General features: G+C 39.9%; 1 protein-coding gene across 1 annotated transcript; it reads left to right on the top strand.

The window, feature by feature from the left end:
• Window positions 1-20,889: 20,889 nt before the first annotated feature.
• LOC149144252 (aminopeptidase M1-A-like) lies at window positions 20,890-81,596 on the top strand. The gene is made up of 4 exons (XM_089452092.1): window positions 20,890-21,108; window positions 80,800-81,088; window positions 81,200-81,301; window positions 81,400-81,596. Exons 1-3 carry the CDS (start codon window positions 20,890-20,892, stop codon window positions 81,298-81,300), a joined length of 609 nt encoding a protein of 202 aa, XP_089308218.1. The 3' UTR covers window position 81,301; window positions 81,400-81,596.
• The last annotated feature ends 53,897 nt before the right edge of the window (window positions 81,597-135,493 follow it).

Raw genomic sequence — 135,493 nt, 5'->3', positions numbered from 1 at the left:
AAGCAAAGGCTTCAGTGGTAGCACAGGGACTAGCAGCCGTCAAAACTCGAAAGACAGATGCATCATACTAAACAATTGGTTCAGTATTTTGGATGATTTTCTGTGGCAGTTGTTAGAGTTGCAGCAACAATAGTCAAAAGAGAGTTGCCATGCAGATGCAGTGTTGGTAGCAGTTCAATAGAGCCAGCAGTAGCACAAATGTAAAAACCATAATTGCGTAGTAGTTGCTGGGCAGCGAGGCCAGGCATCAACAACGCAGCTGGAGATGGTGCAAAGATAGAGTGATGCTTCACTGTGTTGCAGCACTAGAGTACATTCCTCGCTAAGAGGAAGTGTTGATTTCTGTAGCATCGGATGTGCTCTAGACTCGAGATTTTGCAGAGAGGCTAAGACACATGCATTCTCCAAGACGCAGAAATCCTTTGGGAAAATTCCACCCAGAGATTGTTTAATTAAATAATTAACTTTTTTAAATGGTTCCCTAAGTCTAACTTAGAAAATCTAGTTAATTAAAGGTATTAATTAAATCTGGTGCAAATCTTCTAGAAGAAGACAATGATCAACTCCCAATTAATCTTAGTCGTTGATTATGTTTAATCTTGGTTGTTGGTTCTCCAACAAGAGATTACAAGAAGTTCGATGGGCACTTGGAGAATAGACTTGTGCAATTTGATTTTGCTGGGAAGTCAATTTCTAGAGTATCAGTTGTGAGTTGCTAGAGCTGATTCAGTAAAATCGAAGCAGTGTGAGAGGGGCAGGGATAGTAGGCGGAGGAGATTTTCCAGTTCCATGGAGTGCAAGGTAGAGAAAGTAGAGAGAGGTCCAGAGAGGCAGCGCAATGCTTCAGAGGGAGTCTAAAATTCTGTTGATGAGCAATCGAGATCTAGTGCCAGAAGTCGGGGTGTGAGACTGGAGGGCCAGAGGGTTGAGTTTCCAGCTAGCAGAAGATCAGAGAAGGAGGTGACGATGTGCCTAGAGGCTGTGAAGCAGATCTGTGTAGGGTGACACAGAGGCTGCACAAAGGCAGCATGGGGCTAGCCATCTAGAGCCTGGATCAGATTCGAATCGCTAGTGACAGTGCGAGATTTTTCTCACTACCTATTTGCCAGTTTATTCTTTGTATTGGACAGCCAGTTTGGGAATCCAATGGTTTGTACTCAGACTGCTACTGCATAATAGTAAAACCCTTAGTTGTTGCACTAGTTTTCCCACATTAGGTTTTTCCATGGACATTCATCCAAAAACAACAGTGTAATTGTGTGTGTTTATTTCTCTCTAGTGCAATATTTAGTTTCTGCAATATTTTATTTTTTGTAGGCTGCAGTGTATGTATTTAGATATTTGTCGTATAAAATTGCAAGTAATTTGTTCAAAGTAATCTAAGAAATAGGAGAAATATCATCAGTTTGTTGTAGTAAGAATCAGGTCACCAATTTGTCACAGTATAATCATGTAAGGATTTTGTTCTGTGATTGAATTTTCATTCATAATTGTGAGGACACTTAAAATTTGTATTTTGAGCATTTATTCGTTACAATTTTAATAGTCAAACCCTGCCTCAGCGGGACTCCCAAGATATTCTAAAATCATCCTATCCTTCCAATCTCTTCTGCTCTCATCCTATACGCCCTCTACTGGAATATGCTATGGCATCAGCGACACTGATCTAACCATTCATAAACTTCAAGGGTGACATCGTCAACTATGTCGACCTGATTACCTAGTAGGCATCCAATAGTCATTATCACACGTCTAGGAGAGAATGATTTACACAATCCTCCCATGACTCTAGGTTTGGAGGATAGCGATGGGTAATGACTCTACCCTTCTAGTGGGACCAGGATCAACACCCTATCATGGAATCTCATTGAGTCTCGATTGTTCTTGGAGCTTTTGTCATCACGTGGTCATTTTGGTAATAGTGTTATCTGCAATATAAACACTTGTCCACACATTATAACATATGCATCAATGTATTAAAAACTTATTGTATTGTAATAGTAGTTCCTTGCATTTCTATCCTGTTACCATTTATGAGATTGATCTTTAAATTTATATAACATATTTGGCTATGTTTTGACAATATATCAACAAGGTATCTTTCGTATTAAGTGGTCAAGTGTTGTCAAGCAAGAATTGTGAAAATTTGAAATCCCTGAATCCTACAGCAACAATTGATTACCTTTCTTCTATTTGTTAAATGAATTGAACAATTATTTACTGCATCCTACGGTAAATATCGAAACTAATACATTGCAACCTTCACAAATACAATACTGTGGAAGAAAAATAATGTTGTAAGAATAGATGCACATGCACACACATACACAATTATTTTTGGAGCAATGTCCCCAGAAAAACCCAACTTGGGAAAATTGGTGCAACAACTGAGGGTTCTATTATTATGTAGTGGTAAATCTGAGTACAAAACTATGGATGCTCAAATCTAGCAATCCATGTTGAGAAATGACTGACAAAAAGTCTAGTGAGAAAAATCTCACTCCCATTGGCGATCCGACATTGATCTTGGCTCAAGATGAGTTGCTCTCTGCTGCCTCTGCGCAGTCCCTACGTCACCCTACGCAGTGCTACGTCCCACAACTCGGACCAACATCTCTCTCGCTAACTGATCGACTGCTATCTAGAAGATAGATTCTCCTGGCCTCTGGGCTCCCACTCCGGTCTTATGGCACTTAATCACTTCTTCTCCTCAAAAAAATATGGATTCCCCTCTAAAGCATTGCGCTGCCTTTCTGCTTTGTGTTGCCTCTGTGTGGCACTAACTGCCTCTCTTCTATGCATTCACTGGACTAGAAAATCTCCCTCCGGCCTTATTATCCCTGCCCCTCTCTCACTGCTTCGATCTCACTCAATCACCTCCGGCAACTGAATGCTGCTACTCTGGAGATTGATTTCCCAGCAAAATCAAATTTCTGTTATCTTCTCCAACTCCATCGAATTTCTTCTTATAATCTTTCGTTGAGATATCAACTGCGAAGATTAAAACATAATCGATGGCTAAGATTAACTAGAACTCGATCCACGTCTTCTTCTAGAAGATTCTCACCATGACTTAATTAATACCCTTTAATTAATCACTTTTCTTAAGTTTAGATTTAGGAACCATTAAAAAAAGATTAATTATTTTAATTAAGTCATCTCTAGGTGGAATTTCCAGAAACGATTTCTGGGTTTTGGAGAATACATGTATTCTAGCCTCTTCACCAACTTTTGTGGCTAGAACACATATAATGCTACAAAAACTAACGCTCCCTCTTAACGAGGAATGTGTTCTAGCGCTGCAACCTATTGAAGCAACACCCTCTCTGTGCACCACCTCCTCTCACGTTGTTGATGTCTGGCTGTTGCTGCCCACCAACTACTGCGCAACTCTGATATGAATTGCATCTGTGTTGCTATTGACCCTGCTGTATTGCTGCCAACTATTGCATCTGCACTGCAACTCCCTCTCATCTGCTGTTGTTGCAACTGCAACAGCAACATTTGCTGCTGAGAAATATCCAACACACTAAACCAACTGTGGTCAGCGTGATGCATCTGTCACCTGAGTCCTGACTACTGCTAGACTCTGCATTGTCATTGAAACCTCTGCACTGCTGTTGACTCTGCTCTGTGCCAACTGCACCGCTGCCAACTCTGTACTGCGCTGCCCAGTATCTGGCTGCTACTAACCATTGCTTCTTTCGCTTTGGCTTCTGACTGCACCATCTGCCATTGATCCATCCTGCTACTACATGCTATGGGCTCCTGTAGCAAGGTATTGACTCATGAGGTGGACCTCCTCAAGAATCCTTCCCATCTTGTAGCTCTCTGGGGCTACAAAACCAAATCACCCCACCTCACTCCTGGAGGTATATTGGTGATCATGGAAAACTCTTCCTCCAATATGGGGGACAGCCTGTCGATCTTTGCAAATGTAGCCTATTGATCCTGCTTCTCCTCCTTGTCCTTCTTTCTGAGAGGAAATTGAGTGTTGTAGTGGCCAAGCTCACCACATTTGAAGCATTTCACCTTGGAAATGTCTTTCTTTCAGGAGAGCGAAATTTCAAGAGAGTGAAATTTCAGGAGGCCGAAATTTCAGGAGACCGAATTTCTGGACAGCTTGACCAAGCGTTGACCAGCATGTGTTGACCTCCTTTGTCTGCGTTTTTGTGAGGGCTATCTCTATTTAGGCAGGCCACATTTCTAGGCACAAAAATTGAGGCTAAATGTTGATTGTTGACCAACGTTGACTTTTCTAATTAGGGATCTTTTACTACTGTTATAAATTATCAGATTTGTAAATTGTACTATCTTTCTCTGCTGAACTATTGAAGACTATAAGAAGAATTGATCAGGGTTTCCCCACATTGGGGTTTGTCCCTGGCTGGTGCCACATCTTGTGTCCTCTTGTCTTGGCTTGTCTTCTACTATTTATGTTTATGTTCTATCTGCATTTTACTATCATGTTGATGTGATTGCTAATCTGAATATTGATATTGGACTAATAAAGAAATTGAAGTAAAATTGCTTGTAAAATTGCATAGCAAGAACATAACATTGTTGCCTAAAATTAACATGGTATCAGAGGTGAGGTGAAGACAGAGCCCAAGCAAGAGTGAAAGAGAGATCACCAAAGACAGTTGGAAAAGGACAAAAGGTTCAATGGGCTCCTCATCCTACTTCTCGGCTGAAGACAAGCTCCATTCTAAATCTGACTATCATGGATGGAAGATGTCTCTTGATTTGACCTTGGAAGAAAAAGAAGTGGACTATGTGCAAGGTAAAATCCCTAAACCTCCTTCGAATGCACCGTCTGTTGTGAAGACCAAGTACAATAGGGTTGAAGTCAAAGCAAAGAAGATTATCAGGATTCCATTGACAAGCATCTAGTGGCCTACATCTCCGAATTGAAGACTTCCAAGCAGATCTACGACAGGTTGGTTGGCATGTTCAAGGTGAGTAATGTTAATCAAATTCTATTTCTCAAGAATAATTTGAAGGATATTAAGAAGGGCAAGGACGAGGATATTCAATCCTATTTCTTGAGGATTACTAAGATAAAAAATGATCTACTCTCGATTGGAGAAGTCATTCCTGATAGGGAACTTATTCTCACCATCCTTGGAGGACTCCCACCTAAGTGGTATGTATTTAGAACCACCGCCCTCAACAATGATCGAATTCTAGGGTTTGAAGAATTGATGTCGAGATGCATTCAAGAAGAAGCAAGAATGGCGAAGCAAGAAATGCCTTCTAATAGAAGCAACCCCACTTCATTCTTCGCTCATGCCAAAAGGAGAAATAATGCAGGGTCTAAAGGTCATTTCCATGGAAGGCTTGGATCTAAGGGAGGAAGGAAGGCCAGGTGCTTTGTTTGCAATAAGTTTGGCCACTATGCAAGGGAGTGTCCAAATAGAAGGGACACATCGCATGATGATGATCACAATCATTCCAGGGGCAACTTCATCAACAACGATCAAAGGAATGACAGGTCCAATAACAAAGGAAAAAGGAATGTGGGACATCAAGGAAATGGTCGACTCTCCAAGAAATCAAGGAACTCCAGGTATGAAGAATCGAATGTTGTTAACAATAAGCAAAAAGAGTACTATCTTATATCCGCCCTCTCCACTGCCTCTCCTTCGGACACTTTGGGAAATTGGCTGATTGGTAGTGGTGCCTTAAGGCACTTCACCGGATACAAGGAAGCCCTCTCTAATTTGATAGAAAAGGAGACAAACTTGGAGATCATCCTTGGAGACGATGCCACCTATCCTGTGATGGGAGTAGGGAATGTTACCCTTCAATTGAATCAAGGTAACATTATTCATTTGCAAGAAGTACTATATGTACCCTATCTCAAGAAGAACTTGCTGTCCATCTCGGCAATGGAAGACAAAGGATTCAAGGTGGGTTTCATCGATGGAAAGGTACGTGTTTGGAAAAGAAATTTTAAAGATGCTTTTACTCTCGGGTTAAGGGTTGACACTTTGTATCAAGTTTGGAGGAAGTCCATTGGGACCCATGTCTTGCAACACATCTCTACAATCTGAACTATGCCACCGGAGGTTTGCCCATCTTCATTATAAGGCCTTACCCGATGTGAGATGGATGGTGACAGGTATGCCCAAGTTCAAAGTAGAGCATGAAGGCGTATGCTCAGGATGTGCCGAAGGAAAACTTACAAGGGTACCATTCCCCTCAAGTAATAACAAGACCACAGATATATTGCATTTGATCCACTCCGACATATTTGGTATGATGCCCGTAAACTCTTTGGGAGGATACTCATATTATGTCACTTTTACTGATGATTATTCTCACAAGACCTGGATCTATTTCTTGAAGAAGAAGGACGAAGAGTTCACCTAGTTCTGACACTTCAAAGCCTTGATCGAAAACCAATCCAAGAAGAAAATCAAGATATTGAGGACTGATAATAGGACCGAGTACGAATCCAAAGAATTCCAAGATTATTGTAGAGAAGTTGGCATTAAGAGGGAGACTACAACGCCATACACTCCTGAGCAAAATGGTATGGCTGAAAGGAAGAATCACTCTATCGTAGAAGCAGTTCGTGCCATGCTTCATGATCAAGGCCTTCCGAATTTTCTCGGGACTGGAGCCGCAAATATCACCGTGTATGTTCAAAATCGATGTCCTCATCAAGCATTGGACTCCAAGACTCTTGAAGAAATGTTCACTGGTAAGAAACTTGATGTCTCTCATTTTAGAATTTTTGGAAGTCCCGTATATTTTCATATGCCGAAAGAGAAAATAAGCAAATTGGGTGCATCTAAGAAGAAATGAATCTTTGTGGGCTATATTGAAAATTCCGAGGGATATAGAATTTATGTGGTTGGTCAAAAGGAAGTTGAGATAAGTCATGATGTCACCTTCGACGAAGATATGGCCCTCGGGAAGATGAACAACCTTCCTATCCTAAGGAAGGACAAAGAACTTGACACCAGAAATCAAGATGCAAAAGAAGACTAAACAATGTCTGATGTTGATAAACCTATGGATCCTATTGATCCTCCTCCTCATGAGCCCTCCTCCTCCAAAAGGAGACCCTCATTGCTTAGGGAGACTCTCAAAGATGCCGAGAGACACACTGCACCAAGGGGGACTTTCCATGAAAGCAAGAAGTCGAACAAGTATCAAGGATATTTGACCATCATGAGCAATATCATTCAAAATGAGCCTTCATCATTCGAAGAAGTCGTGAAGCAGCAAGTATGGAAGGATTCTATGAATGAAGAGTACAAGTCAATTATGAAGAATGATGTTTGGGATGTGGTCCCTAGATCCCAGGACAAAACGGTTGTCACTTCCAAGTGGCTCTTCAAAATCAATCATGGTATTGATGGTAGTGCATAAAAGTTCAAGGCTCGCTTTATTACTCGAGGCTTCTCTCAAAAGAAAGGTGTAGATTACGATTTTACGATGAGATATTTGCACCTGTTGCCCGATACACCACCATCCGCTCGATCATAGCCCTTTGTGCCTCGCAAGGATGGAACCTACATTAGATGGATGTCAAGACCACCTTCTTACATGGTTCAATCAAAGAGGAAGTCTATGTGGAACAACTCGAGGGGTTTGAGGTTCATGATCGAGAATCTCATGTATGCAGGTTGAAAAAAGCTCTCTATGAATTGAAGCAAGCACCCCGAGCTTGGTATGAGAGGATCGAGAGCTATCTGATGAAGCTGGTATTCACTAGAAGTGAAGTTGATCCGAACCTTTACTTTAAGGTTGAAAATGATAAACCTCTCATTCTGGTACTTTATTTGGACGACCTCTTTCTGACAGGTGCAAACCCTCTCATCCACAAATGTAAGAGGGATTTGGCTTCTGAATTTGAGATGAAGGACCTAGGACCGATGCACTGCTTCTTAGGGTTGGAGATTTGGCAAAATCCAGGTGAAGTTTTCCTCTCTCAAGGAAAATATGTTGTGAAGATATTGAAAAGATTTGGGATGGTGGACTGCAAGCATGTGACTACTCCGATGGAACTTAACTTTAAGAAGTTATGTGGTAGTGCTGTTGGAACTGAATTGGGAAATGCTTCTGAGTATCATCAACTCATAGGAGCATTGATGTTCTTGGTGAACTCTCATTCGAACATATGTTTTGCAATTAACACACTGACCCAATATATGGTTGAGCCTCATCATATAAATTGGATTGGTGCTAAGAATCTTCTGAGGTATCTTCGGGGCATAATCACTCATGGACTGAAATACACTGTAGGAGATATGAGGCTGCATGGTTATTCTGATGTTGATTGGGTTGGCAGTGTGGTGGATCGCAAGAGCACTTCTAGATGTTATTTTTCTTTGGGTTCTGTTTCGATATCCTGGATGATCAGGAAGAAGAAATCGATTGCCTTAAGCACCACCGAGGCCGAATACATAGCTACTAGTATGGCCTCCTGTGGAGTTGTCTGGTTGAGGAAGCTCTTCAGTGAGTTGTTTGGACATGTGCTGGATACCACCATGATCCTATGCGACAACCAAAGTGGGATCCAATTATCAGAGAAACCTTGTATTTCATGATCGCTCCAAGCATATATATATTAGGTACCACCCTATCTAGGATATGGTACAACGAGGAGCACAAAGGCTCCATCACATTGGGACTGATGAGCAGGTCGCCAATATTCTAACAAAGCCCCTGGGGAAGGTCAAGTTCTTGGCCTTCCGAGAATGATTTGGAGTTGTTGAGAGACCCTCTTATGAGGGTCTTGTATGAGATGGACATTGAGATTTGGGAGCTCCAAGGGGCTTGGGGTGCTACTTGGAGCAATAAGAAAGCATAGGGTGAGTGGTTCAGCCTTCCCCTAGTGGTTTGCTATGTACAGGGTGAGTGGTTCAGCCTTCCCCTAGTGGTTTGCTATGTACAAGGTGAGTGGTTCAGCCTTCCCCTAGTGGTTTGCTATGTATAGGGTGAGTGGTTCAGCCTTCCCCTGCGATAGCCCTTGGTGACATGTAGGCAAGATGAGTGGTTCATCCTTCTCCTGCTGAGACATCCTACCCATGTAGTCTAGGACTCATTGGAAGTACCTCTCATCTGGCCAATGAGTAGGGAAATGAGGATAGGTACCATAGTAATACCGATGGATGCATAGTGTATTACCGTACTCCCTATGCTAGGATGACCGATATTGATCTCGGATCAATTGGAACTGACTTCGGGTCAGTAAGAGTGGTACAAGGCACTCTCTTTTGATTCGAACTGACTTCGGGTCAGCAAGAGTGGTATGGCACACTCTCCTTTGATTGGGACTAACTTCGGGTTAGTAGAGAATGGTATGATACATTCTCGATCACTTCTTCTTCATAGTTCAACAGAGCAGAGTGGTGCATTGATGGCAGAGATAGTACAGATGACAGATGGATTAGCAGATGGAGTTCTCCCTAGTTGAGAGGGAGTGTTAAAATTAGCAACTAGGGCCAAACTCCACATGGGTAATCTTATTTATGACCACTGATATTTTTCTTGGATTCCTCTCTCCAAGAGGTGTAGGATTGATCTAAAGATCATCTTATTCTCACATGTACAAATGAAGTTATGAATTATTTTGCTTATGGTCAAATTTTCAAGATCGGCCAGCAAACTTATGTAGCCTCAGAAGCCCAACAATCACGTCTATTCATCCTCAACGTTGCATATAAATAGAAGGTGAATTAGCCTCATTTGGACACACTCATCTTCACACTTCTCTCTCTCTCCTCATTGATTGGGTACGGATTTTAGGGCCTCCCTCTCTCCACATGTCCGAAATTTCAAGAGAGTGAAATTTCAAGAGACCGAAAGTTCAGGAGGCTGAAATAGGAGGCCGAAATTTCAAGAGACCGAATTTCTGGGCAGTTTGACCAAGTAGCATCGGATGTGCTCTAGCCACGAAATTTGGTGGAGAGGTTGAGGCACATGAGATCTCGAATACCCAGAAAGGGTTTGGGCAGATTCTAAACAGTTAAAGAGATATTAAAATAATTAATATTTTTAATGGAGTCCCTAAGTCTAAACTTAGGGAAAATAAAATATTAATAGGAATTAATATGAAACTGTGTTAGAATGGTCCAAAAGACATGGATCAAGCTAGATCTAATCATAGCTGTTGACTAGGGACTTAATCTCAGCCATTGATATGTCAACAGGAAAAGTATAAGAGGAGGCTTGAGGGTCACTTGGAAAATACACCAGAGTGATTAGTCATTCTATTCTCTAGAGCGAGGTTTGCTAAGAGAGATAGAATTAGTGATTGGGAGATGCAACTGAGGGGCATTTGAGTACAGAGAGACAAAGAAGCAGAGATAGTGTCAGGTGAGCAGCGCAATAGCCAGGGAGAGTGATGCAGAGCTAGTCAGGGCTCACGCAGGGCCACGCAGAGGCAACCAAGAGCTGTGCAGAGCCTCAGAGAGGCTAGCGTTGCTGACGCAGAGGAACAACAGGCTGACGTAGAGCCTCCTAAGGCTGACGCAGACCCATCCGGGGTGATGCAGGGCCAAAACTGGGCAGAGAGGGGTTGACGCAAGGCCTCCTAAGGCTAACGCAGACCCATCCGGGGTGATGCAGGGCTAGCACTGGGCAGAGAGGGGCTGACGCAGTCCAGAGAGAGGCCGACGTTGGTGTTTTTGGGGAGATTTGTGCTGAGTAGTTGCCGGAAGTTTTATTCGGAGTTTCAGCCAGGAGATTTGTCAGAAACTGAGAGGTATTACTGCCAAGGAAATTCTCTATTGGGTAGGCCAGTTTCAACACACAAATTGTACTCTGATATTGCTTGATAAGAAAACCCTCAGATAGCTGCACCAGTTTTCCTACATTTGATTTTTCCAGGGACATTAGTCCAAAAATAATGGTGTCATATTGTGTGATTGTTTCTGTTTCCTTTAGTTGCTGATCTGTAATATGTTGAGCATGCACTAGTGTTTATTTTCAGTATTTACATTGTAAATAACTTGTTAAGTAAAACAACAAGTAGGTAGGAATAAATCAGATAAAGTGCATGGAAAGTTTCTAACTAAGTAAACTTAGAAACTTCAACATGGTATCAGAGCGTGACTGCAGATCACAGGAGGACTAAGGACATCAGCTGAGCGCAACGATAGCAGGAGAAAACAGTTGTCCCGAGGTGACAAAAGTTGTTTCTAGCAGAGTAGTAACAAGGGAAGGGTGACAATGCCTGCATCATCAAAGGTGAGTCGGGAAGAGGCAGTGCAGAGGCTAAGGAAGGCAAAGGGAGCCTCACTCAGAGCCACACAGTAGCTGGAAGGGCTGACGCAGTTGGCTAAGGAGGCCAAGTTGCTGGTGCCAGGATTGCACAGAGCCTGGGAGCTCTCACCTTTAGGTTGCTGGGTTTTAGAAGGCTATGGGAATATTGCAGAGTGGAGCTGGTGAGGTATTGTAGTCAGAACAATACCTGACAGGGCAAGGCCAAGAGGAGTCGCTACTAAGGGTTTCTAGTCGAGGAACCCGGATTAGTGGTGCAGTTGCACAAGACGATCAGAGTAAGGGGCATCTCAACAATGGCAAAAGGATTTCCAGGAGGGAAATCAGGACCCAGAGGGAGTCTAGAAGAGGACTTCCAGACGGGAAGTAGAGACTCAGAGGAGTCGAACAAAGAACTTCTAGGAAGGAAGTAGAGGAGCATCATGGCACCACACGGAGTAAGAGACTAGGATAGAATGGACGGAGTGCCGAACTTCGCAGTCTGGAAGGCCTAAATCTTTTCTGTACTTCACAAAAATCGTGTCAAGAACTTTGCCTTGAAGGTAATAGCTATCCCAGTCGACCCCAATGATAACGACAAGTACGAGGAGGCAATGGCGAGGGCCAAGAGCATCATCCTTGACGGGGTCAAGGATCATGTAGTACCACACATAGCCGAGAAGGAAATGACATTTGAGATGTGGGAGGCTCTCAAGAAATTGTACCAACATACTTATGTGCAGAGAAGAATGCTACTTGAGAATCAGTTGAGGTCGTATCAGATGAAGAAGGGAGAACCGATTGACACCTTCCTCGGAGGACTGAATGAGATCCAAGATCAGTTGACTGCTATAGAAGCGACACCAGATCAGGAGTTGATGGTGAGGACAACCCTGAATGTTGTCTCAGAAAACTGGGAGGTCTTTTTCCAGAGTATACTAGGCAGAGGAACTCTCCCACCTTGGGACGCGATGTGGGCAGCTCTTCACCAAGAAGAGATTAGATGACAGTTGAAGACGGGTAGCAGCAGCAAGGGGATCAAAGTCAAGCAGGAGGAGGAAGATGTTTCCCTAGCATCTGAGGGAAAGCAGGAAAAGCAGAAGAAGAAAAATCTCTCCAAGATCAAGTGCTTCCACTGTGGGGAGCTAGGTCATTATGCAACCCTGTGTCCAAGGAAGAAGAGTAAGGGAGAGTCTTCTGAGACTAAGGTAGCGCCAGCACAGGCAGAGAAGGAAGTTTTGACAGATGATGACTATGCCATGAGTGCACACACACCACTTGAGCGGAAGTAGGGAGACATCGAGCTGTAGTCAAGCGATGACGGGCAGGATCCTAGAGGTACCTAGCCTCTTGGATTAGACCTTGCTACAGGAGCCTCGAAGAGGAGTAGCAGGACTGGCTGAGTCGGGTAGAGATGGATGCGGATGGAGCAGCAGAGAGCGCTACAATACAGGAGTCCCGAGACAACGCGAGGCTAGCACGCTACAACAATGCGAGAGGCACGGGAGTGTTGCACCAGTGCAGGATGGCATAGAGAGGTGTGCAACGGTGTGAGATGCAGGGAGTTGTTGCAGCAACGCAGAGGTCAGAGAGGGAGCACTTATCAGTGACAAAGGGAGCTTCAACATCATGAGAGTCTCTAGCCCAACAAAGAGGTCAGAGTTGGGAGATCAGTTACTTACTTCTCAGTAACTGAGTTGCAGTGCAGCAGTGGGCAACATGATGCAACATGTTGAGAGGAGGTGCAGTGCAGATGCAGTGCTGGGAGAAAGGACCAGCAGCAGCACAGATGCAAAGGGAGGTGTCATACAGCTGCAGCAGTGGCAGTGGCAGAACCATGGGCAACAGTATAAGATACAGCAGTGCAAACGATGGTGGGCAGCAGGCCTAGCATCAGCACAGGGACCGATGCCAGATGATCAGGGTGATAATCAGTAAGGAGCATTGTTAGAGCACAGTCCTTGCTAAGAGGTGGTGTTGATTTGGGGTAGCATCGGATGTGCTCTAGCCACGAAAGTTGGTGGAGAGGTTGGGGCACATGATATCTCCAATACCCAGAAAGGGTTTGGGCAGATTCTAAACAGTTCAGGAGATATTAAAATAATTAATATTTTTAATGGAGTCCCTAAGTCTAAACTTAGGGAAAATAAAATATTAATGGGAATTAATATGAAACTGTGTTAAAATGGTCCAAAAGATATGGATCATGTTAGATCTAATCTTAGCCGTTGATTAGGGACTTAATCTCAGTCATTGATATGTCAACAGGAAAAGTATAAGAGAAGGCTTGAGGGTCACTTGGAGAATACACCAGAGTGATCAGTCATTCTATTCTCTGGAGCAGTGTTTGCTAAGAGAGATAGAATTAGTGATCGAGAGATGCAGCTGAGAGGCATTTGAGTACAGAGAGACAGAGAGGGAGAGATAGTGCTGGGAGAGCAATGCAGTATCTAGGGAGAGTGATGCAGAGCCAGCCAGGGCTCACACAGGGCCACGTAGAGGCAGCTAGGCGCTGCGCAGAGCCTCAGAGAGGCCAGCATTACTGACGCAGAGGGCCAGAGGGTTGACACATGGCCTCCTAAGGCTAACGCAGACCCATCCAGGGTGATGCAGGGCCAACACTGGGCAGAGAGGGGTTGACGCCGTCCAGAGAGAGGCTGATGCTGGGGTTTCTAGGGTATATTTGTGTTGGGTAGCTGTCGGAAGGTTTATCAGGGGTTTCAGCCAGGAGATTTGTCAGAAACTGAGAGGTATTATTGCCAAGGAAATTCTCTAGTAGGTAGGCCAGTTTCGGCACCCAGATTGTACTCTAATGTTGCTTAATAAGAAAACTCTCAGATAGCTGCACCGATTTTCCCACATTGGATTTTTCCGGGGACATTAGTCCAAAAATAATGGTGTTATATGGTGTGATTGTTTCCATTTCCTTTAGTTGTTGATCTGTAATATGTTGAGCATGCACTAGTGTTTATTTTCAGTATTTACATTGTAAATAACTTGTTAAGTAAAATAACAAGTAGGTAGGAATAAATCAGATAAAGTGCATGGAGGGTTTCTAACTAAGTAAACTTAGAAACTTCAACATTTGATCAAGCATTGACCATCATGTGTTGAACTCCTTTGATTGCGTTTTCGTGAGGGCTATCTCTGTTTGGGTAGGCTGCATTTCTGGGCACAAAAATCGAGGCTAAACATTGATTGTTGACCATCGTTGACTTTTCTAGTTAGGGCTCTTTTACTGTTGTTACGAATTATTAGAATTGTAATTTGTACTATCTCTCTGCTAAACCATTGAAGACTATAAGAAGAATTGATCAAGGGCTTCCCCACATTGGGGTTTGTCCCTGACTGATGTCACATCTTGTTGTCCTCTTGTCTTGGCTTGTCTTCTGCTGTTTATGTCTATGTTCTACCTGCATTTTACTATCATGTTGATGTGATCGTTAATCTGAATATTAATATTGGGCTAATAAAGAAATTGAAGTAAAATTGCTCTAAAGCATAGAAGATACCATTGTTGCCTAAAATTAACAATATGGTTAGTTGACAAGTTTAATCCTTTGACTTTATTGAAAGTTTCTAGTTTGTACAAATGTTTATGTCTTATGTTCTTTTAATTTTATTTATCATATTTCCTTAAATTCCCTTATATTGTAATTAATACAAACTTACAAAGTATATAATTTCATTCTTATATTTAAAAATTAACAATAATTAATATAATATAATGCTAAAGTTCTTATTTGGTTAATATAATTCATAATATTATAGTTACTTTCTATTTTTTATAACACTTTGTATTTACTTTTATTCTGGATAATATGTTAATGGTGGTTTTCATAGTAAGTAACCCATCTTAATATATACATTATATCCTATCGAGTTTGGTATTTACTCAGTGTCTCAGTAATTCATTTATTGGACTTTTCATAATTAGTTAACACATATACTAGTGCAGTGCATATGATGCATGCATATGTAGCTATCATATGCATGCCTCATATGCATGCTAATATTCACATTCTATTTGTAATTGTAGGTGGGTCATTACATCTGCCAACTTGCACTGAAAAATTGAATTGCCCAGCAATTTGCACTGCTTGGCTTAGGCTCTGCGCAACCCCTAGAAATTCGCTACTCCCTCTGAACAACGAATTTCTTCCTCCACTTCTAAGTTTCCCCGTCTGATCAAAATTGCTCTGATACCATGTGAAAATTTCTCTACTGAAATCCTGTTGCAACAAATGGAATTATTTCTTCTAATTGTAAATTAATTTATCAGTTTATTGTTACGACAACAACGAAAAAATCACACTGCAATCTTCACAAAAATACCATGGAAAATAAAAGCATTGGAAACTAAGAAACAACTGGCACTCACACAATAAATTTGACACAATGATTTTTCGACAAATGTCCCAGGAAAAACCCAACTTGGGAAAATCGGTGCAATAACTGAGGGGTTTTATTACTAAGCAACAATGAGAAATTTTGAGTACAATAAATATCACCAAATTGGTTAACATGTATACTAGTGCAGTGCATGCGATGCATGCATATGTAGCTATCATATGCATGCCTCGTATGCATGCTAATATTCACATTCTATTTGTAATTGTAGGTGGGACATTACATTTGCCAACTTGCACTAAAAAATTGAATTGCCCAGCAATTGCACTGTCTGACTTAGGCTCTGCACAACCCCTAGAAATTCATCCTGCTACTCCTCTGAACAACGAATTTTTTCCTCCGATTCTGAGCTTCCCCATCTGATCAAAATCACTCTGATACCATGTGAAAATATCTCTACTGAAATCCTGTTGCAACAACTAGAATTATTTCTTCTAATTGTAAATTAATTTATCAGTTTATTGTTACGGCAACAATGAAAAAATCACACTGCAATCTTCACAAAAATACCATGGAAAATAAAAGTATTGGAAACTAAGAAAATACTAGCACTCGCACAATAAATTTGACACAATGATTTTTGGACAAATGCCCCAGAAAAACCCAACTTGGGAAAACCGGTGCAATAACTGAGGGGTTTTATTACTAAGCAACAGTGAGAAATTTTGAGTACAATAAATATCACCAAACTGGTGAAACTATCCAAGAGAAATACTGACAAAAATTTTCTGAGGGATTCTGGCTCTTGATTGCCTCTAAAAAGCTAGTCGTCCAACAAACTTTGCCTAGGCCCTACGTCACCCTAGCGCAGTCCCTCAAACACTTTGCCTGAATCAGCTGCCAATCGAGTCGTCTTGCCTACTGCTCACTAAGAAAATGCTTCTTCAGCCCTCTCGAAAATCTTCCTAAACTCTAGAATTGAAAATGTCTTCCACTTCAGCTGGATTGAATTGCTATTCTGAAGCAACTACGCAGTCCCTGCACTGCTTCCTGGAGAAAAGCTCGGCCTCCTCTTTCTAACTCTTTGAAACTGAAAATCTTCCTCTAGACTCACTGTCTTTGCCACTCTCTGTCTCTGCTTCCCTTCTCTGGTTCGAACTCTTCTGGAAAACTGTTGCTACTCTCCAGAAAAATCAAATCGCCTAAGGAAATCAGTGTCAAGTGTGTGTTCTCCATCTACCTTTCAACCTCTTCTTTTAATGTCTAGTTGGGACCCCAACGACCAAGATTACATCTTAATCAATGGCTAAGATCATTTTTTGATTGATCCATGTGAGTTTCTAGATGATTCACACCTTTCTTAATTAATATTGATTAATTAAACAAATTTCCTAAGTTTAGACTTAGGAAATATTAAAAAATAGGCTAATAATGTAATTAAGACACTTCTAGGTGAAATTTCCAGAAATGATTTCTGGGTTATGGAGAACTCCTATGTTTTAGGCTCTCCACAAAGTTTCGAAACTAGAACACCTCCAATGCTACAAAAACTAACATTCGGAGAGAGTGCAATTTCCCTCAGAGAATTTTTGCCAGTGTTTCTCTTGGATAGATTCACCAGTTTGGCGATATTTATTGTACTGAGAATTTCCCACTACTACTTAATAATTAAAACCCTCAGCTGTTGCACCTGTTTTCCCAAGTTGGGTTTTTCCGGGGACTTTTGCCCAAAAATAATTGTCATAATTTTGTATGTGTGTGCCAGTGTTTTCTCAAATTCTAATTTAACTTCTGCAATATTTTTATTTGTGAAGATTGCAGTGTGATTAATTCGATGTTGCCGTAGCAATAAACTGCTTAATTAATTTATCAGTTAGAATAATTAATTCCAGTTGCTGCAATAGAAATTTCAGTATTGAAATTTTCACATGGACAAGCCTACTAAGGAAGCCACATGATTTAGTATAAATGAGACTCATGTGTGAGACATAAATCACATCCAAAAGTGCGTTCAATTTTTGTATAATACTTCTTAGGCAACCACAGCTTGGAGAAGCAGGAGGACGAGTTGTTTGGGATTGGTTTTTGGTTAATTTGTCTCCACAGGTCTGGGCTAGGAGCAGGCAGCTGGCTGCAGGCATAAGGGCAGGTTGGTTGATGTTTTTGGCATTGTTTTTCGGTGAGGAACTCTCCAACAGCAGGCTGCATCCCTTGAAGTGAACCTACAGGTGGGCCATAGGCTTATTTTTCTTGAAACAGAAGGGCCGAGAGGCTGTTTTGAGGTACAGAACAGGCTGCAGGCCTATTTTTCCTTGCTTAGGTAGGCGGATGGCTTGCTGGAGGGCCAATTACTAGCCTAGGTTGGCAGCAAAGAGGCGCAGAGATGATTGGAGGGAATCCACAGTGATTGAGAAGGTCTGGAAGTGAAGAAGAGGGGTTGTAGCAGCTTGTTAATAAGCAGAGGAAGACATTAGCCCTTAAGGACTTGTATGTGTTTTGAAGTATTTGTGTAGAGTTGATTTCTAGTTGGATGGTGGTCCTTGTCTGGACAGTTGTATTGGACACCTCGTGGTCTAGTGGAGGGCAGCATGAGAGGGTCCAAGTTTGGAGCCCTAAGTGCAGTGTCCTAAGAAGGACTTTAGGCCTGCTAGGAGAGGCAAAGTTGGAGCAGCCAAAAGACAACCCGGAGGATTGTAGAGACTTGCTTCAAGCCCTATGTGCACCATCTTGATAGACTAAGGTGGTTGCTAGAGTGGCGGAATATGATCTCAAGGGTCTGATTAGCCAAGAGCAGTTTAAGTAGCCCAAGACTTGTTGTGGAGAAGGACATCCATAGCAGAAGAGGGGCAGTCCTCCATGCCCTAAGTTCATTGTTGGAGAAGTAACATTTGACAGTGATAGTGGGAATCCCTCCAACCCTAGTTAACTGTTCTATGTTTTTTATTAAATAAATTAGATCTTGAGTTTACTCAATAAAATAAATAAAAAAATTCTGAGCATGCATCAATCACACAGATTGCTGGAAAATACAAGAGAGGCATAAAAAATAATTTCTCACATAGATAATTACTCCTTCAAATCAATTTGTCCATCTATCAAAAAAACTTACAAGGAAACCTCCGCTTGCTGCCCAAAAAATGCACGAATACCAAAAAATGCTCTAACTGAGCTTTGACAGCCTGCTGTAAAACCCAGAAATGGCAAAAAACTGCTGTATCACCTGCAGGACAGCTTGTATGGTTTGTCTGAACGACTGTATGGAACTGTATGGACCACTGTCTCATATTATGTGTTGCCCGAGAATGTCTTTTCCTTGACTGCCTGCTCTTTCTCTCTCTCACTCTCTCTCTCAACTGCTCAAGTGTGTGTGATAGCCTCTACCTTGCCTTATCTTTATAATTTATGGCTTTCCATAAAGAATATTGCTAAGGCTAGGGAGTGGGGGTATTTGGTAATGTAGGAAGGGTAATCCTTAACAAAATGTATGGAAGGAGGATATGAAATGAGATGGAAATGGAAATGGGATAAAGACAAGATAGAAAAATTCAATTGGGGCTTTGAACTGACAATTTTCACGTATGGTAATAGGAGGATATGAAATGAGATGGAAATGGAAATGGGATAAAGACAAGATAGAAAAATTCAATTGGGGCTTTGAACTGACAATTTTCACGTATGGTAATAGGAGGATATGAAATGATATGGAAATGGAAATGGGATAAAGACAAGATAGAAAAATTCAATTGGGGCTTTGAACTGACAATTTTCACGCAAGGAGTGCCCGAACAGTACACTCTAATGCTGACTGCTCTACACCCTGTGGGTCCATCATCAACATTGTTGAGGTGAATGCTACCATCCTTTTTGGCCAGCTTGCCGAGTGATATGAAAAAAGGTGCAATGTTGTCAAGATCATTTTCTGCTCACGTGCCTGGAAGTTGCCAGTTGTGTCATTTAGAATTAGGTGCCACTTTCGGGGATGAATCATTACCACATGGTAATGATTGTCCTCCATCAAAGTGGAGAAGAAAAAGAGGAGAAAGAGTAGTGGTCGTACCCAAAAATAAAATGAAAGTCATTTCATGACCACACTCTTCATGCTGCAGCAATCCAAATAGCTTATCTGCAGCCTAATAAAATGTGGTGAAAAGTTTTGTCAGAGATAGGGAAAACACCAAGTAGAGGGTTGATTAACTTGCAAATTAGGTATATGGTTTACCACCTGTCCTAAAGAACAAGTTGGAGAAAAAAAATTAAGAAGTTTAAAAAGAAAAGTTGATGCATTGTTATAGTTACAATGGTTGGTCGCATCAATTAAGTTCACTTTCTGATAGTAGACTCAAGGAAAAGATACAGGACAAAATTTTATATGTCCAATAAAGCATGAAAATGCATCCATCAAAAAGCAAGACTACCTACCGTAATGAAACATTGACCCTGTCTCCATTAGTTAGAGTAATAGAGTAAATATATCACTACTTGGTAGTTTATCATTATGTGATAGTTGGTTCTTGAGAATAGGAATAGTGTAACAAATGAAATTAACATTAGTGGAAAATACATTTAATTCATCTTTACAGTGAAAGATGAAGCACCATCAATAGTGAGGAGCCAAGGCATGTAAGCTTTCAAATATTCCAATTGTATCGAGTTGAAAAAACCTGAAATTTACGTTGATTTTCATTTGTTATGCAAAGGCATTTTAATTTCTATTCACGTCTAAAACATCCATGTATTGTTTTTATATTGTTGTCTCTACCGCATCTGTGTTTTTCGATAGTTCTTTTATTATGAAGATGAAATTGACACATACACATATATAAAACCAGCATAGATCCATTTTAACTCCAGATCTATCATGGGCCGAGAGAGGTCAAATCGCTCGAGGTATAATCCTTTCCTTAAATTCTACATTTTAAAAATGATTTGCACCTCAAATGATTTGATCCCTCATGATGCATGATAGATCCAGAGATAAGATATATTTCCATGTGATAGTTGGCTCTTGAGAAAAGAAATTACTTGTAACAAATGCAATCAACATTGGTGGAAAATAAATTTAATTCAGCTGTACAATGATAGACCAAGCACCATCAATATTAAAGAGCCAATGCATGCATGCATTCAATTATACCAGTTAATATGGAATTGAAAAGAATCTAAATTTATGCAGTTTTCCATTCGTTATGCAAAGATGTTTTAATTTCTATTCGCATGTCTAAAACACCCTTGCATGTTCTTATAGTGCTGTCTCTACTGCATCTGTTTTTTTCCCTAGTTCTTTTATTATGATAGTCTCTGTTACAGTTTAGTTCAAGTATGCCTTCTGAAACTAATAGTTTGCTCCCTCTTCAGAAAGGTCTCAATGCTTACGTGAAGAGATATGCTTGGAAAAATGCGAGGACTGAAGATTTATGGGCTGTCCTTTCAGAAGTGTCAGGAGAGTCTGTAAATGAGCTAATGGACTCCTGGACAAAGCAAAAGGGATATCCAGTGGTTTTTGCTAAGCTCAAGGGGGAGAAATTGGAGTTAGGCCAGGTTGGTTTTATTGAGTTTTAGTGTTTTGAAGTTTTTTGGTCATTATCTTCGTATCAAATACATATGCCTTTTGGTTTGTTTGCGGGGTCTTATCATTTTCCAAATGCCATCTGAACAAAGTGACATTAGTAAAACTTTTACACTAGAATGAGGACATAGAGGGAAGGAAAGGTAGGATATTTTTAAATCAGAAGTATCTTAACCTTTATCAGGGGTATTATGCTCATAAATAGATCATGAGCCATATTAGGGTAAAAACTACTTCATGATAAATTGTCTAGGATTCTTATATGACATTATCAGGAATGATATATGCTAGGATGAAAGGAGTTTCTGTTCTTATAATATACTTGTCTTTGTCAAATGGTCCAAAATTATCTGGTGGATAAATCAGGAAGATATATATAATATCACCTTTCCTGCTTGGATGCAAAGCTAAATGGAGAATTAGGACAATTGTAAATCTTTCTAGCAAGTAAAGGAAAAAGGTATTGTGTTACGGTTTGCTGTTTTCTGTTACAATATAATATATGGTCTGACATTTTATCACTATGTTACTCATATAGTGGCTTTTGATAAGAATTCATTATCTTGATAGATAAAATTTGCACCAAGAGGTGATTTGTAATCTCCATTAAGACTGGGATCCTTCATATATTTACCCATGTTCTGAACGAGATGATAAGTTGGATTGGTACCTGGGTTTAAAGGCCTGAAAGCTCCTCAAATTCCATTTTTAGTTTCTCACGAAGATTTTTAACACAGGCTATTCGATACTCTACGCATTCAAGGGCTTTCTTCTAGAAAATCTACCTTTTTGTACTTGCATATTAATTTTTAGAAATTTTTAGTTATATGGAGGAACTGAGGAACGAACTTAACAGAACAATGGGTAAAAATAAAAATAAAATAAGATAATGAAGTGTTGTTGATGTTCGCCATATATCTTTTTTAGTAAAATATGATAATGCTGGTTGTTGCTAACAAGCGGCAGAAAGAAAAAATAAATAATGACATAACATAAGTAAAGACTGTAAATGAGTTTGAAGCTGAAGAAAGGCTGAAAATAGAAGGCCACTGCTAAGATATTGAGAAGGAGGCATTGTGCACAGATAGAAGTAATAAAAGATTAACATATCAAAATAAATATGACCAGAACTCCAGATTTATTTTGTAAAGGATTTATAGCTTGAACCTATGGGAATGTATTCTAGCTCTTGCTTCCTCATTTTGTCTCTTCATCTTCTCACTTGAATTCGTGGACATACAATATTTACCAACTGTTCTGAGTAAAATAGATAAATATGTGACCTTTTAGGGTTTTGATACTAAAAGGTCAAACAATAGTAATTGGGCTCTGCATCCCGTCCTAAACTGTTCTTAAAGATCCAAAAAATATGCAGTTTATGAGTCCTAAAACATACATCTTATGACTCCCATTCATATAAACATCATTTAATAAAAGCAATATTTTTTTATAGTAAGCTATTAATAATGCCCCATAAAATCAAAATAAGGATAACCCACATTTGGAAATATATGTTGAAATAAAGTGTTGCCAATAACATTTTCCCATAATGAGATCTAATAAATTGATGTTAAGTACTATATAAATATGTAAAAGACAAACCATCGGTTTATCCAAAATCCAGGCAATCGTGAATATACATATGAATTAATCAACTGTCCAAAAATAGAACATTGTCCATCTAAGTAGCACCAACCAAGGCACATAGCATATCAAATCAATTACGTAACTGGGGAGAAGCTGGAAGGTGGGGGGTCTCTATGAAAAGATGGCGGGTGAAGGGTCACGTCAAGATGCATATCATCAAATGAAATTTCAATTCTTGTGCCACTGCCTGGTAAGGTGTATCAAAGAAAAGGCAGGGGTGAGAATAATCAGAATTATCACCAAGGCCTTTATAGGAGAAGCCATGGGAGTATTGGTAGTGACAAAAGTTGAAGGTTTTACAACAAGCTCCTTGAGGTTTTACATACAATATTTACCAACTATTCTATGTGAAATAGATAAATAGGTATATGTGACCTTTTAGGGCTTAACAATAGAAGAGCAAACAATAGTAATTACCGAAAGTTCGCGACTTAGGATAAACTAAAATGAGAGAGAGAAAGAGGGCCAGCACCTGATGAAATAGCTTAAGCACCTAGCGCAAATGTCCGTGAACCCCTTGACCAAACTATTCTTCTTAAAGATCCCAAAATATGCACCTTATGTTGAACTTTTAACGCCAGCTCTGATTTAATTTCCTCACAATTATTTTATACCTAGAAAATTATTTATGCTCAAATTGAAATCTGAAACTGTGAAAACAAATACATTGGTGTTCTCAACTTTCCAAAATAAAATATGCTGCAGAAAATTAAATAGAAAATCACCACAAGACAGCAAAAATGTTTGCCCAATAAATCTCCCTTCACTTTATATTAAAATATGGAAAGTCTAGGGCCTAGACCCACAGAGAAATTACATTGAAAATGCAGCAATGGAATTTGTAGCAATTTGGCCACCCTCAGAAATTCGACTTGCACAGTTTTAGCACCCCTGTAGCAACTCAGCCTGCCTGCTGGAACTCGGCCTCAGCTGTTATGGCCTCCTCCACGCGGCACACTCACAGCCTGCTTGAACTTGGCCTCTCTCAGCTGTTACAACCTTCTCCTCAACGCAGGATACACTTGGACTACACACAGATCACTTGTTCTCCTCAACGCAGCATACACTTGGCCTGCCCACAGATCACTTGTCAGCCCTCTCAGCCTGCCTGCAGATCACTCTCATCCCTCTCAGTCTGTCTCGATTTGCCTGCTAGAACTTGGTTTGCCAATCCATGCTCAGTTGAATCCTGTAGCTGCACCCTTCTCCTCTTTCTCCTCAGTCACTCAAGCCTCCAGCCTTCACTCATGAGAAAATCTGTTAATATTCGAAAAAAGTGTCTTCATCCTCTCCCTTCTGTTCTCTTTATAATTTCATTTGACCCAAATCCTTAATCCCAAAGTGATAGAGGGCTAGGATTAAATATTAACCCAGTTAGATCAACATTAATTAGTGAAATTAATTAATGTGATTTTCCTAAGTAAAACTTAGGGAATAAATCATAATACTTGCTCCTCTCGAACAAGCACCTAAAGAAGACTCTCTCTTGCATGCTAAACACGTAGCCTATGCAGAAGACCTTCTGATGCTACAACATCAACACTCCCTCCTAGCAAGGAATGGATTCTCCACCACCCCCAGTTTGTCTCTATAGAATACAAACTTTCCTTTCGCCAAGGCCTTGGTGAGAATTATATTGATATGTACTGCACCATCACAATAGTGAACACCCCTTTGGACCTTGTCTCTAATGAAGTAATACCTGATCTTTGTGTTTGGACCTATCATGAAACACTAGATTCGAAAGTTTAATGCATCTCTGATTATCATAGTGAATCATGGTGGGCCCCATCTAAAGGCCAAATAAACCTATGAGAATTTTGCGAAGCCATATAGACTCACAACTCTTCAAAATTGCAGTCATGTACTCGGCTTTTGCTGAACTGAGTGCCATTGAACTCTACTTTCTACCATGTCGTGTCCCCAATTTTATTCTTCTTCATGGTGCACCGAGGGTGGATTTCCAGGGCATGAGATGCCCAGGTCAGTCCGGTTTATGTCATCAAGCGTTCCGATGGAGTTTTGAAGAGCTTTTATGGGATTTGATGGCATTCGCTTGGCATATTCCATCATCCACACAACTTGCCTTTCGTTGTGTCGCATTCCGACAACTTTTTGAAATCAACATTATTATTGGGCATAACTAAATTAATTATGCTCGAGGTGGCATTCCGAGGAGATTAATTGATGGAACACATTAGTGTAATAGCTCGTTGAAACCGGAACGAGAAGATCTACAAGATGGGATGGTTAGATATGAGTTTCAGTGACCTGACGAGACATGGTGGGCAATTTACCCTTTTCCCGCATTAAAAGAATATTTTAATTGAAATAAAAGAGGGAAAAGTGCTCCATGATTAAAATAATAATAAAATATAAGGTTCTAAAGGATTCCATCAAATCTATAAAAGAGGAGGAGGAGACGATTGGAGTACATCTTGGTTTTGATATTGTTTCTTGTATATGAGGTTGAGAACATGGTTCTCTACTCCATTGGTAGCCCCAATGTTGAAAAATGTGCAACAAGAAATGCTAAATTTAGAAAGTGCTAAAAATAGCATGTCTAAAAATAGCAGTTTGGCCAATGAGCATTTTGGCCACTTTGGGTGAGAGGTAAAACTGCTAAAAATAGAAACTTCTAAAAATAGCATTTCTGGGTTCCTTCCTATTGTTAGCAGTCCCTGGTCTAACTATAAGAAGTAAAATTCGAATTTGGTCCTACCAGTGGCTTGAATATTAATTAATTAATTCTCCATGAGTTAATTAGTTATGGAAAAGCAAACTGAAGTCTTTGTGAAAACATGCAATTATTTCTCCACTAATTGGGGAATGTGTCCTTGATTTGCTCCATTGATTGAGGAATTTGTCAGGCCAGGCAGTAACTCTCCAAGGGCAGAAAAACTGATTGGTGTGTTTATTCCATAGGTATGTTATTGTTTTATACATTAGGAGTGATTGTTCAGTTCATCTTCCGATGACTGTTCACATTCCTGATTTATTTATTTTACAAATTCCCCAATCATGAAGATTAGGTGTCAACATTCCCCCCCTTAATCTGAAGGGATGTTGGTGAGTCCAAGCATCATTCTGAATCGTTCAAGCTTTTCCTTTCCAAGTGCTTTGGTGAAGATGTCTACAATTTCCTCATTTGTGGAACAATGACGAAGATGGATTGTTTTGGCCTCAACATGATGTCGAATCAGATGATATTTAGTATTGATATGCTTTGTTCGATCATGGAACTTTGGATTCTTGGCCAACTTTATTGCAGAGGTGTTATCAATCATGAGTGGAGTTGATTGTACTTGTTTTACCTGCAAATCTTCAAGAATTTTCCTGAGCCACACAATTTCTTTCGTTGCTTCAGCTGATGCCACGTATTCTGCTTCAGTTGTGGAATCTGCTGGAACTGATTGTTTGCGTGATCTCCAGGAGACAGCTCCTGATCCAAGACTCATAGCATATCCTGAAGTAGATACCCCAGTTTCTTTGTCTCCATCGAAGTCTGAATCAGAGTATCCAATCAAGCTGAAGTCGTCCACCTGTGTATACTTGATTCCAAGGTCTTGAGTTCCCTTCAAGTACCTTAGAACTCTTTTTGCAGCAGACCAATGTCCCTCACAAGGCTTTTGCATGAACCTGGAGAGGATTCCAACAGTAAATGAAATGTCTGGTCTGGTAGTAGTGAGGTAGATGAGACTTCCTACAAGCTGTCTATACTTTGTTGCATCCTCAAATTCCTTTCCTTCAATAGATGTGAGCTTTAAGTTTTGTTCCATTGGAGTAGAAAGAGGATTGCACTCTGTCATGCCAAATCTGTTTAACAAATCTCCAATGTATTTCTTTTGAGAAAGAAATATGGATTTTGGATGTTGGGTTACTTCAATGCCAAGATAGTAATGAACATAGCCCAAATCAGTCATTTCAAAACTTTTCCCTAATTCCTTCTTTATGGATGCAATGTAGCTTTCATTGTTCCCTGTCATTAAAAGATCATCTACATATACCACAAGATACACAACTATTTTGCCAACTTTCTTGACAAATAAAGTTGCATCATCAAGATCAAAATGATTGAAGTTGAGTTTCAAAAGATGCTCAGTTAGTTTTTCATACCAGGCTCGCGGTGCTTGTTTGAGGCCATACAAGGACTTCACAAGTTTGCATACTTTATGTTCATGTCCTTTCACAGCAAATCCTTCAGGTTGGGACATAAAAACATTCTCTTTTAGATCTCCATTCAAGAATGCAGTTTTTACATCCATTTGATGGACTTTCCAACCGTTCTGAGCAGCTAGTGCAAAGAGTGTCCGGATGGTGGCCCATTTTGTTGTGGGGGCAAAAGTTTCCTCATAATCGACCCCTTCCTTCTGTGCAAAGCCTTTTGCCACAAGCCTAACTTTGTGCTTGTCAAGTGAGCCATCAGCTTTGTATTTGTTCTTGTAGACCCACTTGCAGCCAATTGGTTTGGTTCCAAATGGAGGATCAACCAGCTTCCAAGTGCCATTCTTTATGAGGGCATCATACTCCTTTTTCATCGCTTCTTTCCATTCATCATGAGAAGTAGCTTCTTTGAAAGAAGTTGGTTTAAAATCTGTAGACAAGTTCAATTCACAATCATAAGTAACATCCATATCAACAGGTGAATTAGAGTCATCTACATCACCTCCATTTTGTCGGTTTGAATTTTTGGTTCCTGTTTTTCCAATTTCATCAGGATGAACACTTTCAAGTGTCTTTGTCAGCCACTTTGGGGGACCTTTCTGAGATGGTCCAGACTGCTCTGTTGATTGAGTTGGGACTGAATCAAGATTGAGTCTCCCAATTCTATCAATTACATCACTTAAAGCATCATCCGTTGTTGGAGTTTCATGCAGGGGAGATTGTTCTTCAGAAGAAGATTCCACATGTTGATCTAGTATAGGAATCCCCCCTTCAAGATGTGGAATCTGATTATCAAATTCTTGAAATGATTTCGTTTTTGCGAATCTATCCAAGCGATCAAGTTGCCGCTCAACAACATTTTCAGATTTGGATGATTCAAGAAAAATGACATCTCTAGATACAACAAACTTTTTATTTACTTCATCATAGAGGCGGTATGCTTTAGAGGTGTTTGAATACCCCAGGAAGATACACTTATGACTTCTAGCACCAAGTTTGTTTCTATGTACCTTTGGTATCAAAGCATAACAGGTGGAACCAAAGATCCTGAGATGTTTTACCGAAGGAACATGTCCATACCACAATTCATAAGGAGTCTTGTTTCTTATAGCATTAGATGGACATCTATTCTTTATATATGCAGCACATAGAACAGCATCAACCCAAAACATTATCTTTACATTTTTGAAGAAAAGCATGGATCGTACCATATTCAAAATTGTTCTATTCATTCTTTCTGCTACACCATTCTGTTGGGGATTATAAGGTACAGTTGTTTGATGTTTGATCCCATGTTGGCGAAGATAGTTTTCAAATTCATTTGATGTATATTCTTTTCCATTATCAGTGCGAATAGACCCAATATGAGATTGTGCATCATTTTCAATCCATTTATGAAAATTCTTGAATGTTTGAAAAGCATCAGATTTGTTCTTCAATAAATAAACCCAACACATTCTCGTGTAATCATCAATAAATGTCATGATATATTTATTTCCATTTGCAGAAGGAACAGGCATTGGACCACATAAATCTGAATGAATGAGTTCAAGCTTCCTATGTGCTCTTGAATGTGAATCATGAAAAGACTGTTTACTATGCTTTCCTAGAATGCAAGCATCACATTGCTTATGTTTCCTAGGAATTGTAGGCAAACCAGCAACACCATTTTTCTTCAATAAGTGGAGACTGTCATAGTTTAAATGTCCAAATCTAGCATGCCATAATAAACTTGATGGAAGTGTACCTTCTTCATGATGAGAAATATATGAGAAATGTTGTGCATGAGCAGAGGTTCCTTGCAGTTTGAGAAGTCTTTCTTCTTCTATTCCCCTCATGACAAGTGAGTGGTCAGATGCTTTTCTTACCTCAAGCTTGCCATCAAATATATGAATGGAGTGACCTTGCTGGCGGATGTGGACCAAGGACAGCAAGTTTCTCTTGAGCTGTGGGAGATATAGAACATGATCCAGAAGAAAGTCTGGAAGACCAGGCAGTTTAAGCCTGATTGTGCCAAGCCCCGATGGCTTGATTTTTGACTGATCTGCAAAGTATACTGCTCCATCAACATTGTCAGTGAAATCTTCAAAAAAATCTTTCCTATGAGTCATATGACAGGTTGCTCCTGAATCAAGCAACCAATCATTTTTCGAAGAAGCAAGTGAAGCATTAAACAAATCTTCATTTACTCCAATGTTACATAGTGCCTCAATATAGTGAGCGGATTCAGGTGCTTTACCTTTGTCTGTATCATCAGTTTTACCTTTCTGCTGGTTTCTTTTCTGCTCAATTTTGTCCCATGGTAGCTTGCATGTAGAAGCATCATGTGATCCATTTCGTTTGCAGCGAATGCAATGCAGATCTGCTTTTTCTCCTTGAGAATGTCTGCCCCCCCTGCCTCTGAAGTATCTTCCTCTTCCTCTTCGTCCACCTCTTCCTCTTGTAGAATCTTGAGCAGGATGCTTTTCTTTATGAGCAAGGCAAACAGTCTCTTCAGAAGATTCAGGGACTGTCTTCTTTCCAAAGGCTCTCTCTTTCAGCAAACTTTTTCACAAGAGAGTCAAAGGTTATATCTTTAAGATTTCCATTTGCTTGTAAAGACTCAAGATAATTGGAGTAAGTAGGATAGAGTGCCTTGAGAAAAGCAATAAGAGGGATATCCAGCTCAACCTTAGTGGATTTGATATCATGCATTATGGATTTTACTTCAAATGCAAGAGCAAGAGGATCATTATTTTTCAGTTCAAGAGTGAAGAGTTTAATCATGAGCTGAACAACTTCAAGTGCAGAATGTGAGTCATAGAGTTCTTTGAGCTTTTGTAAAGCTTCAAAGGCAGTTGAATATGATGAAATATGGCGACTTACTTCTTCATTTACAGATGTTGCGATTAATGCATATGCTTTGCTGTTCTTGTTATCCCAAATGACGAGCTCTTTGTCTGATGTAGGCTGTACTGGGTCATTGTCTCCTTCTCCGACACACACTCCCTTCCACAACTCATTGAAGATGAGGGTGTGTTTTATCATCTGGGACCATTCAGGATAGTTCTCCTTGCCAGTGAGAACTATTCCTACCATAGAGATGATTGAATGCATTCTGTAAAAAATACTTCTGCTGAAAAAAAAATTCCTTACGTTACAGCCTTATGCACTATATTTTCTTCAAATCCCTCTAATGTTTGATAGAAGCATCAGCATTTCATTGTACATATCACTTCAATATATCACTTTAATGCCTTTTTTTACCATTCAAATGATAAAAAAACTGTGCAATACTACTATGTTTTGAATGATATATAAAACGCGCAATACCACAAATGCTTTGATATATAAACCACTTTGAAAACAGCGCAATACTTTGAATGATATATAAACGCTTTGAATGATATAAACTGCGCAATACCATGAATTCAACAAACGTTTTGAATGATATACACTGCGTAATACCATGAATTCAACAAACGTTTTGAATGATATACACTGCGTAATACTTTGACTCAACTGCTCAACACTATACCAAAACCGCCATCATAAATATACACTGGAATTAAAATCACGCTCTTGTCATTTATCGGCATTCTCAAGCTTAAGGGACACATTATACCTCCTCGTAGAAGACAAATGTGAAGCCTTTTCATGCGGAGTCTCTGCCTTGTCGAGGGCTAAAGTCTGCTTGGCAAGTATGCAGCCCATTTGTACACGAAAAGGAGCTCCAATCACGCAGACGAAACCTTAAATCCCGCTGCCATTTCCAACCAAAGCTTAAGTTTCTTTGAAAATTCAATCATTTCCTACTACTGCACAATTTATCAAAAAACTGTAACTTAAAGTCCAGGCAACAACCAGCTACCGTCTCACAAGCCAACGCTCAACGTAACAAGCACCGAGCCGAAGGGAGGAGTCCACAAATGGAAATGAAAATGCGGCTCAAAAAAATGTAATTAAAGTTCAAGCAACAAGTTATGGAGACACTAATGGAATATCAACAATGGGTAAGTTGTGTCACGTCAACATCATCTGATTAAGACCGAATCTCCTATATTATTTTCTTGATTTGGGTTGATAGAGACAAGCTGGTGCGTCCATGTACAGTCCTTCTAATTTTAATAATTTGGTTCATGTTGGGAGATATTGCAAGAGGAGCATGCGGATATGATGATATGTACGCAGCTGGGTATGGGGTAAGCAACACGGCAGTGAGAAGCATTATGTTCAAGGAAGGGGCAGCATGCGGGCCGTGCTATGAATTGTTGTGTGATGCAAAATCCGATCCAGCTTGGTGCATCAACGGTGGGAGGACGTTAACAACCATGAGCGTTGGGTCCAACACATCTCTGGGCAGCGACAGAGGCAGAGCAGTGCAGTGCATCATCATTTCTGGACAGAGGCAGTGGCAGAGATGAAGGGAGTTACGACTATTCTTAGGACTGGCTCTGATACCATGTCAGGCCAGGCAGTAACTCTCCAAGGGCAGAAAAACTGATTGGTGTGTTTATTCCATAGGTATGTTATTGTTTTATACATTAGGAGTGATTGTTCAGTTCATCTTTCGATGACTGTTCACATTCCTGATTTATTTATTTTACAAATTCCCCAATCATGAAGATTAGGTGTCAACAGAATTAAAGATGAGTTCTATATTGAGAGGATCAGTGGACTTAGTTTAACTTAGTCAAGTCCAGTTAGATTAATTTAACAAGTTAAATTAATGAGATACAATTTGTTAATGCTTGCATGCATGTGACAACTGGATAACTGAGTATTCCCTCATGAATAATTGATGCATGGCAATTCAGACAGAGACCCAGTTGAGATCAGATGAGGAACAATGTACTATTAGATACTAGGATATTTCTAGTAAGTATTCCTTGGATGAGGAAGGAATCTTCTTCCTTCTATGACTGTGTAGTTGGACCTATGGTGATAGCAAGTATGATTAGGCCAATTACATGTGCTTTTGTAATTGGACCCCAATCAAAACTGCGCAAGGAAATAGGGGCTTGGACCTGAGGTGTAGCCTTTATATATAGGGGCTAGGATGTCCATAGTTTCATTATCATATTACAGAGAGAGCAGGATAGCTTTTGAGCTAATTCTTTTTGTATGTTGTTGAAGATTTCCACTTGATTGATAATACAGTGTTGGGGTTTTATGCTGGTGCTTTCCCCAGTGATATATTCTGTGTTATGTGTGATTGATTCCTTCTTATCAGTTATACGTGTTCATGCTTGATATTGCTCATGGTTGAATAGCTTCCGCAAATTTTATGGTAGATGTAGATCTAATATTATGCTTTAGTACATTGCATATATCAGTGTGATCTGCAGGTGAAATTTCTACATGATATCAGTGAGCTAGCTGATTTGTAGGAAAATTCTACAAAATTCTACATGGTATCAGAGCACAAGTGATCAAGGAAGAACAATATACAAGAAGAGGAGATTTCAAAGTTTTGAGTTTTGGGCCGAGAGTTTGCAGAGAAGATCTGAAAATTTCTATGCAAAATTTTCAGAAGACAAATATCAGATTTGAATTCCTTGCGAAAAAATACCCAAAATCAAAAAAAAAAATCGGCTGAATCGGAGTTCGGATGAGGGAGATATCACTAATTTAAAATCAACTCTTTTTCTAAAAAAATTTGTAACGGCGGGAAAGTGGAAATAGATTAGTGTGCTAGCCAAGAACCTATATGCACTTGAGGTACAAGATGCATGCAAAGCCTTAAGAAGCAAGACAAAGGTTAGATACTTGGTGGTTGAGAGGGAGAGTAAATTACCTCTCAACATGCAGAGCCAGAAGAAGTCTCAGACAATTGTGGAGGAGCCACGATTGGTTCAGCAACTTCAGGAGGTTGTGGAGCAGCCACAACAGGGGAAGCTGAGTGGAGATCGAGTAGAGATATCTACTCATGTAGAGACCTCCAGTAGGAGGAAACTTCAAGCCAGGTGGGCTGAGGGATCGCATGCAGCCATACCCCCAAGTAGGAGGTGGGGCAATGTAGAGTGATTGTCCCAAGGAGAAGGGGCAGGATCCTTGAGGTACCCAACCTCTTGGATGAGACCTTGCTACGGGAGCCTCGATGTGGAGTAGCAGGAACTAACTAATTGGGTAGAGACAAATGCGGATGGAGCAACAGAGAGAGTTATAGTGCAGAGAATCCAAGGACAACACATAGCATGCAGGCTGCAGCAATGCGAGAGGCACAAGTGTGTTGCACAATGCTAGGTGGCACAGAGAGGTGTGCAATGGTGTGAGATGCATGGAGATGTTGCAGTAGCACAGATGTCAGAGAGGGAGTACTTGTCAACAACAGGTAAAACTTTAGCATCAGAGTATGTTTCTAGCCCAATAGAGAGGTCAGTGGGGAGTGTTTTTGTTCCGAGAGTTTCAGGAGCAATCGGACCGAGTAGATGTGTTGCATGCAAAACATTCCAAAGTTACAAGATCGGGTTCGAGAGGAAGCCTTTCTTGTTGAGAGGGAGTGTTGAAAAATGTGCAACAAGAAATGCTAAATTTAGAAAGTGCTAAAAATAGCAGTTTGTCCAATGAGCATTTTGGCCACCTTGGGTGAGAGGTGAAATTGCTAAAAATAGAAACTTCTAAAAATAGCATTTTTGGGTCCCTTCTTATTGTTAGCAGTCCCTAGTCTAACTATAGGAAGTAAAATTCGAATTTGGTCTTACCAGTGGTTTGAATATTAATTAATTAATTCTCCATGAGTTAATTAGTTATGGAAAAGCAAACTGAAGTCTTTGTGAGAACATGCAATTATTTCTCCACTAATTGGAGAATGTGTCCTTGATTTGCTCCACTGATTGAGGAATTAAGGATGAGTCCTATATTGAGAGGATCAGTTGATTTAGTTTAACTTCGTCAAGTCCAGTTAGATTAATTTAACAAGTTGTTAAATTAATGAGATACAGTTTGTTAATGCTTGCATGCATGTGACAACTAGATAACTGATGCATAGCAGTTCAGACAAAGACCCAGTGGAGATCAGACGAGGGACAGTGTACTATCAGATGCTAGGATATTTCTAGTAAGTATTCCTTGCATGAGGAAGGAATCTTCTTCCTTCTATGATTGCGTAGTTGGACCTATGGTGACAGCAGGTATGATCATGCCAAATACATGTGCTTTTGTAATTGGACCCCAATCAAAACTGCGCAAGGAAATAGGGGTTTGGACCTGAGGTGTAGCCTTTATATACAGGGGCTAGGATGTCCATAGTTTCATCATCAAATTACAAAGAGAGCAAGATAGCTTTTGAGCTAATTCTTTTTGTATGTTGTTGAGGATTTCCACTTGATTGATAATACAGTGTTGGGGTTTTATGCTGGTGCTTTCCCCAGTGATATATTCTATGTTATGTGTGATTGATTTCTTCTTATCAGTTATATGTGTTCATGCTTGATGTTGCTCATGGTTGAATAGCTTCTACAAAGTTTATTGTAGATGTAGATCTAGTATTATGCTTTAGTACATTGCACATATTAGTTTCACTGCAGGTGAATGTCTACATGATTTTGGATTTCAGAGATCTGTGGCTTGAATCTTTTGAATCATTGACCGGAGAATCCACAGTTTTAACATTTTTGTACCAACGTTTCAAATCCCAAATGGGATCCATCATCAGGATATGAGAATGATGATAACAGAAGAGCAACAAAGAAGTAATAAATAGTGAAATTTTTAGAACAACATACTGTCGGCTGTAATAATCATTAATTAATTTAATTAATTTTATATAATTTAATATTAATTTGTTTTAATAAATTACTATTATTTTATTATTTTAAATTTTTGGAAAAGTTCATAAATTAATACCAAACCTAAAGATTAAATAGGGACTAAACTAAGACTAAAGAAAGCCTAATAAATTAAAAAGAAGAAATAATTTCAATATAAAATTAAAATAATGTATTAACCTAATTTATATTAACAATTATAAATAATAAGTATTTATAATTGATTAATATAATAATTAATATATTAATTAATTGTTATATAGAAATTATTTTATTTTAAGGAAAATAATGCTAACTAATAAATTTTTAAGGGCTATAACTAAAACAAAAATAGGTTGAAGAAACTAAAAATCACTAAATACTAGGGAAATATTAATTCTTATATAATTTAATTAAAATATAATTAAAATATTAATCAAATTATATTAACCATTATAAATAATTAATATTTATAATTAATTAATATAATGATTGATATATTACTTAATAGCAATATAGGAATTAATATATCCTAGTATTTAATGGAAATTCTATACCTAGATCTAAATGAAAACATAGACTAATGACACGAGAAGGGAGAGGGATAACTTACCTGCTGAGGCCTTTACTAGGGGATGTGCTTGTGCTTTTTATTTCCCTGATCAAGGGAAGCCAGCTCCCACTAATCTCCCACCATTATCCCTGTTCAGATTATGAGGATGTTTGATGATTTCAAACGCTTCTCTGATCTTTCGTCTCTGATGTTGCTCTTCCCTTGCGATAATTGATGCGCTTTCCAGACAGATATGGTGCTTAGTCTTTAAGGAGTGCTCTGCCAGGGCTGAAGTACGAGATCTTCCGTTCTTAATATCAGCGCCATGTTCCTTGAGTCTTGTCTGGAGGGAGCGACCTGTTTCACCAATGTAGCTTTTCCCACAGGAACACTCTATTTTATATACTCCTTTAAGCTGATGATTGTCGATATCATCTTTAACAGACTTCAAACTTTGTCTGATAGTACCTGGAGCTGAGAAATGTGTGATAATGTTTTTCTTTTTTAGGATTTTAGCGATTTTGTCTGTAATTCCATGGATATACAGTAGAAAAACAATACCACATTTAGGCTGGTCTTGAGCCTTAGGCTCATGAGACAACATCTTTCTTTCAGCTTTCTCAATGGCCTTTTTAATTTCCTGCTCCTTGTAGCCTATACTTTTAAAAGTTAAAATTAGATGCTTCTTCTCTTCGTCCAGGTGCTCTGAGTCGGAAATTCGAAGGGCTCTGATGGCCAGCGTGTTTAGAACACCAAACTTCTGGGCAGGGTGATGGTGGGAATCAGCATGGAGGTAACTTTCTGTGTGGGTTGATTTCCTGAAAACCTTATGGCCCAAAGAGCCATCCTCTTTTCTGATGATTAGGACGTCTACATGATATCAGTGAGCTAGCTGATTTGTAGAGAAAATTCTACATGGTATCAGAGCTAGCTGATTTGTAGGAAAATTCTACAAAATTCTACACCCAGGACGAAAACCCTCGGGTGATTGAGAGAGATTGGGCGAGCACCCATCTCCCCTTGGTAGATTCATTGAGAATCCACAGGTGTAGAGATTGGTTTTTGTTTCAATTTGGAAACGGAGGGTCATTCCCAACTATTCTATTGGCATCTATCTATATCAATGTTGCACTAATCATTATCGGGATTAATTCAGCGCGGGGAAAAAATCGGAAAAAATCATAAAAATCGGGAAAAAATCGTAACATACAAAAATATTCTCTTTTTTTTTTCAATTTTTTTTTAATATCTAAAGCATCTACAACACAAAATAAGTACATTGACACATAAATATGATAAAAGAACTAATATATAAGATGTTTAATATCATTTATAGTGCCACATCACACATAACAGTGAATCATGTCCTGAATAGTAAGTCCTAACTCATGACTCCCAACTCAGCCTCAAAATATCAACAAAAAATATAATAACGTATCTCATATCATGAGTTATAATGTCATATACAATGAAATGAACCAAATAACCAAAGTCTAATACTACTGATTTCCTTTGCCCCTCTAGATGTAGATGTCGGTGGAGTTGGCAATAGACTCTATTGTGCTCTAGAAGCTGAAAAACTAGGAGCTACAGGAGGTACACCACGTCCTCTACTGGTGACATGGGTAGCTTGGGTCACCTCCTCCTCCTCATACGAAAAAAAATTATTTATTTATTTATTTTTTTCACGATTTTTCATAAAAATCGACTAAATTTTTTTTCGTTTTTATCGCCCGATTATATCGCAAAATTTAAAAAGTCGCAATTTTATGATTTTATCACGATAAAATTGTGATTAGTGCAACACTGATCTATATATAATAAAGCTGGATTTTGGTTGCTGCATTTCTCATTGTTTCTCATGTTGTGATCTTTTAATGAGATTTTGTGCAATTTATAGATTTATGGTTCTGGTTTTACATGGCAATCTTCTAGAAAATGCATGATAGTTTAATATGAAGTGCTTGTTCCAAAATTAATTGATTTGGGACACTACGGTGGTATCAGAGCCTTGGTCTTGGCTCAGCCTGAGGGTTTTATGCAGATCGAGTTATCTGGTTGGTGTCAAAATCTATGCTCAAAGGGCCAAAATATTGTTGTTGATCTCTTGATGTAGGTCGAATTTTAGAAGGCCGAAAGCAAATATGTATAACTAGGCCCATTATTAAATTACAAGGCAGTGAATAAATATCACCGAAGTCAAAAGGGTGGCTTTGCATAATCGAATTTCTTCAAAGTGAGTTATCGATTATTATTGGCGGTGTAATTTTTTATTTTTATGTAAGCATAGCAACTGAGCACCGAAACCAAGTTTGGTTTATTGTCATGCCATGTTTCTCTCAATCCCGGGTTATACGAGAACACCTTCAGAAGTCGAGTCGCTTGCGAGAGCCAATGATACTTATAGCTTTATGTTGAAAATCACCGCCAAAATTCATGTACAGGGCATGACTAATTTATGCAAAGAGTCGAATGTTTAAATCACTATAGGCACAAATATGCATAAGCGACATATCATTGCTAAGTGGGCCATACATCGGGTCAAACCAAGGAGAAGTGCTTGCTCTGCTCGTATCAGCATCGATTAGTGCTATGTTAAGCATCCATTAGTAGCCAACGCTTACATTTTGTAGCAATGCCGAGTCTGAATGAAGGCTGAAACCAAATATTTCAGTTGACGGGGGATCGTAAGCTAATTATTAAGAGAAGGGCCAAAACAAAATTGTCTCATTGTTGTAAAGGGCAAACATTTCATTCAAATCGAAATGTGCTAACGGCGTAGTCGATGGTTGAATATGCTGCGAACAAAGGTGGGCTAATATCAAGACACCACAACGCTATTGATTTGGGTGCTAAGTTGCCTCTATCTAAGCCGAGGAAGCACAGTCACCCCTACGCATTTGTTGTCTAAAGTACAAACTTGACGGGATGTTTGAGGAGGTCGTAGTGACTCTCCATAATAACTAAGGGATCAAAAAACTGTTTCAGAAAGTTGCTCGAAGAGTCAAAATCTTGCTGGAATAGACTATGGGTTCATGGAAACAAAAACTATTGCGTATTCACTACGCAGGGGGTCGAATTAATTGTGGGTTGCTAGCCACAACCTTTCCCATCAATGATTTGAACTGTGGACGCATTCCTCCTTTATGTATTAAGCATGTATTTATCACTGAGACAATGCTAAGTGTGAATAAGTCAAATAGTCACTGTTGCGTGCAAATCTATGGACGAAGGCAGTATTGTTGGGCTACGTGCATCACTATGGGCCCAATTTAAGATTAAGCTAAGTCATATTTGACTCTTCCTTGTTGGTGTGAAGGATATTATCTTAAAATTCTCCCCAAATTCGTTGAAGGCAGAGCCACGTACATTCAAGGCTAGACGAGACTTGGAGTGAGACAAGAGCCTTGCCTTTGCTGCCATACAGGTGTCCTTGCAACTGAATCGATTCTCTGCTACTAGGAAACGAGTCTAGTGTGTGTGCAAGCCATAAAGGCCTATGCATTGTCACTGATATATTTGACAGAGAACTGATTTTTTACAGTTTATTATGGTTGGAAAAAAAAGCCGTGAGTCTTTCGAGAGGAGACACGAGTCATAGAAGGATTGTGAAACTTCCTTTGCTGGACGCAAATAATACCAATTTCATCCTGTGTGAGTGGTCACAAGTGGCAGTGTTCGGAGTATATAACGAGCTTCTGGTATAGCAATTCACAGTGAGTTGGTCATTGGACGAGAGAACCAAAGGCGGAGGGGATGTCACACCATCACCAGGTTCCACTATATGCATATTTCCTAAGTTATGTTCCAGATTGTTAAGGTGTGGTAAAACGCTGAACTTTGATGAGGTCCTCTCTTGTGAATAGGCTTCGAGGATCACCCCTCGCCCTATCATTGGTCCATCCATTTTGTGATCCTTATCATAACAGGTCTCCTCCCATTGGTGAAAGTCCGTAAAGAGTAGGGAACCATAGCCGAGGTGATAGTGGGCTATCACTCCATTGTTGCCCTTAGCCTAGTAGTAACCCTTAAAGGATCCCCTTTTAGGACCCCTTCTAGTTTCAACGGTAATAGTCTCCAAGTTCTCACACTGTGGACAAGGGTTCCTTTGCTTGGATCCTTGGTTTTTATATGGTGGATTGAATCTTGCGAGGGCTATAGTGAACATAAATTTTCTGAAGCGTTTTAGCCATTCTTTCAAGGGAAAATATATCATAAAAATTATTTTCTCAAAATCTATTTTAAAACCCATGTATATTTTATAAAATAATTTTGTAATTTTAATTGTAAATTATTTTTCTAATTTGGTTTGGGATTTTAGATTTATTTTGTATATATTTGGGGTTTGGGTGTTGTATTTTTATTTTTTGCAGGTTGGATCAAGGGATCAAGTGAATGAAGAGTTAGATCTAGGCCCTTGAGGGTAAGATCTAGCCTCTTGATAATTTTGCAGGGACTTTCACTAAAGATTTGATGGCAAAATTCAGATCTGGAAGAAGATTTTTTTTGAGACAAGGGTTTTCAATTTTTTACCTTCCCAGAACCAGATCTGCCTCCTCCAAGCCTAGCGTCATCCCCAAAACCCCCTGTGTCAACATTTTTCAGCCCTTTAGGGCTGGCCGTATGGTCTAGAGGCCTCAGCCTCCTCCTTTAGCCTTTGTGGTGTGCCTTGTAGCCCTTCTTAGGCCTCGACCTCCCTCTCGAAGGTTATACAGTTGCCCAGGGTTTGTCGTGTTGATTTGGGGTAGCATCGGATGTGCTCTAGCCATGAAAATTGGTGGAGAGGCTAAAGCACATGAGATATCCAAGACCCAGAAATGGTTTGGGGAAATTATGCTCGGTGAAGGAAATATTAAAATAATTAATATTTTTAATGGGTTCCTCAGTCTAAACTTAGGAAAATATAAATATTAATGGGTATTAATATAAAACTAGGTTAGAAGGTTCTAAATGACATGGATCAAGCCAAATCTAATCTTAGCCGTTGATTAGAGATGTAATCTCGGCCGTTGAAGACTCAACAGAAAAAGTACAAAAGGAGGCTTGAGGGTCAGTTGGAGATACACAAGAGTGATTAGTCAGTTCGATTTTCTAGAGTGGGGTTTGCTAAGAGAAATCGAACCAATGATTAGTTGCAGCGAGGGGCAGTGAGTGGAGAGGGAGAAAGGCAAAGATAGTGCCGGAAGACCAGCGCAGAGGCAGAGAGGCAAAGATAGTGTCGGAAGACCAACACAGAGGCAGAGAGGCAGACGCAGAGCCAGAGGGAGCCACGCAGAGGCCAGTAGTGACTGCGCAGAGGCCCAGAGAACCTGTGTGTTTGACGCAGAGGCTACAGAAGTGACGCAGAGGGGCCAGAGAGGCTGCCAGAGCCTCAGAGGGCTGACACAGAGGGTTTCTAGCTGACGCAGAGGCAAGGAAGGTTGACGCAGTGCTTCAAAGTGCGCTGGAGAGGGTTTCTGGAGCAGACTTTCGGAATATCTGCTTCCGAAGAGAGGTATTACTGCCAGATAGATTTCTCTATCGGGTGAACCAGTTTGGCACCTAGTCTAATAAAAAAAAGCTGCTTAATAATAAAACCCTCAGAACTGTTGCACCACTTTTCTCAAGTTGTGTTTTTCCGGGGACGGTTGTCCAAAAATAACGGTGTCCCTTGTGTGTTTGTCTATTTCTTTCAGTTGTTGATCCGTAGTTGGTTGAGACTGTATTGTGTTTATTTCAGTGTTTATATGATTAAATAACTTGTTAGTAATTAAACAAGTAGGCGAAATAAGCCAGAGAATACAAATAAAATTTCTAATGGGTAATACTTAGAAATTTCAACATATCGTAGCCTTTTGAGGCCCAACATTCATCTTTTGTGGCCTTTTCTAACCTTCTTGGCCCACAATTTATCATCTTGACCCGCTTATCCCCAAACATTGGCCTTCTTTGGCCTAGTTTTGGCCTTCCTTAGCCATTTTCTGCCCTAGCTTGACCTAAAACCGTAATCTGAATTTTAAAGGCTAAATACTTAGAGGTTTTGCAGGTTAAGGTCTCAAAATTCACATTTTTCAAGCGGCAACTTGATCCCAAAGTTTCAATGAATTTCAACCGTGGGATCTTCAAGGCCTTGGGCCTAGGGTTTGACTTCTAAACCTTTGTTTTGCTTCAATTTTATTACAGCAATCAAATCATTAACAATTCAGTCCCAAAATCACATAATAAATGGTCAAAATTAGTCAAAATTGATAAATCTTGTTTTTTATGATTTTTGCCCTCTTGGACATCTCAAATTTGGCATAGATCTAAACTTTTGGCTAGCTGGAATTTTATGCGTAAGTTGCTGAATCAAGTTTACAAAATTTTCTGAATCAAATACTTAAACAGAACTAAGAAACTTAAATTTTCAATTTCCAGCAAAATTTTACTATTTTTTGGATATATTAGTGATTGTCTTAAGTATTTTTGGGTTGTTGATTTGTTGTTGTTGCACTGCTATAATAAACATATCAATTTTGAAATTTCTGAAATCACATCTTCTAAATAACTCCACAAACTATTTTTTTCGAGTTTGGCGAAATTTTACTATTTTTGGACATCTTGGGCATTGTCTTGGGCCTCATTAACTTGTTGATATGTGATTTATTTACTGCTGTTATAAATATTTCAGATCTGAAAAAATTGCTGAAAACATACCTTAAAGGCCCTAATACATTTGATTTCTCAGTTTACTTGGCAATTGGGCACATTTTGCAGCAATGAGTAAGCATAGGCATCATTGAAGCATCATTTATTTACTGTTGTCATAAATTGTTCACTGTTGTCATAAATTATTCACTGCTGTCATAAATTTTTCACTGTTGTCATATTAATCACTTATTGCCCATAAAAGGGATCATTGGAATATAAAGTGCCAATGTCTTCATATCTTGTTACTTGTTCCTAGCATTTACATGGTTAAAGTGACTAACATTGTTGGTTTCTTGAGAGTTTAAGTTTCACATCTCTTTGGCATTATCACGTATAATCCTGTTGAACTATGATTGACATCTTGATTGATAACTGGACAAGTTGATCTAATTGATTAAACATCTTGTGGAATATTGTTGAAGTTTACACTTGTCTCATCTAAGGATTGTCATTTTAATATTGTTAAGTACTCTTGCTGTAAGAAAATTCTCAATATGTACTTAAATAACTCAAACAATCTTAACTCAAAGCAAATCTCTCTCATAGTCTCTTGCACAAGCATACTAGATCTAGATTGCACTAATAATGTACCTCCCAGCATAAGCTAGATTGATAGAAATATGGGGCAACCCTTTGTTGAAATTTCTAAGTTTAATCGTTAGAAATTTTATTTGTATTCTTTTGGTTTATTTCTCCTACTTGTTAATTACAAACAAGTTATTTAAATATATAAACATCGAAATAAACACAATTCAGTCTCAACCATCTACAGATCAATAGCTGAAAGAAATAACAAACACACAAGTGACACTATTATTTTTGGACAACTCATCCCCGGAAAAACCCAACTTGTGAAAACCGGTGCAACAATTCTGAGGGTTATTTATTATGCAGTATATCCTTGAGTACAATTGGGTGGCAAACTAGCTCACCCGACAGAGAAAATAATCCGGCAGTAGTGCCTCTCTATTCGGAAGCAGATATTCAGAAAATCTGCCCCACGAAACCCTCTCCAGCAACCTTTGAAGCTCAGCGTCAACCCAGAACCCTCTGCGTCAGCCCTCAGAGGCACTACGCAGCCTCTACGGCCCTCTGCATCACTCTTACTGCTCTTTGCGTGGATGACATAGAGCCTTCTGGCCTCTACGCAGTCCTTTCTGGCTCTGTGTGGCTCTCTCTAGCTTAGCATCTGCCTCTGTCTACTTCTGCGCTGGTCTCTTGGCACTATCTCTGCCTCTCTATCTAGTACTCACTGCCCCTCGCTGCTGATCACTGATTCGACTTTTCTTAGCAAACCCCGCTCTAGAAAATCGAATGGCTGATCACTCTGGTGTATTCTTCAACTGACCCTCAAGTCTCCTCTTATACTTTTCTTGTTGGTCCTTCAACGACCGAAATTACATATCTAATCAACGGCTAAGATTAGATTTGGCTTGATCCATGTCTTTTGGAACCTTCTAACCCAATTTTATATTAATACCCTATTAATATTTTAATTTCCCTAAGTTTAGACTCAAAAACTCCATTAAAAATATTGATTATTTTAATATCTCCCAAACCGGGTAGAATCTGCCCAAACCATTTCCGGGTCTTGGAGATCTCATGTGCTTTAGCCTCTCCACCAATTTTCATGGCTAGAGCACATCCGATGCTACCCCAAATCAACACCTTTCTCACTTAGCTTGAGGGGCCTCGACAATGTTGATTTTGGGTAGCATCAAATATGCTCTAGCCATGAAATTTGGTGGAGAGACTAAGGCACATGAGATCTCCAAGACCCAAAAATCATTTGAAGAAATTCCACTCGGATAAGGAGTTATTAAAATAATTAATATTTTTAATGAGTTCCTAAGTCTAAACTTAGGAAAATAAAAATATTAATGTGCATTAATAAAATATGGGTGAGAAAGTTCTAATTGACGAGGATCAAGCTAGTTCTAATGTTAGCGGTTTGTTAGTGACTTAATCTCGGCCGTTGAATCGTCAACAGGAAAAGTATAAGAGGAGGCTTAAGGGTCCGCTGGAGATGTTGACCCTACCGCCTACACCTACCTACAAGTCAGTGAGAAAAGCCTGCAACCCCACAAGGTGTGGTTGGTGGCAGGGAACTCAGAGAAGGGGTTGTCACACTAATCCCGACTCTCTCCATTTGAGATATCTCCTAGGTTAGCTAAGAGGGGTGGTCCCTAATAAAAAGTTAGGTTAAAAGATGTGAGTTTCTAGGAGAATGTTATAGTGAAAGTGGATTACTTAAGGATTTATAAGCAAATATGAAGTGAGCAACTTGAAATAACAATGCCAATCATTAATATGATTAAAAACCATAAAACCAGTGCCTTATAAGGAATTTACTCAACAATTTAAAGATATATTTGCTCAAAGTAAAATGCAAGGCTCTCAAAAGAAAAAACAAAGTAACCCTGAAATGTAAATAAGAATTGTTAGCACAAGATATGTAAAATAGAAAATGCTTTTGAGATAATCAACTTTATAAATCAAAACATGTGAAACATATCTTGCCAAAACCAAAAAATTAGTAATTAACTTGGAAATGTAAAAGGAAGGAAGTGCTAAACCAAAACATCAATATGCAATTAGACTTTAAACATGAAAACAAAACACTTATTTGAAATTATTACAATACTTGCTTTTGGAATAGACTTTGCATATGAAAACTCAAAACATCAAGAGACAAGTAAAGTAAATGCAATGGAAAGTGCTCTTGGTTAATTTTATTTATTAGCTCTACAACAAGATTACAATTTAACTCTTCAATCCCCAAACCTCACCCTCGCCCAATGATATGGATCTCACATTGAGGAGTCAATAGAGGAGCAGAGGATCCCTAAGATATCTACTTCAACCAACTTATGTTGGAAGTAAAATTTTAATGAGGCTTGGGGTCTTCCTACACTAAAGTGCTTAGATGAAATGCAAATTTTGTTAATTTCCTAAATATAAATAATGATACATGTAAATACTTCAAAGAGGTTGATTTGCTATGCTTGAAAATGAAATAGTGTTCAACATAAGTTGCAATTATAACTTCAATTGGAGGAATAAAATTAGCTTACAAGTGGTGCATGTGTTTTATCAATGAATTAAAATGATATAATTAATTTGCTTGAAAGTAAAATTTGTTTCAAATAGGCAATGACAATAAATTGCTCCAATATTCAAGATAACAATGTAGCATAAAATTGAACCATGTATTCAAATGTTCGTGAAACAATTTACCAAAGTAAATGGAAACGAATTAAAATTTGTTAAGAATATAAAATGCTTGCATGTAAAGGATGAATTGCCCAAAGTAAAGTGTAAGCTTGTAGCTTCAAGCAACAATGAGATAGATAATGCAAAGCTCAAATGAAATTGTAACAAACTTTAACTTAATGAAATGTGATAGTGAGGTTGTGTTAATTCCCAATTAAAGCATGCATGTAAGTGAATGAAGTATGAAAGTTTAAACCATGCAAATGTCCACCCACCCAAGAGAAGCCTCCCTCTAAATGGGGAGATAGGATACCATGGGAGAAATCCCAAGCTCCCACAAGCAAGTTAGATCTTTTATTAATATTACAATGAGAAGATGGCCCTTCAAAGTTCTCAACTATACTTCAAGGAGAGTCCTCACAATAATTGTTTGAAACTTCAACACTAGACCTCCTTTCTTGAGAAAGCAGTGACAAGATCTTACAAAACTTATGCAAGGGAAACAAGGTGTGAGTTTCCTCCAAATGCCCACGGCTTAAAGAGGAAAATGGGCAGCTCTCTAATGAACTCAACTTTGCCAAAATAAGCCTCAAAAGGGCTCACAACATCCTTGGAAATCGAACCCCCAACACTTGCCAAAGGTCTTGCAAACACTTGTTAGATGTTATGGGAAGTTGCTCTTCAAAATCTGTCACACAAGAGTTAGCAAACAATCCAAACAATGGCTGCAAAATAAGTTAAGTATTAATGGAAAAATCAGCAATATAAAATGTATATGTACAATTATAATTTACAAAAAGCTAAGCTAAAGAGTGAGAGTAAACTCGTTTTTGCTTAGCCATCTTCAAGCTCTTAGATAGCAAATGAAAGAAATGAAGTACAATGTTTTTTTAAAAGAGATTTAAATTTAGAAGTTCTCGGCTTGTGTACAAGCTATGTGCCGAAATCCCTGCACAACCACTTTGTAAGATAAGACTATGAAAGTTCAAAGAACAAATGAGAGCTCCTTTAAGAATGCATCAATAGTGGATTGGTCTCTCCAAAGACTTCCCCACGCTTGATTCTATAGTCTCAACAAGATGTTCCCTCTACAAAACTTCAATCAAGAATTAGTTCCATATAGATTTAGCAATAAACAATGATAAGAAATTCTAGAGATTTATTTAATACCAACTAGAGCATTCTATACCTAGAGCATACTTCTAAATCAAATGTCAATGCAAGATAACTCTACATTAACAAATTTACAAGAACATATGGAAGCAAATTAGATCAAAGCATGAGTAAAAGGAATTATACCAATGCTCAACAATTCATCGCACTCGTAAAAGAGGAACACCTCATGAATGAAACCCCAAAGTCTTTATTGATATTTCTGAAAGTGTACAAGACAGCAGCGCTTCCGCAAGCACAATAGCTAGTAACAATATTATTCAATGTGAGAGCCCATGGCTCTATTATATAGAGAGTTGGGAGCAAATCCCAATGAAGAATGACAATGACGAATGGCATTGGAGCCAGTCTCAATGTAGAAGTGATTAAACAAGTGGCATGAGGTGACAATTTGATAAGCCTCATAAATGGGTAATTATATGGGCTCATTTTACCTCCTAACCTAGTTAAATCAACCATTCTCTTAGCTTATTGTATGATTTTCTGAATATATTTATGCTTATAGAGTGAGTTGAGTTAGTTATGATGTCATGTGGTCTAACATGTGTTTAATGCAGATTATTGATGAATTTCGAGGTCAAAGTCAAGGATCCAGTGGACAAATGGCAGCAATAACTTGAAGTGGACAAAGGAGAGGACTTATAGGAGGGAACCCCCCTCATTTATTACTCCTCATTTTGAATTCCCCTTCATTCAGCTCGGAGTACAAGTAGCCGAATCATGCACTAGAAGGCAGCCGAGCAAGTGGAGGATGACTGATGATTATCTCGAGTTTTGGGAGCCAAGCCTCCTTGATTTTAAGGAATTTGTTGGTAGCTTCATTTGTATAAGTAGAGAGGCCTAGGGCCTCACTAGGGTTGGATTTTTGTTGGATTTTTGCTTATGTAAGCTTTGCTCAACTTCGAGCTTATTATTTTGTGGCAGTTTCATGTAATCGTGCTATTGTTTTGAAAATAAAGATGGAATCCTTTCTGAGCTAGCACTGAGTTACTTCAGAGGGCTGAAGCTCTTGGGTTAGGGCACAATCTAAGCAGCGAAGCTCCTCTTTACTTGTATTTGTATGTTGTATTTCAGTTTGTAGATTAGTTTGATGTTAAATATATTTCTTTCATGGTTAAGAATAGATTGCTTTTGATGATTCAGTAGTTAAGTAGTGATACAGAGAAGATTCAAAAGGCTAGCAAGAATGCCTTGGCCTCTCTTCCTTCCTTTGGGACCATGATTTGAGGCAAAGACCCTCTTGTTGCCCCAAAAACACAGATTTTCCTCATTCATAGGACTTCTAGTGTTTTGCAGCTTTTTAGTAGGTTAATAGTCCAGTTTTGTTTTGCTTCAAATCTTCTTCATCATGCTCACTTCTTTATTTGTAATAGTTTTCTTTCATGCTTTCCTTTCTTGCAGCGTTTCTCAGCATTTCTTTTCATAGATCATAGTTCAGACTATTTTGATGTAAAACTCTGTTTTTCTAGATGCACTCATTTCATTGCTTGCTTGATCTTATTGGTTGACTGTCAGTTCCTTTGCAGTAGATCTTTTCTTTCAGCCATCACATCCTCCATCTGATCCATGCCCTACATGTCTCCCAAACCTCACCTCAATTTTGCCTTAGTTTCCTGCATTTTTCCTAGAACTTCTTCCTCTCTCCTTGAGCAAATCCAATCATCTTTCTCTCTCCTAGTGGTTCATGGTAAACCATAGGCACCCTAACACCTCATTCCAACCTTCATCCACCTTTTCCACCCACTCTCACACCCTCAAAACAGTGAAAACTGCTCTCGGCCTCCTCCTGTAGACCTCCTGTAAATTCCCTGTTTTCCTCCTGTAGATTTCCTGTGTCCTCTTGTAGATTTTTCTATAGGCTTTCTTTTGAAGACCGAGTGTGTAAAAAGCCTCTAGAAGGCCACCTGAGACCTCATAGGACCCATCCACACCATCCTACATCCTCTCACGTCCCAAAACCGCCCTTCAACCCCACCTATTTGCTACCACATTCACACAATAAATTATATGCATGTCAAATCACATAAAAATCCAAAAATATGTTTTTTTTGCTTATTTACTTCCAAAAATAGCATAGTTAGATGTTGTTTACTTCCTTGAGTAAGTAATGGCAATCATTTTATGGTTTTCATAGTGCTTTCTGCAAAAGTAGAATTAGTTGGTTAATTGGGGTTTACTAGGTTTGCTTTACATATTCAGTCTTTCTCCTTTTTGCAGTTAGAGTAGCATCTATAGAGTAATCTTTCTTTCATTTCATCACATATAGAGCTTCTTTTAGAATCCATAGAAGTTGGCTTGAGACCTCTATTGATCTTGCGCTCGCTAACCAAATGACAACCTGCAGTGAGAACTAGTACTTGTGCATACAGTGCCGACGCTTCCAAGTTTGTTACGAACTACCAGGTTGATAAGAGTAAAGTAGACAACCTAAGAGTTGCAGCATTATTGCTGCAATACTGGTGCTCACCACAATCCCAAAGAGAAATTCGAATTTGTTGAATGGAGCTCCAATGCCAAGTGTAAAAATCGAATTCTGGCAAGTGGACATAATTTTCTTCTTCCCTTATGTGCCAAATTCGAATTTTATGGTGGAATGACAAGTGTATATGGGTGGTAACCCATGTGGGGACAATTCCCCACAAAAATCTCCACCAAATATTCTCCCAAATCCTCCCAAATGTGCATTAACTTCACAAATTCGAATTTCCAAGCAGTTTTTTCATTTAATGCCAGGAATTCGATTTTATTTGAGTACATGTCCTTTCCTTGATTTTAGGAGTCCACATCACATTGGGACTTCACTTTAACTCTCCCATAATTTTCCACCTCATTTACACAACATTTAGCATGTGTGGATATTTATTTTTCTCCATTTATTTAATTTCTGGCTTAATTGATTGCCAGATTTCCCACTAAACTTAGGAAAAGTGGGTTTTGAAGGTTCAAAACACATTATTAACCCCTCAAAGTGTGTCATAGTAGAAAGTTGAGGGTGAGAGGTATGATTTTGATTACTCATACCCCATACAACTTCTCTAGACTACACTTATTACAATTTAAATACAATTTTATTTGCAATTTTTGACTTGCGGAAAATCTAAAAAATTAAAAAATGACTACCTAGACCTAACCAAATTCCATGAAATTTTTTTGTGTGATCTAGTATGGTAATATACATCGACTCTAAATACTAAGATGTGTCAGGGGCTCAAGATTCAAACCATCACCCCGGCTTTGGGGTAAAACGTGAGTAAAAAAACCCAAAAAATTATCAACCTCTGAAAAAAGAAGGGATAATTAACCAGATAAAAAAAATACTCCAAGGTGTACTCATTTGCTGATCGAGTCCCAACATCTTAGGCCTATTACAAACTCAAAACTCATCATTACTAGTATCACTTATTACAATTCCCCGTAGGGTGTGGAATATGGGTACAAGAAAGATGATGAGAAAATAGAAGTAGAGTTAAAAACTCTGTTGATTGACGATATCTGATGGTACAAGTGTCCTCTGGATCATCCTTGTGCATGGAGTCTTCATATAATCATCAGGTGCCACTCCAGTGGTCAACGGGAGACACACCAAGGGAGATCAAGAATTTGATTTTCTGGGGAAAGGTTTGCTGAGGAAATCGAGTTAGTGATCAGTTTTAGCGAGGGGAAGTTCAGCAAGGGATTTTTCATTCGAGACTGAAGAATACATAGCAGAGAGGCAACGCAGTGCCAAAGAGACAGCGCATGTCGTAGAAGGGCTAACGCAGAAGGCCGTAGAGGCCGACGCAGAAATGGTAGAGGCTGAAGCAGGCAGTGTAGAGGGCTGTAGAGGCTGCCGTTGGACTTCAGAAGCAGCGCTGGGGAGATTTTGTGAGGCAGACTGAGAGCATATCAACCGAGAAAGGGTGGCGCAGTCCCTAAAGAGTGTCGTAGTTCCAGAGCATTGCTTGGAGAAGCTTTCGCTGTCCAGCACAAAGAACAATCAGAGTCACTGTGGGTTTGATTATCTGGTTGCTGATTTGCCAGAATATCTGTCTCTAGATAGAGGTACTACTATCGAGGACATTCTCTGTTGGGTGAGCCATTTCTGGCACCCTAGTTGTATTCACGAATCTACTTAATAATAAAACCTTCATATCTATTGTACCAGTTTTCCCACATTGGGTTTTTCCGGGGACGATTGTCCAAAATAATAGTGTCCCTCGTGTTATTGTTTCTGTTTACTTCAGTGCATGATCTGTATATCTGTGAAGGTTGCATTTGTGTTTACTTCGATGCTTATGCAATTAAATAACTTGTTAATGTAAAGAACAAGTAGGAGATAGTAAACCAGTAAATTGCAGTAGGGGTTTTTGATGTGTTAGATTCAAGAATTTTCACATGGTATCAGAGGAATCACAGATCAGAGGCGACTGAAGACACCAGCCGAGAAAATCTGAGAATTTGTAGCAGAGAAGCAGTTGTCCCAAGAGACAGCATTGTTCCAGAGCCAAAGACATAGAAGGAGCAGTGACGCAGTGTAGAGAAGGTGACACAGAGGCTCACGCAGTGCTGACGTTAGCACTCTGAGACAAGTATAGGTGATGCAGTAGATGGGAGGAGCCCACGCAATAGTTGCGTTAGCTATCCAGGCCAGCGCAGAGGCAGAGGGGGGCAAATCAAGCCTATGCAGTGCCAAGTCATCTTTCTCAGCCAGGAAGGATTGACGCAGTGGCCAGGAGGAGCTGATCCAACTCTCACTGTGATTGCGCAGAGCCAGAAGGGCTCAGATTCTTCAGTTGCTGGGGCTAAGGGAGCTGAGCAGATTTTGATTTGTGGAGCTGGTGGGACATTGTTTCTGTGAGTACAAAACAGTGTCTAAGGAGACTGAACCAAGTTAGAGGGAATCACTACCTCGACATATTTCTAGCCAAGAAATCTAGATATAGGTTGCAGCAGCAAAGGAGGTTTGGAGAGGAGTGATTCCACAATTGGTCGGAGGATTTCTAGGAGTGAAGTCGAGACTCAGAGGGAGTCCAAAGAAGAAGAGTTGAGATGGCAGTGAACGGATTTAGGGATCAAGATATATTGGACAGGGCTTCCAATTTTTTCATCTGGAAGGCCAGGATCCTGACAATCCTGGATAAACATCGCATCAAGGACTATGCCTTGAGAACAGTAGTTGTCCCAGTTGATCCGAATGCAAATGAGAAGTATGAGGAGGTCGAGGCGAAGGCGAAATGCATGATTATAGACGAGGTCAAGGATCATGTCATACCACATATTGTTGAGAAGAATATAATAAGGGAAATGTGGTAGACGCTGACCACCTTATACCAAGGATCTTCCGTGCAACGGAAGATGTCATTGGAAAATTAGCTGAGGTCATATCAGATGCAGAAAGGAGAGGAGATAGATCCGTTCCTTCTCAGGTTGCAAGGAATTCGCAACCAGCTTACTTCCATGGGGTCTACACCGGATCCAGAGTTCATGGTCAAGACTGCTCTGAATGCAGTCTCCGAGGATTGAGAGATGTTTCTTCAAAGCATTTTGGGCAGAGCGACTCTCCCTAGTTGGGAGGAGATGTGAGCAGCTCTTCAACAGGAAGAGCTCAGGAGATTGACCAAGGCAGGGAGTAGCAGTAAGGGAGTTCGAATCAAGAAAGAGGAGGAGGAGGATGTAGCTCTAGCATCTGTGGAACAACAGAGGGTTCAGAAGAGAAAGAAGAAAGATATCTCCAAGGTCAAGTGCTTTAACTGTGGGGAGCTGGGACATTATGCATCTCAGTGCCCCAAGAAGAAAGGCAAGGGAGAAGCTTTCGACTCAAAGGCTCCTCTAGCAAAGGTGAAGAAGGATGTCGAGACTGATGACAATTGTGCCATGAGTGCTCATGCGCCTCTAGAGAAGAGGTGAGGAGATATAGAGTTGTAGTCGAGAGGACTACATGCAGGGGCAGGCTCCTTGAGGTGCCCAAACTCTTGGATCACATACAGCTACGGGAGCCCTTAATGACAGTAGCATGATGAGAGGTGTCGGGTGGAGCAAGGTGTGATGGAGCAGCAAGGCAGTGCTAGAGTGCTGAATTTTGTAGCAGCACAGTGGAGGTTGCAGCAGTGTGAGAGGCACAGAAGAGGTTGCAGCAGCGCAGTGGCAGCAGAGGGAGCATAGGATAGCAGCACAGGTAGCTTCAGCATCACGAGGCTTCCAGACTGACCAAGATGCCAGTGTTTGGATGAAGTCAGTTACTTACTTCTTGGTAGCTGAGTTGCAATGCAACAGTTAGCGGTGGCAATGCTATGGGCAACATGATGCATCATTTTGAGAGGAAGCCGCAGTACTAATGTAGCAGTGATAGTGGCAGTGTCATGGGAAGAAGTACAAGAATGTGAGGCAGTAGGCCAAGCATCAGCACAAAATACCCATGCGGAAGATCAGTGTGATGCTTCTATGGTGAAATTGTTAGAGCACATTCCTCGCTAAGAGGGAATGTTGATTTTGGGTAGCATCAGATGTTCTCTAGCCATGAAATTTGGTGGAGAGGCTAAGGAACATGAGATCTCCAAGACCCAGAAATCGTTTGGAGAAATTCTACCCAAATGAGGAGTTATTAAAATAATTAATATTTTTAACGAGTTCCTACATCTAAACTTAGGAAAATAAAAATATTAATGTGTATTAATAAAATATGGGTGAGAAAATTCTAAGTGATGAGGATCAAGCCAATTCTAATCTTCGTCGTTGATTAGGGACTTAATCTCTGCTGGTGAATCGTTAACAAGAAAAGTATAAGAGGAGGCTTGAGGGTCAGTTGGAGACACACTAAGAGAGATCAAGAATTCGATCTTCTAGGGCAAGGTTTGCTGAGGAAATCAGGTTAGTGATCAGTTACAGCGAGGGGCAGTTTAGCAAGGGATTTTTCATCCGAGAATGAAGAATACATAGCAGAGAGGCAGCGCAGTGTCGGGGAGACAGTGCAGGCCCTAGAAGGGCTGACGCAGAGACAACAGGAGCTGATGCAGAGGACGTAGAAGGCTGTAGAGGCTGACGCGGAAGCCGTAGAGGTTGACGCAGACAGTGCAGAGGGTGGTAGAGACTGACGCTGTGCTTCAGAGGCAGCGCTGGGGAGTTTCTGTAGGGCAGACCGAGAGTGAATCAGTCGGGAGAGGGTGACGCAGTTCCATAGCGGTGCTTGGAGCAGCTTTCGCTGTCCAGCACAAGGAACAGCCAGAGTCACTGTGGGGTTGATCATCCGGTTGCAAATTTGCCAGAATATCTGTCTCCGGATAGAGGTACTATTGCTGAGGACATTCTTTGTTGGGTGAGCCATTTCTGGCACCCTAGTTGTATTCACGAATACGCTTAATAATAAAACCGTCATGTCTGTTGCACCGGTTTTCTTGCATTGGGTTTTTCCAGGGATGATTGTCAAAAAATAATGGTGTTCCTTGTGTTATTGTTTCTATTTACTTCAGTGCGTGATCTATATATCTGTGAATGTTGCATTTGTGTTTACTTCGATGTTTATGCAATTAAATAACTTGTTAATGTAAAGAACAAGTAGGAGATAGTAAACCAGTAAATTGCAGTAGGGGTTTCTGATATGTTAGATTCAAGAATTTTCACAGGCAACTCTTCAGTGGTTAACACAGAAACCTTGCAGTCGTTAGAGCCACAATCTCTGCAACGCCGAAGGCATCAAGTGATAGGAGCACAACAAAAGGTATCGTTAATCAAGCCCTACCTGCTTCCTATTAGCGTCCTTCCCACAGCCTACCTTGGAGCCCAACTTCAAAATAGTTAAGGGAAGGTTATATCTAGATTAGGCATTTAACTAAAAATAACCAAGATCTCTGCATCACACATAGGTCATAGATTTTCATATCATTCAGGTTAGTCAATCATCTTAAGCAGTGGGTGTCCATCCAGTCATTTGGTTCCAATTTACTATAAGCAAGAATTTGTGACTCCATTAAGACACTGGTTTCATACTTTAAAACCTAATCTAATTAATAATCCTGCTCGAATTTATCCAATTGGCTAGGCCACTCATCCGTGTCTCCCAAACAAGTTGGTTTCCAACTTGTTTTCGTTCATCTCATTCCATAAGGACTACCCCCCATAGCCTGCTGTTGGGAAACAGCTAGAATGGAGTGGGCGGGGATCAAAGTGACAACACCTGTCTTGAGCGTTGTCGCAATTCCTGTACAATCCGGGCAACAACAGGCTGACTTGACTTGAGGGGTGTCGACTTAACTATTTTGGAGCTAAAAATTCGAAATTCAAATTTCAAAAATTTCTCTTTTAAATCTGACATGAAAGACATGTCTTCTATAAATTCATTCAAGGGCTAAATAATCACAATGACAAGAAGAACACGTCTTAAAAAATATTTATATATTACAAGTGCTAAAAATATAAATTATGAAGACCGGCCATAAATACAAAAATTCAACAAAGAGGACCAGGCTGGGTGATATTGGGGGTGTCTGGCTACAATCCTCCCAAGCTCATTAACATGCGAGTCCAAAGGGAAAAATCTAGTCTTGGATATTCACTATGTTATCACTCAGGTTGTTCCCAAAAGTTGTAAGAAAAGGAATACGGCCGAGGTAACCACAGACCAATCTTTTGGATGCAGGTTCTAGCCAATCTGCATCCAGAAAGGGCTCTCTCTTTATAATTTAGCTTTGTTTTACGGTATATTAGGCTAGTTATGAAGTACAAGGGTTTGTTTGATTTTTGGATGGTGATATTCAATAGAACAGAGGTGTAAATCTGAGAAGTTCAGTCCATTGGGCTGATGGAATCAATGGGGATGAACAGCTAGATATGGTTTCTTTAACAGAGGGTGGTACTACAGAGCAAGGTAATCAATCATGGAACAATTTATAAGCTGGAGTCAGATGGGGTGGAGTCAGTGGGTGAAGGGCAATTAAGAATCCTTCATCATGCTGACAGAGGGAAAGTGGATGATTATTGCTAGGGAGCAGTTAAGAATTCCTTAGCTAATATTCAAGATGTAAGAACCAGGGGAAACAGGAGCAGTTAAGAATTCCTATTTATGCTAATTCTAAAGAAAACATTAATAATAACAGAGATTGAACATAGAGTGCAAACAAACAAATTCTGAGTTATTCTTTTTCTCTATTACTCAGATCATGAGACATATATGACATAGTAAACACAGAAACTAAAAACACAAGAGAGACTTATTGATCCATAAGATGATTCAAGAATTCTGTAACAGGTCCTCTGCTATCAATTCCACATCCAGAGAGTCCAGCGACAATGGATTCCAGCAGCTTTTGTATTCAGAAGGTTTTCAGAGTTACAGTGCAGTCTAAGAAATGTATCACCAACCCCAAATACTTCGCTTGGGGAAGTATTTATACAAAAGTGTTTTCAAAATATCTCAAAGAGATAATATCTAGTAATAACTCATTTTACCTACTTTACAGGAGAAGTAAATGATCTTGAAAACAGGGAGGAATAAATGAAGAAGTAAACGCTGTTGTGCTGGCTGCTTAGTTGGTGAGATGTGTTGACTGTAAGCTCGGTGAGTCGGCTGGTGGCTGTTTCCACTGATATTTCGCGCTGCTGCCTCAACTTTCTCGAGCATATTTAATTTTGATTTGATAGACTATTGCCCCGCATTACTCTTATCCGTTCCTATCCTCCACTTTATGGTATCTGTTGTATCCTAGGTAAAACAAAAGTTGAAACATGCCTATAGGATTTCCAACATGCTTTGCCACCACTGCTCTTCTGGTAAATTATGTCTTTGCAGCTTTCTCAAAGTCTCATCAGCGTCTGTGTACCTGAAGAAGTTAGGCTGGACGGTAAAAAGATGTTTCACTTCATGCTCAATATAGAATAGATTTTCCAAGTTGTTGTAGAGAGTCTGGCCAGATGGAAGGGCCTTCTCTGCTGAAGTACTTGATGATGCATTTACTTGATTAGCAGCATGTTTGTCCAACTTGTGCGTGTACTCAACTTGTCTCAACAGGCGTTCATTGCTTCCCAACAGACTTAGCAAGCCCCTTTCATGCAAAACTGCAAATCTTTCTATAAAAGAGTCTATCTCCACTTGCGTATCCTGGAACCTCCTTTTCAGATTCTGCATCAGGGTTCTCTTGGTCAAAACTCTTTTGATTGTGCCTGTCCTGTCTTTGATGTCCAGTGCTGCTAGTTCTTCACTGGTCTTAGTGTTCAAAAAATGGATTAGCCTGTTGGCCTGTTCGGGCATATGTCCCAATAGATTTCTGGCCTTTTGAATTTCCACTTGGGCTACTGCTATCAAGTCAATCTGCTCATAAATAGTTTGAATAGATCTCCATACATTACTAATGGATTGAATGATGTTAGCCCACAAAATGCCTTTGATTTCTCCCAGAGGCTTATCTAAAGAGAGGTCCTTTTCCAATGCTTTTACCCTGTTCTCTAACGCTTTCACCCCTCTTGTCTTTTCTGCCACAATCATTTTGGATTTGTCATAACTCACTTCTAATTTTGCCAGTTTCTCTTTGGATTCTTTCAATTCTGATACTTAGAGTTTTAATTCCTCCATGGCTTTTATTAACTCCTCTGTGGTCATGGTAGTGCTACTGCCTGCTGCTGTTGTTGTTGCTGAAGTATCTACTGTTGTTGCTGATGTTGGAGGGGCAGTTGTGACTATTGGAGCTACTTCAGGTGGCTGGGAGGTCAACTCTCCCTGCTTCTCTCTTATTGCTTTCTCCAATGCTTGCTATGTCTCACTTAGTCTCTCATTCATTTTCATAAGCAGGTCCATCATGTCCTCCTCTGCTTTTTGCTGTACAACCTCTGTAGTTTGTGGATGCATAGTAGTAGGCAGCTTCAATTGTTTCCTGAGGGCAGCAATGTCCTCTTCCTTCTTTTTCATCAATGCTTTTATTCCTTTGGCATCCTTGGGATCATGTCCCAGCTCGATGATAATATCTTCCAAGGACTTTATTCTGTTGTCTTTGGCTAAAGAAGATGCCTTCTCCAAATCTAGTTGGGCAGATGTGTTGTTCAATGAGTTCTGCAATTTATAAGCCAACATTGCCTTATCTGCCAATGTAGAGTAGACCATCTCTCCAGTTTGCTTATGCAGCTCAATCTGGTCCATAGGATGAATGTCTTTGGCAAGGACCTCCAGATTTGTTCTAATGTAGTCAGCTGCTGACTGTGGCTGCTGCACTTTAGGCTTAAAGTGGCTCAAGATCATTTTTCCTTCTTTAATGTCATATGCAGACATTAACCTTTGCTGGTTGGCAGGGGTCATCTTGAGAAGTTGATTATAAAGTTGCAGCCTCAGTGGGTCATTCCGGGCTTTTATCTCTGTGAATATCTTTTTGATCTCAGAGCCCTGCTTGCTTTGTGGCCTTGTGGAGGAAACTTCCACACTATGCTGCCTTTCTAGGTCCTGCCTATGAGGGCTGGTGGATGTTTCTATTACCGGGGAGATCTGTGGGCTGGTTGCCCTCTCGCCTCTTAGGCTTTCTATGGTTTCCTCAATAATTTCCTCTTCAGATAGAGGATTTATTCTCTGCCTTTTTGCCCCTGGTTGCTCTGCTAATCAACTTACAGGTGTGGCCTCTTCTCTGTCTCTTTTCCTGCCCCTTTCCTCATTTAGAGGAGTCTGTAATGCTAGTATCTCTAGTGCTTTGGTCTAGACAGGAGGAATTTTCCCTTGGCCCTGTTCCTTTGATGTCGTTGGCTGATCTATCATTATGTGTTGCTCTGTATCTAGCACTTCTTTGCCCTTTGATGTCCCTGCAGCTAGTGTAGTGCTTTCTTGGGCAGGTTGCTGTGAAGTTCTAGCAGAGGATGTACCCACTCCGGTTTGCTGAGGCAGCTTGAAAAATACCTGTCCAAAAGAGTCTAGGTCAAGAGTCTTTTCTAGATTCTTCATAGCTTGTTCCATTTTCTCTTGCTCAGTAAGATCTTCTATCAATGTGCCCTCTACCCACTAATCTTGATTAGCAAATTGCTCTATTTCAGGTATTCTACAATGTTTATAGGCTGATAACCTGTTTTTTACTTTTCTTTCACCGATAAAGCCATTTGGGTCATAGGGTACCCACCAGAAGCTTTTCTTCAATTTAAGCTCTTCCCCTAATATTTTGTCAGCATCTTCCCATGCTTCTCTTTTGTTAATAATAAAGGGGCCTAATTGGTTTCTTATCCTCAGCTGAGCTTTCTTTTTGACATTGTAAAAATGAGTCAAATCTGCATTAATAAGTTGTCTAAAATATTCCAAAGCAAACAGTCTCATAGGCACATATTTTGGCAGTTTATAGGGGCACAGTTCACAGCCATATATCCTGATCCCAGTGTGATTTTGGTAGAAGTACCAGTCACCTATCCTGTAGTTCTTGGAGAGCTGTAAAATTTTCCTTATGTCACCAGAGAGCCTAGGAGGAGGGGCTCCTATTAATAGAGTGGAAGCAGGATGAATGAACAGGTCAATGAATTCACAGTAAGTATAAGGGGTATCAGCAATTCTGTGGAAGACAAAGGTCCAAAAGATTACAGACCTCCTCTCTCCCTTGGCATCCAATTTTCTGATAGAAAATATAAAAATGTTTGGGTGGTAGTACAACAGCAGATGATATATGAAACTTGTGTATTTAAACACTCCTCTTTCCAAATTCATAAATTGACCATGGATTTTGTCAGCAATGAAAGAGGCATAGTCATACTTAATAGCAGGGGGTTGTCCAGGAATGAAGGTAGATAGCAGAACCAGGACCGTTTCATCCACAAATTCACTGGTCTTGAATCCGAAGATTACTGCTATCATGTCAAGAATAATTCTTCCAATTTCATTGAACCAGACATGTAAATAAGGAGGAGGACCTCGGGGCTGGCAATCTGGCTTCATGAACATCTTAGCAATCCGGCCTATTTCTGCAGTGGATAGTTGAGAGCCTTGCTCAAGTAAAAATCCCATGGACAGAGGAGCAAGAGGCTGAACTGGATGGAATTGTAGCATTTCATTGATAGAATCAGCAGTTATGTAGAAAAGGACAGCTTGTGATGGAGAGAGGACTGCTTTAGTGACAGGGTCATAATTTGCACAGCAGTGGCGAACAATATCTGGGAATATATTGACTGAGGGCAAGTAGTACCTGGGGAGATTGGATCCCCATACCCCATAGACATCAGAATTGTTCAAATTACTGTTTCTGATTAGGCAGAAAGTTTGCAAATGATTTTGTATACCAATTGGGTCTTGTATTTGGAAATCTCTGTCAGCCAAGGGTAAATGATGCTGGTCTGTATGAGGAGTATTGAGAGGCGCGACATTGAGGGCCACGGGAGCTTCCATTATTCAATTCTCTGTGTTTTTGACTGGAAGTTGAATTTGTGTGGAAAAAGGGCAACAAAATAGTTTTGGTGTACTTCTATGAGAGCTATAGACGGAATTCAGCTTGAAATTCGGCTCTTTGGGTATAATTTACAGAGGAAAACTTAAAAACACAGGTTCGGAAGGTGAAACGGGTAAATACCTGTGTTTTTGGACGCGTACGAGAGTAATTTGCAGGTTAATTGACGAGCAGCAGCATGAGACTGGTCTTTGCTGGTCGGGGTGGCGGACTGTAGCTCGCGCAGCTGCTTGGACGTTTAATTTGTATGCAACAGTTTTGTAAAAACAACAAATAGAAACGAGCGAAAATGACACCTTTACGGGTTTTTTAACAAAATTTCGGCTTCGCGGGCTTTTGGCGCCTTTGGGTTGGCTGACGTCAGCATGACGTGATGTTTTGTCGCGTAGTGGGGTACGGAGGCTGACGTGGCGATGACGCGGAGGTGACGTCAGTGGATGATGTGGTGATGACGTCAGCGGGGGGGTCAGCGGGGGCGGTAAGTGGTATCGGCCCGCACCGCTTTTTGGCCAAGGTGGTATTGGGTGGGAGGGCCGCGAGCATACCGGGAGGGCGCCGCGTGTCCCACGTACGGCGGGAATACCACCGTTCCCCGGGCGTTAATCTTCGGTGTGGAGGGGTGCCGCGATATGATCGTGGGCCGTCCGATCGGCGGGCCCGGATCTAACGGTCGGCAGTCAACAGAGTTGGCATTGAGGTACGGTGTGGGACCCGCATATATAAACAGTGTTTTTAAACATACCGGGGCAATTGCGATTGGCTGTCGGGGGTTAAAACTGTTAATTAACCAAACGTTAATCAACCTTTGAATATTTGTGCACGGGGAGGGTTTTTATAAAGTTCCAGATGAACCTATAATCCCGTTTAAAACAATGACATATCGCTATAGCTAGCAGGGGCGGGATATTGAATTTTTCCAGGGATTTTCCATATATTTTATATAATACGGGGGGGAACAATTCATATAGGAATTATATAATAAGGTTAGCAGTTAATATGAAAGATATGTTTGAACAAAAGCACTAGGTCATAAAGTCAAAGACTTTGGCTTAGGGAAATGAAAGGGCGCCAAGCTATGAAGCTAGATAACATAGGATGATGGACCAAGAGGATTTTTACACAAGAAATGTGGTTTCTTTGCATTAAGCGGGACTGCTATTTTACTCAGGCCTTTCATGAAATGGAGTGATTCAAGAGTATTGAACAGATCCCAATCTCTTTAGGGGGTGGTTAGTAAGTGTTTTTTGGGAGAAGAGTGAGGGGAAGTTAGACATGTTTCATTTGATCTGTCACCATGTAGTTGCCATGGTACTTATGATATCAGTAAGATGAATCACCTTTGAAAGACAAAATTACTCATAAGCCTGCTTTTGCAACATCAAAACTGCCTACCCAGCCTATCATACCTAACATTTTTTCTTCCTTTTTCCTTGGGTGCATTTAAACTAGCAAACCCTTACTCTCTTCTTTTCTTTTAACTGCCATCCTATCTAAGTCTGCCCTTATTTCTTCCAGGGGCTCAGATTTAACAATTGAGCTCCTTTGCTTCTCTACCTAACTACTTATCTGCCAAGCTTGAACTGTTTGGACAGATTTTGTGCTCTATCTCTAAAACAAGAAATTTAAACATGAACTAGCCAAGAATAAGCTATTTGGCTATCCATCGACTGTGGCAAGAGCCAACTAATTGCACACAATGAAATTCTTTGCAAAAATAGAATAGTAGTGGCATTTTGGACTAGCACACTTTCCTGGTCTTCTTCATTTAGGGTTCATTTCCTTCTTTTTTTACCATTTCATTCTTTTGCCCTTTAATCTTTCTTTTAGAACATACCCTCTTTTCATTTTTTAACTTTTTGATTTTTTTCAAAATATGGAACCTTTGCAGCATGGAAAGGATGAACATATTTGGGACTTTACCAGTCAATCATGAAATATGACACCTATTGGTATAGGAGCATAACACTGGCTCCACTTGGGGATGGCTTTTCCTAGTGAAAAGTCAAGAACAGCAGGTCAGATGGCCTTATATTCAATTCTTGCTGCATTCTGAAATTTCCCCTTTGCTGTAAGTAAACAAAACTGTACCTCTGCAACATATATACATTTCTCATGAGCTCATTCAAACAATTGCAACTCTGTTTTGGATAGTTTGTCTGAATGTTTGTTCTCCTATTTACAGCTCCCAAGTCTTCTTCTTCAATTTCTGGTAAACTAAAAAGGTAACACAAAAAGGTAGCACAGTTCCTTGACTTTTCCTCAAAATTTGCTACATATTGCTTCCTATCTTATTGTTGTAATAAACTGCAGAAAGTAAACATTTTTATGTACAAGTTAGAGTCCTGACATATCAACAAACTGGATCAAAATAATGCTTCAGCATCCGACCATTGACTGGCCCATCTTCTGCTTCTGAACCATCCAGACTTTTCAAAAAGTAGGTGTTGTTTCCTTGTGAGGCCTGAATAGCAAAAGGTCCCTTCCACAGGGAGTCAAACTTCCCATGTTTTCCTTTATCTTCCCTTCTGGAATCCCATTTCAGAACTGTCTCCTATGAAGAAATCTTCTGCCTTAGTCTTCTTGTCAAATATCTTCTTAAGTTTTTCTTGTAGAATTTGAGATCTCTGATATACCTCTTCTCTAGTCTGCTGCAAATGTATAGTCTGATTTATTCTTCTCTGAATGTCATTGGGTTCTGCCTGCACTTCTTGCAGCAACTTTATCACAGGGACTCCCAAAGATGAAGGGAATACAACCTCCATGCCATAAACCAATTCATAGGGGCTTGTTCCAATGGATCTCTTTGTAGTCAATCTGTCTGCCCAAAGTGCATTGATAAGCTTCTTATGCCAGTTTTTCTTGTTTTCCTCCAATACTTTCTTAATGATATTGATCAGGCTTTTATTGGATGATTCAGCTAGACCATTACCTTGAGGGTAATAGGTTGTGGAGTGGCCTAAGGTAATGTGGTATTTGTGACAGAAATTGATCATTCTTTTGGATTTAAAAGCAGCAGCATTGTCAGTTATAATCTTTTCAGGACAGCCAAATCTGGATAGGATATTGGTTTCTAGGAATTGCATGATTACTAAATCATTGGCCTGTCTACAAGGGATGGCTTCTATCCACTTGGTGAAGTAGTCTGTGGCAGTCAGAATCCATTTGTGCTGGCCAGAAGAGGGGGGGTGAATTTCCCCAATGAAATCTAAACCCCATTGTTGAAATGGTCTTTCAGTGGAAATTGGTCTAAGGGGTAGAGGTAGAAGCTTTCTCTTGCTTTCAAAAATTTGATATTTATGGCAAGTAGTAACAAACTTTTTGACATCAGCAAACAGGGTGGGCCAATAAAATCCAGCCCTCAGTGTCACGCCCCTACACTTGCGGTAGTCTTCCAACCGCTTATAGCGAGGTGCGGCACCACCGAACATTTTCTTTTCACCAATACTCACCTTCGTGGACTACGCCTAATTCACTTGTCCTTACTTAGTTTGTGTTTCGCAACCAAGTAAAATGCAATTATCCTTTATACTTAATGAAGCCCATACTCATTCATTATCATCATGCAATTATAACAAGAACATCAACAATTGCAACAAGTATAAAGGGGAGGGGCAACTCCCAAACAAGTCTGCTCGACAATATATTATATTCAGTCTTTCTTCAATAATACAATACAAGTAATGCTTGGCAAGCTCCAAGCCAATACTTAGAATAATTTACAACATAGGCAACCAGCCTTTACAATACATGTGCACCCTTGCACAAGGAGTAGTACTCACCCGAGCCACTTAATCCTCCTCACCAAGTCCTGCACAAACCTGCACATCCACTACACCTCGGGCACGCCGTGCCCACTCTTCGACCAACTCAAGATCACCTCAAGAACACCTTAAGTGCAACCTCAAGAGGAGCGCATGAGATATGCGCAGACTCCTCTTATTTCTGCGCACTATTCACTTGTCTCTTGATCTATGCGTAGAAGAGATGTGAAGTTCCTTGTCCAAATGAGCCTCAAGGCTCTCATATATATACACTACATAGCGTGGGTTTACATGGGGTGTGCAGCCCCTTGGCCGACCCCCAAAACCACTCATCATGCGCCCAAAGCCTTGCATACAAGTCGGTTTTACAAGCGTTTACACCATCGCATATATACATGCTCAACACTTAGTCGTATTTTAAGTGTTTTCCTTTCGTCGCATATTTTGTCACATTTCTTCCGCAGCTCGTTGCACGCCCGTGTCGTCGCGCCCGCCCGTCGTGCAGCCCTCCCCCGCCCGTCGTGCAGCCTGCGCCCACTTGTGCGCCCGCGCCCACCCGTGCGCCCGCGCACCCGCCCGCGCGCCCGTCGACCGCCCGTGCACCCGCGCGCCCGTCGACTCGCCCGGCGCCCAACCGCGCCCGCGCTCGGGTAGAACTCGAGGACCTTACATCCTCCTCCACCTGAAATCGTTGTCGTCCTCGACAACATACCATCCCGATAGCCATCCACCAAGATCATCATCATCCATGATGTTGACTCCTCCACACAAAGCAAACATCCTTGCAACATATGTAGAGCCTCATCTCCATCATGCCTCGACTTAGTGACCAACTGCCACCAAGCTCACCATACCAAGGTATGTACCTCAACGGTATGCTCTCCATCAGATATCATCTCGATCCATGATCATCGACCCCTCTGCCACAATCTCCACTGCAACATCTCGTGTCGACCTCATCATGTGTCATCATGTGAACCTCTGTCATGATACTCCAACAAAATGCTAACACATCTCTGCACACTTCGCGACCCCATGTCTGAACTAGTTGGGTAGCTAATCCAACCATCACGCTCAATCCATGAGAGTGAACATCCTCATGCCATCATCAGTTGTTCCTCAAACATCTGCCACATCCTCGACTCTTCAAGAATCTACCTCCATAATCCATGCTCAGGTCCATGGAAACCCCATCCATCTCATCTGCAACATGTCATGATGCTTGATGCCAAGCCATCCCTGCACCATCAATCATACCTGCTCAAACATGTTTAAGGACTCACTGCCATGAGCAGCTAACAATGAGCCCCATCTTCTTCATCCATCTAAGAAGATGTAGAGGGAGTAGAGCCTGAAGGCTCTCCCTCACTAATCAACTCGATCCACCTATCAGGATCCTCAATCTCCATCCTTTGTAGATAAGCAACCCGGTCTTCCTTCTGGACATCCGGCCTCACATATACCTCCTCGTCATCATCATCATCCTCAACCAACTCTAGCCTTCTTGACAAATCCAAGATGCTATCTGAAAGTGATCTAATGACCAATGACTGCTCAGTAAGCTTTGTCTCAACAGTAGACAATCGCTTACTCATGTCTCCCATTCTTTTCTCATCCTCCACTTGCATCACTCCTAGTTTACAATCAGGCCTTGTCACACCAATGGTTGGAACACCAATGGGTACATCTTCCCTTCCATCATAAATGTAGAGCTTCTTCAAATGTGGAACAATCATAGCATCAAATTGTTTCATGAATTCCATCCCCAATACAGCGTCATAGTCATCAATCCGCACTATAGTGAAGTCCACCTTCCCGGTCCATTCACCAAGTGTAGTGTCCACCCTCTTAGCTATACCAAGAATCTTAATAGGAGGAAAATTCACTGTCTTCATTTGTGCCTTTGCCGGTACAAATTTCAGCCCAATACTTCTCGCAGTATCTTCACCCATGAAGTTGTGAGAAGCCCCACTATCCACCATAGTGAGCACATCAGCACCTCCAACCTTCATCCGAACATACTCCAACTTGTTCCTCTCAGGATCCCTTCTAGAGACCACCTCTGTAGTAGCAGAAGCACCAAGTATCTGCATCATCCCCATAAAATCACCTTCATTCCTCACATCAGATTGTGCAGTAGCAGCCACCTTTGGTTTAGAAGGACAATTCTTCACCGTATGTGGCCCAGCACATATCCAACATTTCAAGGCTTTCTTCGTCTTCGAACTATCATCCGATTTCGAAGCATCTTCCTTCTTCTTATCTTTCGGTTTATCGGACTTCTTCTTCCTATCATCAGAAGTCTCATCATAATGCTCCACCAACCTGTCAATAACAGCAAAATCTTCTTCAAGTGTCCTAATCTTCTGCCTCTTCACTTCATTGCGTGCCCAAGGCTTCAACCCAATAATGAAGTTGAACACCTTGTCCCTCTCCGCCATGTCAGGAAGTTCCAGAGCTGCACTTGCAAACTCCCGCTAATATGCTTGTAGGCTCTCGGTCTGCTTTATGTACTTAATCTTCGTCCTTGCTTCCCATGTTTCATCCTGAGGACTAAAATGAGTCTGCAAAGCCTTCTTCATGTCATCCCACGAAGTAATGTCATCAGCACTACCATTGGCAATCTGATCCAACCTCCTTCGCCACCACATCTTAGCATCCTTTGTTAAGAACTGAGCAGCTACCTTGACCTTTGTCTCATCATCAGATAGACCCAACCATTCCAAGTATTGCTCCATGTCCCATAGAAAGTTGCCAAGAGTCTTTGCATTCCTTGTGCCATCATAAGATTCTGGTTCCTTGACCTTCACATGAGGCACTCCTCCACCTGAGTTATGCCTCACGGCCTTCTTCAACACCGCTATCTCATCCTTGGCTTCGTCAAGAGTTTTCTTCAAGTTCACGATCTCTGCAAGACCCTGATCCCTTGCTTCTTCAACCTCCTTGACCCTTACTTCAAGTTGTGTACACATAAGATCAGTGTACTCATACTGTGTCCGGAGTTCATCATGTTGTGTTCGGAGTTCATCGAGCTCTTCCTTTGTCTTCAAGTTGGCCTCTTGTTCTTTAGCAAACAAGTCCATCTTCTTATCCCAAGAAGTCTCCATATCCTCCATCTTTTCCAACACCTTTTCAATGAACCCAATAGTAGTATCCTTCATAACGTGACTAGACCCAGCCTGAGATTCGACTGCCATTTCTAACAGCTTCTTTCTCCTTTGCAATCTAGTTTCGACCATCCAATAGCTTCACCACGTCACCTGCAATTAGAACCAACCCTTGTTCCACTTGTGTGAAACGGTTTCCTTCACCTGCAAGTACCTGTCACGAGCAAACCTTGCTCACCAGCTCTAGACCGAGCTCTGATACCACATGTCACGCCCCTACACTTGCGGTAGTCTTCCAACCGCTTATAGCGAGGTGCGGCACCACCGAACGCTTTCTTTTCACCAATACTCACCTTCGTGGACTACGCCTAATTCACTTGTCCTTACTTAGTTTGTGTTTCGCAACCAAGTAAAATGCAATTATCCTTTATACTTAATGAAGCCCATACTCATTCATTATCATCATGCAATTATAACAAGAACATCAACAATTGCAACAAGTATAAAGGGGAGGGGCAACTCCCAAACAAGTCTGCCCGACAATATATTATATTCAGTCTTTCTTCAATAATACAATACAAGTAATGCTTGGCAAGCTCCAAGCCAATACTTAGAATAATTTACAACATAGGCAACCAGCCTTTACAATACATGTGCACCCTTGCACAAGGAGTAGTACTCACCCGAGCCACTTAATCCTCCTCACCAAGTCCTGCACAAACCTGCACATCCACTACACCTCGGGCACGCCTTGCCCACTCTTCGACCGACTCAAGATCACCTCAAGAACACCTTAAGTGCACCCTCAAGAGGAGCGCATGAGATATGCGCAGACTCCTCTTATTTCTGCGCACTATTCACTTGTCTCTTGATCTATGCGTAGAAGAGATGTGAAGTTCCTTGTTCAAATGAGCCTCAAGGCTCTCATATATATACACTACATAGCGTGGGTTTACATGGGGTGTGCAGCCCCTTGGCCGACCCCCAAAACCACTCATCATGCGCCCAAAGCCTTGCATACAAGTCGGCTTTACAAGCGTTTACACCATCGCATATATACATGCTCAACACTTAGTCGTATTTTAAGTGTTTTCCTTTCGTCGCATATTTTGTCACATTTCTTCCGCAGCTCGTCGCACGCCCGTGTCGCCGCGCCCGCCCGTCGTGCAGCCCTCGCCCGCCCGTCGTGCAGCCCGCGCCCACTTGTGCGCCCACGCCCGCGCGCCCGTCGACCGCTCGTGCACCCGCGCGTTCGTCGACTCGCCCGGCGCCCAACCGCACCCGCGCTCGGGTAGAACTCGAGGACCTTACACTTAGGATTTTATCAGCAGTTGATTTCCAGTACAAATGTCCACCATAGTCCCCTGCATGAAATTCTTTCAGCACTTTGTCATTTTCATCCTTTGTTAAGCAACTCAGTAAAATGCCTTCGTGATTTTTTCAAAATAAAACATTATCTAAAATAGAGAATTTTGAAGCTTTCATTTTCAAAAATCTTTTCTTAGTTCTGGATAACCATGGAGGAGCCTGCAGGTTGAGCAATACATAAATTATATCAGCATACCAAGGCGATTGTAAAAAGGCTTGATTGATCTGTGGAGTCGCCATCTCCTGTTCATTATCTAGTTCATTGATGTCAAGGGCTTGAAAGTTGGTTTCAGTCATAAGTTTAGCTAATCCTTGTCCTTTTATCAGCTTTGTTGGTTTAATTTCAATGTCATATTCCAAAATGTTAGCTATCCACTTGCCCCGTTTGCTTTCAATTCCTTCCTGAGTTAGGATATCTTTGACAATAGTATTTGGCACATAAGCTATTACATGCGAGAATAAGATATAAACTCTGAAGTCCTTAATAGCTTTTACAAGTGCATAAGCCTGTTTTTCCATGATTTGATACTTAAGTGGTGCATCTCTAAGCGCTTTGCTGAAAAAAGCTATGGGTTTTTCACACCCCTGATCATCTTTTTGTAGTAAAATAGCAGCAATAGTATGTTTAGATGCAAACGAGAAGATTATGAAGTCTCTGTCAAATTTTGGGCTTGTAAGGACTGGTGTTTTGGTTAAAGCTATTTTGATTTCTTCAAAGGCTTGTTTAGCTTCTATTGTCCACTTGACTTTGGAATCCTTCTTTAACATGTTGTTCAGCAGTCTGATTAATTCAGCCAAATTAGATATGAATCTTCTTAGAAAGTTGATTTTTCCTAGGAAAGCTTGAAGTTTTTTGATATTTCTAGGGTGAGGAACTTGCAGAATGGCTTGTATTCTGTCTGGATCTATTCTAATGCCTTCTTTGGAGATGATGTGACCTAACAGTTTGCCCTCTTCTAGGCCAAATAATGATTTCTTTGGGTTTAGTGATATACCATATTTTCTGCAGATTAAAAACACTTGTCTGAGATGATCTAGGTGTTCCTGATCTGATTTGGAAAAGGCAGTGAGATCATCTAGGTATATGACCAAGAAATCATGAATTTCTTTAGCAAAAGCTATGTCCATGGCCCGTTGAAAAGTTGCCCCTGCGTTCTTCAGTCCGAATGGCATCTTTACATACTTGAAAGTTCCCCAAGGTGTTGTAAAAGCAGTTTTTTCTTGATCATCAGGGTGAACTAAAATCTGGTTGAAGCCTGAAAACCCATCTAGCAATGAAATTCTAGAGGCACCTACTACCCTCTGTAAAATGTGGTCCATCTTAGGTAAGGGGTAGTGGTCTTTTAAAGAGACTTTGTTTAGATTCCTCAAATCAACACACAGCCTGATTTCTCCTGTTTTCTTCCTAGTGGGCACTAAATTTGAGACCCATTCTAAAAATCTAATGGATGCAATTATTCCCGCTTCATACATTCTCTTGACTTCTTTTTCAATTAGAGAGAGGAGCACAAGGTTGACCCTTCTGAGTTTTTGCTTGAAAGGTTTTTGATTTTCTTTGAGGGGTATTGTATGTTGAATCACAGAAGTGTCATAGGATTTGAGATCTTCATAGATCCATGCAAAAACATTCTGAAATTCTTTGAACAGTTCAACATATTTCAGCTTTTGGTCAGGAGGCAAATTTTTAGACAATTTTATTGTTTTAGGATTCTGTTCAATCCCTATATTACAGTCTTCAATTTCTGCATTTAAAGGCTGCATTTTGGGTTTCCTTGGGACATCATTAGAATAAAAAATATCTTCCAGAGGGGTCAGGCCTGTGGGTAAAAAATTGTCCTTTAAATCAATAACTTCAGACTCTCCTTCAACAGTTTCATCAAAGTCTATTTCTTTCAGCTCTTGTAACTCTTTGTTGGTAAAGTTTGTTGGATGTAGTATTTGAGTTGTTGTTTCAGCTGAAATGTGAGTTTTAATTTCTTCTATTTGATCAACTTCACCAACAGTGCCTGTGTCTATATTAGTGCTGGAAAATTCTTCTTTTAAAGTCAGGAAATTATTAATCTGAGTGTCATTGTCAAACACTTGCCAGTTTTTAACATTGTCAGGTACAGTCGGCCTGTGTTTAATCTCAGCTGTAAAATGATGATTAGGCTCAAACGACAGTTTACAAGTGCTGGCAAATGTTGCTAAACTGTGAGCATGCAAATTGTGATTCCTTGGAATTTTGGCAAGTTGTGATTCTAGAAAGGTATTGAGTATTTCAATTGCTGCCCCTCTATAAGATCTTAACCTAAGGTCATTTGTGAGGAAGTTTCCTTTCATTTGTTGAATAACCAAATCAGAGTCTCCCAAAATTGATATCCTAACTGCCCCTAAACTTTTGATCAATTTGAGTCCTAGCAGGAGGGCTTCATATTCAGCCATGTTATTTGTGCATCTAAAATTCAGCCTGTATGCATGTCCTTCAGCATGATCATTTTCCATGTTATGTATCCAAATCCCTGCCCCTGCTCCTAGCTTATTGACAGATCCATCAAATTCTAAATACCATAGGATTTCTTGATTACAGCTAGCATCAGGAGTTTTAAAAATTTGCTTAGTAGGCAGATTTGGATTTTCAGTTTCATGTGGTTTCCCTTGTGTGTCTGTTGTATCATTGGTCACAGAAATTTCTTGAATCTGAACACTAGATTTTTCATTTATGACTTTTTCTTGTGCTGATGCTAAAACCTTGACATCAGTTGGGGGATAAATTTCAGCATTGTATAGGATGAAGGAGTCCATATCAGAATGCATGGAATAAATGGGAAATTTTTGGGGTTTCTCCTGGCTGCTGACCACATATTTCATCAAAGTTTCCCGGTACAATCTCTTTGGTTGACCAAACACTGAAATGGTAGCATAGGACATGTCCAACTGTAAAGATCCCTGGAGCTTTGCACCCCAAGATCTAGACAGTAACATGCCATATTTTGGTGGGATATCAGCTACCACTACATCCATTAAAATTGTCTTGGCAAGGTATTGAACTAATGATACACATAAGTCTTTGATCAACCCTAGACATCTGACCTGGCTAGAATCAAAAGAGAACAAGTCTTTGTATGGCCTGGTGATATCTAGGTCCAACTTTTCCATCACAAATTTGGACATTAAATTATGGGAAGCTCCACAATCGAACATTGCATTGTGAAGTACTTTGTCATGAATATTCAGACTTACATAGAAAGGAGGAACTCCTCCATCTACCGATTTGCCATTTATTTCAGGGCCAAAAATTAATTCAGGTTGGTCATCAAGGACATTTACTGCGTCTCTGTTTTCTGAAATTTGAGGTGATCTGCTGATTTGTTCTCTATAGACATCATGTTTAGCCAATTCGGACAATGGAATGGCTATCTTTAATTTGCCTATTTCGGTTTCAAGGTTGAAGGGTTTTTCTATTTGAATTTTTTCATTTCAGGCAGCAAGATTTTCTTTTCTTGCTGTATTTTCTGTGTCATTATCCTTTTCGGGAGCGCTATTATGCGCTGAATCTGTTTCCAAGTCCATTTCTGGAGGCTCTTCCACAGTTCCTTTAAGAGGAATAGAAGTTGAAGGTTGTTGATGGTCTGATATATCTTCAACTATTGGATGATTTGGATTATGGCTTGTTTTAGGAAAAGTTTGTTCAAGAGGGTTCTTAGCCTTGGTTTTGGTAGGTTGCTTGGTTAGTTTCTGTTTATTGTTTTCAGGGACATCTATCTTTCTGCCTCTCAGGTTGTATTGCTTGTGAACCTCATAGACAGTTGTATCATATCCCTCCCTAAAATCGAATGATTCCCCAGATTGGGTTTGGAATTGATTAAAAGTATGAGCTTCTTGGTCATCCTGGGTCAAAAAAATTTGCTGTTTACTATTGAGACCCATTAAGTTAATTTGAGTGTCCTCTGTTGGTTCACTAGACGTTGAAGCTTCAGCATAGTTTTCTTGGAATGGAGGTCTAATGTTTTGGTCAGGGCCAGCCTTTCCAATATTAGGATTCTGATTTTTTCTGCAATTTGGGTTTCTTGGAATGTTGCTTGGTTGACTATCCCAAGAGGATTTCCTCTCAATTATTTCTACTCCATCACCCAATCTATTCATTCCTTTAATAATTGCATCTAATTTCTGCTCGAATGCAGAAGGTTCTTCTTTGAAGGGCGTTCTCCTTTCAGCTCTAGCTCGAGCTCATTTAGAAATCAGATTGGCCTCTACGTTGACAGCTATACTCTGCATGTCTTCTAAGCTTGGAGGAACTCTTTCCCTGAGCTGATATGCCATGTCAGAGTCAAATCCATCAGGGAATTTGATCAAGGCTAGGTCTGGTGGAGGTCTGAGATTCTGAGGGATAGCATTGTATACATTATTAAATCTGGCACAGTACTCTTGAATGGTTTCTTGTGGGCCTCTTTTCAAGCTTTCATATTTTGATAGGATGTGTAAAGGGTCCTTCTTCTTTTCCCATCTGTTCAAGAAAGTTTGATAAAGAGCATCTGAGTCAACAATAGTGTTTACAGGGAGTGCCCTAAACCAGGCCCTTACATCTCCAGTCAAGCTTTGGACAAAGATCTTCATTCTCACATCATCAGCATCAATCTCATAGTTTTCAAAATAATCTGTCATCTTCTTGGTATGTTGTTGAGTTGTGTAAGTGCCAATACCATCAAAATAGGTGATTTTGCTTTGATAATCTTGAGGCATAGCCCCTGGATTTGCAGGTAACTGCAGGGGAGCATATCGGTTTGCCATATTTGCAGGGATAAGTGTAACAGCTGGGAGAACAGGGATAACAGCTGAGATATGTGCAGTGGATGGGGGAGTGGGAAAGATGGTGTGAAGTGCTAATGGTGAACTCGGTGAAGCAACAATGATGCCAGAATGGATTTGTGATTTTCCAACAGTAAGCTCAGTTTGGATAGGGTTTTGCTGAGGTGTGTCAAGGTGTGAATTAGCAAAATGTTCTTGACTTTTCTGGCTTCTAAGGTTCTTAGGGATCAAATTAGGATTTTCAAAGATAGGTGGGGGATTTGGATATGGATTTGATCCGGTGTAACGGATCCTTTTCTTTGGAGCCAGCTTCTGAATATATTTTTTAGTTTTTCTTGAAATATTTGAAGGATACAACTTTAGACAGTATCTTTCTAGGAAGTCTAAAATATGGGAGTTTTGAATTTTCCTTTAGATATATTGAAACAAGGGACTGATCAAGTATTTGAAACAGTTGTTCAAGGCCTAAAACTGGATTGGAGATAGACTGAAGCAGCTTTTATTTACTCCTGCATTGCATAGCAAAAGCAGTTTCAAACGCTAGCTGGCTAACTTCAGGCTCCATCTGTAGCCTTAAAAATAAACAGCAATAATAAACAATTTATTCAGTTACCCAGTTGAATCGCCAACGATGTTATCACTCAGGTTATTCCCAAAAGTTGTAAGAAAGGGAATACGGCCCAGGTAACCACAGACCAATCTTTTAGATGCAGGTTCTAGCCAATCTGCATCCAGAGAAGGCCTTCTCTTTATAATTTAGCTTTGTTTTATGGAATATTAGGCTAGTTATGAAGTACAAGGGTTTGTTTGATTTTTGGATGGTGATATTCAATAGAACAGGGGTGTAAATCTGAGAAGTTCAGTCCATTCGGCTAATGGAGTCAATGGGGATGAACAACTGGATATGGTTTCTTTAACAGAGGGTGGTACTATAGAGCAAGGTAATCAATCATGGAACAATTTATAAGCTGGAGTCAGATGGGGTGGAGTCAGTGGGTGAAGGGCAATTAAGAATCCTTCATCATGCTGACAGAGAGAAAGTGGATGATTATTGCTAGGGAGCAGTTAAGAATTCCTTAGCTAATATTCAAGATGTAAGAACCAGGGGAAACATGAGCAGTTAAGAATTCCTTCTTATGCTAATTCTAAAGAAAACATTAATAATAACAGAGATTGAACACAGAGTGCAAACAAACAAATTCTGAGTTATTCTTTTTCTCTATTATTCAGATCATGAGACATATTTGACATAGTAAACACAGAAACTGAAAACACAAGTAAGAGAGACTTATTGATCCATAAGATGATTCAAAAATTCTGTAACAGGTCCTCTGCTATCAATTCCACATCCAGAGAGTTCAGCGACAATGGATTCCAGCAGCTTTTGTATTCAGAAGGTTTTCAGAGTTACAGCGCAGTCTAATAAATGTATCACCAACCCCAAATACTTCGCTTGGGGAGGTATTTATACAAAAGTGTTTACAAAATATCTCAAAGAGATAATATCTAGTAATAACTCATTCTACCTACTTTACAGGAGAAGTAAATGATCTTGAAAACAGGGAGAAATAAATGAAGAAGTAAATGTTGTTGTGCTGGCTGCTCAGTTGGTGAGATGTGTTGACTGTAAGCTCGGTGAGTCGACTGGTGGCTGTTTCCACTGATATTCCGCGCTGCTACCTCAGCTTTCTCGGGCGTATTTAATTTTGATTTGATAGACTGTTGCCCCGCATGACTCTTATCCGTTCCTATCCTCCGCTTTATGGTATCTGTTGTATCCTAGGTAAAACAAAAGTTGAAACATGCCTATAGGATTTCCAACATGCTTTGCCACCACTGCGCTTCTGGTAAATTATGTCTTTGCAGCGTTCTCAAAGTCTCATCAGCGTGTGTGTACCTGAAAAAGTTAGGCTGGACGGTAAAAAGATGTTTCACTTCATGCTCAATATAGAATAGATTTTCCAAGTTGTTGTAGAGAGTCTGGCCAGATGGAAGGGCCTTCTCTGCTGAAGTACTTGATGATGCATTTACTTGATTAGCAGCATGTTTGTCCAACTTGGGCGTGTACTCAACTTGTCTCAACAGATGTTCATTGCTTCCCAATAGAATTGACAAGCCTCTTTCATGCAAAACTGCAAATCTTTCTATAAAAGAGTCTATCTCCACTTGCATATCCTGGCACCTCCTTTCCAGATTCTGCATCAGGGTTCTCTTGGTCAGAACTCTTTTGATTGTTAGGATGGTGCCTGTCCTGTCTCTGATGTCCAGTGCTGCTAGTTCTTCACTGGTCTTAGTGTTCAAAAAATGGATTAGCCTGTTGGCCTGTTCGGGCATATGTCCCAATAGAGTTCTGGCCTTTTGAATTTCCACTTGGGCTACTGCTATCAAGTCAATCTGCTCATAAATAGTTTGAATAGATCTCCATACATTACTAATGGATTGACTGATGTTAGCCCACAAAATGCCTTTGATTTCTCCCAGAGGCTTATCTAAAGAGAGGTCCTTTTCCAATGCTTTTACCCTGTTCTCTAATGCTTTCACCTCTCTTGTCTTTTCTGCCACAGTCATTTTGGATTTGTCATAACTCACTTCTAATTTTGCCAGTTTCTCTTTGGCTTCTTTCAATTCTGATACTTGGAGTTTTAATTCCTCCATGGCTTTTATTAACTCCTCTGTGGTCATGGTAGTGTTGCTACCTGCTGCTGTTGTTGTTGCTGAAGTACCTGTTGCTGTTGCTGATGTTGGAGGGGCAGTTGTGACTGTTGGAGCTACTTCAGGTGGCTGGGAGGTCGACTCTCCCTGCTTCTCTCTTATTGCTTTCTCCAATGCCTGCTCTATCTCACTTAGTCTCTCATTCATCTTCATAAGCAGGTCCATCATGTCCTCCTCTGTTTTTTGCTGTACAACCTCTGTAGTTTGTGGATGCATAGTAGTAGGCAGCTTCAATTGTTTCCTGAGGGCAGCAATGTCCTCTTCCTTCTTTTTCATCAATGCTTTTATTCCTTTTGCATCCTTGGGATCATGTCCCAGCTCGATGATAATATCTTCCAAGGACTTTATTCTGTTGTCTTTGGCTAAAGAAGATGCCTTCTCCAAATCTAATTGGGCAGATGTGTTGTTCAATGAGTTCTGCAATTTATAAGCCAACATTGCCTTATCTGCCAATGTAGAGTAGATCATCTCTCCAGTTTGCTTATGCAACTCAATCTAGTCCATAGGATGAATGTCTTTGGCAAGTACCTCCAAATTTGTTCTAATGTAGTCAGCTGCTGACTGTGGCTGCTGCACTTTAGGCTTAAAGTGGCTCAAAATCATTTTTCCTTCTTTAATGTCATATGCAGACATCAACCTTTGCTGGTTGGCGGGGGTCATCTTGAGAAGCTGATTATAAAGTTGTAGCCTTAGTGGGTCATTCCGGGCTTTTATTTCTGTGAATATCTTTTTGATCTCAAAGCCATGCTTGCTTTGTGGCCTTGTGGAAGAAAATTCCACACTATGCTGCCTTTCTAGGTCCTGCCTATGAGGGCTGGTGGATGTTTCTATTACCGGGGAGATCTGTGGGCTGGTTGCCCTCTCACCTCTAAGGCTTTCTATGGTTTCCTCAATAATTTCCTCTTCAGATAGAGGATTTATTCTCTGCCTTTTTGCCCCTGGTTGCTCTGTTGGTCCACTTACAGGTGTGGCCTCTTCTTTGTCTCTTTTCCTGCCCCTTTCCTCATTTAGAGGAGTCTGTAATGTTGGTATCTCTGGTGCTTTGGTTTGGACAGGAGGAATTTGCCCTTGGCCCTGTTCCTTTGATGTTGCTGGCTGATCTGTCATTATGTGTTGCTCTGTATCTAGCACTTCTTTGCCCTTTGATGTCCCTGCAGCTAGTGTAGTGCTTTCTTGGGCAGGTTGCTGTGAAGTTCCAGCAGATGATGTACCCACTCCGGTTTGCTGAGGCAGCTTGAAAAATACCTGTCCAAAAGAGTCCAGGTCAAGAGTCTTTTCTAGATTCTTCATAGCTTGTTCCATTTTCTCTTGCTCAGTAAGCTCTTCTATCAATGTGCCCTCTACCAACTCATCTTGATTAGCAAATTGCTCTATTTCAGGGATTCTACAATGTTTATAGGCTGATGGCCTGTTTTTTACTTTTCTTTCACTGATAAAGCCATTTGGGTTATAGGATACCCACCAGAAGCTTTTCTTCAATTTAAGCTCTTCCCCTAATATTTTGTCAGCATCTTCCCATGCTTCTCTTTTGTTAATAATAAAGGGGCCTAATTGGTTTCTTATCCTCAGCTGAGCTTTCTTTTTGACATTGTAAAAATAAGTCAAATCTGCATTAATAAGTTGTCTGAAATATTCCAGAGCAAACAGTCTCATAGGCACATATTTTGGCAGTTTATAGGGGCACAACTCAGCCATATATCTTGATCTCAGTGTGATTCTGGTAAAAGTACCAGTCACCTATCCTGTAGTTCTTGGAGAGCTGTAAAATTTTCCTTATGTCATCAGAGAGCTTAGGAGGAGGGGCTCCTATTAATAGAGTGGAAGCAGGATGTATGAACAGGTCAATGAATTCACAGTAAGCATAAGGGTATCAGCGATTCGGTGGAAGACAGAGGTCCAAAAGATTACAGACCTCCTCTCTCCCTTGGCATCCAATTTTCTGATAGGAAATATAAAAATGTCTGGGTGGTAGTACAACAGCAGATGATATATGAAACTTGTGTATTTAAACACTCCTTCTCTTTCCAAGTTCATAAATTGACCATGGATTTTGTCAGCAATGAAAGAGGCATAGTCATACTTAATAGCAGGGGGTTGTCTAGGAATGAAGTTAGATAGCAGAACCAGGACCGTTTCATCCACAAATTCACTGGTCCTGAATCCGAAGATTACTGCTATCATGTCAAGAATAATTCTTCCAATTTCATTGAACCAGACATGTAAATAAGGAGGACGACCTCGGGGCTGGCAATCTGGCTTCCTGAACATCTTAGCAATCTGGCATATTTCTGTAGTGGATAGTTGAAAGCCTTGCTCAAGCAAAAATCCCATGGACAGAGGAGCAAGAGGTTGAACTGGATGGAATTGTAGCATTTCATTGATAGAATCAGCAGTTATGTAGAAAATGACAACTTGTGATGGAGAGAGGACTGCTTTAGTGACAGGGTCATAATTTGCACAGCAGTGGCGAACAATATCTGGGAATATATTGACTGAGGGCAGGTAGTACCTAGGGAGATTGGATTCCCATACCCCATAGACATCAGAATTGTTCAAATGGTTGTTTCTGATTAGGCAGAAAGTTTGCAAATGATTTTGTATACCAATTGGGTCTTGTATCTGGAAATCTCTGTCAGCCAAGGGTAAATGATGCTAGTCTGTATGAGGAGTATTGAGAGGTGCAACATTGGGGGCCACGGGAGCTTCCATTATTCAATTTTCTGTGTTTTTGACTGCAAGTTGAATTTGTGTGGAAAAAGGGCAACAGAACAGTTTTGGTGTACTTCTATGAGAGCTATAGACGGAATTCAGCTTGAAATTCGGCTCTTTGGGTATAATTTACAGAGGAAAACTTAAAAACAGAGGTTCAGGAGGTGAAATGGGTAAATCCCTGTGTTTTTGGACGCGTATGAGAGTAATTTGCAGGTTGATTGACGAGCAGCAGCATGAGACTGGTCTTTGCTGGTCGGGGTGGCAGACTGTAGCTCGCGCAGTTGCTTGGACGTTTAATTTGTATGCAACGGTTTTGTAAAATCAACAAATAGAAACGAGCGAAAATGACACCTTTACGGGTTTTTTAACAAAATTTCAGCTTCACGGGCTTTTGTCGCCTTTTGGTTGGCTGACGTCAGCATGACGTGATGTTTTGTCGCATAGCGGGGTACTAAGGCTGACGTGGCAATGACGCAGATGTGACGTCAGCAGATGATGTGGTGATGACGTCAGCGGGGGGGTCAACGGGGGCGGTAAGCGATATCGGCCCGCACCGCTTTTTGGCCAAGGTGGTATTGGGTGGGAGGGCTGCGAGCATACCGGGAGGGCACAACGTGTCCCACGTACTGCGGGAATACCACCGTTCCCCGGGCGTTAATCTTCGGTGTGGAGGGGTGCAGCGATATGATCGTGGGTCGTCCGATCGGCGGGCCCGGATCTAACGGCCAACAATCAACAGAGCTGGCATTGAGGTACTGTGTGGGACCCGTGTATATAAACAGTGTTTTTAAACATACCGGGCGATTGCGATTGGCTGTCGGGGGTTAAGACTGTTAATTAACCAAATGTTAATCAACCTTTGAATATTTGTGTGCAGGGAGGGTTTTTATAAGGTTCCAGATGAACCTGTAATCCCGTTTAAAACAACGACATATCGCTATAGCTGGTAGGGGCAGGATATTGAATTTTTCCGGGGATTTTCCATATATTTTATATAATACAGGGGGAACAATTCATATAGGAATTATATAATAAGGTTAGTAGTTAATATGAAAGATATGTTTGAACAAAAGCACTAGGTCATAAAGTCAAAGACTTTGGCTTAGGGAAATGAAAGAGCGCCAAGCTATGAAGCTGGATAACTTAGGATGATGGACCAAGAGGATTTTTACACAAGAAATGTGGTTTCTTTGCATTAAGCAAGACTGTTATTTTACTCGGGCCTTTCATGAAATGGAGTGATTCAAGAGTATTGAGCAGATTCCAATCTCTTTAGGGGGGTGGTTAGTAAGTGTTTTTTGGGAGAAGAGTGAGGGGAAGTTAGACATGCTTCATTTGATCTGTCACCACGTAATTGCCATGGTACTTATGATATCAGTAAGATGAATGACCTTTGAAAGACAAAAGTACTCATAAGCCTGCTTCTGCAACATCAAAACTGCCTACCCAGCCTATCATACCTAACATTTTTTCTTCCTTTTTCCTTGGGTGCATTTAAACTAGCAAACCCTTACTCTCTTCTTTTCTTTTAACTGCCATCCTATCTAAGTCTACCCTTATTTCTTCCAGGGGCTCAGATTTAACAGTTGAGCTCCTTTGCTTCTCTACCTAACTACTTATCTGCCAAGCTTGAACTGTTTGGACAGATTTTGTTCTCTATCTCTAAAACAAGAAATTTAAACATGAACTGGCCAAGATTAAGCTATTTGGCCATCCATCGACTGTGGCAAGAGCCAACTAATTGCACACAATGAAATTCTTTCAAAAATAGAATAGTAGTGGCATTTTGAACTAGCACACTTTCCTGGTCTTCCTCATTTGGGGTTCATTTCCTTTCTTTTTGACCATTTCATTCTTTTGCCCTTTATCCTTTCTTTTAGGACATACCCTCTTTTTATTTTTTAACTTTTTGATTTTTTTCAAAATATGGAACATTTGTAGCATGGAAAGGATGAACATATTTGGGACTTTACCAGTCAATCATGAAATATGACACCTATTGGTATAGGAGCATAACACACTATTTCCTTCATTCTTTTTTTAGGTCAATTGTGTTGCGGTCTATCAAAATACATTTGGCTGGGATGAAGCTAATTTTTATAGTGACAACTGCACATCTTTTTCTTTTCCATTTTAGAAGAGTCTATGATCTTTAATACATCGCTCATACTCATTTGCAGATGTCCTTGTTTATTTAGGTGAGATTTATCTATGTTTGTTCCTTATGCACAAATCTTAACTGTACAGATATTTGATTTTTATTGTTTTAGGTAGATGAATGAGCAATAGAAATTGTATTGATGTGGACAATGTTATGATTTATCTAATAAAAACTTCTGGATAATGAAGGATGTTTGTAAGTGTTAGTTTGTGTGTCCTTGTTTATTTAGGTGAGATTTATCTATGCTTGTTACTTATGGACAAATCTCAACTGTCTGCAGATATTTAATTTTTATTGTTTTAGATAGATGAACGAGCAATAGAAATTGTGTTGATATGAACAAAGTGGTATGATTTATCTAATAAGAACTTGAGAAAGAAGGATGTTAGAGGTGTCAGTTTGTGCATGACAAGTTTGATGTGGTTTCCTATGTATGCAAATTATATAAATTGACATCTTATTGGTTCCAGAAGGAATCAGTGTTTAAAGAGCGTGAGACTCGTTATGGATAGGAGTCTAACATGTGATTCTTATGGCCTTTCAGTTCCAGTATTTGTCTAGTGGCAAACTTGGTCATGGGCATTGGGTTATACCTATTACTTTATGCTATGGTTCATACAATGGCCGTAAAAATGCACTTTTACATGAAAAACTTGGAAGCATCAGCTTGTCAGGGATAGCAGATTCCCAAAAGGATGCAGGTTCCCTACCAAGATGGATAAAGCTAAATGCTGGACAGACTGCATTTTATCATGTACAATATGATGATGAGCTTGTAAAAAGACTAAGGTCTGCAGTAGCAGCAGGATATTTGGATGCTACCGATAGGTTTGGTAAGAATTCAACCTATTATGTATGTAATTAAGAATGTATACATATTATCAAGTTGATTTTCTCAGGCATTTATCAATCCGTAATAAGTGGTGATATTAACCTTTTTTCAGGCAGGATGACACGTGCATTATGCTCTGCCTGCAAGCAGCCATTATCATCTTTACTTTCCCTGAAAGGAGCTCAACTATTCTGTGCTATTGTGCTTAATTGATGTCAGTATTTTTATCTTAGATTTCTCTTATAGAGTAGCTTGAGCAGAATTATTTGAAGTAGATCTTGTAGTATGTTTCATAAATTCTTTATATTGCAGACTGCTTCCAGAGTTTCTAGCGTGGTCAATGATTCTATCCCTCAGTCAGCTGTTGATTTTAAGCTGTTCACTATCAATCTTCTTCAGTTTGCAGCTGAGTAAGTTTGATTGATATTCTTACTTGTTTATCTTTAATGCATTGATTGCAAATTTAAGTCCAAACAATCAATTTCCTTCATTAGATAACTGGACAGAATATTTGCTTGAAGTCTGTGAGTGTTTATGTTGTAGGGGATGGTTTTGTATTGGTTTTCTTAAGTGATTAAAAGTAGGAACTGTAAAAGGATTTAAATATGATTTAGTTCCAGTATTAGGATAACATGGCTTTCGATTAACATGGATCTGAGCGAGGTATTAAAATGCTCTTTGACAACAGAAGCATATTCTATATATTTTGTGCCTCAGCTGGCAAAGCTTTCAAATTTCAATGTTAGCTGAGCTTCAAGATGCTGCTAAGGCTTATTAGACAATATTTTCTAATATTTTGGGCAACTGTATTTCTTAGTCAATGTGCACCCTTATTAATTATGTGGTGATCTCTATTTATCTATCTTTACAGCCATCTTTTCTTATCTTGTCCCCACACTCAATTGCTAAGGAATTGACTGGGAGCAAATTTAAAAAATGTTAGTGCTTATCAACATAAGCACCACCTGTATAAATTATGCAGCTTGTGAATCTCTGCAACATGGTATAAGAAGAAATTCTCGCCTCTAAATAATTTGTCCAAAAATATAGATTTTGCGGGGAAAATTTAAGAATGCTATATAAAAAAGGTTATGCCAACTACTTAGAATTGAGAACTTCTACATTCAGAATGTTGTAGATATTTGGTCCAAAGGAATGGATTATTCAGGGAAATTGTAATATCCCTAACCTGGAATATTCCTCAAACCCCAGCAAAATCTCAACCAGAAAAACGCACAAGTGGTAGAGTAGCCAAGAAAATCTCAAAGATGTAATAACAGAGATATAATAGTAGTGCAGCAACAATAATGAACAGAGACACAAGAAATGCAAAGCCATTTTATTATACTGAGTAAGGAATGAGTACAGAGGTGATCAGAAGGACGGCACCTCGACTTGCACAAGGCAAGTGAAGAAATACACTCAGAATAACCAAGGAATGGCCTCACACTGATCTATGTCCCAGCTGCTAGAAAACTGCCCTGTTGCTGCTGCTGCTGGAAATCGAATGAGGATTTGGGGCTGCTCCCCTCCTCAGAAAAGGCTGAAACTCTGGAATCAAACTCTACTCAAGAAACCCAGAAAGCTTTTCTGAAATGGCCGACCCCCGAAAATCATCCCCTTGGGGTTCTGCGCAGTCCCTCAATGCTCTGCGCTGCCACTGAATGAAACCCTCCAAAAACTGCCTGAAACTCCTGCCAAAACTCTCCAATATGTAAGAGCTGATCCCCTGCTCTACCTCTCAGCACAAATCCTCCTGCAAACCCTCAACCCAGGCTCCTGCCAGAAAGAACTGCATCCTCCTCTCAGTGCTGCACAGTCCTCCAAAACGCTGATGAAACTGCTACTGAAATGCTGATGAAACTACTGCTGAAATGCCAATGGAAATACCTTGCTCGAGCAGGCACTCGAAGTCCCCCAGGGCTAAGGGCGAGATCTCCGAATGGAGACACTCAATGCACTAAACAGTGTTGCAAACTAGCTAAACAGCCAGCGTGCTCTAAGTCGAAATGACTATCACAAATGCTCATAACCGGAATGATCAAAATGAGGGGGCTCCTCTCTCTTTTATAGCCTTTGCCTCTCTCAATCCCAAGGCTCACCTCCTCCTGCGTGATTCCCCTCTTGCCACGTGTTCCTTTCCTCCTGCACAGTTCCTCCATGTGTCTGCGTGGGCTCCATTTCTGTGTCCCCCTTTGGCCCCCTTGGCTCCCCTTTAAGTCACAATGTTGTGCTACTAGGAAGTGACTTTTTATTCTAAAAGTGAGTTATATCCCCCTTCCTCACTTTTTATTTACAAATAACTATAGAAGGCAAAAATCAAACAAAATCGAATATTCCAATTAGCCATGGCTAATTAGGAATATTATAGTCTCCCCCGGCAAAATGTTGCTTGTCCTCAAGCAACTGAAGTGATGGATGTTGTAAGATCTTCTCACTCTCCCAAGTGGCATCCTCATCTGGCAAATTCTTCCACCTCACCAAGAATTTTTGTACCGTCCTGCTCCGCAGCTGCCTCTCCCTGATATCAATGATAGCTTCCGACTGCAATACCAAATGCCCCTCATCATCCATGGGTGGTAGCTCATCTGTCACTGTCACCTGCTGCCCCAATGCCTTCTTCAGGCATGATACATGAAAAATGTTATGAATCTTGCTGCCTTGGGGCAGCTCCAACTCATATGCGACCTATCCAATCCTGCGTATCACCCTGTATGGCCCATAAAAGGGGGGCTTGAGCTTCTCAGCCCCCTTCTGCTTCAGTGACGATTGTCGGTATGGCTGTAATCGTAGGTAGACCATGTCCCCTACCTCGAACTGCCTCTCCACTCGACCCCTATTAGCATACAGCTTCTGCTAGTTCTGTGTTGTAGCCATGTTATCCTTGAGAGCTCGGAGCATATCCTGACTCTCTTGGATCCAAATCTTGGCTCTAGGAGCCCTGCTATCACCAAATATCACGTCAACAAAAGATAAAGGATGATACCCATATAAGGCATAAAATGGTGACATACCAATGGACATGTGATGTGAAGTATTGTAACAGTACTCCCCCAGATGCAGCCACTTCAGCCATGCTCACTGCTACCCACTGACATAGTTACACAAGTAGCCCTCCAGCCACTTGTTAACTATCTCTGTCTGCCCGTCCGTCTGTGGGTGATAACTAGTACTTGGTGTCAACTCCGTCCCCACCAATCGGAAAAGCTCCTGCCAAAACCCGCCCATGAAACGGCTGTCCCTGTCACCGACGATGGTCTTAGGAAGACCGTGTAGCCTGAAGATCTCTCTGAAGAACAGCTCGACCACCTTTGCTGTTGTATAGTGTGCGGATATGGCAAAAAAATGTGCGTACTTTGTCAGTTGATCAACGACGACAAAGATACAATCCTTGCCCTGTACCATGGGCAACCCTGTGATGAAGTCCATCGAAATACTCTCCCATTTCCCCTCCGGAATGGGAAGAGGCTGCAATAAACCCGCGGGATGGCTCATCTCTCCCTTGTTCCTCTGGCAAACATCGCACTTCCGGATGTGTTGGAGTACGTCCTCCTTGAGGCCCTTCCATGAAAACCTCTCTCTAATGGCCCTGTAGGTTTTGGTAAACCCCTGATGTCCAACCAAAGGTGAATCATGTGATGCCTGGAGTATCTTCTTCTTGAGCTGAGACCCCTCAGTCAAGAAGATCCGGTCCCTGTAATAGATGATCTCATCGACTACCCTGTACCTATCATCTGCCACCTGCCCATCCAGAACCTCACATGCAACCCTATCCTTGGAGTACTCTACTAAGAGTCGAGCCCTCCAATCTGTATCCAAGCTCATAAGAGACAACGTGGCTGGTCTACGTGAAAGGGCATCTGCTACCACGTTGTTCTTACCCTTGACATACTCAATGTCAAAGTCATATGCTTAGATCTTACTGATCCACTTTTGCTGCCTCTCCTGTAGCTGCTTCTGCTCCAAAAAGAACTTGAGACTGTTGTGATCAGTCCTCACCCTGAACCTGTTACCCACCAAATACTGTCGGTACTTAGCCAATGCATGCATGATGGCCAGCATCTCCTTGTCGTATATGGAATACAACCTCTCGTGTGGAAGGAGCTTCTGGCTCTCAAAGGCTATAGGGTGACCTCCCTGCATCAACACTATGCCGATCCCCTCTCCCGACACATCACACTCCAAAACAAATGGCTACGTGAAATCTGGGAATGCAAGCACTGGGCAGCTGCTTATAACCTCCTTGAGCCTATCAAAGGTTTGCTGCGCTGTATCTGACCAACTGAAAGCCCCCGTCCTTGTCAAATCTGTCAGGGGTGCAGCAAGCTGTGAGAAACTCTTGACGAACTTCCGGTAGTAAGTACAAATGCCAATGAATCCTCGAAGTTCCGTCACATTTCTCGGCTCCGGCCATTCTCTGATGGCCCTGATCTTCTCCTCATGGACCCTCACTTCGTCCACCCCTATGATGTGTCCCAGATACAACATCTCCGTCAACTCAAACTCACACTTGGAGAGTTTGGCATAGAACTGCTGCTCCTGTAAGATACGCAACACTGTCTCAATGTGCTGGAGATGCTCCTCCCAAGTCCTGTTTTAAATGAGAATATCATCGAAGAATACCAACACAAACTTCCTCAAGTGACTACGAAAGATGTGATTCATGCAGGACTGAAATGTAGCTGGGGCGTTGGTTAGCCCAAAAGGCATCACCAAGAACTCAAAGTGCCCATAGTGACACTTGAAGGGGTCTTGGGAATGTCCTGCTCCCTCACGCGAATCTGATGGTACCCAGATCTCAAATCAATCTTTGAGAAGTAACGTGCCCCTCTCAACTCGTCCATCAACTCATCGATCCTGGGTATGGGGTACCTGTTCTTCAGAGTCTTCTTGTTCAGGACCCTGTAGTCAATGCACATCCTCAATGTACCGTCCTTCTTCTTCACCAACACCACAGAAGAAGCAAAAAGACTTGTGCTCGGTCGGATATGCCCAAGAGCCAGCGACTCCTGGATAGCCCGCTCAATCTCATCCCGATAGGCCTTGGGGTGCCTATAGTGGGTGGTAATCATGGCCTGTATGCCCTGCTCAAGCTCGATGGTGTGCTCAAACCCCCGATCCAGTGGTTGTCCTGGTGGAATCTCCCCAAACACTATGGCATACCGATCAAGGATAGACTGTATCTCTGGATGTACCGTCTGCCCTATAGTCCCTACCTCTGATGCACGCAGCTCCACTGCCCACTCTATGTCTCCCTTTCGGAAGACTGCCTCCATCTGATGAGCCGAAACAGTCTAAGGCAGATATGTGTGTTGTCCCCGTATCTTCTCATGCCTCCCTGTCTTCTCATCATCCCACTCCATCTCTAGGGTCTTCCAATTCGTCGTGACCTTCCCTAGAGTGATAAGCCACTGAACACCCAGTATCATGTTGGTGTCCGGAATATTGACCACGAAAAAGTGGTCGGTCAATGTGTAGGTGCCCATCATCATTGAAAGCTCTGGAACATAACGAGCACACGTCATGGTCTGTTCTCCTGAGACCAAGACTGCAAACCCATCGAAGTTTTCTCTCTGTATACCTCTCCGCTCAACCATCTGGGCATCGATGAAGTTGTGGGTCGCCCCACTGTCAACCAAAACTGATACTTGCTGGCCACGTACTGTCCCTCGTATGCGTAGCGTCAGATACTTGGGAACTCCTCGTAATGCTGCCTCACAATGCTGCAAGGGCCCCTCCGGTGGGTGCAAAAGATGCACCACCTGCTGGTGGTGGTGGTGGTGGCAAAGGACCCTGTATGGCATGGCTATCTCCTACCTCCACATCATCCTCATCATCCTCTTCTCCACTGCTCTCGGAGAAGACCTCAATAAAATGTGCCTTACCAGCAGCACATCTATGTCCTGGTGTCCATGGCTCCTGACAAGTGAAGCACAACCGCTTCTTCTTCAACTCCCTCCTGGCATCATCGTTAAGCTGTACTCGTCCTGGATTCCCCTTTGGAGGTGGAATCCTCACATCCTTCCCCTTAGACTGAAAAGTCTGTCTCTGGGGGTAAGGTGCCCAGGTCCTGGGTAAGGCATCCTGTAAGTCCTGGGTCTTGCTGATAGCGTCCTTGAGTGTGGCTGGTCTAGTGGATCGGACTAAACCCCGAAGTGGCTCTGCTAACCCCTCAACATACATATAAACCCTCCGTGCCGTGGATAGGTCTGGCACCATCACAGAGACCCTCAAGAAATCTGCAATGTAGGTCTCTGGGCTCCCTGTCTGTTTCAGCCTTGTCAGCTCAACAAAATGCTGCTCTGGATCCCTTCGATCAAATCGCTCCATCAATCTCCTGGTAAACTCGGCATATGTCGACACTGCAAAGTGCCCTAGTGTAACCATCCCATGAAACCACCAATCTTGGGCCTCACCATCCAAATGCAATGTTGCCACCTTGATGGCCTCTGTCTCCAACATCTGGTTAAGCTGGAAATAAATGTCCAGCTTCTCCACCCAAGACTTTGCCGAACTGTTTGATGAACCATCAAACGTAGGCAAGTGGAATCTACTCGCTGCATGGTGGGTGTCACCATCATGGTAATGTCAGGACCTTCTGTGATGGTCGCGGGGTCTACTATCCCGCTGGAGCTGAACAAAATCTCTAAATGAGAGGGCTTCCCTGAACTCCTGCCCATAGGCCTGGTATTCTGCAAAATAATCACCCATATGTTCGGGCTCTGCCTCTTGCTGGGCTACGGCCCCCATGTCGACTCCTAAGAAAGTGGGCATGGTAGAGCGTGTAGGGGCATGTGAGGCCACCTGCTACGCAGTATCACGCTGCTCTGGCAAATGGTGGGATGCGCTAGATCCCTCACCAACCTGAAAAACTCGTGGGCTCTCACGCTGTTTGGCCTCTACTGCCGTGAATCTCTGCCCCGTCACCTCAATCTGCCTCGACAGATCCTGCACGGATTTGAGGAGCATATCCGCAAATCTCTTCCCGTCATCATCTGCGATCGGATCCTCCTGCTCTACGTCCACCACAGGCTCGTCTGTCCTGCATCCACCACCGGAACACAGTCTCCCTCTCCATAAGTGTTCTCCAACCTACGCCTAGTGTCCCTGTATCTCCAACCTCTATAACAGATGTAGGGTTTTTCCCCCGGTGTCATAGATTGCTAGCTCCACAGGCTGAGCCAGATCTATGCTCTGATACCACTGTAATATCCCTAACCCGGAATATTTCTCAAACCCCAGCCAAATCTCACCCAGAAAAAAGCACAAGTGATATACTAGCCGAGAAAATCTCAGAGATATAATAGTAGTGTAGCAACAATAATGAACAGATACACAAGAAATGCAGCGAGAAATGCTAAGCCATTTTATTATACTGAGTAAGGAATGAGTACAGAGGTGATCAAAAGGACGGCACCTCGACTTGCACAAGGCAAGTGAAGAAATACACTCAGAATAACCAAGGAATGGCCTCACACTGATCTGCGTCCTAGCTGCTGGAAAACTGCGGTGCTGCTGCTGCTGCTGGAAATAGAATGAGGATTTGGGGCTACTCCCCTCCTCAGAAAAGGCTGAAATTCTGGAATCGGACTCTACTCAAGAAACTCAGAAAAACCCAGAAAGCTTTTCTGAAATGGCCGACCCCCGAAAATCACCCCCTTGGGGTTCTGCACAGTCCCTCAATGCTCTGCGCTGCCACTGAATGAAACCCTCCAGAAACTGCCTGAAACTCCTGCCAAAACTCTCCAATATGCAAGAGCTGATCCCCTGCTCTACCTCTTAGCACAAATCCTCCTACAAACCCTCAACCCAGGCTCCTGCCAGAAAGAACTGCGTCCTCCTCTCAGTGCTACGCAGTCCTCCAAAACGCTGATGAAACTGCTGCTGAAATGCTGATGAAACTACTGCTGAAATGCCAATGGAAATACCTTGCCCGAGCAGGCACTCGAAGTCCCCCGGGGCTAAGGGTGAGATCTCCGAACGGAGACACTCAATGCACTAAACAGTGCTGCAGACTAGCTAAACAGCCAGCGTGCTCTAAGTCGAAATGACTATCACAAATGCTCATAACCGAAATGATCAAAATGAGGGGGCTCCTCTCTCTTTTATAGCCTTTGCCTCTCTCAATCCCAAGGCTCACCTCGTCCTGCGTGATTCCCCTCTTGCCACGTGTTCCTTTCCTCCTGCGCAGTTCCTCCATGTGTCTGCGTGGGCTCCATTTCTGCGTCCCCTTTGGCCCCCTTGGCTCCCCTTTAAGTCACAACGTTGTGCTACTAGGAAGTGAATTTTTATTCTAAAAGTGAGTTATATCCCCCTTCTTCACTTTTTATTTACAAATAACTATAGAAGGCAAAAATCAAACAAAATCGAATATTCCAATTAGCCATGGCTAATTAGAAATATTATAGAAATACTTAGAGTTCAACATAAAATTACCTTTCATTCAAATTTCAAACTACCTAGAATTGAGAATTTTCATTTTCAATATGTTGAAGAACTCAGTTGAGTGGTTTGTTCTCTATAAATTAGTTTATCTAGGGATAAAAATAAAATATTTCATCATAATGCAACTATATAGAAAGAACAACCCACTACTTCCCCTTGTGGAAAAACCCACTTGGGGAAAACCCAACAATCCTTTCCTTAGAGTCAAATTCAACAAAAGATATCAAAGTCAACGCTATGGATAAACTGACCAGCTAGAGCATCCACCAAGTGTCCAAGTCTTTTGAATGGTGTTGTCATTGATGCCAACATTGTTCTTGAACGGTCTTAATATTTGTCTCAATTGCATCAGTTGGAAGCTCCAAAGGAGGAAGCCCTAAAAAGCCCTAGAATCCCCACATTTGTTCGAATTTTTGAGAATGAAGATCAATCGGATTGCTCCTTAGACCACCATCATTTGAAGCTCCTCGTCGTGCCCAATGTAATGGTATGTGGCACGCCTTGAGAGCCCTCATAGTTTGAGAGATATGCTTGTTTCAAGATGAAGCCCCTTCTTTGTGGTCAAAAACCCCAAAGTACGATGATGTGGAAACATTTCATTCTTTGGAGTTGTTAATTTTTTCTTAGGGCCGTATTGTTCTTTGCTTTGACAATTTCATTTCATTAATTTTATATTAAATTCACCCCATAGCATCATAACATTATTCAAATTTACATCATTATTCAGTAGCATATGCAACTATATAGAAAGAACAATCTCATCATCAATGCAGCAGAACATAAAGGAACAATAGAAGAAAATAATTCACACATAGAGACACCAGGATTGGTCGAAAACTAGGGCAAAACCCACTATGGGGAAAACCCTTTCAAATTCTTCTTCTTATTAGATTTTCATTGAATGATTCAGCAAGGAGAGAGTACAATGTTCCATATCTTTAACCATAAACCTATCCAACAAAAAAAGCTAAACAACATTCATGAGACGAACCCAACAATGCCGATAATCAAAATCTTAATTCAGGAACTTGTAGTCAACTGTCACTATTTGTAGTCAACTGCCGAACTCTACAGTCAACGGGTGAAAACTTCGGTCAACTGAAAATTCAACCTTTAGGTCTGAGTCACAGGGAAGATGTGTCATGCATGCAGTTGAAAGGTTTCTGTCGAAATTTCTCCATGACTTGCCTGCGACTATAATCAAAATTTGTCCATGACATGTCTGCGACTCAAACCAAAAACCCTAAAAACAGAGATGTGAGCTTTAGATCCTACAATTTTGGACCTGTGCCAACCAGACTTTGCAAACTTGCCTTAGACCTGTGCGAGCCAAACCAAAGTAGAGAATAGAAGAATGCTCCAAGATGATGTAAAGATGAGGTTGATGTCACTTGTATTTATAGCTTTCCAAGGGTGTCCAATTTGCTTTAGGGCCGACTTGATCAAATATGCACATGTGGGCTTTAATTCAAAAATACACTTTCCCTTGTCCAAATTGAGCACTTCAATAGTCAAAATTGGTCCTCTCGAAAAGAGGAATCTTGTCCCATGGTTGGAATTTGTCACTGAGCTGCCAAATTAACACTCCCTCTCATCTAGGAAGAAATTCCAACTACATCATGTAATCATTACAAGAATCTTGTTATCAAATCATATCCAATCTCAAGTATCTCATCATCAAATGTCATCATTGCTCATCTTTGCTCATCTCTTGCTTATTCCTGCTTATCTCTTGATTGTCCCTGCTCATATGTTGAACATTCTCAAATCTAAAAGAAGAATAATTTGACATCGAAGGGGAGCCTAAGCTACCACCCTCTATCCATTAGGGAGTCACTGCTACCACTCGGAATCATTGCGAGTGGGGAGCCTGATGCTACCTCTCGGGAAACATCAGAGAGTTGATCATCAAGGAGCACATCTCAACCTGGAACCACATTAGGGAGCTTAGTCTCAACCTGAAATCTCATGGGGGAGAAAAACATCTCCAACCCCATATCAAACAATAGGTGATATAGGGGAGCACATCTCAACCCATTTTATTGCCCACTGATCTTCCCAACAATGACCCTCAAGAGTCATGTGGTAGAACACCCACATCATAATCCGAGCTTGGGTGAGATACTCGACTTACCAAAGGTAAGGATCACATACCCCCAAGCCTCCTCAACCCGTTGGCCAGACAGGGAGGGACAATCCCAACAAGCCCATCTTGTGGGTATGATGCCAATTGGGGTATACTATGCATAGAACAAGATAGGGGGAGATCGCTGACTTGTCAAAACGGACAAGGATCACACACACCCTATGGGTGACAATAGGGGAGATACCCAACCTACTGCAAGAGTAGGGATCACACACACCTATTGTCCAGAGTTCCCTCAACCCTAGGAGCCCTCTATCTCAATTCCTCACCCTAGGAGCTCAAATAGGTGGGAAGAGTTGGCTCAGTGTTCTCAATTAGTTTTGTTTTTTGTTGATAAAAACATATCATTGTGCTCATATCTAGTAATCATCATATCTCAATAAAAGTAGTCTCCTATTCATGCAGTGTTAATTTTTGGTAGCACCGGATGTGTTCTGAGCCTCATAATTTGCAGGGAGGCTAGAACACATGTATTCCATAATACCAAATAATCGTTTTGGGAAATTCCACCCGGAGACAGTTTATTAAAATAAATAATTATTTTTAATTCATACCTAAGTCTAAACTTAGGAAATTAAAATAATTAAAGGGTATTAATCAAATTGAGGGTGAAAATTATAGACGAAGACGAAGATCCAGTCAATATGATCTGAGCCATTGATTAGAATCTAATCTAGGCCTTTGATTACTCCATTGGAGTATTATAAGGACTTCGATGGGCATTTGGAAAATACACCAGGCAGATACTTAGTTACCCAAGTAAGATTTATTTTCTCATTGGTCGTAGTTCTGCAAGAGAAAATCGAATCAGAGGGAGAGTTGCAGGTGAGAAGGAGCAAGGGTATCAGCATCAATCAGGAGTGCAGGAGCAGAAAGAAGACACAGAGCAGAGGAGGGACAACGCAAAGGCAGTCACGCTAGGATTGCGCAGTCCCTATGCAAAAGTTGACGCAGTAAGACCCAGTGAGGGCAGCAGGTCCTCTCTAGAGTCAGAATCTCACTGTAAAGCGTGAGAATATTGTCTGTAAAATTTCTCAAAAAAATTCCTCTTCTATTCTACTGGTTGTATGTTGTTCATGAGATTTTTGCTGAAGATTGATAAAAAAACCCTCATCTGCTGCACCAATTTTCCTGCATTGGGTTTTTCTGGGGACAATTGTCCAAAAATAACTATGTCATTGTGATTATATTTCTGTTGGTATTTTTTTTGCATTTACTTTCCATGGTACTTTAATTGTGAAGGTTGCAGTAGAATTTATTTCGATATTAGTTGTAGAAACACTGTGAATAACTTATTTCTGAATTAATAAGTAGAAGAAATAATATCAGTCACTGCAGTTGGATTTCTATTCAGAAATTTTCACATGGTATCAAAGCTGAGGGGAAGCAAGAGAAAGGAACCACAAGAGCCAATGTTGAAGAGAAGGAGGGATTCAAAAGTACTGTGTAGGCAGCAAATCGAAATCCCCAGAGGGATTGTGTAGTCCAGGCCAAAAGGGCAAATTTTTGTGGGAGAATCTCTCTCTGAGTGAGTCAATAGAGAGAAATATTTCCATATCGAAGTTTTTCAGTGACAAAGGTGTGAAAATTTCTGAATCTAACACATCAGAAACCCCTATTGCAATTACTGATTTACAATCTCCTACTTGTTCTTTACATTAACAAGTTATTTAATTACATAAACATCGAAGTAAACACTATTGCAGCCTTCACAAATATACAAATCATGCACTGAAATAAACTGAGACAATAACACAAGGGACACCGTTATTTTTGGACAACCGTCCTCGAAAAAACCCAATTCGGGAAAACTGGTGCAGAATATAGAGGGTTTGTATTATTAAGCAAATTCATGAATACAACTAGGGTGCCAGAAATGGCTCACCCAACAGAGAATATCCTCGACAGTAGTACCTCTATCTAGAGACAGATATTCCGACAAATTAGCAATCGGATGATCAAACCCCACAGCGACTCTGGTTGTTCCCTATGTTGGACATCGAAAACTACTCCAAGCACTACTCTGGAACTGCATCACTCCTTCAGGATCTCCGTCTTCCTCTCTCGGCTCAAGATCTGCTTATTTTCTCCTACTCCGCCCCATAGAATCTCCCAGCGCTGCCTTTGAATCCCTCTATGACTTCTGCATCAGCCTCTATAGCTTCTGCGTCAGCCTCTACGACCATCTGCGTCAGTTCCTACGGCATCTGTGTCTGCCCTTCTTGGGCCTACATTGTCTCTCCCAGCATTGTGTTACCTCTCTGCTATGTATTCTTCAGCCTCAGATGAAAATTCCTTGCTGAACTGCCCCTCACTACAACTTTGATCACTAACTTGATTTCCTCAGCAAACCTCACCCCAGAAAATCGAATTCTTGATCTCTCTTGGTGTATCTCCAACTGACCCTTAAGCATCCTCTTATACTTTTTCGGTTGACAATTCAACAGCCGAGATTAAGTCCCTAATCAACAGCTAAGATTAGAACTGGCTTGATCCTCGTCACTTAGAACTTTTCTCACCCACATTTTATTAGTACACATTAATATTTTTATTTTTCTAAGTTTAGACTTACGAACCCATTAAAAATATTAATTATTTTAATAACTCCTCATCCGGGTGGAATTTCTCCAAACAATTTTTAGGTCTTGGAGATCTCATGTGCTTTAGCCTCTCCACCAAATTTCATGGCTAGATCACATCCGATGCTACCCAAAATCAACAAGAGACAACAACGCAGTAGTTTGAGTGCAGAGCAGTCTTTAGGTGGGACGCAATTTTGCTAGGTAGAAAAGTGTCAGAAGCTGATACAAAAAATAGCACAAAGAGGGATGGCAAATTGAGATGCCTCCGAAGTATCTTCCAGATTGGAAGAAGAATTCACATGCTTATCAAGTTCAGCGTTAGTAGATGTCTGATATATTGATAGTGGGGCTTCGACCCACATGACTATAGTACGATAATATTTCTCGAGCTATCAACAAGAGCAAATGGATTTCCAAATTACTATGGGAAAAAGAATGAAGTTTTCTCCAGTAGGGAGAGGCGCCATAGCATTTCAAACGGAAGCAGGAACCAGCATCTGAGCCACTTATGTTCTGCTTGTGCCCGGGTTAGGAATGAATCTGATTTCAGTGTCCCTATTACGGAACAAGGGATACGATAATCTTTATTGGAAGGAAAGTATATGTCAAACATCCAAGCTGGAAGAAGAAGAGACAAATTGGAGCTCGAAGCAACAGACTGTATAGATTGCAGCTTGAAACTCCAATGGCACTGATAGGCAGCAATCATAATGATGAAAAGGAACTAAATGAGCTATGGCACAGGCGCATGGGACACTTACACCATGGAGCATTGAGGATGCTCAGAGACACTGTTACAAGACTTCCAGTCCTCAGTACTAAGCATGATAATGTATGCAAATGATGCGTACTAGGGAAGTATGTTGATTTCTGGTAGCATTTGATGTGCTCTAAGTCTCAAATTTTGCAGCGAGGCTTGGGCACATGTATTCCAAAGAACCCATAAAGCGTTTTGGGAAATTCCACCCGGAGACAGTTCTATTAAAATAATTAATTATTTTTAATGGAACCCTAAGTCTAAACTTAGAAAATTAAAATAATTAATGGGTATTAATCTAACTGTGGGTGTAACTTCTAAAAGAAGATGAGGATCAAGCAAAAATTATCTTAGCCATTGATTAGCTCCTAATTTGGGCTGTTGAAGGTGAACGAAGAGATTATTTAAGGAGGCTTGAGGGTAATTTGGAAGACACACAGAGAGTTGATCAATCAGGTCGAATTGCTGAAGCTAAAGGCAACACCGTGATTTCGTAGTAATCATGCAGAGAGGGGCAGAGAGAGTTTTGGTGGAGGATCTTCTCGGGAGCCAAGAATACTTAGTAGAGAGACACACAGAGGAGGTAGCGCAGTGCCCAAAGAGGGTGACGTAGAGCCAAGAAGGGCTCACGCAAGACCCATGCAGAGCAGTGTAGAGGCCTTCCACGCAGAGGTCCAAAATTTGCCAAGGAAGTTGACGTTCTGACCCGAGAGGGATGGAGTCAGCTCCTGAGAAAAAACTGATCCAACAAAGAGGTGACGCAGTGCCTTGGAGGTTGATGTAGTAGTGCAGAAGTAGCCCTTGACTCATTGGTTGAGTTGTCAGATCAGCCGGGACTTGCAGTGCAGAGTGAGGTAATCTCACTAATTTCTTTTGCCAAGTGATATTATTTGTACTGGATTGTTAGCGAAGCATCCAAAGATTGTACTCAAAAATAACTTCTGCTTAATAATGAAAACCCTCAGATCTGCTGCACTGATTTTCCTGCATTGGGTTTTTCCGGGGACGTTTGTCCAAAAATAACTATGTCATTTGTGTTGTATCTTTATCTTGTTCAGTTTCTTGTTTCAACATATTATTTTTAAATGGTGTAGGCTGCAATGTATGTATTTCAATGTTTACCATAGGAAACTGCAAATAACTTGTTCATGTAAGTCTAACAAGTAGGAGAAATATCATCAATTGCCACAGTAGGGATTCCGGTTTAGGAATTTTCACATGGTATAAGAGCCGTGCTAGATAACCCAACGCTGAGAAGAAAAGGAGATCGAATCGCTGCAGGAGGCAGCAGTTCGAATCCCCATAGGGATTGTGCAGTCCAGGCCAGGAGGGCTGAAATTTCGAGGAAAGTCTCTTTCTGAGTAAGTTGACAGAGAGGAAGGGCTTCCAGATCGAAATCTTGTCGTGCCACAGAGAACAGTGCAAAGCCTCAGCGTGAGGAAAGAGATGGTGGGACGAAGTTTTTCTGCAGGCAGTTTGCTGGGCAGAAAATTGTCAAAAGAGAGAGGAGAAGCACCGTGAGGGAATTTTTCCTCAGTAGACTTCCTGCCATGAAGTCCGTTTTCTTATTGGCTAAGTAGCAACAGTAAGCAATAGAGAGGAGTTGTTCGACATTTTTGTGGCAGAGATGGAAACCTATGGATTAAGAGATCAGGACAGGTTGGATAATGCATCCAACTATGTCATCTAGAAGGCAAGGATGTCGTTCCTTCTAGATGAGCATTCTCTCAAAACCTATGTCGATAGCATGGTGGCTATGCCCGTAGATGCATATCCGCTGAAGAAGTACTGGGGAGAAATGGTGAAGGCCAAGAGGATTATCCTTGATGGAGTAAAGGATCACGTGGTATGTCAAATTGCCCGCAGAAGGATCGCTAAGGAGATCTGGGAGGCCTTGGAAACACTGTATCAAGGATCTTCCGAGCAACAGAAGATGTACATAGAGCAGAAACTGAGATCTACACAGATGCAGAAGGGGGAGCGCATAGATCTATTCCTCTCGAAGCTTCAAGAGACCCAGGAGGAGTTAACAGTTGTGGAGTCTACACCTCAAGGTTCCAAGATGGTGAGACTGGTCCTAAACGCAATCCCAGAAGAGTGGCAAGTCTTTGTCTAGAGCATCCTGGGCAGGGCAGCTTTGCTAGATTGGGATAGTATGTGGGTAGCTCTCAAGTAGGAAGAGCTAAGGAGAGATCTAGTCAAGTGTAAGCTTAACGGAAGCAGCAACAATGGGTCGAAGCCCAAGGAGGAGTATGAGAATGTAGCCCTTGCATCCAAGGGGCAGTAGGAGTAGCGAAGGCGGAAGAAGGACGTCTCGAAGATCAAATGCTTAAGGTGTGGTAAAATGGGTCACTAAGCAACACAATGTCCTCTCAGGAAGAAGGAAAAAGATGAGAAGCATGATCTGAAGGCTGCACCTGTGAAGATCGAGGAGGAGGAGTTTGCCATGATAGTCGAGATACCTCTAGGAGGGAGGTGGGCTGATTTGGAGTTGTAGTTCGAAAGAGCTACAGATGGGCAGGATCCTTGAGGAGTCCACCTCTCGGATCAATACCTTGCTACGGGAGCCCAGATCAGTAGTAACAGGACGAACTAAGTGTCAAATGGTGCAGAGGAGTGTTGGAGCGACAAATGCAGTGGCTACAATGCCAAGTCTGAGCAGCGTAGTGCAGAGTTGTAGTAGTGTAGGAAGGCACAGTGTAGTAGCAACAGTAGAGCAATGGCTTCAGAGGGTTAGCGTGGGACTAGCAGCAGTCAAATCTTCAACATCGAGATGCATCTATGTTGAACACTTGTTCAGTAATTTAGGATGTTTTTCGTTTGTTGATGCAATAGCAACAATAGTTTGCAGTGTAGAGCAATTGGTAGTGGCAGTGCCAGATCCAGCACGGATGCAGAGGAAGCTGTAGTAAGGATGCAGTGTTGACAGTGGCAGGGTCAGCAACAGTAGCGCAGTAGTTGGTGGACAGAATGTCAGACATCAACATGCAAAGGATGATGATATGAAGTCAGGGTGATGCTTCAATGGGAGGCATTGCTAGAAGCACATTCCTCGCTAAGAGGGAGTGTTGATCTCTAGTAGCATCAAATGTGCTTTAAGCCTCAAATTTTGTAGGGAGGCTTGGGCACATGTATTCTAAAGAAGCGAGAAAGTGTTTTAGGAAATTCCACCCAGAGACAGTTTTATTAAAATAATTTATTATTTTTAATGGGACCTATTGTCGCACAAAGTGTCTAGGCACTGCGACAACGCTCAGATCAGGGGTTGTCACCCTAATCCCCAATCTCTCCGTTTACGCTATCTCACTATAGCAGGCTAAGGGGGGTGTTGTCGCACAGAATGTCTAGGCACCGCGACAACGCTCAGATCGGGGGCTATCACCCTGATCCCCAATCTCTTTGTTTAAGCTGTCTACCTACAACAGGCTAAGGAGGGTAGACCCTATGGAAGAAATGGAATGAAGAAGAACTAGTTGGGAACCAACCAGTTCGGGAGACACAACGAGGCGATCAAGTACTTGATTAAGATTTAGCAAGACTTAGGATTAAATTATATTTTAAACAATTAATACCAATGCCTTATGGAGTCAACGATCTTGCTAGGGAAATGAGGACCAAGTAATCGATTAGTAACTACTGCTTAGGTGAATGACTATCTTATATGAAATGCAGATCTAAAACTTAATGTGAGATGCAGGAATCTTGATTTATTTTAGTTAAATACCTACTTAGATTGTGAATCCTTCAATCCTTTCTATGTTGAGCCTGATTTCGTAGTAATTGGCAGAGAGAAAGTCAGGAGAAGCACACTAAGGTGTGATTAATGATACCTGTCCTGAACTTCTAACATACCCGGTGCCTCTGTTGCTGCAGAGAGTTGTGGCTCTGACGACTGCAAGGTCAGCATTTTAAGTACTATTAAAACAGGCTTCTCAAGAAAAGACAGATGGAGATCTATCTTTCTATCGACCAAGCTTATGCTTGGAAGTAAATTTTATCTATGCAAAGCTAACTTATATGCAAATGCACTGGAAGATGAGAAGAAGTCAGACTTAGGGAAGCGAAAATGCTTATGTTGCTAAAGCCCTCAATTACCCAAATGAGATGTTCGCTTTATTAGATGAAGACTTAAAGGATAAACTCTTGAAGATATTATAATTAAAACACCAGATTAATTCAAATCTTCTTGATATAATTTAGCTCAAAGAGAACAAAAACAACTTTGCAATTCGATATTAATGTCAACAGATTTCCACAAATATTCATCTTAGGAAACAGAGGTATGCAATCTATTATAATTCCACGACAAAATTCTTTAACAATCACTTGAAAACATTTGCAAAACGTCTAGCATGTAATGAGCATTAAATAATCCAAGCAATGACAATAGATCGATGCAAGATATACAATGTCTTAGCAATTAAATTTTTAGAGATTCAAATACCTTAAACAACCATGAAATTTAAATGCTAATCGATTTATGCTTAGTGACCCAAATCTAGGAAATTAACCACCTTCCTATAGTTAAACTTAAGATAAAAAATTTAAGCACATTTAACTTAAGGAAAAATTATGATACCACACAAGTTCATCTTTTAGATCTTAGCCTTAGCACAAAAAGACACCAAGAAGAAATTTTAAATTGACAACTTAATTATTCCTTAGGTGAATTTTTCGATATACTAAGCAAGACTAAATGTGACCGAAATAAATTGAAAAATATTTAATAATTTTTGAATTTTTTAATGGGCCAGAGGCCACATAAAAAATCTAAAACCTTTTGATATACTAAGCAACACTAAATGTGACCGAAATAAATTGAAAAAGATTTAATAATTTTTTAAATTTTTTAATGGGCCAGAGGCCACATAAAAAATCTAAAACCTTTAAATATGAAAATTTTACCTTTAAAAAAAATAAAAATAAAAATTGACTGTCTCAAAGTCACATGAAAAAGTGAAGCCTTTTCTTTTATTTTTGGGATTTTTAGAGCTTTTAATTTTTATTTTTTTTAGATTTTAAATTTTATAGTTTTTTATATTTTTTTAATAAAAAAAAAAGAGACCCAAATCCATTTTTTTTAAAAGAAAATGAATTAATCCTAAGTTTAAAAACAAAAAATAGAAATCGGATTATTTAAAAAAAAACAAAATTAACTAAAAGCCTAATGAAACATTAACAATTCAAATTCAAATCTAAAAAATAACTAACCTAACACATGCATATAGAAATGAAAATGAAAATAAGAAATCGAATATGCTAACCATAACAAATCAAAACCTAAAGTGAAAACACAACAAAAGGAAACCAAAAATCGAAGTGCCTTGTTTATCGTGTGCAGGTCGATGACTGAGGAGAGGAACTGTGGCAGAATGGAGAGGGAAGCTCATGCAGACAGGGAGAATGGGAATGCTGGGGAGTTACGCAGGCCAGCGTGAAAGGAAGGGAAATGAGGAGCGGATGAGGGATTGAGCTGTGGGCAGAATAAGAGGGACGTGAGGTTGCGTGTAGGTCTAGGAAACTTGACAGGCAGCGAGGGTTTATGCAGATCTGGGCAGAAATGTGGAAGAAAGGAGATCACGCAGAGAGCAGGAAGCGTTTTTTTTTTTTTTTTTTGCTTGTGATGCAGGTGGGCTGGATGCGATGGCGGATTTAGATGGAGCAAGCTGTGAGCAGCGAGGGGAGAAGGGTGGCTTGGATGTTTGTGCAAGTTTGAATATGGCAGCCCAATAGAATAACGCTCGATGCATTTTGAGTTCGATGGCAGGAACAGGGTATGGACTGGACAACAGATTTTCTGAAGCTTTTGAAGAGGGATGGACGCAGATCTGCAGTTGTGGCCTTCTCTTAAAAATATTCCAAATTTCTTCAGCAAAGCAAAACCCCAGGCAGCAAAAAAAAATCCCAGAAATTTCCCAACAACTTTGTTTGAAATTTTCTTTCCAAATCTGAAGGATTCCCTTTTTCTAGAAAAATATGAAACCCTTATTAGAATTTTTCCAGATTTAAAATAAAAAAATTTAAACCCTTAGACTGCAACAAATCTGGACAGTATCCCTGCAAAATGATTTCGAGAGTCTCAGGAAAGCAGCCCAAACTCCAGACAACCCAAAAAGAACGAATTTCAGACTTGTACTTCAGATTTATCAATGAAACCCTCGTAAGATTATTTCCAGATTTGAGATATTTGAAAACCCTTGGACTGAAAAATTAATGCCACTGCAAAAGTTGGTTTTGAGGCCAGATCTTACCCTCCAGGGCCTAGATCTGGCTTCAAAATCAAACTTCACCTTCAGATTTGCAACATGTACCTGAAAACACAAACACCTAGAACCCGGATATACAAAAATAAATGAAACCTAGAAACCTTAGTCAGAAAAGTTTTAAAAAAATTACAGATCTATGCACAGAAACAACAACAACAAAAAAAAATCGAAGGCTCTTAAAAGCCAAATTTATCAATTTAGCACAAAAAAGTTTTGAAATTTTAAATTTAAACGGAGGTGCTTCACCCAAAACCCTTCATGCATCACCAAATAAAATTTCTTATGATAAGCACGAAATCCGATCAAGCTGGGCTCTTCAGAAAATACGAATAGGGAGTTGGCTAGTCCAACTCAAAACTTCCCTGAACGCCCTATGATAAAAAAATCAATAATTTCCTGCAAAACTCAATTCAACCATCAACATAGAGCGAGAAAACGATAATAAAATTTAGATTTAATAGAGATACCTGCTATTATATTCAAAACATAAACTACCATTCAAACCCCAGCGATTGAGCAAGATACCTGTGCTCAAATCACTCTTCAGAAAGCTATTATCAATGGCTAAAAGGAAATCTATGCATGAAAGTGACACATCTCACAGTACTTTCACGAAGAATAACACCAACAGAAATTAACCCCAAAGTCTTTCTTTATTGCTCATAAAAAGATTACTAGAGAGCTTTCACTTAGCACACGACTCAAAGATCGGATGATCTCAATTGACAACTGACCTCCTATTTAAAGATAAATCTTCCAATGGCTAGTTCAAGTGATCCTTGTCAAAGTAATCTCGATCGTCTATGAGAATTAAAATTTCTTTTAATCTCATCCGTCAAAATATTAATTATTGAAGAAATTTAGAATTTTTCAAGTAAATGCATTTTAATTAGTTCAAAAATTAAATTTTTGAATTAATTTCCTCAAAATTTTGATTTTGACTTAACCCTAGGGACCAAAGGCCTAAAACTTAGCAAAATAATCAATTTACCTTAGTTCCTAGACCTTTTAAAATTTGAATTTTAGGGACCCACAAATTTTGCCTTTGGAAAATTTAAATTTACCTAGGACTTATAATTAATTAAATTTCTGGTTTAGGATTTTAATTAATTTTGGCCAGAAATTTTAATTAATTAACCTATGAAGGGATAAATTATTTTTCCAACCCTCAAGACACTTTACATCATTATTTTCATATATTTTACATCACAAGGGGGAAAACCAATCTGAAATAGACCCTCACAGACTACCCATATCTGCGACACAAATTTAATCCAGTAGACTAAGCAATTTGTAATAAAATACCCTAACCAATTAGTTAGGATTATTCTCAAATCACTTTTACACAAAATCGATCTATAACACTAGGACTCGCCATCCTGGTTACAAATTCACTCCGGCTTTGGGGTAAGGCTGAAGGAAAACTTTGCCGACCATCCAAAAATGGATCGGTGAGACAAAAAACCTCCCGGAATGTAAATCGTTACCAGAGAAATGGGTTTACCTAGGCAATTACATACATGACACAGATCTGTTAGGATTAGTTACATCACCTATATGCAGAATGGGTTTACATTATAACATGACAATCAGGCTGATGATGATAGCTGGACGACGCAGACACATCGATTAGGTGCTATCCCTTTTGCGAAAAAATGGGGTGTACTGCTATGGGTCATTGACACATAGTGGTCAACATCTGGCTCTACTTGGGGACACGTTGCTGCACTGTAGGAATGTGAGAATCCAGAATCTGCATCCACGCAACACACAATATAACATAAGTAGCATCCATTCAAAATCATCATATAACATTAAGCACAGGAAATATATAAGCTCTTCATTTATTAACTATCTAGTAACATGAAAAATAAATCTAATCCTAAAATAGAAATGAAATGCTGAAATGACAAGGTGTAGGGTTAGAAATACAATATAGAGGATGCCCCATGGCATCAAATGTCATCTTTGAAGAATAGCTTGAGCATTTGGCCATTCGTAGGTAAGTCAAGTGGTTCGCCATCCAATCTGCTCAAGTAGAATGAGTTTGGCCCAGCAATGTCTCGGATAATGTATGGTCCCAACCACAAACTATCAAATTTCTTATGTTTTCCCGGTTTCTCATTTTTGCGATCCTAAAGGAGTACCATATCTCCAACCTGCAAAGATCTAGATCGAGATGATTTATCAAAGCTTCTCTTAATGTTAGGTTGACTTTTACATATATTATCAAAAGCTGTTCTACGAGTTTCATCCAACTCCACAATCTGATCAATTCTATTTTGAACGACATCTTTATTAGTGGAAAAATGCTGAAAGAGTTGATAAGCTCGCAATTTCTTGTGCACAGGTAAAGTTACATTCAAGCCATAAACTAATTCAAAGGGACTTTTACTAGTAGCTTTCTTTTTAGTAATCCTATCTGCCCATAAAGCATACTTGATTTTTCTATCCCAAGATTGCTTATTATCTCCTACTATCTTTTTGATAATGGTTATAACATTTTTATTACTTGATTTAGCAAGTACATTACCCTGAGGATAGTAATTTGATGAATGAGATAGGACAATGCCATACTTGAAACAAAAAGATGAAAATTTTGAAGAACTAAACGCCTTGGCATTATCAATAGTGATCTTAGCAGGGACAACAAATCTAGTAATGATATGATTTTCAATGAAATCCATAATGACCTTCTCAGTGGCATTCTTTGCAGGGATGGCTTCAACCCATTTGGTGAAATAATCAGTAGCAGTCAAAATCCATGAGTAGCCATTGCTAGAATTTTCATGAAACTTTCCAATGATGTCCAGACCCCAATGCTGAAAAGGTGCCTCCACAACCACAGGTTGTAAGGGCAGGGCAACAAGCTTCTATTTCCCAATGAACAGTTGGTAGGCTTGACAACTTCTAACAAACTTGTGCACATCAGAAAAAATCGAAGACCAATAATAACCAGCTCTTATAATTTTGTGGACAGTAGTTCTAGCAGCATAATGACCACCACAAAACCACGAATGAAACTCAGAAACCAACTTCTTGGACTCAATTTCGTCAACACACCGAAGTACTATGCTCTTAGGATTTATCCATCCAAGGTCATCCTTCATGAGGCAATACTTAGTGGCTTTTAATCTAAGAGCGCTTCTCTTATGAGCGACTAAATGGTTAGGACACGTAAGATTTAACAAGTAATAAATAATGTCCTTGTACTACTCATGCTCTCCTAATCTTTGCAGCTCAGGTGAAGATGAATCGTTAAGACAAATCAAACCAAGAGATTTTTCATTACCTTCGGTCATCATTTGAGCCAAGCCTTGGCCTTTGACTAACTTGGTGGGTCTAATCTCTAAATCATATTCTTGTATTTTAGTAACCCACCTAGCACGAGTCCCTAAGCAATCAGTTTGAGTTAATATATCTTTAACCGCAAAATGGGGGATAAAAGCAATGATTTTGGAATAACCCACATAAGTCTTGAAATGCTTAAGAGATTTGACTAAGGCATAGGCTTTCTTTTCCATGGTATTGTATTTTAATTCAAAATTGTGAAGCTCTCTACTCATGAAAGCAATAGGCTACTCATGGCCATCCTTATTTTTCTGCAATAAGACACCAGCAATGGTATCTTCAGAAGCGAAAGAGAAAATCATGAAATCCTTAGAGTAATCAGGACTAACTAAAACCGGGCCTTTTGCAATAGCACCTTTGATTTCCTAAAAAGCCTTTTTGCCATCTTCTTTCCAAACAAATTTTATATCTTTTTTCAGAAGACTTTGAATAGGCTTAGCTTAGCTACTTCCGTGTAATTTGGAATAAATCTTCTAAGAAAAATTGTTTTTCCAAGAAAAGACTAAAGGGATTTAAGATTATGGGGAAGAGGAATCTTTTGGATTGCCTCAACTCTTTCAGGATCAATATTGATTCCATCTTTAGAAATGATGTGACCAAGTAATTTCCCTTCAGTTACTCCAAAAACAGACTTAACCGGATTTAAAGAAATCCTGTACTCTCTACATTTATCAAAAACTTGCCTAAGATGACTTATATGACTCATACCATCCTTAGAAAAAACAGTAAGATCATCCCGATAAATTTCGATAAACTTCCCAATTAAACCTTTAAAGGCATAATCCATAGCCCTTTGAAACGTAGCCCCAACATTGGTTAATCCAAATGGAATTCTAATATATTCGAAAGTCCCCCATGGTGTGGTGAATGTAGTTTTGTGACGATCCTCCTTCTTAACCCACACTTGATTATATCCAGAAAAACCATCTAGCAACGACATCATTCCAGAACTAGTTAGTCTTTGCAACATAGTTTCCATGTTTGGCAAAGGGTAATTATCTTTCTTACATCCTAGATTAAGGTTTCGAAAATTGACACAAAGTTTTATTGTACCATTCTTTTTTCTAACAATCACCGGGTTGGAACACCATGTTGAATGTCTCGTTTGAGCAATAATTCTTGCAGCAAGCATCTTTGAAAGCTCCTTTTGAACCAAAGGGGCTAACTTAATATTTATCTACCTAAGCTTTTGACGAAAGGTTTAGCATTTTCATCTTTCAAAGGGATAGTGTCTTCCTTGACATCTTCCCTATAACCTTTTAATTGATCATAAGAAAATTCTAAAACATTACGATATTCACGAAGTAAATTGGTTAACTTTTTTCTTTCTTCAACATTAGTACCCTTACCAATTTTTGATGATCTTTGGATCCCTTAAAGTACCAATGTTTACCTCGATGTATTCACCTGGATCCATTTTATTTTCCTCTTTCATCTTTGTGGCATCATGCCGATCAAAGTGTTGCTCTAAAGAAACCACATTCCTAGGAGTAGGATTTATGATATCTTCATGATCATCAGATCCATCCTCCTTAGAATCTATCTAAAAATTTTCAAACTCATCCAAATTATCAAGAAAATGAATCACTTGTTTCTCGTCATCAAAAACTTGCCAATGCTCTGAGTTATCTGGAACAGAAGGCCTAAATATAACTTCCATTTTTATCTTATCCTTAATCAGCCCATCAGATAACAACAAAGTAAAAGCAATGATGACAAGCTCATCTTCTGAACTATTCTGCTCTCTTGGGATAGCCTCAAAGTCAAGGGCATCAAAGTATTCCATAGTATCCCATACAACATTTCGATAATTCTTTAACCTTTGATTTTTACATGTAAATTTATTTTTAATCTGCATGATAATTAAGTCAGAATCCCCTTGATGCTGAGCAACTTAACTCTTAAATCTTTTGCCAACTCAAGACCCAACAACAAAGCTTCATATTCAACAACATTGTTGGTTGCTTCAAATTCCAATCGATAGGCAAACTTGAAAATATGACCAAGGGGTGATTTTAACACTGTTCCTGCACCTTTACCATGCTTGGACGATGCATCATCAAAATACATGTACCAAACTTTATCCTTGAGATCCCCAATTTTTTTATCAACCGTATCATCGGGATTTACTATGGAATTAAACAGGATAACATAATTCCTAATGTCAGATTGTTCTTTAATTATCTCATTATGAGGTCTTTTAGGATCTTCAACATGGAATCTTCTCTCAAGCTCTCTATTAAGTCTCACAAAACCATCACCTCTAGGAGAAGGAATCATAGAATATGACCAATTCATTTGAATACTCCCTCCTAGATCAGAGGCCCATTTTCTAGATAATAACATATCCCAAGCATCAGGCACATCAACAACAACAATGTCCATAACAATCATAATGTCAGGTAAACTGATAAATGAACTTGTAAATCCTTGATCAGACCGTGAACTTCAATCTTCCTAGAATCCATGACACATATATTGTAGTAAGGCCTAGAAACTTTTAAATTACGCTGTTCCATGACCCTCTTGGTCATGACACAAGCTGACACACCAAAATCTGGCATGCAATTATTCGATTTATATGCATTAACCATCAAAGTACTAAAGAATGGCTGATGATCCTTGTTATCTGAATCTAAACTTTGCAAATATATAGGAGCATCTTGATAATCAGCCTCCAATGCCTGCTGTTGAAAAACAATCACCTGAAGAGCTTCAATAGCTTTTAGTAACTTAGCCCTTTGGGAAGGAATCTTCGCAATCTCGTTGACAGGAACCTAGATTTTTGCATTATTAAACCAACTTCCCAAATCGACATCTAATCCATAGTTTGAACCCGGGTTAAAAATTCGAGGGGGAATTTGATTCCCGCTTTGATCTTTATCCCTTCTTTGATAAGTTAAACCCTTATCTTTAGCAATTTCCATGATTTGCTCTGGAGAAGGCTTTTCACCATATAATTTAACCATCATATCATCTTCATTCTCAAAATTATTTATACTAAAAGCTGATGTGGGAGGCATAACATCTCGACTATTTTCCTTAACTTCCATCCAGTCTTTCATAGACAAAGAAAACTCTTTACCCACTACATTTATTTGATTACCTGCCCCAAACATTCCATTATCCAAAATCCTTCTAACTATGGGGCAAGTAGCCTCCTCATGAAGAGCATCACAAGCCCGACAATAAGGTGGAGCATCATCAACCAAATTAGCATGTTCAAGTGGATTAGGTGGTCTTTGCTCACTAGATTGACCTTTCTTTTGCCAATTATTATTTCGATTATTTTTATTATTTCTAGGCTGGAAATTTTGCGTTTGAGCTCTTTCCATTTGGACCAACCTACTCTGCAATGTAGTTATCTCCTTAGCATGGTTAGAGGTTAATTTCGCTTGGTTAAGCTCCACGCTTTCAATTTTTTGTAGTAATTTCTGAATAAGGTCGTTATCAAATTCTTGAACCTCTTTTCCTTTAGGCTCTATCAATTTTGTTGAAGCCCTGTCAAAATCTAGGAATTTAGACTTCCCAGATGCTGCCTTATCTTTTTCAAGCTCTACCACTAAAGCTTAACAATCCCTATAATCAGTTAGTTTAGCACGTCTTAACTCATAAGAGGGTTCAAGGCTAAAGGCATCAATATAAAAGTCCCAAAGAGATTTATCAGTAGGTTTATAATCTTGAGGTAATTCCTTAATAATATCATTGAACCTCTTGTTAAATTCTTCTGCGGTCTCATTTTCTCTCTTTTTAATGATACTGATAGCTTTTACGAGATGCCTCCCTTCTCTCTTATCCCCATACTTTTCCTTAAAGGCATTAACAATCGATTGCAAAGAATCAAATGAATTATGAGGCTTTTCCGTAAACCAATATAAAGCATCCCCCTCCAAGGTAAGAACAAAAAGGATCATTTTTACATCTTCATGCTTAAAATTAGTAGCCTTTGCATACTTAGCCAACCATGAACTAAAATATTTTAGATGAGAGTTAGCACTAACTTCATTATTGCCCTGAAAGAGAGGTATTTTATCCATCCCATGTTTTGGAATATCATTGGGATAACCCTGAATGTTAGCAAAGTTACAAGGGGCGAATATGTTCATGATGTCGTGCTCGACTGGGTTAATAAAAAGCAAACGGATATCAAAGAGGGCTTTTTGTCCAAGATTAACAAGAAGGGTACGAGAAGAGAGTTTGTGTAATCGTACTTTGAGAGCCCTTTCAAGATCAGGAGCAGGATTAACCAAACTGCTTGGATGTCTTCTAGTATACACTCTTGTAGAAGATAGAGGAAGTGGAGTCGCCACCAGGACAAACAACCTAACTCAGAATAACCCAAAAGAAAGGAACCAAGGACAAGGAACTTATCCTGGCAAGAGACGAAAGGATGAGAAGAAAGAAATGAGATGAATGTCGAAGAAACCAAGGACAGAAAAAACTCTATCCCCGGCAACGACGCCAAAAAATGTTGTCGCACAGAATGTCTAGGCACTGCGACAACGCTCAAATCGGGCGCTGTCACCCTGATCCCCAATCTCTCCGTTTAAGCTATCTCCCTACAACAAGCTAAGGGGGGTAGACCCTATGAAAGAAATGGAATGAAGAAGAACTAGTTGGGAACCAACCAGTTCGAGAGACACAGCGAGGCGATCAAGTACTTGATTAAGATTCAACAAAACTTAGGATTAAATTAGATTTTAAAAATTAATATCAGTGCCTTATGGAGTCAACGATCTTGCTAGGGAAATGAAGACCAAGTAATCGATTAGCAATTGCTGCTTAGGTGAATGACTATCTTATATGAAATGCAGATCCTAAAACTTAATGTGAGATGCAGGAATCTTGGTTGATTTTAGTTAAATGCCTACTTAGATTGTGAATCCTTCAATCCTTTCTGTGTTGAGCCTGATTTCGTAGTAATTGGCAAAGAGAAGGTCAGGAGAAGCACACTAAGGTGTGATTAACGATACCTCTCCTGAACTTCTAACATACCCGATGCCTCCAGCGCTGCAGAGAGCTGTGGCTTTGACGACTGCAAGGTCACCGTTTTAAGTACTATTAAAACAGGCTTCTCAAAAAAAGATGGATGGGGATCTATCTTTCTATTGACCAAGCTTATACTTGGAAGTAAATTTTATCTATGCGAAGCTAACTTATATGCAAATGCACTGGAAGATGAGAAGATGTCAGACTCGGGGAAGGGAAAACACTTATGTTGCTAAAGCCCTCAATTACCCAAATGAGATGTTCACTTTATTAGATGAAGACATAAAGGATAAACTCTTGAAGATATTATAATTAAAACACCAGCTTATTTCAAATCTTCTTGATATAATTTACCTCAAAGAGAACAAAAACAACTTTGCAATTCGATATCAATGTCAACAGATTTTCGCAAATATTTAAATTAGGAAACAGAGGTATGCAATCTATTATAGTTCCACGACAAAATTATTTAACAATCACTTGAAAACATTTGCAAAACATCTAGCATGTAATGAGCATTAAATAATCCAAACAATGATGATAGATAGATGCAAGATATACGTCTTAGCATCTAAATTTTTAGAGATTCAAATACTTTAAACAACCACGAAATTTAAATTCTAACCGATTTAGATCCTAGGATAGAAAGATTTATGCTTAGTGACCCAAATCTAGGAAATTAACCACCTTCCAATAGTTAAACTTAGGATAAAAAATTTAAGCACATTTAACTTAAGGGAATATTTTGATACCACACAAGTTCACCTTTTAGATCTTAACCTTAGCACAAAAAGACACCAAGAAGAAATTTTAAATTGACAACTTAATTATTCCTTAGGTGAATTTCTTGATATGCTAAGCAAGACTAAATATGACCGAAATAAATTGAAAAAGATTTAATAATTTTTTAATGGGCTAGAGGCCACATAAAAAATCTAAAACCTTTAAATATGAAAATTTTACCTTTAAAAGAAAAAAGAAAAAATATTTGTCTGTCTCAAAGTCACATGAAAAAGTGAAGCCTTTTTTTAATTTTTGGGAATTTTTAGAGATTTTAAATTTTTTTTAAAATTTTAGATTTTATAGTTTTTTTAATCAAAATCAAAATCAAAATAAAAGAGAAAAAAAAAAAAAAAAAGCCAAGACCCAAATTCAATTTTTTTTAAAGAAAATTAATTAATCCTAAGTTTAAAAACAAAAAATAGAAATCGGATTATTTAAAAAAAAAAAAACACAAAATTAATTAAAATCCTAATGAAACATTAACAATTAAAATTCAAATCTAAAAAATAACTAACCTAACACATGCATATAGAAATGAAAATGAAAATAAGAAATCGAATAGGCTAACTGTAACAAATCAAAACCTAAAGCGAAAACACAACAAAAGGAAACCAAAAATCGAAGTTCCTTGTTTATCATGTGAAAGTCAATGGCTGAGGAGAGGAACTATGGTAGAATGGAGAGGGAAGCTCACGCGGAAAGGGAGAATGGGAACGCTGGGGAGTTATGCAGACCAACGTGAAAGGAAGGGAAATGAGGAGCGGATGAGGGATTGAGCTATCGGCAAAATAAGAGGGACGTGAGGCTGCGTGTAGGTCTAGTAAACTTGACAGGAAGCAAGGGTTTATACAGATTTGGGCAGCAGAGTGGAAGAAAGGATATCACGCAGAGAGCAGGCAGCGATTTTTTTTTTTTTTTTCTTGTGATGCAGGTGGGATGGATTTTAGATGGAGCAAGCAGTGAGCAGCGAGGGGAGAAGGGTGGCTTGGATGTTTGTGCAAGTTTGAATATGGCAGCGCAACAGAATAACGCTTGATGCATTTTGAGTTCGATGGCAGCGAACAGGGTATGGACCGAACAACGACTTTTCTGAAGCTTTTGAAGAGAGATGGACGCGGATCTGCAGTTGTGGCCTTCGCTTAAAAATATTCCAAATTCCTTTAGCAAAACAAAACCCCAAGCAGCAAAAAAAAAAACCCAGAAGTTTCCCCAAAAACTCTATTTGAAATTTTCTTTCCAAATCTGAAGGATTCCCTTTTTTTAGAAAAATATGAAACCCTTATTAGAATTTTTCCAGATTTAAACTAAAAAAATTAAACCCATAGACTGCAACAAATCTGGATAGTATCCCTGCAAAATGATTTCGAGAGTCTCACGAAAGCAGCCCAAACTCCAGAAAACCCAGAAAGAATGAATTTCAGACTTGTACTTCAGATTTATCAATGAGACCCTCGTAAGATTATTTTCAGATTTGAGATATTTGAAAACCCTTGGATTGAAAAATTAATGCCACTACAAAAGCATGTTTTGAGGCCAGATCTTAGCCTCCAAGGCCTAGATCTGGCTTCAAAAGAAAACTTCACCTTCAGATCTGCAACTTGTACTTGAAAACACAAACACCCAGAACCCAGATATACAAAAATAAATGAAACCCCAGAAACCCTAGTCAGAAAAGTTAAAAAAAATTACAGATCTATGCATAGGAACAACAGATCTACCAGATCTGGCGAGTGTGAATCCAACTTCGCTCCCAGTTCTGATAATCTAAGGCTCTTAAAAGCCAGATTTATTAATTTAGCACAAAGAAATTTTTGAAATTTTAAATTTAAACAAAGGTGCTTAGCCCAAAACCCTTCATGCATCACCAAATAAAATTTCTTATGATAAGCCTGGGATCCAATCAAGCTAGACTCTTTTGAAAATACGAATCAAGATTTGGCTGGTCCAACTCAAAACTTCCCCGAACGCCCGATGATCTAAAAATCAATAATTTCCTGCAAAACTCAATTCAGCCATCAACATAAAGCGAGAAAACGATAATAAAATTCAGATTTAATAGAGATACCTGCTATTATATTCAAAATTTAAATTACCATTCAAATCCCAGCGACTGAGCAAAATACCTGTGCTCAAATCACTCTTCAAAAAGCTATTATCAATGGCTAAAAGGAAATCTATGCATGAAAGTGACACATTTCACAGTACTTCCACGAAGAGTAACACCAGTAGAAATTAACCCCAAAATCTTTATTTATTGCTCATAAAAAGATTACAAGAGAGCTTTCACTTATTAGCACACAACTCAAGATTGGATGATCTCAACTGACAACTGGCATCCTATTTAGAGATAAATCTTCCAACGGCTAGTTTAAGTGATCCTTGTCAAAGTAATCTCGATCGTCGATGAGAATTAAAATTTCTTTTAATCTCATTTGTCAAACTATTAATTATTGAGGAAATTTCAAAATTTTCAATTAAATGCATTTTAATTAATTCAAAAAATAAATTTTTGAATTAATTACCTCAAAATTTTGACTTTGACTTAACCCCAGGGACCAAAGGCCTAAAATTTAGCAAAATAATCAATTTACCTTAGTCCCTGAACCTTTTAAAATTTGAATTTTAAGGACCCATGAATTTTGCCTTTGGAAAATTTAAATTTACTTAGGACCTATAATTAATTAAATTTCTGGCTTAGGATTTTAATTAATTTTGGCCAAAAAATTTAATTAATTAACCTATGAGGGGATAAATTATTTTTCCAACCCTCAAGACACTTTACATCATTATTTTTATATCTTTTACATCACAAGGGGGAAAACCCATCTGAAATAGACCCCTATAGACTACTCATTTATGCGACACAAATATAATCTATTACACTAAGCAATTTATAATAAAATAATCTAACTAGATAGTTAGGATTATTCCCTAATCACTTTTACACAGAGTCGATCTATAACACTAGAACTCGCCTAAGATCCTGGTGACAAAATTCATTCCAACTTTGGGGTAAGGCTGAAGGAAAACTCTACCAACCATCCAAGAATGGATCGGTGAGATAAAAAACCTCCCAGAATGTGATCGTTACTAGAAAAATGGGTTCACCTAGGCAATTACATACATGACACAGATCTACTGAGATTATTTACATCACATATATGTAGAATCGGTTTACGTTATAACATGACAATCGGGCTGATGATGATCGTTGGATGACACGGACACATCGATCAGGTGCTATCCCTTTTGCGAAAAAAGGGGGTGTACTACTATGGGTCGTTAACATGTAGTGGTCAACAAGGGGTAAACCCTATGGAAAAATGGAATGAAGAAGAACCAGTTGGGAACCAACTAGTTCGGGAGACACAGTGAGACGATCAAGTACTTGATTAAGATTTAGCAAGACTTAGGATTTGATTAGATTTTAGATGATTGATATCAGTGCCTTATGGAGTCAATGATCCTGCTAGGGAAATGAAGACCAAGTAATCGATTAGAAACTACTGCTTAGATGAATGACTATTTTATATGAAATGCAGATCCTAAAACTTAATGTGAGATGCAGGAATCTTGGTTAATTTTAGTTAAATGCCTACTTAAATTGTGAATCCTTCAACCCTTTTTGTGTTGAGTCTGATACATAGTAATTGGCAGAGAGAAGATAAGGAGAATCACACTAAGGTGTGATTATCGATACCTCTCCTCAACTTCTAACATACCTGGTGCCTCCGACATTGCAAAGAGTTGTCGTTCTGACAACTGAAAGGTCACCGTTTTAAGTACTATTAAAACAAGTTTCTCAAGGAAAGATTGATGGATACCTATCTCTCTTTCGATCAAGCTTATGCTTGGAAGTAAATTTATACATGCAAAGCTAACTTAAATGTGAATGCACTAGATGATGGGATGAAGTTAGACTCAAAGAAGAAAAAACACTTGTATCGCAAAAGCTCTCAATCACCGAAATGTTTTTTTTGTTTTATGGACGAAGACTTAAAAGTAAACCCCTGAAGATATTATAATTAAACCACAAACTTATTTCAAATCTTTCTGATACAATTATAGCTTAAAGAGAACAAAAACCTCTTTGCAATTTAATATTAATGTCAACAGATGTTAAAAAATATTCAGCTTAGGAAACAAAGATATGCAATCTATTACAATTCCACGACAAAATTCTTTAACAATCGCTTGAAAATATTTGCAAAATGTCTAACATGTAGCACACATCAAATAATTCAAGTAATGATGAAAGATATTCAACAGATGCACAAAGTCTTAGCAATTAAATTTCAAGAGATCCAAATACTTTAAACAAACATGAAATTTATATGCTAACCAATTTCGATCCTAAAATTAAAAGATTTATGCTTAGTGACCCAAATCTAGGAAAATTTACCACTTTCTTATAGTTAATCTTTAGATGCACAAAATTTAAGCGTGTTTAACTATAGAGAAATAAAATATTGATACCACAACAACTGTCTTTAGATTTTATCCTTAGCACAAAAGACACCAAGAAGGAATTAAAAATTGACAAATTTAGTTAGTCCTTTAAGAAAACTTTTTCAATGTGCTAAGTTTATAAAGCAAGATTAATGTGGTAAATGATCAATCAATATTTGCTCTTAATGTGACCAAAGTAAAACAAATCAAGATGATTTAATAATTTTAAAAAATATATATGTGCTAGAGGCTACATAAAAGAAAATTAAGATCTTTAAATGTGAAAATTTTACTTTTGATTAGAAAAAATTTAGACTGTATCAAAGTCATATGAAAAATGAAGCTTTTTTTTTAACACCAACAGAAATTAACCACAAAGTCTTTCTTTATTACTCATAAAAAAATTACAAGAGAGTTTTTTACTTAGGACACAACTCAAAGATCAGATCTTCTCAACTGACAACTAACCTCATATTTAAAGATAAATCTTCAAAAGGCTATTTCGAGTGATCCTTGTCAAAGCAATTTTGACTGTCGATGAGAATTAAGATTTCTTTTAATTTCATCCGTCGAAATATTAAATTCTTGAGGAAATTCGAATTTTCCAATTAAATGCATTTTAATTAACTCAAAAATAAAAATTTTGAGTTAATTTCCTAAAAAATTTGACTTTGACTTAAATCCCAGGGACCAAAGGCTTAAAATTTAACAAAACAATTAAGTTACCTTAGTCCTGGGACCTTTTCAAATTTGAATTTTAAGGACCCATGAATTTTTCCTTTGGAAAATTTAAATTTACCTAGGACCTATAGTAATTAAATTTTTGGCTTAGGATTTTAATTAATTTTTTGCCAAAAATTTAGTTAATTAACCTATGAGGGGATAAATTATTTTTCCTACCCTCAAGACACTCTACATCATCATTTTTATATCTTTTACATCACAAGGGAGAAAACCCATCTGAAATAGACCCTCACAGACTACCCATTTCTGCGACACAAATATAATCCAGCAGACTAAGCAATTTGTAATAAAATAACCTAACCAAATAGTTAGGATTATTCCCAAATCACTTTTACATAGACTCGATATATTAAACTAGGATTTGCCTAAAATTCCGGTGACAAAATTCATTCTGGCTTTGGGGTAAGGCTGAAGGAAAACTCTGCCTACCATCCAAGAATGGATCGGTGAGACAAAAAACCTCTTGGAATGTAGATAGTCACTAGAAAAATAGGTTTACCTAGGCAATTACATACATGACATAGGTATGTTGAGATTATTTACACCATATACATGCAGAATGAGTTTACATTATAACATGACAATCAGGTTGATGACGAAAGCTGGACGACATGGACACATCGATCAGGCGCAATCCTCTTTGTGAAAAAAATGGGGTGTACTACTATGGGTTGTTGACACGTAGTGGTCAACAAGACCCTAAGTCTAGACTCAGGAAATTAAAATAATTAATGGGTATTAATCTAACTATGGGTGTAACTTCTAGAAGAAGACGAAGATCAAGTAAAAATGATCTTAGCCATTGACTAGATTCTAATCCGGGTCATTGAATGTCAACGAGGAGATTATTTAAGGAGGCTTGAGGGTCATTTGGAAGACACGGACAGTTGATCAATCAGATCAAATTGTTGAAGCTAGAGGCAGCGCAGTGATTTCGTAGTGATCACGCAAAGAGGGGCAGAGAGAGTTTTGGCTGGAGGATCTTCTCCAGAGCCAAGAATACTCAACAGAGAGGCAGAACGACAGACAGAGGAGGCAACGCAGTGCCCAAAGAGGGTGACACAGAGCCAGGAAGGGCTCACACAGGACCCACGTAGAGCAGCGCAAAAGCCTTCCACGCAGAGGTCCGAAATTTGTTAAGGAAGTTGACGTTTTGAGCTGGGAGGGCTGGAGAAAGCTCCTGAGAGAAAATCAATCCAGCAAAGAGGTGACACAGTGCCTTAGAAGCTTATGCAAGCCCACACAGCGACTCCGCAGGGGCAGCGCAAAAGTAGTCGGGGACTCGTTGGTTCAGCTGCCGGATCAACTGGGATTTGCAGTGTAGAGTGAGGTAATCTCACTAATTTCTTCTTTTGAGTGATATTCTTTGTATTGGATTGCCAACAAGGCATCGAGAGATTACATTCAGAAATAACTTCTACTTAATAACAAAAACCCTCAGATCTGTTGCACCGGTTTTCTCGCATTGGGTTTTTCTGAGGACATTTGTCCAAAAATAACTGTGTCATTTGTGTTGTATCTTTCTCTTGTTCAGTTTCTTGTTTCGGCATATTACTTTTAAATAGTGTAGGCTGCAGTGTATGTATTTCAATGTTTTCGTAGGAAACTGCAAATAAAATGATAATCAATTGGAAGAAAATAGATGCATCGGGAGATAGGGAAGTGGACCCCACCTGTATAAACAATTCATTGGGTTGCTCATGTATCTAATCAACACCAGGCCAGACATTTGTTTTGCTGTCAACACCCTTAGTTAGTTCATGGTGAAACCAAAAAGTGTACATTGGGCAGCAACTAGGCACATTCTTAGATATGTGTGTGGAATAGTCAGATATGGGTTGAAATACACCTAAGGAGATGACGTCAGAATGATCAAATTCACAGATGCAGATTACACAGGTAGTTCAGTTGACTGAAAAGTACCTCCGGGTATTGCTTCAGCGTTGGATCAGGAATGATCTCGTGGTGTAGCAGGAAGCAAGTCAGTAGCTCTAAGCTCAGCTGAAGTAGAGTACATGGCAGCCAACATAGCTATGTGCAAAGCCATATGGCTTAGAAAACTACTTGTGAGTTTATTCAGAAAGAGGATGGAGGCGACCAATGTTTTCTGTGATAATCAAAGTTGTATCAAACTCTCGGAGAATCCAGTATTTCATGATCAGTCGAAACACATTGATATCAAATGTCACTTTATTAGATTGTGTTTAGCGTGGGGCAGTATAGATGCAGTATGTTTCCAGCGGAAATCAGGTAGCAGACGTACTCACGAAATCTCTAGGAAGAGAAAAGTTCATCCAATTTAGGGAACATATGGGTATGATAGAGAACTCGTTTCAGTAGTAGAAACAAATGGTTTCTTAGTTGTAGTAGCAGCAGATGAGAGGGAGTTGCAGTACAGATGCAGTGTTGGCAGTGGGAGGGTCAGACGCAGTATAGATGCAACATTTGCGTAGTAGTTGGTGGGCAGTGATGTCAGACATCAACAGTGCAGAGGGAGATGTCACATAATCAGAGTGATGCTTCAGCAGGTTGCATTACTAGAGCACATTCCTCGCTAAGAGGTAGTGTTGATTTCTGGTAGCATCGGATGTGCTCTAAGCCTCAAAATTTGCAGCGAGACTAGGACACGTGTATTCCACAAAACCCATAAATCGTTTTGGGAAATTCAACCCAGAGATAGTTTTATTAAAATAATTAATTATTGTTAATGGGTGCCTAAGTCTAAACTTAGGAAATTAAAATAATTAAAGGGTATTAATCAAACTGAGGGTGAAACTTCTAGAAGAAGACAAAGATCAAGTCAATATGATCTGAGCCATTGATTAGAATCTAATCTGGGTCGTTCATTACTCAACTGGAGGATTATAAGAAGGACTTCGATGGGCATTTGCAAAACACACTAGGCAGATACTTAGTTACCCAAGTAAGATCGATTTTCTTACTGGCTGAAGTTCGGAGGGAGAGTTGCAGGTGAGAAGGAACGAGGGTATCAGCATCAGTCGAGAGTGCAGGAGCAAAAAGAAGACAAAGCAAAGGAGGGACAGCGTAGAGGTAGTGATGTAGGGACTACGTAGTCCCTATGTAGAAGCTGACGCAGTGAGACGCATTGAGGGCAGCAGGTCCTCTCCAGAGTCAGAATCTCGCTGTGAAGTGTGAGAATATTGTTTGTAAAATTTCTCAGAGATTCCTCTTCTATTACGCTGGTTGTATCTTGTACATGAGATTTTTGTTTAAGATCAATAAAGAAACTCTCATCTGCTGCACTGGTTTTCCCTCATTAGGTTTTTCCGGGGACAATTGTCCAAAAATAACTGTCATTGTGATTATACTTGTGCTAGTATTTTTCTTTGCATTTACTTTTTGCGGTATTTTAATTGCGAAGGCTGCAGTAGAATTTATTTCGATATTTGTTGTAGAAACACTGTGAATAACTTATTTCTAAATTAATAAGCAGAAGAAATAATATTAGTCGTTGCAATTGGATTTCTATTCAAAAAATTTCACATCCAGGTCATCAAATCAAATATCATATTAGAACAAATATATATATATATCACAAAAGGATACCAATTCATCCTCCCTCTCACAGAGGTAGTAACCAGAAGCCTAAGTTTGTCTCGTACAACAGCACCAACTGAAGATATTTGAGTCCCAGCTATATACGAAATTCTCTACCAATCGAGTCCCACTCATTATTATCGCCATAATCCTTGTCATATCCAGAAATTGCTCAAACAAATCTTCAAAGAGCTTCTTCAACCTGATTCATAGATAGCCATGCCAACATCATCATTCTCATCCTCGATTGTGCTTAATGCTACAAACTTTTCATCAAAATATCACGACAGTTCTCATACTAAGGCAGCACCCAGATGTGCTTATCTCATCAACAACAATCCTGTTCAACAGCAGTACATCCATGCAGCCACATATCATAGGAAGAATATCTCAGACCAAAAATTGATTGTCCCATGCAAATATCACGAAGTGTGCTCGGCGACAACTCAATGTGTATGAAGTGGCTCAATCATGGATTCACTCAAGTTGATCTATGCAAGATAAATATATATGGATGGATGTTCACACGGAACATCAATGCTTCAATCAATTGTTTGTTGCCAAGGCAGGTTCAACAATATCTCTTCATAACTTCTTGAAATTCAATCAGAGTGTCCAAGGATTTGCATTTCCACTTTCCAAAAACTCTTCAATAGCTTCATGATATAGATTTTCTTTTCCAAACTTTAGAAAGTGATTCATCATGCCATGATTCATTATTTCGAGCTTTAGAAGCCAACTTCCTCTTACTTTGATCATCAAAAACTCATTACCTATCAAGAGTAGACCATCAGCGTATAAAACCAAAATCAAAGTCATATGAAAACAAGAATGATGTGTCTATCTCTCTCTCTCAATTAGGGAAGATATACCCATTCCTATAAAAGGAATGTACCCAAGCTCCCTCTTAACTAGGGATTTGTTTTCAACAACTGATTGTTATTCGGCGGAGATCATGGTACCTTCAGCTGCTTGAAGAGCTCCTCCTTTCAATGTCATGAATTTCACCTTTATCATTATGGAGCCTTCATCTTTTGGGACTTCTTTGTCGGGCATCAACCATCCATCACTTTCCTTCATGAACCATGTCAGAAATGTCATCCTTTTCTTTATCAGAAAGTGATTTTCTAATCCACTTCTGGCTTTTCTTCATACAACTACCTCTTCCAAGTCATGTTTCCTTTATGATTTTTCATCCAACCACATGAGTGCTAGTTGTAGGTGACATTTACAACTCTCTTTCGGTAGCCCTGTATCAACCCATCTAGATGTTAAAAAATAAAAAATGAACATCAAATCAAAGTTACCTTTTGTGATGACCTTTCATCATGACATCTTTTTTGTAATATCAATATCTTTCACATTCATAAGCACATCTCCAAGACTTTCAATGTCAAGGGTCAACTTTCTTTACAAACCTTATCATGGTTTTCATGCCTTCTGTTGTGGCGCAAAGTGTCTAGGCAGCGCGACAACGCTCAAAGTAAGGGCTGTCACTCTTAAATCCTTACTCACTCTGTTTAGACTCTCTCCTAGACAAGTCAAGGCGGGTAGTCCCTAGGTAAATGGATGAGGATAGCCCGTGGAACACGGGCTCTAGGAGATTTTAATGATGGACAATTTGATGAATGAATCTTGATTAACTCAGGTTGATAGATTAAGCGCCAACGTAAACAAGACACGACCACAAGATAAAAACAATTATAGACCAGTGCCTTCCATATTTGTATTAACCATCAATAAAACAAGTTATCCAGAATGATTTTCAATATATGACAAAAAGTGACAATCATAAATAATCCACAAAAAACGTCCAACATTGTATCACGCAAGATATTCCAAATTTAAGACGATTATTGCTGACTGCCCAAATCTAGATTTAATAAATTTTCTTCAACAACCAAATATGATTAAAAAATGTTTATCGCACCTTGACCATAGGAAAATCATAAAAATTGCATTTAATGACCAAATGGTTAAATTTTTTAAATTATTCCTTAGGAATTTAATTTAATCGAAGGGTTAAAAAATCAAAATTTTTAATGGGCCATAGGCCACATTAAAAATTCTAGAGTTTACGCAAAAAAACCCCTGAATTTTATTTTAAATCTTTAGTCACCAAATTTAGATTTATGATTTAAAGTTTTTTAATTTTATATTTTTAAATGTTTTTGGATTTTAAAAGTTTTCATTTTTATATTTTGAAAATTTTAAAAGTTTTTTTAGGATTATAAGGCTCTTTTTAAATTTATTAAATTTTTAGGACCCTTTTTAATTTATTTTGGATTTTCTAACTTTTTAATTTTTATATTTTTTTTAATTTTTAGATTTTTTATGATTTATTAATTTATTAATTTTTAAATTTTTAAATAAAATGAAAATCATAAAAAAAAATGAAAATCTAAAGTATGACAAAACTAAACAAAGATTTAAATGAAAATGAACTAAACTAAATCGGACTAGACTAAAAAAAATAAAAATGATATCTAAACTAATGCACACATAAAATATTTATCGTAACCCTAACCTAACTTAAGAAAAGCGAAAGAGCTCTTTTTTTTTGTTGCACCGCTGCAGGTCAAAGGCAGTAGGAACTACGACAGGGAGCATGGAGAACGAGGGCAGAAATGCGAGGGAGAGGATGAGTCACGGATCAGGTGAATGCTGTGGCAAAGAGAAAGGCAGCCATCATAGAGCGAGGGTTAGAGTGGACGGAGAAGCCAATGTGAGAAGAGACCCACAGGCAGAGGATGATGACTGAGGAAGGGATGAGAGAACTCGCAGAAGGGATGGATGCGTGGAAAGGAGCCAGGTTAAGCAGTGAGGGTGAGGGAGAAGACGGATATGGTAGTGAGGGCAGAACTGCGATGAAGATAGGAAAGCGAATGTGGCAGCGACAAGGGAGAAAGGTTTATGCGAGATTTTTTACAGGTTTGGTAACGTAGAGGAGGCAGCACGCTGGGGGTGAGCGGGATGAAGGACGGAGCGATATGGAGGGGTACGCAGATCTATTAGATTGAAGGCTGCAGGGACGCAGAGGATTCGAGGGATGGGTAGCATGCGGATGAGAAGTTCAATGCGGATGGGAAGCTGTAGCAAGGGATAGCAAATGGAGATGGGGGATGTGATTGAAGCCACGTTTGTTGCAGGTTTGGCAGCAAAAAGGTGTGGACGAGGGGCGTGCGGAAATGGCTGCGAGGAGATAATGAAAGAATGGGACAGCAGACAACAAACATAGGCCAGCGTTTGGAGCAGCGATGGAGAGGGAAGAATGCCTGCAGTTTATGCAGCAGACAGAACTCAGGCAAAAACTTAGATTTCTCCAGATCCTTTAAAAAAAATTCAAAGCCCAAAAATAATTTCGAATTTTTCCAGGAAACAACAAAGAGAACAATTTCGAAATCCTGTTCTTAGGAAACCCTAGGCAGCAGAGAAACTGCAGCCCAAGAACAGCCCAAGAACCGAGGAGAAATTTCCAGACTAAGATCTTATACTTCAGCTTAAAATTTATCCATGAAACCCTTATTGAAATTTTCCAGATTTAATTAAAATATTAAATCCACCTAGCTCAGATTTGACCCTGAAACCCTCACGAAATTTCCAGATCTGAATTTAAATTTGAAGCTTTGGACTACGAAATCTGGACATGATCCCTGCCAAAATGATGTTAATGATAACAAGAAATCCAGATCTTATTCTCCAGGGCCTAGATCTAGACTTTGCACAACTTTGAGCTTCAGATCTGTAGCTGCAATACAAAAAAAAAACACACACAAACGATATACACAATGACCCAAAAAACACTAAAACCCTGGAAACCAAAGTCAGAAAACAAAAATTAATTACAGATCTATGTACACAAATGGCAGATCTATCAGATCTAAGGAGTGTGAGTTCCACTCCGCTCCCAGATCTAATGATCTGAGGCTCTCAACAGCCAGATCTAACGATTTGGCACAAAAAAATTAAGTTTTTTGAATTTTTAAAGGAAGTACTAAGCTCAAAACCCTCATGCATCACTCATAAAAATATCTTATGATAAGACCAGGCTCAAATTCAAACTGGGCTCTTCAGAAAACACAGATCGAGAGTTGACTGGTTCAGCTGAGAACTTCCCCGAACGCCCGATGATCTAATAATCAAGGATTTTCCTGCAAAACTCAATTCAGCCGTCAACATAGAGCGAGAGAACAATAATAAAATTAAGATCTAATAGAGATACCTGCTATTATATTCAAAACTTAAATTATCATTCAAACCCCAGCGACTGAGCAAGATACTTGTACTCAAATCGCTCTTCAGAAGCTATTATTAATGGCAAAAAAGAAATTACGCACGAAAATAATACATCTTACAGCATTTCCATGAAGAGTAACACTAGCAGAAATTAACCCCAAAGTCTTTCTTTATTGCTCATAAAAAGATTACAAGAGAGCTTTTTGCTTAGTACATGATCAAAAGATTGAATCCTACTAACTGACAAATGACCTCCTATTTAAAGATAAATCCTCCAACGGCTAGTTCGAGTGATCCTTGTCAAAGTGATCTCGACCGTTGATGAGGATCAAAATTTCTTTTAATCTCATCCATCGAAATTTTAAATATTGAGGAAATTTCGAATTTTTCAATTAAATGCATTTTAATAAATTCAAAAATTAAAATTTTGCATTTATTTCCTCAAAATTTTGACTTTGACTTAACCCTGGGGACCCAAGGCATAAAATTTAGAAAAATAATCAATTAACCTTAGTCCCTGGACCTGTTAAGATTTAATTTTTAAAGGATCCACGAATTTTACCTCTAGAAAATTTAAATTTACCTAGGACCTATGAGGGGATAAATTATTTTCCTAACCCTCAAGACACTTTACATCATGGTTTTTACATTTTTTACACCTCAAGGGGGAAAAACCCATCTGAAAAAGACCATCACAGACTACCCAGTTCTGCGACACAAATATAATCTAGCAAATCAAGCAATTTGTAATAAAATAACCTAACCAAATAGTTAGGATTATTCCCAAATCAATTTTACATAGACTCGATTTAGAACACTAGGACTCCCCTAAGATGTCAGTGACAAAATCCATTCCGACTTTGGGGTAAGGCTGAAGGAAAACTCTGCCGACCATCCGAGAATGGATCGGTGAGACAAAAAAACTCTCGGAATGTAGATTGTCACCAGAAAAGTAGGTTCACCTAGGTGATTACATACACGACACAGATCTGCTAAGATTATTTACATTATACACATGCAAACTAGGTTTACATTATAAGATGATCCTTAGGCTGATGATGATAGTTGAACGACACAGATACATCGATCAGGCGCTATCCCTTTTGCGAAAAAAGGGGGTGTACTACTATGGGTGGTTGACACGTAGTGGTCAACATCTGGCTTTACTTGGGGACACATTGCTACAACGGAGGAATGTGAGAATCCAGAATTTGCATCCACGTAAAACACAACATAACATAAGTAGCGTCCATCCAAAAATCATCATATAACGTTAAGCACAGGAAATATATAATCTCTTCATTTATTAACTAGTCTAATAACATGAAAAACACAAATCTAACTACAAAATGAAATACTGAAATAACAGGGCATAAGGTTAGAAATACAATACAAAGATGCCCCATGGCATCAGATGCATTCAATATAGTGCATACTGAGCATTTGCCTGCTTTCAGGCAAATCTGTCGGCTGTTTCTCGGATGTGCCATGTCCAATCCTGCATACAGTAGGACTTTTTCCTATCCGAAAATCAAGCTGCTTACGACCATCTGATGCATCAAATCGCTTTCTCATTCTCTTTCTCTTGCGTCTTTTCTTTGTGGCAAGCTGTATCACTGATGACGTGGAACATTCTGCTTCAAAACTCTCAGATGAAGTATGTAAGATATGCGTGACATGTCTTTCTTCATTTTGCATCTGATTTTTATCGTTTTCAATTTTATTTGGGTCACCTTCAATTAACCACTTTTCAATGGAACAAATGACCTCCTCATAATAAGATGGAGCTTGTTGCAGCAGATAAGGAGGCTTCTGATCTGTCGACGTCTCCTTGTTTCTTTCATCCTCTGACCGCTGTTGAAATTTCTGTACCTATATTGTTATGGCATCCATCTGGTTAGAGTGTTCAACCTTCATAACATTGACTTCCCTGGCATGGTTTTCCTCCATGGTCAATAACTTATTCTAAAGGCATACTTGGCCAGCTTCCACATCTTTTATTACTTTTTCATTTTGTTCTTTCATGCCCATGAAACAATTTTGCATATAGTTTATCTCTTTCTTATGATTTGCCTGCATGGTAGCCAACTGATTATTATAATCGAATGTCATGATAGTCATTTTTTCATCCATAGTTAATAACTTGTTTTGCATAGAATTAATTTCCCTGTCATGATTAGCTTTCATGGTTTCCATCTCCTTATCTCACTTTTCTAGGTGGGTGTATAAAGTTCTCATATCCTTGACGTAATCAGTTACAAATTTTTCTTGATTAAGCTCCATATTTTTTACCAGCCGCATTCGTTCTTCTATAATTTGCTTCTCATTTTCTCTTGCATTGTCGACACTGATTTGATAACTTGTTCCTGCTTTTCCACTATCATGGATTTGATCTGCAATGGTACAGGTGGATGGCACATTCTGATATGGAGAATTGTCTTGAAATCTTTCATCAACAACTCGATCATTTACAAGATCACTTTCATCCTGTTGCATAATTTTAGGGGCACAAAGCAGCTATCTTGATAACCATATCTATCTTTAAAAGCATTGATGATGTCTTGTAAAGAAGCGAAAGAATCTTCAAGACAATTATTAAACCAATTCAAAGCTTCACCCTCTAAAGAAAGGGCAAATAGATGCATTGTGACATCTTAATGATCATACTGGGGAGAACTACAATATATGAGCATTCTACGAGAAAACCTGCATAGATGCTTTCTAACAGCGACTGAATCGCCACTCGAGAACAAAGACAATTTATGAATGGCCACTTCTGAAATATCATGTAGAACATCAATAAAATGACACGGGGTAAACGAATAATCCATGATGAATAACGAGGGACCAAATGGATGATAGAAAGAGACCTCTGCTCAAGAAAATCAAGAGATCCACAAGAAGCGAGCTTCGAGTAAAAATTCTTGTAGAAATGAAAGAAGTGGAGTTGCCACTTGAACATGAAACTAACTTTAGGATCCAAAAGGCAACAAACAATCGAATATAAGGGAGGGCTTCTTGTCTTAGAAAAATAAATGAAAAGAAATGGAGTCGCCACCCAAACAAGAAACGAACCGAGAAGTCCAGGTGCTAAAGGTGCAGATGAAAATATTAACGAGATGACGAAAGATAGGGCGATGAAAAGATCAATTAACGCCAGGAAATGTTATGCCACTTGACAGGCTAATGAATAGTGGAAAAGATGAGATGATGAGGAAATGTCGTTGAAATGCCGAGAATAAAATGTCCCCGGCAACGGCGCCAAAAATGCACATTAAAAATTCTAGTTTTTTAACCCTTTGATTAAATTAAATTCCTAAGGAATAATTAAAAAAAATTTAACCTAAAGTTCCTTAGTGTCATTTGGTCATTAAATGCATTTTTTATGATTTTCCTATGGTCAAGGTGCGACAAACATTTTAATCATATTTGGTTGTTGAAAAAGGCTAATTGAATCTAGACCTTGGTCATTAACGATAATCGTCTTAAATCTGAAATATCTCGCGTGATGCAGTGTTGGGCGTTTTTGTGGATTATTTATGATTGTCACTTTTCGTCACATATTGAAAATCGTTCTGGATAGCTTGTTTTATTAATGGTTAATTCAAATATCGAAGGCACTGGTCTATAATTGTTTCTATCTTGTGGTCGTGTCTTGTCTACATTGGCGTTTAATCTATCAATCTGATTTAATCATTTAAATTCATCAAGTTGTCCATCATTAAAATCTCCTAGAGTCTATTTTTCACAGGGTATCCTCATCCATTTACCTAGGGACTACCCCCCTTGACTTGTCTAGGAGAGAGTCTAAACGGAATGAGTAAGGATTTAAGAGTGACAGCCCTTACTCTGAGCGTTGTCGCGGTGCCTAGACACTCTATGCAACAACACCTTCTCTATGGAGATGTCATGACCAATTCTTATAGTCATCGAATGTTGATTTCCTTTTCTATGTGACCCTAGTTGCATCTTTCACTATCTCTTCTTTCTTTCTTCACATATTGCTCGCCAGGAACTTTCATCCATAGTTTCTTCATCTTTTTCAAACACCTCATATTCCATATGAGAACATTATGTTGATTTCATCTAGTCAATATGTGAACCATGCCTTCATGCATCTTTCCAAAGGAGGAGATCCCTTTTCTTTAATCATGCTCATGACAACATTACTCAATTAAATGTTAAATTTTAAAATATGAAACTACGGTCAAATTCCACTTTGGGCAGTGTTACCACTCAAACCAGTAGGGGACCTAAAGGGGTTCCTAAGAGGGCAACTGCTAGGTTAAGGGCAATGGTAGAGGCTTAGCCCACTGTCAGCACAACTAAGTCTCCCTACTCTTTATGGACTTTCACTGATGGGAGGAGTCCCCGTAGTGTAGGGATCACTTGTAAGGTATATGTCAATGGATACATGGGAAGTGACCCTGAAAATTGTTTACCAAGGATGGAGTGAAGAATGGAACTTGCTTGTTCTTTAAGCAAGGGACTTGGTCCACCAGGGGTAAAGGGTGAGGATTAAAGGGTTGAGGGATAAAGGATAGGCTTATAGACGAGGTTTTTAATCCCTATAATCCTCGGGGAACTTGGATTCCCAAATGGTCGTTGACAAATAATCTTTATTGAGAAGTGGGACCACACGGAGCCAAGTGGACCCAGCTGAGGTTCAGGGATGGAATGCAACAACCAATGATGCTCCTATCCTGAACAAGGTGAGGGGACAAGACAAACAAGAATATTTACTTCAAAAGGTTGAATTGATCCTAGTGAGGTCTAGCCTTGGGGATGCCTAGGCGAAATTCGATCCTAGAGCTAGGGCTTGTGATTACCGGAGATTCCACTATTAGAATTGCCTCAAATTTGGAGGATTGGGAGGGGACCCACCAACACAGTAGTCTGTAGGAGATCAAAGTTTTTCCTTAGGTCAATTCTCGAGAAATTGATGCCCTAGGTGACCTAATGGGGCCAGACTTGGGGAAAAAGGGGAAAATGTTAAAAAGAGGGTTAAAATGATCACCACTATAAGCGACCAATGCCTAATTCACTTGGGGATATGGAGTCAAGGATGGTGATGAGTAAGAACTTGGTTTCTTGATCAAGGAGGCCCAGACGGTCAACTTCATCCAATGTTGAGAGAAAGGAAAGAAAAGTGGCCTTCAAGCATTTATACTTCAAAGAAAACGATGCAAGCTTATTGATACAAATAATATCCAAGACATTTCATTCATATAACATTGGCCTATACATTAAATTAGCTAAAACATGCTCAATTCCACATTTCGATTATGCAGCAACTCGCCCTAATTTTAGCAGTATGCAGCAACAAGAATAATAACATCAAAATTTACTTACAATGTTATAGAGTATATCCAACCAGCATTTCTTTGTAATTGTTATAAGTTGAAATGCTTTTGTGATTCTGATATAGCTAACTGCATGCTTCTATATATTTGGTTGTACTTGCTATTTTAGTTGTGCAGGTACACAATATTCAATATGGTGAAGATGCTCGTTGATGTGATAAGCATGATGAGGATGATAATAACTCTGATGAAATGGTTGGAAGCTGTGAAAGATTTTCCGATGTCAAAAAGAAGTTGATCTCCCAGAGGAAGCCTGCATAGAAGAGATCTCCCTAAGGTTAAGAGGGAGTTTGGATAAAGGGATTCTTCTTGGTTGAGAGGGAGGGCATAGCTTAGTTTTGATTAATGAATTTTGGAGGATATGTTGCTACATGAGAAGTAGGAAATGAAAATATATAATTGAGGAGTCTTCTATCAAAGATTCAGTTGATAGTCCTACTAAAAATAAATAAATAAAATTGAAAAGCAACATCAAGTTGTCTGGAAGATCCTAGAGGTTTGTATTTTGATTATGTAAATTTGAAAGTATATTATTCATTGGGGTTGTGTTTGTACAAGTGAATCTCTCGTAGGATTTAATAGCATGCTGGTTACCAATCAATTTGATTGGGAGACGTTGTACATTCTTGATCTACTGGATCAAGAGGTGTTGAGGCTTTGTGAGTGAAGCATTATCTGGGCAGACATTTGGTCGACACTTTGTGTTGATATCTTGACCCCGAAGTTGAAAAAGGTGGTGTTGGTTATTAAGATCTGTTTTGGATACACACCTGAATTTCTGGATTGATGGTTAGCAAGTAAGCTTGATGGTACCTATAATGTTGAAATTTCTAAATGTGATCCATTAGAAATCCCTACTGCATTATCTGGTTTATTTCACCTACTTGTTTATTCCATTAACAAGTTATTTATACATATAAATACTGAAAATAAACACAAATGCAACCTTAACTCATATACAGATCAGCAACTGAAATACTAGACAAACACATAAAGGACACCGTTATTTTTGGACAATCATCCCCGAAAAAACCCAATGCAGGAAAACCAGTGCATTAGTTTTGAGGGTTTTATTATTAAGCAGATTTCTTGAGTACAACTAGGGTGCCGAACTAGCTAACCCAATAGACATTGTTACACAGCAGTAATACCTCTTCTCGGAAACAGATATTCAACTAGTCTGCCCCACGAAAAATCCTTCCAGTGCTTCTCTTAGCCTCTGCGTCATCCCTGCTAGCCTCAACGTAGCTCCTAAACCCTTTGCGTCAGCCTTTTACCTCTCTATGTCAGCTCTCTAGCCTTCTGCATCACCCACGCAAGCCCCTCAGCCTCTGCGTAGTCTCTAGCTGCCTCTGTGTGGCTCCTGCTGCCTCTGCGTCAGCCTCTTCAGTCATTGCTCTGACCCTCAGAAACTCTTTGCCTCTCTGCTATGTACTCACTGCTCCTTGCTGCAATAGGTCACTTGTTCAAATTTTCTTAGCAAGCCCCGCTCCAGAAAATCGAATTGACTGATCAATCTTGGTGTATCTCCAATTGACCCTCAAGCGTCCTCTTATACTTTCCCTGTTGAGTCTTTAATGGCCGAGATTAAGTCCCTAATCAACAGCTAAGATTAGATTTGGCTTGATCCATGTAATTTAGAACATTCTCACCCAATTTTATGTTAATACCCATTAATATTTTAATTTTCCTATGTTTAAACTTAGAAACTCCATTAAAAATATTAATTATTTTAATATCTCTCTAATTGGGTGGAATTTCCCCAAACCATTTCTGGGTCTTGGAGATATCATGTCCTTTAGCCTCTCCACCAATTTTCATGGCTAGATCACATCCGATGCTACCACAAATCAACACTCTCTCTTAGCGAGGAATGTGCTCTAGTAATGCTCCACCACTGAACATCACACTGATCCTCCAGCGTCAGTACTTGTGTTGATGCTAGGCCTCTTGCCCTACATTCAGTGGACTGCTGCTTCCTATACTGTTGCCCATGGCTCTACCACTGCCACTGCTACATTTGTACTGCAACTCTCTCTCAACATGCTGCCCATGTTGCCCATAGCACTGCCACTGCTAACTGTTGCACTGAAACTCAGTTACCGAGAAGTAAGTAGCTGATCTACCCAAATACTGACATCCTTGTTAGTCCAGAAGCCTCCTGATGCTAAAGCTACTTCTGCTACTATGATGTGCTCCCTCTACTGTCTCTACACTGCTGCAAACACCTATGTGCCTCTCTCATTGCTGCAACCACCTCTGTGCCTCTCGCACTACTGCAAAACACCTTTGTGCCTCTTTGCACTGTTGCAACCCCCACTGCACTGCTACAGACCTCTGCACTCTAGCACTGCCTTGTTGCTCCATCACATCTTTCTTCTTCCCGAAATCCGTCATCCTGCTATTGTCCTTAAGGGCTCTCGTAGTCGGATATGATCCAAGAGTTTGGGCACCTCAAGGATCCTTCCCCTCATCTTCTGTAGTCCTCCTAAATGCAACTCGATGTCACCCCACCTCTTCTCTAGAGGTGCATGAGCACTCATGGCATAATCGTCATCAGCCTTGACTTCTTTCTCCGCCTTAGTCGGAGCTGCCTTGGAGTCAAAAGCCTCTCCCTTATTCTTCTTCTTGGGACACTGGGTTGCATAATGACCCAACTCCCCACAATGGAAGCACTTCACCTTGGAGATATCCTTCTTCTTCCTCTTCGCCCGCTATCCCACAGATGCCAGAGCCGCATCCTCCTCCTCCTCTTTGTTGATTCGACTTCCCTTCCCACTACTCCCCGCCTTGGTTAACCGTCTGATCTCTTCTTGGTGAAGAGTTTCCCACATATCTTCCCATCTTGAAAGAGTAGCTCTGCCCAAAAAGCCTTGGACAAATGTCTCCCACTCCTCGGATACTGCATTCAGGGCAGTCCTCACCATGAACACCTGATTTGATGTGGCCCCTATGGAAGTAAGTTGGTCACGAATCTCCTACAACCTGAGGAGGTATAAATCTATCTTCTTCCCATTCTGCATCTGATACGCCGCAGCTGATTCTCCAATAGCATTTCCGGTGCACGGAAGTGCCCTGATACAATGTCATCAAAATATCCCACATCTCCTTTGTCGTGTTCTTTTCGGCGATATGTGGTATGACATGATCCTTGACCCCATCAAGGATTATGCACTTTTCCCTCGCCATTGCATCCTCATACTTCTCATTATCAGTTGGGTCTACTAGGATAACCACGGTTCTCAAGGCGAAGCCCTTGATGTGATGTCTATCCGGGACTGACAGGATCTTGGCCTTCCAGATGAAAAAGTTGGAAGCCCCGTCTAACCTGTCTTGATCCCTCAGTCCGTTTACTACCATCTTTGTTCCTCTTCTGGACTCCCTCTGAGTTTCGACTTCCCTCTTGGAAATCTCCCTTTAAGTCTTGATTTCCCTGCTAGAAATCTTCCCGCCAAATGTTGACCGCTCCTCTCCAATCCTCTTTGCAACTCCAACTTGGATCTGGATTTTTGGCTAGAAATCCGTCAAGGCAACAACTCCCTCTACCTTGATTCTGTCCCGTTAGGTACTATTCTACTCCGACAAAAACAACACCCCACCAGTGCCACAATTTGCCCACATCTCCCTAGGCCCCAACAACTGAAGAAACTGAGCCTTCTAGCTTTGCGCAATCCCTCAAAGGCTGAATCACTCCTCTGGCCAACTGTGTCAAGGCTACCTGGTTGAGTAGGATGATGTGGCTCTTCGTGAGCCTCTTCTGCCTCTCTCTGCCTCTGTGTTGGCCCTCTCTCTGGCTCGAAATGATGATGCAGGCCCTCTGCGTCACTCCTTCTCTGTTGCCTTCTACTTAGGAGCAGCTCTGTCTCTCGGGACAGCTGCTACTGCTGCAAATTTCTGATATCGCTGGTGCCTTCAGTTCTCCTGTGATCTACAATGATCTAATACCATGTTGAAATTTCTAAATGTGACCCATTAGAAATCCCTATTGCATTATCTGGTTTATTTCACCTACTTGTTTATTCCATTAACAAGTTATTTATACATATAAATACTGAAAATAAACACAAATGCAACCTTAACTCATATACAGATCACCAACTAAAATACTAGACAAGCACACAAGGGACACTGTTAGTTTTGGAAAATCGTCCCTAGAAAAACCCAATGAGGGAAAACCGGTGCAACAGTTCTGAGGGTTTTATTATTAAGAAAATTTCTTGAGTACAACTAGGGTGCCGAACTGGCTGACTTGACAGAGATTGTTACATGGTAGTAATACCTCTTCTTGAAGACAAATATTCAGCTTGTCTGCCCCACGAAAAATCCTTCTGGGGCTTCTCCTAGGCTCTGCATCAGCCCTGCTAGCCTCAGCGTAGCTCCTGAACCCTTTGCATCAGCCTTCTACCTCTCTGCGTCAACTCTCTAGTCTTTTACGTCACCCACGCAGGCCTCTCAACCTCTACACAATCTCTAGCTGCCTCTGCGTGGCTCTTGCTGCCTCTACGTAGCTCTGATTGCCTCTGCGTCAGCCTCTTCAGTCACTGTGCTGACCCTCAAGCACTATCTCTGCCTCTCTTCTATGTACTGACTGCAACAGATCACTTATTCGAATTTTCTCAACAAGCCCCGCTTCAGAAAATCGAACTGACTAATCAATCTTGGTATATCTCCAACTGACCCTCAAGCCTCCTCTTATACTTTTCTTGCTGAGTCTTCAATGACCAAGATTAAGTCCCTAATAAATGACTAAGCTTAGAGGGAAGATCTGGTCTTGGTCTAGGGTGAAGAGTCTCAAAGAATACTATTGAAAGGAAGAATTATCTTAATTGGGTTTTCCCCTCGAGCGGGGCTTTTTCCCTGGGATGTGCCTACATCTAGTGTCTATAGTTTTATGTGTTGCTGCTTTGGTAATTACTTGATGAACTAAAAGAAATAAGATATAAAGAATCATAATAATAAGAAACATCACAAGTAATTATCAAGAATAAGAAAATCTTTCTGCCTTTCTGATTTTCTAACAGGGTGAGTGATTCACCTTCCCCTATAGGTACATTGTGTACAGGGTGAGTGGTTCACTTTCCCCTGTGATACCCCATTATGACACAAGGTGAGTGGTTCACCTTCCCCTATAGGTACGTTGTGTATAGGGTGAGTGGTTCACCTTCCCCTATACGTACGTTGTGTACAGGGTGAGTGGTTTACCTTCCCCTGTGATACCCCATTATGACATAGGGTGAGTGGTTCACCTTCCCCTATAGTGGTTGACATGTGTGTAGGGTGAGTAGTTCACCTTACCCTATGGTTGATGATATATGCATAGGATGAGTGGTTCACTTTATCCTATGGCATATGGGCACGATGAGTGGTTCACCTTCTCCTGCGGATGCCCCAATATACATTATACCCATGTAGCCTGGGACTCATAGGAAGTATCTCTCATTAGGCTAATCAGTTGGGAAAAGAGGATAGGGACCATATCAGTACAGGTGGACGCATCATGTACTGTCCTACTCCTATGTCTAGGATGCATGATGTTCAACAACTTGATCAGTTGGGATCAAGTCTGATTGGGGTTCTCCCCTTGGTTATATCGACTAACATTTATCAGTGGAAAGTGGTAAGGTCTTGTCACTCACTCTTGATCAATTCTATTTCATTATCGATATCATTGTTTAACAAAGTTGAGATGGGATGTAGAGATGGTTCATGATGACAAGATGACATGTTCAAGTTATTGGCATATGGGATTCTCCCTAGTTGAGAGGGAGTGTTAAAATTGGAAACTAGGGCCAAATTCCACTTTGGACAGCTAAGTTGATGGAGATAAATTTTGCATTAAATTCCTCTTTTCGAAAGGACCAAAATCGACCTAAAGATCACTAAATTTGGAGAAGGAAAAATATATTTTTGAAGCAAGCCCACACGTGTAATTTATCGAGGTTGGCTTGGGGTTAATTTGTCAAGTTGAACCCCTCTCCATCTTATATAAATAGAGGTGACCTCCAACCACATTAGACACATCCTATGTGCATTATTCCATAGACAATGCATCTTTGAGAAAACCAAGTAGGGAAGGAGGCAAGACATGGAGCTTGGGTCTATATTGGGTGAATCTACTTGTCTTTTGTAGGACCGAGAAGCTTTATATAGGCTACCGCAGGCTTTAGGGTAGTTCAGAAGGTGTGTTGGGACTGTTTTTTGTGGGATCTCTTTTCCTCAGGTGGGCCACAACACTAGGAGACTAATTCAGCTAGGCCGTAGGCCTTTACCCTCTTGTTTGTTGGAGCAACTTGCCTAGGAAGGAAAGCCGCAACTTTTAGCACATGATTTGGGCAATCTGGACTCTTTGACTACAAGCCCTAATCGCAGACCTTTGACCGCAGAGTTTATCATCACATAGACCAGGCTTGACTGCCTAGTATTGAATTGTTTTGGGTTCATTATAATCAGTAAAGGAGGCCACACGAATTGAACCAGGACCGACCTCCTTTTGGAAACTATTTTGTAGACTGATTTGAGTATTGTTAATCATCGGTTAGGGCAGAGTTTGTTTACTGTTGTCTGAGGTAGAATGGAAGATTTATCTAGGATACTTTTTTGTCATATGGACAGTGATATTGGTCATCATTCTGGCAAATCAATTGACTTTGATTGTATTCTTTCTCTCTGCTGAATGTTTGATATTTGATAATAAGATGAATTGATCAAGGGTTTTTCCCTGGCTTGAGCCAATTCCT

The sequence above is a fragment of the Pinus tabuliformis genome, chromosome X (genome assembly GCF_031772625.1).
Source record: "Pinus tabuliformis cultivar Carrire ecotype Pingquan chromosome X, CPIR1, whole genome shotgun sequence".
In the NCBI taxonomy this organism is placed as follows: Eukaryota; Viridiplantae; Streptophyta; class Pinopsida; order Pinales; family Pinaceae; genus Pinus; species Pinus tabuliformis.
The sequence above is the reverse complement of the archived record's forward strand: the minus strand, read 5'-3'. Positions and strand labels throughout refer to the sequence as shown.

What these genes read in the sequence shown, in the direction of transcription:
- LOC149144252 (XM_089452092.1), top strand. Translation starts at nt 20,890, where the DNA reads ATGCCTTCTGAAACTAATAGTTTGCTCCCTCTTCAGAAAGGTCTCAAT. An exon ending in AGAAATTGGAGTTAGGCCAG is followed by an intron (nt 21,109 to 80,799) that starts GTTGGTTTTATT and finishes ATGGCCTTTCAG; the next exon opens with TTCCAGTATTTGTCTAGTGG. An exon ending in GGATGCTACCGATAGGTTTG is followed by an intron (nt 81,089 to 81,199) that starts GTAAGAATTCAA and finishes ACCTTTTTTCAG; the next exon opens with GCAGGATGACACGTGCATTA.